We start from the raw sequence: 144,179 nt of genomic DNA, 5'->3' as shown, positions 1-144,179 counted from the left end.
TCGTGCTTACGAAAAAATGAAAAAAGAAGTAAAGAATATATCATAGACAACTAATTAATTTGCGCCACGTGAGATTATTTGAAATTAATTGACCGAAAAATATAGAAACCTGAACTGAAAAACTACAATGTTAAGACGGTCTTAAACACTTTATGAAGATTTAAATTTTTGGTTCAGAAATTTGAGAGGAAATAAAGAATTATTTTAAACCGATTAAAGGCACAATTAGTATAATTCTATGAAACATAATCTGAGTTTAATGCAGCATAAAAAGTTAAGTTATTTAAATTTTATAAATATAAAGTATTGTACAGTAAATGTTTAAGTAAAGAAAAATCTTAGCAAGTTAATTATTAAGGAATTAAAATTAAATTTATGCTCTAGTACAAAGTGAATGTTAAGAAACGTTCTATTTTACGAATAACGTTTCTTTCATGAACATTCTTTTGAAGGGCCATAAATATTTTATAAATTAAGTTAAATAATTCCGGTTTTCTCAAGTGATAGTGATTACTGATTCATTAAAATTAAAGAAAGAAAAGCAACTGAAATGAAAAATTAGGAAAGATACACTGATCTAAAAATTATAATTACACTAAGTAGGATAACAAAAATTCACAGAAAGAAATTATTTGTTAATTTTGAATTGTGAGCATGCGTCACATGTCCATATAGTTTTCGACTTTCTACTTCCTGAAAGCTGATTTTCGGTGAAACTTGTAAATTACGTTATTTGAGAGAATACATATTATTTATGTCATTTGTTACTCAAATGACCGTGGAAGGGAAGTAGAAAGATTTTCTGAGCATAGAAAAATTCAAGACTTAAATATTCTCTGCTCTTAAGAAAAACGTAAGTAATACAGATGTCAATAAAGAATTTTTCTTCCTTAAAATTATTTGGGGTTTAATAAAATTCTAGGGAATATAAAAACTTTCTTTTCAATTTACGGAATCAATTTTGTTGCGGGGAACTAAAAGCGAATTTCAATCCCCAAATGCTGGTATTTTCTTGTAAGTCTTAAATAAATGACAGTTTGTTAATAGGTTTCCTAAGATTTGTTTATACGATTAAGAAACACACAAATGCTCTAATTCGATTTTAAAATGAAAAACAGCAATGCTCACATAGCAATAAACATAAAAGCATGCTAATTAACGGTTGTTGTAACAAGAAGATCGTAATAATTCCGTACTCTCAAACTAAAATTTGATATACTCTGTTGGTAAAGTAATTGGAGTCAACTTGGTAACTTTGGCATCGAATTCTGAATTAAGGTAGCAATTATAACTTCTGAGTTTTAATCAAGAACTGATAATTAAAATGAAATGGATGGCCTAAGGTTCGCCGACTTGAGTGTCAATCTGTAGGTTACCAGTGACAAAAAGCCTTAACAGAATTTGATTTTAGTTTTAAATTTGGCTTTTCAACTAAAGTTTCGCTTAATTAAAAATATATCTGATTTTATTGCGCTGACTTGAATCAGAGACCCACTAGTTGACACAAATGGCTGAAATCACTGGAGACAACAACATTGAGCGTTACCGGTGATCTCCAGTCTTGATAATTAACCAGTGTGTTTCAATTTAATTTTTACTTTAAAATATATGTAAACTCTCTGATATCACCAAACTGATGACCCGCTGCTTGAATTTAAGTGACTCTTAATCTGAAGGTCTTCGATAAGAAAGCACTGCCAGATGCTACTATATATAAAATAGTATATAATCTTATATATCCTATAAAATATATCCTATATAATCCTATACACAATTTTAATTTAAATATATATTTAAATTCACTGCACTGCTCCACACCATTACCCACCGGTAGACTCTCTCAACCTGTAAGTTACTGTTGACCAACAGCATTAAGGAACACCTGTAAACAACAATTGGCAGATGCCAGGAGACTCTCAACCTGAAGGTTACTGTTGATCAGCAGCATTGAGGAGCAACAGTAAAAAACAATCTGATAGACATCGGCGTTCTTCAATTTAGTTTTTATTTAAGCATCAGTCTAAATTCATTTGATTGCCCCATATTCGTGACATATAGATTAACCACATGTTCTGCCAAGCTTAACAGGAGACTAATAACTTTGTCGAATACCCGTGCTTTTCTATTGAATTTTGACGTTAGAAATATTCATAACGAAGCTGCTATCCATTCCCTTTTATAAATGTTGCTCTTGCAATGAAGTCAAAGTTTTTAATTTGTCTTTCACGCAGCTCGCAGAATACCAATTCTCAGAGTGTTGCCATTCAGCAAAGCATAAAACATTAAATTTAACTTTGGGAATTTTTAACTCTGTAACAGCTTAGCAAACAGAAAATTTTAAGAGTTATCAAAGCATTTTAAATCGCTGTTTTATTTTTAATAATATAGCTAATTGATTTAAATTGTCAGATATGTATCTAACACTAGATATTACGTATCTGGAGCAGAATCGATTCGCTTCTAAAATTATTATCTCTCGTGAACATTAGGTTGCAAATATTAGTATTTAACATGTATAATTCTATGCACTTATACAAAGCGCTGCTCAGGTTAGTGCGATCAGTACTCACGAGTGCGAAATGGGTGAGTACGAAAACATTAATGCTCCAATGATAGGATTTGAAACATGCATTTTGGATTTTCGTGCACATGAAATAAATCCAGGTATAAAATACAAATTATATAGCGCAATGTTAATAATTATTAATATCTTTTACCTGTAGTTTGTGATTATCTTTTTAAAGGTTATCATTTAAGTGATATTGTTATATCTTAGGGAATTATCATTTGCGTAACTAAATTAATGAGCTGTTCTGTTTATTATCCCCAATTTGAAGTTGAATGTATAAAGGTGTCAGGTGCGCGGAATGCCGACAGGCTTTTCTCTACACTTCGGCAGTTAAACATTAATAGCTTAATAATAATTGTAGGGAAATTCAGTGGAATCGGATATAAAGTCCAATCGCTCTCTGATTTTGGAAATCCAAATGGGAATATTCTAGACGACAAACAAATGCCGATTGAAATGTTTACATAATGATGTCATTTCTCGTCATTATAGAGAATGAAGAGAGCCAATACAGAACATGCCAAGCTAACAGTGTAAACACCACATTTCCTCTATGCAGATGTCTGCAATGGATTAAACACTTGATAGCTTGCATTTAACATTGAGTGTTGCTTTATTGCTTGTAAGTAACTTGCCAAACATTTGCACATATTATATTTCATTCAGTGTTTAAATATTATATTAACACGCCAAATGGTAATTATCAACCATTCTGAATAAAAAATTGAATGGTTTTGAATTTAAAATAATGAAAATTTTGACTACAGGCAAAGAAGCAAAATCTAAGTTTACTCGAGTTTAAAAAATGAGTAGTTTTATCGTAAAGAAATAATCGTAATAAAGTTACCTTATTGTCCATAAATATGTATTAATTACCATTCTACCTTGAATATAATATATTGCATAATTAAAAAATTCCCAAACTTTTATCTGAAAAATTTGCATTTCAATTTTGCTGTTGATTTATTTCATTTTAATTTGACAATATTAAACAGTCGACTTACTAAGCTGCAATAAGATGTAATAAAAAAGGGCCATCTGACTGAAAATTCTATAAATTACCATTTTTTCCAATACTCAAAACACTCCCCATGTCATATATTTCGCTTAGATTTATTCAAAAGTCTGCCACCTATTAGACAATATCATTAGTGACGTTATTACTATTAGGAACTATCACTGTCGTCTAGAATATTCCCGTTAACTGCCATACAGAATTGTCCGTTTTTCAAAACGTAGAAAATATGGATGTAATCTGTCCGTCCCTTTACAGGAGGCAACAGTGGTCCTGTTATTATGTGCGTTCACAGTAAAGAGTCCACCGATTCCGGCCTTAGTAGTGGCCAACGCCTATAAACGGCAAAAGCTCGTAGTTAAGGAGGAAAAAAAAAAAAAAAAAATTCAGAAGTCCAAGCTGGGTAGCATGCGCGATTCTTTATAATGTTGTTCCGCTAATCTTTTGATTTTCAAGCGTTTCTAACTAAGCCAATTTCTATTTGGGGGTCAGACTCATGGCTCACCGGTCGCCTTTTTCCCCATTTCAGTTTATTTGCATTTTACTAGAGTAGCGAACTGGTATCCGTTACTTAGGTCAAATCCAATGAAAATTTGGTTGAATCTTCGGATTATGGTAACTTGGCGATTTTTTGGCGACTAATCCTGCTACAGCAACCTGCTAGTTTATTTTTTGGACGCCATTTTGTTTTCACGAAGTAAACGCTTTTTTTTTTTTTTTTCGCAACATTTTTTCCAACAATCTGCTAGCCGAATTACTCTTATGCTAGAACTTTTATGGAACAAAAGTGCTCAATCATGATGAAGATTAGGTGCGAAATTGTTTCGAAGTGCTTATTAGCTAAAATCACGATCGGAATTTTCCGAAAAGTGGTGGAACAAACGTGCACAGAAATTTGTTTTTACAGGGCGAATTTATATATCAAACATGTAAATAATTTTTCTCATAAATTAAAAAAATTTGCACGAAAATGCAGGACAATTTTGTGAATCTTTGAAGTCGATAAAAGGACATATATGAAATTATCTGATCGCTAAAAAGTATGTATACTCTGCAAGCTTTGATATGTACAGCTTGCTTTATATACTCTTTCCAAGGATGAACATTTGCACGTATAAAATAAATAAAATATGCATGAAACTACATTAATTTTTTTTTTCCCTTTAAATTATCTATTATAAAAGACACCACAAAATAATATGCGATTGGAACTATATACTTCTCAGATTATTGCTAAAGTCCTAGATAGTAACCTTTATCGCCTTACCAAAATGTCGCCAAACTACCTGTTACCATAGTCCAAAAATTAGCCAAAATTTGATTAATAAAATGCTCTGCTATATTTTTACATGTCGGATTTATAAGACTTCTCTATCAGCTACAAAAATTTACAGTATAAGAATTACTTTTATAGCAAGGAGTGCGATTATAAAGTGCGATAAGTAGATTCACAATGCAAACAAGTAGAGAATGCGAAAAAATAGTAGAAATGCAAGAATTACTTTTTAAGGGGAACTCATTTGGGAAGAAATTTATCTCCACAGGACCATTTACCACAAGACTTCCTCAGACAAAGCGAGTCTCCTTTACGTCTGTTAGGGTTATTAGACTAAAATAACATTAAAAGATAGAGCGTAACCCTCAAATTTTATAAGAAGTTTCAACGAATTCATAACCTATATGCTGTGTTGCAACAACAGTACCATAAGAGAATTTCATTTATTTTAAAATTTTCAAAAAACAAAATTGTTCTGAATGTGAAAAAGCACATGCTCTGTTTTTCTATTTATTAAACTTGCTTACTTGGACACCTAGTTTTGTTTCTTAGAAATGTAATATTTTCTAAATGAACTATTCTATTGAATAAATTGTAACCAGATAATGTTTCTTCGTTCAAACATTTCTTATCAAAAGTTAAGCTTTCTAATATGTTTTTCACCTTGCATTACTTTAAAAAATGTGAACCACTGCAAAGTGTGTAAATAATTTAAGTTATAGGGTCATTAGATTTTTTCTTTTATGCTAGGGACGAGAAATATGAGCAGTGCTTTCGCTGGCACTCGAACCCGGACCACTCGAATGCGCGCCGAGTGTGCTACCGTTACACCATGAAGGTATGCGGAAAACATGGAGAAAATGCCTCTTTATGTCCTGCCTTTTTAAGGATCACTGGGAATAGAGAACACAGTCTGCAAATCCTGGTGGTGACGAATTTAGGATTTTTTTATGCTGGAGACGTGAAAAATGAGCCATACTCTCGCTGAAACTTAAGTCTGGACCTCTCGAACCCGGGCAGAGTGTAATCCGTTTACACCACGAAGGCATGCGGAAAGATGGAAAAAATGCCTTATAAATTTCCCTGTTCATTTAAAAAATAAAAGAAGAGCATTGCCAATGCTCTGTTTTATCAAATATCTGTGTATATCCAAGAAGATATTACTGTATCATATAATTATTAGATCACAAAATGCATTTTATCAAAAATGCATTTTTGATTTTTAAATAATATCAACACGCTAAATGTTCATAAAATGAAAACAGAAAAGAGTTTTGCAAGCCATCTTACAAAGAAAATTGAACATTGATACGATAAAATGAGAAAAGACTGAAAAAAAAAAAAAAAAATAGAAACACGTATGCTAACACTTGACGTCAGGAATTCTAGATATACACTGCAATGTTTAAACGTTTACTTAACCTTAAACGTTTGTTACTTAAACGCTTGGTAATTTTGTTGTTGAATTGCATATGGCGTAAGTGAGAAGAAAATAATGCTTAATAATAAAGTTAAAATGACAAAAAGAAATGGGTTAGCTGGAGTGAATGCTGCAGCAGACTGGTGGACTGCGTGCTAATCGAGAGCGTAAAAGCCTTAACACATCATTTTGGCCTATCATTATAATCTGAACTTTTCAAATTTTATTTTTATTAATTTTTTTACGAAAATTAACCCTTTCCTCAAGTCATAATGTTTACATTGTTCATACTCCTACAAGCGATATGTAGAAACACACAAAACACAAACACTACTCTCACAAACGATATGTGGGAAGGCGAAAGAAACGTAAAATTTATTGATACTGTAAGATAACTTTAAAAAAACATTTACGAAAACTAAAGAAATGATGTAGTCTACTTAACTTCTTGGGCCCCGATGCTTAGTTCCAATTTATTTAAAGAATTTTGTAGCTCCCAACAGGAGCCAGCAAATAGTGATAAATGACAAAGTCAAAATAACAAGAAACCGATCTAAAGAACAATCTAAAGATAGATGGATCGTTATGATCCATGTTACTCGAGTTTCCGTACAGTTCTCTCAATTTATCACGTTTAGTACAGAACCGAAATTTTCCTTATTTTTCCTTGAACTGCGGATTTTACGCCTCTCCGCTGATTTTCTTCATTGTTTTATTTACTATTTTTCCCAAGTTAGGTTAAGGTACGTGAGGTTTGAGAAATGTACAATATTTTCTTTCAAAATCACTTACCTGAATCACAGAGATGTATTTTATAAGTTAAAGAAAGAATTAAAACAAAGAAATAATCTTTTTTGTTGGAAAACTGTGAGCGGCTGAAATACTTTTATTCTTTTAGCTTAATTTGTCTTACCAGGGAAGGTAAAAAAATCTTAAGCAAGATTTATCGATAACGACAGAATTTAATTAAGTATAGAGCATAAAGCTAAAAGATAAAAAGATTAAGGAAAAATTTACTTTTGTGTTTTTCTACGCAGTATTTATTTATAAGCAGGAGAAATACAACTGACCAACAAATGCACATATTAATTTACACAGACGAAGAAAATTCTGGAAACCATAGATGGTGTTGGTTTATGTGACTATGGCAAAACATCGAGGTCTATTTGCCTAAGGGAAGGGATGTCTTCGTGGAGGGTTTTCTAATGGAAACTGGCTTGTTATATACGTTACATACGGGAAAAACCACAAAAACGCCCATGCAGACAGCCTGCTTGCGGGATTCGAACCTCGGACAGAACTACCAGTGTTCAGCCACTTCTCCTCTCTGCCGCTGTTGGGTCAAAAATCATAGGTGATACGTATTATTAATTCACACAAAATGTTTGAGAAATCCTGCATTGCTTCATCTTGATCGAGAAGAAAAAGCAGGGACCAGAATCATAGGATCTTCTTCAGCCAACACCTCTCCAGAAGATATTGGGATGAACTTATAAGAATTGCAAAATTACAACAGCCACAAATATTTATGCTTTACTGAGAGTTCCGCACTAGCGGACTGTGCACTGTTTGCACTATTATTATTGCCCTAAGGCACTACACGGAAGGGAGGGTGGCGTTCGTGGAGGACTTTTTTAAGAAAACTGGCTCGTATTAACACATTACAGACGGGGAAAACCACAAAAACGCCCCAAAAGCTAGCCCGTTTTCGGGATTCGAACCTGGGACCTAACTAACTACCAGTGTTCAGGGAGTTTACCGCTCGGCTGCTGGTGGACCACCGTTTGCACTAAAATCCAGTTTCACCGCTAGAGTTTACGAATGAATCAAGTTCGCTTCATATTAGTGCTCATCGCAAAGTTTTAGCAATGTTATAAAAACTGGACACTCTACGAAAAGACAGAAATCGTCGTCGCCCAGACGGTATAGTGGTTAGGGGAGGTAAACCGTTGAGTTGGCTTCCGACCCAGGTATAGATATATCCATGCAGAATTGGTTACCAACTCGGTGGGAGTCAACCACTAGTTACCAAGCCGCAGCCCTGGGCAGCCCCGGCTGAGGAGACGACATTTATAAAATGCAAAAAGAGATATACATATGCATACAAGGCCCTTGAAGAAGAGTACAACAATGTACAAAGAAATATATACATGAGAATACAAGGCACTTGAAGAAGAGTTCAACAATGTACAAAGAAATATATACATGTGCATACAAGGCACTTGAAGAAGACAAGGCACAATCAATATATATGTATATACATATAAACACAAACTCATATACAGATATATACACACTTACATACATGGATATTCCGAAACAAATAGAAGTATACATACTCTCACTCATATTGATATATACACCCATACATATACGTTATCATGATAGTTAAAGTTTACAAGAAGCATGCCATTGAGGTACGCGTGATCCTTAGTATAAATTAGGTACCATAAATAAAAGACATAAACATGTACAGATACATTACAGCATTCAGATACAGTACAACTTTATGTATGAGAACCTGGTACAGCATAAATACAAAATTACATAATGAACATACATATCACATATTCTGTTGCTGACATATTGAACTAGCTTATATAGACTTTTATGACTACTATGTTCCAGTGTCAGAAGAGTAATTTCTAGTACAGTAGTCAATTATTGTTTTCAGTTTCCACTGGGCAACTCTGTTACTTTGTAGATTCTGGAACCAATTTGGCCAGAATCTGGCTCCTGGTTGCTTGAGGCTGTTCAGTGCCATGTGTGGGCAGGAGAACACAAAAGGATCTGGATGACCTTCCTCCCCACATTCCCAGTTACCATTCTCTCTCAAGCCAAAGCGGCAGATGTATGAAGGAAAGGGCCCATGACCAGTGAGGAAATACGTCATGTAATTGCTATTAGTTTAGATTGGTGTTTCGACCTTGGGAATGAGATTGTAAACACTTCTCCCTGTGGAGGCTTGATCCCAACGTTCTTGCCATATTCTTAGGAGCTGATGGAATGTCCAACTCTTTAGGTCAGAGACTGGCCTAAGGGTCGGGACTTCTCGCAAAGTGGATGAATCCACTGCTTCCTTTGCGACAGCATCTGCTCTCTCATTTCCTTCTATTCCCGTATGAGCGGGCACACAGATGAGTGAGGATCTTTGCGAAGCAGGCATGTGGGTTAGAATGTCTCTAATGCTGCTGACGATAGGACTGAGAGAACGAATTCCAGCTATCGCAGCGAGGCTTGAAGCAGAGTCTGTGTGGATGATATTGGGCACTGTGGGATTATTTTTCAGGTGGAGAAGAGCTGCTCTGATTGCTATGAGCTCCGCCTGAAAGACAGAATTTTCAGAAGCGAGCTTTCTTTTCCACTCATACGTTAGAGCTCCTCCAGAAAAAAATACAGAATCCGCTTCCCGTGCCCGTGGAGTTTTACAGCCATCAGTGAAAACACCGTTTGCAAATCCTGAGTCCTGTGTTCTATTAAAGTAGATAGTGTCCACAAGGTTATTTTTAGCAGGGTGGCAGGGAGCTTGCGGTATGTGATGCTCATAGTCAGTATAATATAAATTTGTCCCCAGAGATTCATGGTGTGTCGTAGTCTGCTTACCTTAACCACTGCAGCCTCTCGTTCAATTAACAAGTCCAGAGGCGGCGTGCCTGCGATAAATTGTAAGGCTGCTGTGGACGTGGTACGATAAGCCTTGCAAATGAGGAGAAGCTGGTGTCGCTGTATAGAGAGTAGTGAAAGTCCCATTTGGGAAGTTCCCCAAATAGCAGCGGCATACAGAATAATTCTTTCCACCACTGTCTTGTACCATATTCTAAGCAAGTGACATGGGATACCCCATCTTAACGAGGTTGTTGATCGCATGCAAATAGTCAGTCTATTGAGTCTTAACTTTAAAGAAGAGATGTGTTGCCAGGAAAGTAAATTGTCTATTACTACTCCTAGGTACTTAAGTTGTTTAACACATTTAAGGAGGACCCCAAGAGTTTAAGACAGGGGTTTCTACGTAATGGAGAGCCTAATTATAAGTACTTGTGTTTTAGGCACCGAGAGTTTCAGTTTATGCTCTCTCAGCCAATCAGCAAATAAATTAAGGCTATTCTGAGTTCGCGTTTCAAGGTCGCTTCGGCCTGCTACAATGAGTAAAAAGTCGTCTGCGTATGCTAAAAGCCTTACTCCTTCTTTGTTTTCAAAGACTGAAAAAACTGAGTTAGCAACTATGTTCCAAAGAACGGGTCCAAGACAGGAACCTTGCGGACATTCCCTCTTAAGACCCTTCTTTACCACTTCTCTGTCTAACGTTATTAAAACTTGTCTTTTGTCAAGATAGCTGCGAATCAGTTGTGTTATGGAAGCAGAGCATTTGAGGGCATCCAAACTGTTCATGATGTCGGGCCACCACAGCGAGTCGAAAGCTCCTTGAATATCGAGGGATACGACTGCTGTGTGCCTATCTTCCATTTTGTTAGTGAGTATTATATCCAACAGCTGACTTAATGCGTGCTCCGTGGACATACCTGGTTTGAAACCGAATTGATTCTGATGAAGGCTTTTAGATCGTTCAATGAAGTACACGAGTCTGCCAAGTACAACTCGCTCAAGTAATTTACCCAAAGCAGGCAGGAGACAAACTGGCCTATATGAAGATGGATGGAAAGAGTCTTTTCCTGGTTTTAGAAGAAGGGCCAGTTCAGCCATCTTGGTACCAGTGGGGAAAAACCGGAGACGCCAGCATGCAGTCAGAAAAGCCAAGATTAAGACTGGGAGGTTTTGGAAGATGATTTTAATCACTTGATTCCCGACTCCATCCGGACCTGGTGCTTTACAAGGTGAGAGTGCTTTTATGATGCGGTCAACTTCTGCTCCGGATGGAGGAGGTTCAGTGTCTTGCATACCAAATGTAGATTAATTCTCAAAATTATGGCGTAGGGAATGATTTTTTCCAGGTCTTCATCCGGATCGTCATCAGGAAAGATACTGTCAAGGAGAAATTTGGCTGCCTCTGCTGTTGAATTGGCAGTGGGCCCGATACTCCGTGGAAGTGAGGTAGGCCTGAACAGTGGTGGTTACGGGAGCCTACTACTCTACCTAAGAGCCCGGGTTCGAATCTCGGAGAAGACATGGATTTTTGTAAATGTATAGTGTCAGTGCGGCATGACGGCACTCTAAATATGCGGCAAGCCGAAAGTCCTCTCGTGTGGATTGGTGGGAGGGGAGAGAGTTGGGAGACCCCCTTTCCCACCCGGACTGCTCCTCTCAAAATGGGGGGAATAGAAGTCCAACCTCTCTTCACAGTAGGCTGCGGCAACCATTGTTCTATGCAATATAGACACGACGACAACACCAGCAATCGTCATATAAGGGACTAGGATAAATTACTTGCACCCTTATGCAGATCAGGTTCAAACTACTCTAACTAGCAAAATAAACGAAATATCTGATTTCATAGTGATGCCTCTGTTTAAGAGTCACCTTAGTTTTATATATATATATATAAGATTATAAGGTTTACTATTTTGTTTTCATTAACCTTTTGAGGGCGGGGCTTTGGTAGCAGTAAAACCAAATTGAACCGAATGCTTTCCCCCCTTTAAGAAATCACCTCCTATTTGCAACAAAGATGCTTGTGTGTAGTTTAATGGATTCTCAGAGGGGTGCATCTATGTCGCGAAAGGAAGACCTTTGAAAGAGATAAGTGGTTAAAACCCTAGGGACGTCAAATTTGACATTTCACCCCACTTTTCAGCCTGGAAAATGGGGCAAAAAGACATGGCCACTAAAGTGGACAACCCCGTCTTTTCAAAGAGAGGACTCTATGGCCGCTATAATGGCCATCCCGTCTTCAAAAGGTTAACTAGCTATTTATAATTTCGGCCTCTACTGTAACTTCTCCTTTCCCCATGTAAATCAGTTAGAGATTTTAAGCTGAGATTTTTGGATTATAAGACACAGCATGCTTCTGCCTCTCCAAGCCACATTAATTCAATTCTGCCATCTCGGTTGACTTTGTAATAATTTGGCTTTGCGTTATTTGGTGTCAACGTTTAAACTATTACGCCTGTTAGAGTTTTGGGTCAGCTTCGATTTAAAATTATTTGTGTTGTCTTTGACTACGAGCTGTGCCTTAATTTAAATTTGCCTTATTTTAGATGTATTGCCACAAGTGGATCCTATCAGCGGGATAAATGCATTTACGTTTCAAGTTTGTGTTGAAGAAAAATGTATTTATACTTTTTCAAGTCTGTGTTACTACTTCCGACGCAGTGATAGTTTGCTGTACGTCTGATAAGAGTTTGGATCTAGCTTGTGCTTCCCAAGCAAACCAAACTCTGTAAGCTTCTATTTAGTTTTTTGAAAGCTTTTTTTAGATTTTGTAAGCATTCGTGGCGTTTCTCACTATGATCAAATATTTGTCATTTATTTTTAATCTACTTCCTAATACGCTATCGGTTAAATTTCTGAACAATCACTGCTTGTAAATGAAAGTGCAATATCATAGAGTTTTTGTTTCAAAAGGGATTAGTCCAGAAAGGGATATCAGTCTCGAAACGGCATTTTATGTTGAATCACTATAAACGGGGTATCACTTTTCAAATTGTTGTCGCCAAATATTACCGCCTTGTATTATAATTCAATAAATTTAATAAAAAAGAATCTGCATGAATATATGCATGTTTGGCTCACACTGTGAGAAAACAGCGGTACCTAGAGGCGAATAACGTAGTCCTCCATCTGGAAGACTAAAATTTAAATTTCTTACAGAAAACTGTAGTACGCTTCTATAAACTTCTGCAGATAATAAAGATAAATTACCAAATTAAAGTTTTTCGTTTAATTACAAATTAAATTTGGAAACTGGCTTCTCCGTTAGATTTTCACGAATTTTAATTCTCTTATATAACTCTTATAGGATGGTGCTTCAAAAGCCATCTAATTTAAAGATTTAAATTGTATTAATATTCACAAATTTAAAAGATTTAAATTTAAATCTTAGATAAAATATTTAAATAAGTAAAAGATTTAAGTTTAAAGTTTTCAGTTTAAAGATATAAATTGTATTAAAGTTTAAGTTATTAGCAATAAATCATCCTGATCAGAGGAAAATGGCATGAAACTGTTTACATGATTTTTAGTATAACATGGTAACATATCTTACAGATTAATATCTGAAACTTTTGCACTTTCTGATTTTTGCAGGAAAAATTTTAACTTTAAAGAATGAGCATCAGAAATAAAATATGCAATTTTATTAATTTAAAAAATGCGGTTCAACTTAGGAAGTATAATTTTCCACCAAATGAATTTTCTTAATATACTATTCAGGCAAATTTAAATTAATGTTGCCATACAAACTGACACATAATTTGAAATTTATTAAAGGATCACTATATTTTCTTTATCTTGAATGTTTCTCTTGCATGTTTTTCTTTTCTTTATCATACATACTTGATTTTACGCAGCTGTTTCAACTACTGAAGACTGAGACTGATACAAGTATTTCTTTAGAGATATTGAATAAATTTAATGAAAAATGTAAGTTACTGATACATATATGCCATTCTTCAAAAGAACAGTTATGCAAATAGCCATGAAATAACCCTTTGCGGAAATGATTAATTACACGCGGCTAGTAAACAACGTAGAAAGATTAAATCTATGTAAGTGACATTTTTGATAAATTCTTCAATAAATTCTGTTGTCAAACACATACATGAAATTCAAGAATAATTAAGAGAATTGCAGGATATTTTTATAACTTAGTAGACATCTTCGTTAAGAAAAATGAAATCACATACAAATGCTTTCAGTTTAATAAAAGTATTCCTGGCGTTTTAGAAGAAAAAAGATATAAGTATGTTTCTCAGCATAAATGATACGAAATTAACGTAATGACAGCAATATTTGTCTGTTAAAAAGGAAAAAAAAACATAATAAAAATAGTATTATTAGAAATAAAAAAGAAAAATTGAAAGCTTTCAAATTTTATATTACGACCAAAGGGATAAATTTTTACAGTTTTTTGTGTTACCTTTATTTATTAAATATCATATTCTTTGCACTTAAACCATACAAAATTTATTTCAACAACAGTATCACAAAATATTTAAAAACAGCATACCTCAAGAATTTCTGACAGAGAGTCTCGCGCGCTGGAGATAAAAATGATTTTTTTCCGCACAGTGTTGCCATTTGTCGCTTTGAAATTGTTGAGGTTGTTTATTAAAAAATCTTTAAAGCTTTACAAAATATGAAACGGATAATAAAACAAATTCGATTTCGGATGGAGTATTACGTAATTAAAATTTTGGTGGCTCTAGGTACCGTTGTTTTTTTCACAATGCGAGAAACATACATATTTCATGCAGATTCTTCATTATTTTATTTTTATATATTAACACAAAGCGATAATATTTAGTGGCAACATTTTGAAAAGTGATTTAGACTTCCGTAGTGTTTCGAAGCAAAATGTCGTTTCGAAACTAACAGCACTTCTAGGCTAACGTTTCTCTGGTCTAAAAAAATTAATCAAGAATCAAATTTATATTAAATGATATGTCTTATTCCTTTACTTCAGAAAATTTGAATAAGGCTATTTTTTTCTAGGAAATTTTAGTCTTAAATAAAATGTGTTTTGAAAAACGCAAAAATCATATATGCGTGCAGCTATAATCAACTTCCGATTAGCCGGTGCGTATTCTCCATGTTCTCGATTAACCGGCTCCTACCAAAAAAAGAGGAAGGAGGGAATAAGTTCATTCTTTTTTTTTTTTTTTTTTTTTTTTTTTTTTTGCAGAGCGGTAGACATTGTTATCATAAATCAAAAAAGAAAACTGTCTACGGAAATAGTAAATATATGGTTTATTTAATAACGGCAAAGCACACTAGGGCTATCTGCCTAAGGGGAGGGATGCCTTCCTGAAGGACTTTCTAAGAGAAACTTGCTCGTCATCTTATGTACCATTTTAACTTTCGTTTTTCATGTCTTGAACGAGCGACTTAGAATATCCAGGGTGATCAGCGAATAAGCCCTGATTTCAAAATTAAATATCTCTACAACAAAGATCGATAGAATTATGCGGTAAACTGTACGTTTATTAGCAAAACTGTAAAAATGGTGTACAAAAGTTTACTAAATTTAGTTACGAAAATCGCTGGCGCTCTAATCGCAATGAACTTTTGAATAGCCTTTAAAATGTGCTTCGAAGTCGAAAGTGATCAGTGCGTCTGTTGACTAGTGAAAAGAGGCTAGCGTAGAAAGTGAAATAATGTATTCCATTGAACAATGTTTTTTTTTTTTTTTTTTTTTTTTTTTTTTGTTCTGGAATTTCACCGATTAGAACGTCGCAGTTTTCAAAACAGATTCAATGTCCCAGTTGGACCCGATGCGAAAACCATCCGCATGCTCTTCCCGAAATTGGAACGGACTGGCAGCCTGGCTGATGATCGAAAGGGAAATCTTGGGCCTATGCAAACTGTAGTCACTCCTGAAAATGCAGCCAAAGTTTCTGGAACTGTTCAGCAAAATCCTAGGAAAGGTAGCCGACGGATTGCATCAGAGACAGGTTTGAAGTACGCAAAAAAATATTAAAAAATAGCCTGCGGCTGTTTCCATACAAAATCCAAAGTCATCCCATGAAAGCAGTGCATACCCATGAAAGCAGTGCATACCCATGAAAGCAGTGCATACCCATGAAAGCAGTGCAACAAAGGGTTGACTTTGCGAATCAGACTCTAACAATGATCGACAACGACAGATTTGATGTGAGCTGCATCTGGTTCACAGATGAGGTCCATTTTCATTTGCATGGAATCGTTAATAAACAAAACTGGAGATTTTGGGGTACCGAAAATCCTCATTTGTGTGAAGAGAAAACACTGCATTCGCCTAAAGTTGCTGCATGGGCTGAGGTATGCGCCTAAGGCATTATCGGACACTTTTTCGTACGAGAAACGATAACTACTGAACGTTACTTTACAATTTTGGAACAATTTGTCAACATTCAACTAGCGTTGGAGGATCGACCAGGTATTGACTGGTTCATGCAAGATGGAGCTCGACCACATCGAACAGATAAAGTTTTTCGCTTTATTCATGAATACTTTGGGAATAGAGTAGTTGCGTTAGATTATTCGCAATTTATTGGCACAGGAATATTGACCTTCATATTCTCCCGATCTGAGTCCTTGTGACTTCTTTCTGTGGGGCGCATTGAAAGACACATTCTATCGAAACAATCCCGCTACTCTAGATGAGCTTGAATCGTTGAGTGGTATTGCATGTGATTCCATTTCCGTTAATACATTGCAAGACGTGATGTCAAATTTCATTGTTCGTTTACGCCACCTCATTGTTTTGAACGGAGAACATTTTGAAAACAATTGTATTTTGATTCCAAAGGCTGCCTCACTTTATTGTTTTTTCTAGACTCCTTTCAGAGAAAGAGTTTTCAGCGCAGAGCGCCATCTGTTAACGATTTGCTTAACTATATTTTCTAAACTTTTGTACACCATTTTTACAGTTTTGCTAATAAACGTACAGTTTACCACATAATTCTATCGATCTTTGTTGTAGAGACATTTCATTTTGAAATCAGGGCTCATTCGCTGATTACCCTGTAAGATTTATATGCAATATTCTTCTAACATAGGTATTTTGACACAAAACTGGAATTTTTCAGAAATGGCATACCGATGTTTTCCATACATCGAATATGTGACTCAAATTATGAAAAAGTGCCAAGTTTTGTAAAAAATCACACGAGTGGTTTTTTAAATAATTTACTGTCTTAAAATTTCAGTTCCTCAGTGTTAGTTGAACTTGGTATGCACGTATTTATTGGGCCAATTGACATTTAACCTGTGTTTTTAATGTTTCGAACCTGCGGCTTAGAATACATATATAAGATTTATATACAACATTCTTCCAACATCGGTTTTTTGACACAAAATCGGAATTTTTCTGAAATGGCATACCAGATTTTACGTATTTCGAATCTGTGACTTTAGGCCAAAGTGCCAAGTTTTGTAAGAAGCGCAACCGTAGTTTTTGAAAAAATTAGTTGCCTCAAAATTTCAGCTCCTCGCTGTTATTTGAAATTGGTATATACGTATTTATTAGTATCTCTTTTTTAAATTAAACTTAATTCATGCTTTCTTTCACAAATCCAAATAAAATTCGCAGGTATTTTCTGATTTAAGTTTTGGCAATTTTTATTTTTCGAAAATATTATTTAAATATAACCTGTACAATTTTTACCATCACCTTAAAGTAGATGTATTTCTAGGCATACGTAAAAAAAACAGAGTTTTTATTCAAAATGTTCCAAGATATACGTAAACTTATAAATTATTTGTTGAAATTTTTGAAAGAAACTTGCGCTCATGTACAGTGAAAGGGAAATTAAGTTTTGAATTTCTCGGTAAGTTTCTCACAAAACTTTGCAAAATTTAATACTTATTCATATTTCGAGTCGTAGAATCCATATATTATATGGAACAAAATAGCTATGTCATTTCAGAAGTTCGAATTTGTGTCAAAATACCTACGTTAGAAGAATGCTATATAAAAATAAAATGTATATCCTAACTCGCGCTTTTGAGACATAAATTTCTCCAACTGTCCCAGTTGAACAGAAGATACAGAACTTTTCTTCTTTGTGTTTGCAGAAGGTACCTATTTCAGAATAAGAAAAATTCGGACAATCAAAAATAAAACTGTAATCAGCATTTGTGAAAAGTTTGGACTCAATGACATTCTTCAGTTATATTTTAAATATTCTATTTAATGCTATTTATATTGATAATTTAGTTTCATAATTTCGAATGCTCTGATTGGAACAGGAAAACACCACTGTTAAAGTCAATTAAGAAAAAAAAAAAAAAACTTATTTTGGCTTAGGTTTTGAACAAAATTCTACCGATTTTGAGTGCGATCGGACACACATCCCTGTTCATCAAAAGAAAATGAATTCTACGCAAATCAAATTTAACTCAGATCTTTTCGACTTCGGTCAAAACGGTCAAAATAAATTTCAATATAAATAAATTGTCAAAATTTTCAAAATAAGTTTGCTTAGTTTTGAATTTTGCATTGGCATGGTTCCAGGTTGAGATTCTTCCAGGTTGAGCTTTTTTTTTGTTACCCCAATGGGCATTTTGAGAGATTTCTTTCAGCTTCTTTTGTTTTCCTCTTTATTTTGACAAAATTTGTTTCGCTTCTGATAAACATAGACCTGTAACTAATCGTCTGTAGGATTTTACTTAGCATCTACTCAATGTTTTGTTTTGCTAATTTTGAATTTCTAGTATAATAAATCTTCCGTTATTAGAATGCATTATTTTTTTCGTTCGGAGTACTGATTTGAGTTATACAACCAAATATACGTATGATACAAATTAAACTATTTGGAATTAAGGTGAATTTTTAATAGTATTTTTCTCTTAATTGTAACATGGGTTATTTCATCATCCATGATTTTGAGTTAGCCGTGGACGCTTTCCGTAGGATTTGGCTAAAGTACAAAAATTTCGTTATTGTTTATTATTAAGTTGCAAAGAATAGATTTACGGTTGCAAAGAGAAATTAATTACAGCGCCTGTTGATGTTGCACAATTGGGACGGAATTGTGCGAGGAATAACAAAACCCCGTATCCAGAATTTCCTGTTTAACACGAACAACGTATTTCAATTGCAGAGTGATATATTACGCTCAGTGATTTGTTAAGAGTTGATAATGGGAATTCAGTTTCATTAGTTTAGTTTTAATATATAAAATGGGTATGAGGATAGATATAATGATATGATACTGAAACATGATACCTTAGTCTCGCAATTTACTTAGCATGAGAATATTGAACAGTGAAAATGGCAGCATATTTTCTGTTTTTATAATTCAATTGCAATAAATTGCATTAAGTTAATATTACACATTTAGTTCGAATTATTACCTAAATTATTTGGAATATTTGGATAGGAACAGCACAGAGAGTTAAATAATCTGTAAAACATCCTCTTTCCCAAACAGATTACATGTATGAGTATTTGTAAATTATGTTTCGGAAAATATTAATTTTTATTTCTCTCCGTCTTTCTACTCGTAAATAAAATCTAGAATAAAAGCTTTAGTAGCAATAATCTAAAAGTTGATTTTCAGTTTTTAATTAAATTTTTATTTAAATTTTAAAATATTTGAAATAATTACCGATTTTATATTGCGCCCAAATGGGCTAACATTTTGTGTGTTACCAATATTTGTTAAATATCATATTCCTCCCACGTAAATTGCATAAAATTTCATTCAACAGCAATGTCACAAAATATTTAAACATAGCATATTTTTAGAGTTTCCGATACACAGTCTTTTACGTGCTGGAGACAAAAGTGCTTTATTTTCCGTACAGTGTTGCCATTACTCGCTTTGAAATCATTGAGTTTGCTAATAAAAAATTCGTTAAAGCTTAACAAAATTTGAATTAGATAACAAAGCAAAATTCGTGCTTCTAGGTGTCCATGTTCGGGTGAGGATTACGTTATTTAAAATTTGATGGCTCTAGGTACCGTCGTTTTTCACAATGCAAGAAATGTACCCACATTCATGCACATTCTCCTTTATTTAATTTCTTTTGAAGCAATGCAAAGAGATAATATTTGTGGACAACAATTTTAAAAATGATTCAGTCTTTTACAGTGATTCATTATTAAATGCCATTTCGGGACTAATAGCAATTTTGAGCTAATGTTCCTTTGGGCTAAAAAGACGTATTTTCTGTTGCGCATTTTGCGACTTTTAGTAAGACTTTATTGCGAATTATAGTGTTCAGTCAAAAGTCTTTGTAACATTTCGTAACATAACAACAATATTTTACAATCACATTTAGGTATCACAAGGAAATTAAAATTTAATGAATAATCAATATCAGGCTGGTTGTATAACTGTGAAATGTCCCAAAAAATTCAACTCGAAATTCCCATTCTTAGTAATTTCTGATACTAACTACTTATTTTTTAAGGTCGAAGCACAATAAATTTCGTATACTGCTTGATGAAGTATGTGGCTATGAAAAAACATTTTTTAACTCAGAGACAATTTAATAATTGTCAGTTTTAAAAGAATGCTTAAGCTACTAGCTTATTAAGCCCTGATTATGTGCGCTTCTCCAGGAAAAGTTACTTTAGGACGCTCAGCTGCAGCCTGAAAATCCTTCACTTAACTTGACCTGAAAACCTTATAAATGTTTTCCTGAAATCACTTGAAAACCTTATAAATGTTTATCGATAACTTCTTACATACATGACTACTGCGATGTTAGAGATAATTAGCATTTATCAACAAAAATTATACCATTGCAGATTTGTTTATCATTGTTATTCGTTTATTGTTGTAGAGTCATTAGATTATTTTGAAGGTGAAGGAAGAACTTAGAAATGAGCAATGCCCTCACCGGGATTCGAACCATGGACCTCTCGAATACACGCCGAGCGTGCTGAATATTACACCACGAAAGCATGTTAAGAAGGCGGAAGAAATACTTTATATTGTTACCAATTGCATGAAGACATTGAAGATTATTTATAATGTAATTCACGATCATCCATGATCAGAGTAGTAATTGTAGTGCTGATAAAAAGCAAAATTTAGGGGGAGCTGGAGGGGTGAGCCGTGAAAATTCGCCGAACTTTTTGCAGTTTGTGATTTACACTAACGGTTTCGTGGTTGAAGAATTTAATTAACATTACCATGAAGTTGTGTGCCATAAATGAAGTAGTAATAAAAACAGTTACTATATAACTAGTGCGAAACTAAATTAACATTAGAATATACATAATGTTACGAAATGCCGAGCTGTGGTAAGATAGTTGATAGTTGACGGGGGACGTGTGCACCATCCCTTTACCATAATGGTTAATTGGCATATGCAACACGTCCACCTCTATCTTGAGCCAGATGGGCCACACAGGCGCCTCGCACCATACACCGAAACCCAGCGACCAGGCCATCCAGGTGGCAGTCCAAAAGACCAAAGAAGCCCCCAGAACCATGTTCACACCAACCGCCCGGGCCTAGTATTGAGTCAGCTGTGGTAAGATAGCTTCCCCGCAAAGCGGGCTTAAGGTTACCAGAAAGTGTCAAAGAAAGGCATGGTTGCCAGATTTAGTGCGAAATGGCACATTTGGCGAAAAAAATGGCGATATGCAATATACGTAGCGAGAACATTCTAGAACGAATTCTTACCGGTTTTTCCCAGAATGTTCTCGAAGACAGGTCAAAGGCTATAAATACCTTGCCTGTACGTGGTGTAGGATTGTATCGAGAGTTTATTCTGAAGAGTATCTTGAGAGCATCAATACTATGCTGAGTTCAGTTGTAGTAATGCCGAGCTGCGGTAAGAAGGCTTCTCCGCAAAGCAGGCTTAGGGTTGCCAGAAAGTGTGAAAGGCACAATCGCCAGATTTGGCGCAAAATCGTACATTTGGCGAAAAAATGGCGATATGCTATAGACGTAGCGAGAGCATTCTAGAAGGAATTCTTACCGGTTTTTTTCCAGATTGTTCTAGAAGACAGCTGAAAGCTATAAATATCCGGTGTATGTTTGTATCGAGAGTTTATCGTGAGGAGCATCTTGAGAGTATCAGTATTATGTTGAGTTCATTTGTAGTATTTTGAGTTGAGGGAATAGCTTGAGAGCTACCGAACCGAGTCGGGAGCTGTACTTTAGTGATTTGCCCTGAAGCTGTCTTCACCGTTGTAACCAGAAGCCTGTGTTGCTGATTGTTTCAGGGTGTTTAACAAAGTTTTTCGACGACTGTAAATTCTCCTGCGTAATACTGTAAAATAAATTGTGTTTTGATTCTTTATCAAGTGTTGTTGTCAATCACTCTAAATCCGCGAACCCGTAGAACGAAGCAATATTGTAATCGAAAGTTAAGTTTAAATATATAATGTTTTTAAACGTCTTAAGTTAAAAATCTAAACGAATGTGAAATTCTTAGAAACGTATTCAGGGGTTATGCTGGATCATCATGGTCCAATTAACTGGAAAATATACTTATGTATCAGAAGCTATATAAACAGATTTTCTTCATTGAGTATAGTGTTTGTAAAACTGAACCGCTCGGCTTCAAGCTTATTTGTCGGCGTTAACAAACTATTGTGGACAAATTTATGTCACTTTAGAAAACACCTTTGTTGGTATTTCAGAAGTCCAACTGTAATTTAGGATGACTTAAAATTTAGTCTTCTGGTTTGGTTGTTGAAATAATATACACTCCTCAAGTCTATTTGTTTGGAAACGGATAAATATAATCCAAAAATGTGAGTGGAATTTAAAATAAATAGAAGGAAAATATCCAAAATTCATGGATTTATTGGATATTCTTGAAAAATCTGTTTTTTTCCAAATCTTACAATATTTCTTGAAATTCACGAAAATAATCACTGAAATTATCGCTGAAATAACTTTTATAATCATGGTACCGATGAGTGCTGAATAGGTAACCTTTCACCAGTCATTGATAAAGTGGATAGTTGATGTACTGCATATTACAAAAATACAATCTTGATGTAACATTTAAACATAGTGTTCACAGTTCATAATTATTAAAAGAAATTATAGCAGGTAACTGAAATTTGTCATGGAGGTATTAAATCTGAAATTTGTGGGAAATACTGCCCTATCCTATGATTAGAAAATAAATACAAAATATATGCTAAAAGAATAAAGCATTACAGGCCGTAGCTATCAAATTGGAATACCATTAAAGTAACCAGCTGGTGTTTTCATTCAACTCGAAGAAACATGCCCATGCATTCCCCATAAAGTTATATTCATTAAAAGTTTTAATTCTTTTGACTAGTTGAAAGTAGTTAAACTGTTATATTCATTAACAGTTTTTATTCCTTTGATTAATTGAAAGTAAAATTCTCTCTTAGTAAGAATCTGATAGAAATGTATTTTGTGATTTGTTAGCCATATTGTGAATCATAAATATCCTCTTTAGAGTCAGAGCTTTGGGAAAACATTTTTTTTATTCAATTGAGAAGCTATAATAACAAGAAATTATTACCTCATAATATTTATATCTCATTTGTGCTTATGTGAATATTTTGCTTTCCATTGGGTATAAATAAACTCTGATATATTTGCGATTGAAAGCAATCCACGGAGGAACTACTTAAGAATTAATAATGCAGAAACCCATCGGAAGCTATTAACAGGCTCTGAAGTCAGATTAAATATTATGCTGAACTTTAAAATTAGCAAATTTCCTTTTGTACGACGCTCGATATTGCCGCTTAATTCATCTATGGGTAGTTACTTAGCCATCAACGCTTAACTCCTTCGAATAACTTTTAAAAGTTTCTCGCAGCTATTAAATAGCTAGAAGTGATTAAACACACATAAGATGGGGCACTGCTTTAATGAGGCTCTTAGATGAACACGAAGCTCTCATTATGAGTGGGGAAGAAAATGACCAGAGCATTATCTAATGCATGTGCTTAATTTTTCCTTCAGTTATTTTTCAACTCAGGGAACGAGAAAAAAATAATTATACTATAAGGGTGTTCTGTACACAATTGAGTTCTTAAATCTTTTCCGGGTCTTCTCTGACTAGGCCTTAATTATAAAGCGTTATTATCTACAATTTTTGCGTGTCCTCGTAATCATATTTCGGGAGGAATTTTTTCCCACACTTCTTCGCCTTTAAGCAAACCAAAGTCTTATAATTGAAAAAGGAAGAGAAATTAATTTTCCAGCGTTATCTATAAGCTGTTTGCTATACAATTTATCGTGTACCGTTGTGTGCTATAACGGTTTTCTTTTACACAATAGTTTCATTACATGGATGAAATAAACTTCATAACAAGCTGACGAAATAAATCAAAATTTATTTCTTTTCCATTTATTGCTTAACACGGGCTATTAAACTCTATTTTCCCGCGTTTCCAAATGGCTCTGATAAATTTCGCTATTAAATATAAAGCGAATACTTATACAAATGTCCAATGTTAATATTGCAATTGTTGGTACGTATTTTTACTTCGTGCAATGTGATAATTGCAATCACAACATTCTGAAAACGACTGTTGTTCATTTCAAAAATAAATTCCACGTGCCAATGTTATACTTGGAATTATTAGACTGATAAAATTACTTACAAATGACGCTTTTATTGAGAGTATATGCATTTAACATTACTTTCCTCCAGTTTCAGAAAAAAAAATGGGCATATAAAATTTTAGAAATTAGGTTTTAAATACTGGCAACATGTTACTTGATTTTATAAATGTTGGTAATTTGACTTTTAATATTTCATTAGTATATACATTAGAGTCAGATTGTAATTCGGATGAAAGAAAAGAGTCACATTGCAGTTCGGATGTAAGAAAAAAAAAAGAATCAGATTGCACTTAGGATGGAAAAAAATAGTCAGATTTCTCATTTCGGATGAAAGAAAAAAGAAAAGCGTCAGATTGAAATTCGAATGAAAGAAAAAAGAAAAGTGTCAGATTGCAATTCGGATGAGAGAAAAACGAAAAGAGTCAGACTGCAATTCGGATGAAAGAAAACGAAAAGGGTCAGATTGCAATTCGGATGAAAGAAAAAAAAAAGAGTCAGACTGCAATTCGGATAAAAGAAAAAAGAAAACGTTCAGCTTGCAGTTCGGATGAAAGAAAAAAAAGGGTCAGACTGCAATTCGGATCAAATAAAAAAGAACTATGAAACATAAGTATTGATGTACAAGAAATTGATGTCAGTTATGACATTTATAACGGCATAATTTTATTTTAAGAAAAAAAGTTTATTTTTCGCCGTTATTCATAAGCTAAAAGTTTTCATTTACACTCCTGTTGACCAGGAAAACTCCACGTGTCATTTAGATTTAAATATGGGCGAGATAAACAATGATTTTGGCCACAAGTACTCAAACAAATCCTCATTTGGCCTGAAAGACAAGATCTCTACCACTTAGTATTAGAGTTTAATGATTACAATAAATTTAATTACGGTTTACTGTGAAATGTGACATACTCGTATATCTTGTGTCCAGAACTGGAAGCTGAATTTTCGACACCGTGGGCAATCAGTAGTACTGGTGACGCCCTGTATAAATTAAACATATTAATAACTCAAAGCGAACACGCCTTTGTTATTTGTTGCTTATAAACACAACATACATGATGTCGTCTGAAAACTGGTTGTCTATAAGCGCCATTATTGGAGATGGCTCTACCTATGTCAGAAATAAAAGATGTATTAAATAGTGCTTAGGAATTATATAAATAAATTTCAATTAATAGGATTTATAATTTGTAAATTAAAATATGTTGAACTGAATTATTCTTTAGAAATTCAACACTTAATAATGAGCAAATAAAATCACTTATTTATTGGCATCGGGAGAATAATTTATTGAATCGATATTGAACTAATTAGGTATATATGCAAATAAAACAAACGGACAAAGAAGGAAAACCTAGCCTTTCAGAACTATCAACCTGGATTGAATTATTTTAGGTTATGGCAAAGACAACATGGTCTAAATAGTTAGACGAAAGGATTGATTTCATAGAGGACCTCTTAAGGCTTGGCTCTGTTGACATGGCAGTAAATGAGTGGTTAACTATAGCACTAAGCCCGTGTTTGAATATCGGAATAGGCATGAATTATTTGACAAATGTATTTTGCTTTTGCGGCATGAAGAGATATAAAGTGAAATTTCTTTTGAGAGTTTGGTGGTAGGGAATCACAGCTGGGAGAATCTCAGAACCTTCGACTGGGATGATAAAAACTGGGGCAGATCTTCCCTTTTTTTCTCGGCTTTAATAAAGCCTCCTCTTGTGGTGCACTCTGTACAAAGTTTTCAGTGATGACATTGCTTAATGATCAGTGAAATGAGTTTGGCCATTTCTGACAAATGCATTAAGTTGCAAGTGTTCGGCCATTTGGAAACCGTGCATGCAGACAGTTTCATTGCCGGGATGTTAGTCGAGTCGAAAAACTAGAGCTCAGCGACTTTACGACTCTGCCTTTGGTCGGCTTCAGAACTATACCATTTGCTGTAAGTTATAAAGAAACATATAGGCAGAGATTATGGAGTTTATATATTAAGAATTTAATAGACTACTTATACAATTTTAGATTTACAAATTTTTATATAGCTATTTTTTTTTCAGATTAATGGAATAAATAATTATTATAACTATTACTAATAGGAAATTTCCATCAAAGAACACTAGAACTGAAAAAATTTATAATTTAAACAATACACTTGTTAGTGCAACAAATACAACAGTTTCTAAAGTTCAGCTCTGATTCTGCTGTCTGGCGTGTCTTTAGGATACGTTCAATCTCAGAGAAGACTTGTACTCTTGTAAATTTGAAGTGGCTATTCGGCATGGAGGCACTCAAAATGCTGGTAAGCATGGTCCTCTCCAGAAGTTTTGTGGTATGAAAAGAGGGGTGAGAGACATCGTAATTCTCTTGAGAATTTTTCATCAAAATTAGGACTACACATCCCCTTTGTTTGGGTGTAAAATCGATGAGCCCCTATACTGCAGTTTGGTCGATGATGAAGCTGCTAAATGACCGGTGTCTTCCGAACACATAGCGGGAATAACATCGCAGGCAAAAACGTCGCGGAGAAAACAACGCAAGGAGAAAATGCGTAGTACAAAACATGGTGGAAGATGAGAAAGCAAGGATAAAACGTCTCAGTTCTAAAACATCTTCGTCGAAAATGAAGGAATTCAAAAGTTTGGCAGTTTATAAACATCGTCGTCCAAAATATCGTGGTAAGAAATAGAGTACCTACAAGTCATCGTATCACGATAACGTCGCAGACATGCACTTTTGAAAGACTTTGAAGAATATATAGGAACATACGTGTCCTCTCCTTCTCTTCATAAATTTTTATGCATATTTGCATAAAAATTTGTGAGAGCAAGAAGAAATGAGGAATGTTTTTAGTTTTATGTTTCATATTTTTGAACTAAGTAATAAAATTTTGTTGAAGAAAGCAAGCAGGAAATTTAACAACTGAAAAACCGTAAAATTCTGCGCATGTTGAAATTATGTATAGTACTTAGCTGACATGTTTCGTCGTAACCTAAAATAAAACGTAGAAATTAGTGTTCAATTTGAGATTTTTATTTTATAAAAATATACCATTTGAAAACCAACCATAACATTTTTGGAAACAAAATTCAAGATGTTTTCACGAAATCAGTTGTTTATCATTTTTTATTTAATTACGGCAAAGCACACTACGGCCATCTGCCTAAGAGAAGGGATGCCTTCGTGGAGGACATTCTAAGGGTAACTGGCTCGTATACACGTTACACATGGGGAAAACCACGAAAACGCCCATGCAGCCAGCCCGTTCGAACCTCGGACTGAACTACCAGTGTTCAGCGACTTTACCGCGCGGCCGCTGGTGGGCCAGTTGTTTATCAATACAACGGCAAATTTTCATAACACAATTACAGTACTCTTCCTTATACATGATTTATTTAATTTTGATGTTAGTTTTCGCATTTACCTGAACTGCGGTTTGAAGAAAAATTATCGTTTGAGTTTCTATAGCAATTCTAAAGACAGCTTTTTACTCATTTCGTCTATACTTATATTTCGCTTATTTTACTCAGCTCGAACTTATTTTCTTTGGTTCGTTTGGACACTCACGTAAAATGTTAAGTTTAATAAAAATTTTGAACAGATCTTTTTCCATGCTTACATGTAATTTAACACTTAAAATGGATGTAGATGCATATTATCTCCACTGTATCCCAACAAATATTAATCTTAGAAAGTAAAATAATAAAAATAAAAATAAGAAGCTCAAAACTAATGCAAGTGAAACAACACACACATGTGAAAACAAGTCTACTAGCGTATTTCTGCCTTTCACGTTGCTTAATATTTTATTTTTTACCTATCTCATGTCTTTATACATATATAAAACATTTTGCTCTGGGTGATGTTTTAAAATAAGCATCATATATTTATGTTTTGTATTAAAAAACGGGAACCAGATACTTCAGTTTTAAAAATCTTGATAAATCTAAAGAAGAAGAAAAGAAGAACTGTGTTATGTTTATATTATGTAAAAATAAAAATAAACAAAAATAAAAATTGTGTGACTAGTTATGCGCATTTTTGATTCTTTTCAGAAATAACAATATAAAACGTTACTTTCAGAGCTCTTTTTTAAAGTCCGTCGTTAAAATGCTTATCTCTTGATGAAATCCTGCCTGAAAAGGATGCTTCATTACCCGTAAAATATTTACGCATCAAGGATATAGATAAGATTTCTGACTAAGATGGTTGCATGTTTCGGAAAATTTTCCTTTTTATTACCGAAATGTTTTTAAAGACTTCCATTATTAACTTATCTTGGTATTTGAGGTTTATTTGTTTCAAAGACAATGAAGGTGGTTATGTATATTGCACAGAAATATTACTTTTGTTTGAAAAGAATCTAGTTCTGTACTCTAAATTGATTTAAGATAAAAAACTATGAGTTTCAAAGTCATTTCTCACGCAAGGCTGTGTAACGTAAGGCTTCTAGTAATTTTCTTAAATGATTGAAATTTTATAAACAGAAATCTGGAAGAAGAATTATATGTCAAAAATAAGGAAAATAAAGAAATATTAAATATCTCATCAGATAAACGCCTTATTATTCAATTACTGCATTTTTCTTAAATCAGATAAATTCAGCATTACTAATATATACTGCATTTAGCTGTATTATCTAAGAACTACATTTATCTCGCATCAGATTTCATTCTTGAAGTCAAAAGTTTCTTTTTCGTGTGACAAAAATATCATTTGTGTGAGTCGCCATTTAGAGGACTTTTAGATTCTTCTTTTTTTTTTTTTTCAGTCATTACTAATTAACTTTCAACTGAATAACTTTTAAACATTATTCTTCATTTAATGACATTTTTAAGTAAGTTATTTTTAAACACCATTTAATTATTATAATTATTTCAGGTAACTTAAAACACCCATCTCTAGCTTTTGTCCAGTAGTTTTATGATGGATAAGAATAAAAATTACCCATAGTCCGTGCTTGTTTCCGTTCTTAGCAAAGGAGATGACTACACGGTGATTTTGTAACTGTTATGACGTGTATTTTGAATAAAAGGGTAGGTTCCTTTATAAAGTGCTTCACGAAGACATCGCCCTCTCTTAACTCAGTCTGCACGAGGAGACATTTCTCCGAACAAGCTTCCCTTAGAGAGATGTCGCTTGACAGCATTTGGTGTACAAAGGGAGAATTTTGTTTCTAATTCCCTCGAGCCACTAAGCCAATCAGAGCAGTCAAAGCAGATGACATGATTTGAATCCAATAAGAGAGCTCCATCGATCGCACAACAAACATAATTTGCAAAATTTTCAATAGCTTTTTTTCTCCGGGCTTAATTTCTTAATTAAGTTGCAAGAGGAATAATAGTAATAATAAACAGAAGAATTGAGAACAGACAGAAAGAAACATTGATTAAAATGCCAATAAAAATGAAAAAAATTCAGATTATGAAAATTATATAAAAATTGTAAATTAAACAACATAAGTAAAATTAATGAAGTAGGAAAAGAAAGTGATTAATTTCGAAATGTAATACATGCACACATATATGATCATTACATAAAAGAAGAACATGAATCGATTATTTCACATAATATGATAAAATATAACAAACATTGTTGATAAGTAGATCCATAATAGACCTTTTTTTTTAAAATGATTAAAAGACTGAAAACAATTTTTGTCAGTTTAAAATAGAGTCAAAAATCTAATAATGTTATTTATATAAGTAACATAGAATTATTACGTAAATGTCGTAAATATTTAATTTATATAAAAAATTATGTCTAACAATAAAATAACAGAAATTTTTATATATTACACACAAAAATTTTAATAACATATATATTAACAGAACTCTGTTAATTACAGAAACATTAATTTTCAGCGGAAAAATTCAGAAAACAGCTCATCTGAATTCGAACTCACAAGCTGAGAAAAATTTAAACACTTTGGTAAATGTATCAAGTGATCGAGCTAGTTAGACCTCATTCAACCCCAGAAGAATCACTAGCAACACAATACCGGAATAAATACTAAAGACGATAAATTAAGCTTTTCAATAGATTTCTTGGGATATAAGAATACTAGAAAGCCCGGTGGTCATAAGAAATGAGCGCTTTTCTAGATATTATAAACTGATGATTATAATTGATTATAAACAGATGTTCACGTTCCCCCTGACACACTCTATTTGCGATCAGCTGAAAATTCAGTCTCTTTAATTCCTCAACGTTTGCAAGTTTCTAGATAATTCATATGTAAATATAGTTAAATTCATAATAAGCAACAATTAAATGAATTAAAAATATTTAAATGTTCTTAAATACCATGTTCCCCCTGACACACTCAATTTGCGATCAGCTGAAAATTCAGTCTCTTTAATTCCTCAACGTTTGCAAGTTTCTAGATAATTCATATGTAAATATAGTTAAATTCATAATAAGCAACAATTAAATGAATTAAAAATATTTAAATGTTCTTAAATACCATGATAATTTAATAAAACAATGGTAACTGCATGTATGGTATCAGTGTATATGGACTATTTGAACGCCGTGGCAACTTCACCTCATTGGCTAGTACAGTTACGCAAGCAACCAATAAACTATCGGCGACAGACATTTCAGCCACATATAATAAAGAAGTAATCCTCGTAAACAAGAAAACATATATAACAGATTTAGTTAATGTTAATAAATAAGGAAAAAGGTATAGCTCTCTATAACTTACTGTAGGAAATTACTTGTATCAAGTGAAAAAATATACTTTTTACAAAAACAAAAACAAAACAAAAAAAATGAATTGGAAATTATGATAGAAAGAAATGTCATATCTTAAATTAAATTTATTAATAAAAAAAATAAAAATTCCAACTAGTTCTCCCCATTATGTCATTCAGTAAACTTACGGCCGAGAACAACCGCCACTGGTTTTTGGGCTGAGGTTTTAAATTCAGTCTTACTCTCCTCAGAGTACGCAAATGTTAATGAATTATGAAATGAACTTAATGAAAATGAGTAAGAGTAGTATTTAAGTCCAAGTTCCACTGACTTCGATAGAGAGATTAAGATTGCTGACTAACGTTTGACTTTTAACCACGTATCTCTAAGCCTGTTACTATCGCTCGGCCGTATTACACGCCCTTAATAGTTTCGCTAGCTTATTCGATATTTAGGGGCCAACTAGTTAGATTTGTGGTAGCTTCGGCTACATCTCTTTACTTAAGCATTAGTTAAGTTCTTATTTCTTACTTTTCAGTTTAAGCCAAACTGGAGGCTTGCTGTGATAATAGAAAGAACTGATCTCAGAAAGAGGCCCACTATTCATTCTTGAGAAATAAAAGGTAATTAACCCTTCGTGAGTTTTACGTTTCTGTTACTGAACATAAATGATTATTCACTTAGCTTTTCACGAAGTTCCTCTACACATAGTGGTTAGATAAATGGGTGAAACCCCACATTATTATAACTAACTTTACTAACTAAAGGAATTGTAAAATTTAGTAAATATGTTTCGTACAGCTATCCCGAAGTTTTCCTTATCATTTAGCACACTCACCCCAAGTTGTCACTTTGTGATCAGAAAAATGCCCCTATGATCGTATACATTACTATAAACCAATTCATTTGAAATTTATTGATCTTAATAAGCTCAGTATAAAACATGCCAGCCAATTACAGCTTCAATTCGAAGCCAAATATCGATGCGAAATTTTACTGTCAGAAATGCAGTCTTCAGGATAATTAAAGTTGAACTGATCTTTTTTTTTTCAGGAAAGTTCCATTTAGTTCATTTAAACAATTATTAGATTTGCAATAATAACATTGTAATAAATAAATGAAAAATTGAACACAAATTATAGCTTAAATAAGCACGAAATTTATTGCTGATAATAGTTTTGTTGGAACTTAGTCCAACTTAGTCAATTTGTTCGTTTACGGCTGAAATATGCAGTAGAAAATGTACGCATTACAAATTTGTTGGGTAATAAAGCCTGTTCTAATAGTTAGTTGTAACACTAACGTCCTTTACAGTGTTAGACTGTGTTCCAATAAAACTGCTATTAACAATGCATTTGATATTTATTTTTGAATTTTAATATTGAATTCCTTCATTGGTTTACTACTCAACTGCACGAAGTAATTTTATTTATATTAATCTACTGAGAGAACAAGCTAATATAATTAGCAAATTTAATTAAATTATTTATAGATGCATAAACTAAGAGAGTAACATTCTGAATGAAATGCAAATAAAGTAAAATAGATCTTCATTACGGGCACTGAACAGATCCTAATTAGTTTTACATTACATACTAAATCTAAAGCTGGTAATAATGAATAATTCCAATTATTATGCTATAAGTTAATTACTATAAATTTCAGTAGTACATAAGTCCACGTACTATATGCTAATTGTATTAGATTTAATTACCTTTAAGCAGTTTATTCTATTATTGTTTTCAACTTTGTTACAGCTAAAAGCGTTTTGCACGTGTGTCCTAACATAACACAATTTCAACATTAAGAATCAGTAATGAATTTTCTGTTTTTGACTCTATTATTAATAAACATATTTCGTCCAGGCAAATGCGATTCATTTTACAGGATGCTACTGTAAATGCATAATTAATTGTTTTCAGCAGAAAACTAGAATTCGTTGGAACTCCGCTTTTTTTTAAAATGTCTCATATCCTTGAGAGAAAAGTGTCATATTTTATTCTGAAAAATACTTGATACTTTATTATTACTTACCTTAATATTAATTACCTCATTAAAAACTGATTGCATTGTTGTTAATAATTGATACTTAAGTCTGCAGGATATTCAACTTGAAATAAAGTCCCGGCGACAACGTTTTAAAATAATAATTTTATGTATAATTCGTGCGAGAAATAAGTATTTTGTATTTCCATAATTTACTTTGCGCCGAAAATCTTAATTTTTACGATACTAATAATATTTCATTAAATAACTAATCGTTATGAAGTCTTTCTTCATGTAGTGAAGGCGATGTAAATATCAACGCTTATTCATCTTGATCAATACTAAAAACACATTTGAAAAGCTTAATGCAGAATATTTTAGAACAAATCAGTTCTTAGAACGTTAATCTGTCGAATACATTTAGTTAATTACTGGCATAATCCAAAAATCCACAGGACCAATAAAAATACCTCTTGGAAAAAACGCTGCACAAAACAGTACACAAAAACCCATAAACAACACCAATACAAATATACCATAGTGGAATATCCATACATAGAATCGTACATAGAACGGGTATCCATATACAGAATCCCTACAAAAAACAATACACAAAAATAGAACTGTAGATCAAATTTCCATAAAAACATAAGCCAGCAGAAGTACATAATTAGCACTGATGAAATGTTAAAATATCTACACGCCTACAAGCCCCTGTCCTTCTGAATGCACATCAATATCTATAAACATATTACAAAATATTTGTATAAATTCTCTTTACAAAATTTTAAGCTCCCTTTATATAATTTCAAAAATAAAATGAATAGAAAGATAATAATAAAAGTCATGATTCACAACCATCGAATTATATATGTACATATATATATATATGTGTAAGAAAAATAAAGAATATGCAAAAGATTAAATTAGCAGCGTAAAATTAATTTTCCTTCTCTATTATAAAAATAGTAATTTCTCTGCACTGCATCATTTCGAGATTAATTCATGTCATATGACTCTTACATAATTTGATGCTGTATAAGGAACTAAAACTCAAACAGCCAATAGTAATTTTACAGCAGTACTAATTAACAAATAAAAATACATCGAGAACAAAAATTAACTCGGTCTGAATTAAGATTTCACCCTTAACATAATGCATTTGCTTTCTACGCTTTGGCCTAGCTGGACTAGCTTGGTCTGCTCCTTGTTTCTTACTCCAAATTTATCAAAAATGTAAATTTTTGGAATAGGCATAAATAACGTGCCAACTTGTTTGTGGCTGCAACATATTTGCTGAAAGAAAAGTTGAATTAAATGTACCTGGACTGCCAAATTTCTCATTCATTGTGGATTGCAGTTTCAATATCTCTAAGCCATCAAAATTCTTGCTGTTCATTACGGATTCAGCTGCTTGTATTCGACTACAGAATCTATTACATATATATATGTCATAATAAACGCACAAGGAAAAGCCGGAGCAGTGTCGATGCGTGCCTAGATCCATATTGAAGAAGAATTTTGATTGCGTAGTATTTAAAGAACTTGGCAGTCGAGGGAGTTTTAATTCCATTTTTATTTCCAATTGATATTTGTGGCCACAATCACTTTGCACTTTAGTCGTGCCTTTCCACAAAAGATTTACATTTTTGATATTGTTGAGAAGGAAAGCAAGCCAGCGATATTTCATCTTAGCAGGGTAGAGAGCAAAAGCTGAAGTGCGTCGTTATGAAAGATGGAAGCACGCGAAGAGAAAAGTTTTGGTTTACAATTCGGTGATTGGTCGTCAAGAGGCATCTGGTATTAACGGTTACGCAAGATTGCATGATTAATTTGAATGACGCAATGCAGATAAGTTATTACGATTTTAGAATAGAGAGGAAGAATTAATGTTTATAGTTATATTATAATTCTGATTCATACATTTTTATCTTACATATATATATATATATATATACATCATTTTATGGCTGCGAATCATTACTTTGACTGTATATATATATTATTGATTTGATTATAAATATATACATATAATACTGTATCTCACTGCATATATTTGTATTGCAGTTCTTTAATTGGGAAATTAAACAATGATATTTAATTACATCAGCTTGTTTAACAATTTGATACCTAATGAGAAATATATTGCCAAGGGATGGTACTTTCTAGTATCTGCTTAAATTTTAAGTTACCTACAATGCACTAAACCAAATTTAAAAACAAAACTAGAAGAAACGCTAATTTTCAGGAAGAGAAACACTATTAACAAGCAAGCAAAAAGAATAAGGGGCTTGCAAATTAGAAACTTAATATAAAGTTCAAATTTAGCATACTTTCTATCCTCTTAAAGCCTGCTTACCAGTGATAGTAACACCCTGCAGTATTATTACACGCATACACATAGATGTTTTGCGTGGAAGAAAGGATCAATCCTAGAATATAATGTAGTGAAGAAATAATAATATACAAACACTGTGTCGACCCCTTATTACAATACTTTGAATGTTACCTATATCTCTCAGAAAATAAATGAAACATGAATATAAAATATAATAAACTTAATAATACCCAAAATACAATAAATTATATTGTAACAAAACGAACTTAAAAAAATTTACAAGTCTCAACAAATACCAATTCTCAACGCACAGTTCGGGAATTTAAGGAAATATCTCATAGCGTACAATGTTTCATTCCGTATCCCTCTTTTAGTGCTATATAATATTCCACAGATTTTATATAAATAGAATCTATAACATAATGGGTAGTTATAACTATATGTAGTTCTTGATGTAAAAAAAGATTAACTTCCGTACTGTAAAAATTCCATCTATGTAAATAAGTAAGAATAGACTCATATATACATAATTATAAGTATCTATTTATTAAATAACTAATTTAATGAAACTAAATTTCTATAGAAAAATGGTTAAAGTGTAGAATCGCCCACTGCTTGGCGCGTTTTTAAGAATTGCACGTACTCGGTATCCATGTACACGTCGACATATTTTCACTTAAAAAGTCAAAAGAAAATTGACAAAAATCCAAATCTGTTTACTCTTGTAAAAAGCGCCAAACAAATAAGTAGTTGATTCTGCACTTTATACGAAAAAATATATAAGAATACCATTAAAACCCACCAGAGGCCTAGCGGTAAAGTCGCTGAACACTGGTAGTTCGGTCCGAGGTTCGAATCCCGCGAACGAGCTGGCTGCATGGGCGTTTTCGTGGTTTTCCCCATGTGTAACGTGTATACGAGCTAGCTTACCCAAGAAAGTCATCCACGAAGGCATCCCTTCCCTTAGGCAGATAGCCCTCGTGTGCTTTGCCATAACTCAACACACCACCAACACCACCAAAAATACCATTTACCTATATAAATAATAATAATTTATTATTACAAAAGGCTTTTCATATACCATCTCAAAGGAACATAAATTTAATAAAAGCGATGCATTATTGGATTAAATTTGAGTCAGTGTCTTAGGTATAAGTTATTTAGATTTCTATTGTAGAAAGAATACTTTAGAAAGTGTATAGAAATATTATTTTGAACCATAAAAATTCTAAATAGTAAAATTTAAAATAATGAAAAGGTAGCTATTGTTTTTGCCAGTAGATTATATAATATAAAAATACCTCATGCTGAGCATTTTCTGTATTTACAATGCCAAATGAAATTTGTATAGTGCAGTATTTAGCAATATAAATAAATTTTCCGTACAGTTAAATGCAGTTAAAATTAGTGTCATTGCAATTAAGCGGATATAGCACATAAAGTTACATTTGTTTACAAAACGTTTTACGTTAATATCTATATAAACAAATAAATTTAGTGCAGAAAATTGTAACTACCATTTCCGCAGTATAACTAATGAAAGAAAATAATGTTTAAATATTACTCTAACTATATTTGAAAGCAATGCTAAAACCCTTACAAGACTCATGATCCGAAAAGCTTTGGCTTTAATTGTCTTGTAAAAACTTTCAACTACTTCTGCAAAACTCATACCCGCAAAAATATTACTACACCTAAATCAATTGATTATATAGTGAAACTTTCCTAAAACAATCAACTCCACAATTCCAGATAATGCCAGTTTCCTGTAGCCTGACAAAACTATGAGTGATTTTTAAGTCCTGTTATTTAATTATTGTCCTGACAAATGTGCCATTATAAGAGGTGGTCATTTAAGAAAATAACCACTGTATGAGGTTTCATTTAATGCAATTTTTTTCAAATATATAATTTACTTTTTACACTCCTAAGACTAGTACATTTAATATTACATGAATCTTATTCACGAATCTATTTCTATTTCAAAAGCAATTTATGAAAAACACATTTGAAATTTTTTTCATCAAACTAATAATAATGAAAATTAAAGTATGCATAAAAATTATTATATGTGTTTTAACAAAATAGAACAAAATACTCGTATTTAACGTAAAAATGTGGTTCTAGTCTCATACTCGTAAAGAAAAATAGACCAAAAAGAAAGAAAAAATGTAAGCTACTATGATCATCTAAATTTTCACATAATTTTAGTAGTGGAAAAAAAGATTCCTTAAGCTTGTATGTCTTGTCTACCCCATTCAATAAGTAATAAACACATTAAATATTTCAATATTTACTTTTAATAAAACTTAACCTTTGCTCGCGAAACATAATTAGTACATTTTTCAGACATAAAAAAACATTCTTTTTGCTCGTCCACATCACATTAGTCGAAAAATTGAAAATTGAATCATGCAAGGTCATTTTTAAGTAAGGTATGCTCAAATTTATTAATACATAATATTCAAATGATAAATAATCTACATGAACAAGCTTTAAAAAGTATTTCTAAACTGTAATAAAAAAATTCCAAAATACAGTTTCAGTAGAATGCAAAAAGTATATTTCTTCATCTGATCTAAACACACTGAACTAAATTATGAAGTCTGAAATTATCACTTTTCAGTCTTTAAACACATTGCTTTTTAGGATAAAATTAAAGATGGAAAATCAATTTCACGCACAGAAACTCCATTTCACAACTAGTCAGCTATCAGCAAAGTTCTCTCAAACATTAAACAAGATTTTACGTGCATGGCTTTAGAGGTATTTTCTTTCATAGTCAGTGCTGGTATTTTATTAATTATTACTAATTTCTAAACAGTAACAATTTATAATACAGTAAATCATAGTAAATTATATATTGCATGACTACATCCACGAAGAAAATAACACCACCATCGCACAACAATAACGAGCACGGCGCCATATTGCTTGTTTTGGGAAACTTCTGAGAGTGGGGGAGGGAGCATGGGGGGGAATTTTTTCCCTCACGTCACCGTTAACACGGAGAAAAGTTTTGCGATTGTGAATGAACTTGGTCGCGTTAAAGAGATGTTGGTTGATACCGGTGTTTATTTGTAACATCAGAAATGTAAGTGCTTATGTGTGTGTATTCAGAGAACCAACTCGTAGCAAAAACCACCTCCCTAAGACGACCGCCTCTGAAAGAAACCAGTATTTCTGAAAACATAAGCATATTTTTGTATTGAACATTCCCTCTGTAAGGCAACCATTCACAAAGAAAATTGTGCAAGTGTGGCTGGTCGCCTTAGAGAGATTCATTTCGTAGGTGCAATCTCTCTATGACGACCGCCTCTAAAAGATAAACGTATTTCTGAGAACGTGAGTATATTTTCGTATTGAACATCACCACTCTAAGGCGACCACTTGCAAAGATAAATTTTTATTTGCGGTTGGTCGCCTTAGAGAGACCTCGTTGTATGTGGTGTATGTGATTACTGTTATAGTTCCGAAAAAATTAAACAAATAAATAAGAATATTTAGTAAAAACCCTCTCTAAAACGACCACCTGCGTTTCCAGGTTACTCTGATGGTCTTAAAGAGCTCATATTTTCATTCTGTTAATTTTATTGTTTACAAGAAGTCTATTAACCTCAGACAGAAAAATAGCATAAACCAACAGAAGGTTTATTATTATATTGATACCAGTAAGAAAACCAGTAAAAGTCAATATAAACCAATACAAACCAGTAAAAAGTTCTGACATTGATGTTGGTTGTATAGGTGTTAATTGATACCAGTAAGAAAAACACACAGATAGAAACCAGTAAAAGTCAGTAGAGACCATCAAAAATTCTATAGGTACCAGTAGAAAGTTTTACAGGTTTCCATGGGTCATTTTGAAACCAGTAAGAAAAACCCACAGAGACCAACAGAAACCAGTAAAACTCAATAGAAATCCATAATATCTTATGGGTACCCTTAAAAAGTTTTACTGGTTTCTATGGGGCATTTTTAGCAGGGTAAAAAGGTTACTTTTAATTTAAAATTGAAATCGAATGAAACGACACTAGATCGAAGCTGTAGGATCTACAGGAAAAATTTTTGTAGCAAGAAAAATATGCTTCCTAACAACAGAATAGCTATCACAATATTGTTACGGTTTTCTTTTTCTGACACCAGTTGTTACGTTATTTTCTTCCTTCACGTTCGTACGGAGTCCGTGCGGATTTGGAGTAAATAACGACGACAGCACTTCGTGGAATATCGAAACACACTTTATTTAGCCTGTTTTATCAGGATAGTTCCAAACATGTTTTACAGTCGTCGATGAACAACTATAAAACGCTGACACTATCAGCGACACAGCCTTCAGGTTATCAGGCTATCACGGTGGAGATAGCTTCATTGCAAAGCACCAGAGTACAGCTCCCGGTCGTTCTCGGAACTCCACGTACTCTCGAGACTCTCCACGCTACAACTCGCGATGCACTCGATGATACACAAGAGTATAGCTCTCGACTCTGCACAGTCTAAGACAAAGCTCGACGATGTACTAATTCGCGATGCACTAAAAGACTCTTTCGATGCACTCGACAACCAACTCGACGCTAGACTTCGAGACACTCGCTCAATGACTGACTATCAGCTTGCTAGACGAGGCACGCACATTAACTGATTGCGGACCAACAGGGTTTATATAGCTTTTTGTCGCCAATTTTCTCGGCAAATATGCCAACCCTGCCTATATTGTGCATTTTATGGCAACCGTTAAACTGCTTTGCGGAGAAGCTATCTTACCACGCCTGTACATTTCGTATCAATATTAAATAACTATAAAAATTTTCAAGTAAAAATTGTGCAAAATGGAAGAGACAAAAATAAAAAAAATAGGCCAAAACACAAACATTCATGACATTTCTATCTTTGTGGAAGGTAGGAGCAAACACATTAAACACATATGTATACGCACTTGTACACTTACAAACTTATACTCTGCTATTTTCCCCTACACATATATTTACACATATCTATGCTTAGCGTATGTAAATACCATTGCGCTTATACATACTGAAGTCACATACATACTTTTAAGTATGTTATAAAAGTTTATATGAAATTCAGCAGGAATATGTTTGACATATAGACATTGATTAAGATAAGATGTTTGACTTCTAAATTAATATAGACATTGGTTTGTTTAGACATAGCAAACATTAGATCTAGGGTACTAAAATAGAGCATTTTATTTTCTTTCAAAAAACAAGTTGCGTAATTCATAAATCATTTGCATAGTATTAATATTAACTCGTAATATTTTCATTAAGGAATTCTCAAAATTTGAAAATCAATCCATGTACAGTTTCGTCCACAGAATTATGGACACATAATGGTAGGTGAGTTAAAAATTAAGGTAAAATTAAAAATATTAAACGCTAAAATTTAAATGGCACTCTTAAACTGTCGGTATGAATATTATATTTGAGAAAACTAACGTAAAAGTTGGCTTCGAATTATAGGCTTAATGTTTTTTAAACTTTGCAAATTTATCATATTTTGTTACAAAGGCGTTAAAAAGGAGAACTCATTAGTGGTTCAGCAACAATCACAAACAAAATCTACTGCAGATTTAATCAGAGAAAATCCTAATTTTTATAGAAGATTACATGTCCTAAGTGTAATTTTTGGTAAACCTTTCATTTTAAAACAATACAAAAACGTCTAAAGAACTTCATTAGGATTTTAATTTAAATGTGTGTGTGTATGTGTGTCTGATTAGGGCAAAGCCTCGAGGGCTATTTGCCTAAGGAGAGGAATGCCTTCGTGGAGGTCTTTCTAACGGAAACTGGCTCGTATACACGTTACACATCGGGAAAACCACGAAAACGCCCATGCAGCCAGCCCGTTCGCGGGATTCGAACCTCGGACCGAACTACCAGTGTTCAGCGACTTTACCGCTCGCCCGCTGGTTGGGATTTAATTTAAATGAAAATAGCACAATTTTCACATGTTCCTATAAAGATAAATCACACAGATCCCACAATTATAAAAAATTTTTGAACGCATTAGTTTATAAGGTATTTCTCCCGCTTTTCTAGCGTGATTTCGTGGTGTAGTGCTTCTGCACGCTGGGCTGGTATTCCAGAGGTCCGTGTTTCTATTCCCAGCGAAGGTGATTGCAAATTTTTCATCTTGCCTGATTCCAAAAATTACTTATGTCCGTACAGTGACGCCCGAACTAAAAGGGTGTTGGATGATGATTCTCCTCACCCAGGATTTGGCGATTGGGTCCCCTAAAAACCACATTCGCCCTTTAAAAGGGGAGTATATAAGGTATTTCTTTCGCCTTCTTAGCGTGCCTTCTTGGTGTAGTGGTCAGCACACTGAGCCGGTATTTCAGAGGTCCGTGGTTCGATTCCCGGCGAAGGCGGTTGCTCATTTTTCATCTTTCCCGCTTCCAAATAATCCTCATGCCTGTACAGAATAATACAGATTTTATCGAATTAATGTCAGCGATACCTGGAAAAAGTTCAAATGAAGAATTAAATTCCGGATTGCACAAGTAATAGCAGTTGTAAACTGTGGAGTGAATAATTACCCACGATAATCAAAATTGCTGTTTTGCGTTATAATTATTAATTTTAAATGCTCATGACATTTTTCAAATTAATAACAAATAGTTAGATATCAGTAATTTAAAGCAAATGCAAAAAATGTAGATAGTATTATAACAAATAATTTTTACACTGACTTTAAATCAAACAAAAGTTTTTTTAATGAACTTCAGTCTGGCTGTTCGAATAAGCAGTGTAAAGGTGCCAAGATATAGCGTAGTGTTACCATTTTGTATTCTTTTTTTTGATTCATGTAACGCTACGTTACGCTACAAAACTGCTATTCATTTGTTTAATCATACTTTCGGGATAGCAAAACGTCACTTCTATGGATTTGATTTGTTGCATCAAAATACGTGATCTTTAATTTGACTTCACACTGTTACATTGCGAACTGGAATACTTATTGACAACGAAAGTAATATCATGAGTGCTTCTACAATACAGTTAATGAAAGATGTATTTAACACCATAAAATTATGTATTTTTTGAAGAGAGTTATATTTTTACTGTTTACTAGCTGAATAATTCACAACCTAAAATTATCAGTGATCTTAACATATTTATTTCCCATCTCGTGTCAGTTTATACATAAATTAATATTACATATTTTATTAAAATTTTTAATACGTCTACTTTGCGTATCTAACATTCTGCGAAAAAAATACATATGTTATAAATTATGTTTGACGTTGAAATAGTTACGATTTAATCCATGCTATTAATGATTCCGTACGATTATTAATTAGAAATTAATAACTATAAATTATTTCGAAATAAGCTAATTAATTCTATATCTATTTACAAAAGTCTGCATTTATATAACCATGTAAAATTCATATTTTGCCATTTTATTAATAAAAAGTGACCACAGATTCCAAAAATATCGAGAAGCAGCGTAAGAATTAATTAGAAACTAATAATTATAAATCATTTCAATGGAAACTAATTTAGATCTATTTATAAAAGTCTGCATTCATATAATCATGCATAATTCCTATTAAACCATTTTATTAGTAATAAATGATCTACAGATCTCCGAAGAATATGAGAACCTACATAAGAATTTGCAGTATTACAATTAACGCTTACGAAGAAAATATACATAATAGTAAAGCCACAGTTATCTAAAAATTTTAGATTTTCACATTCCATAATATTTCATCAAAATTGTTGTATCATCAGGATTTCTAATTTATTCACTATTGCAGTTTTTCACTAAATTCAACATTATTTTCAACGTCTTGCTTATACAAGGTGACTTGAAGAACGTTAGAAAAGTAACGTCTACAAAATGGCAGTTGTGTATCACCTTAATACAATAATACCACCTCCAGCCTTAATGGAGTTTTCCTCCATCTATTCCAAAATATCCAAATGCATTGGCTTGTCACAAGTCATAAATAATTCTATAACTTTGAAACTGTAACCTGGACTGCTTGACAAAGTGCAGAACAAATCAATCATGCTGACATACAGGACATGCTACTCTGTGCCGGATATTGCATTGATAAAAAATGGCGGCACACTGAGGTAAACAGAAAGAGCCTGATTTAGTTCCAGACAGCGTCGTAAGATATGACCCATTCCACAGTGACCCATTCCTATAAATCTAAAGAAAAGATAAGACCCCTCTTCCACGGCTAAAAGTGTCGAACGGATTCATATGATGACATGAAGAATGACATAAAAATCTGATAGCTTCAACAAATGGTAGAAGTAGCATGGAATATCAAACAAACTGTCAAACAAGATATACTAAGTATGTCTTGACTGTTGGATATTCTTAATGTTGCTCCTTAGGTCTTTTCAAGACTTTTCGAGACCACACTCGGTGAACAGCTGCGAATTTATTCTTGAAGGGCTAAGGTTTCTTAAGTACGAATTATGACAGCTATACATCAAAAATATTTTATATTTAATCCCTGTCGGTTACTAATATTTCTAAATTATTAGCTATGAATTAAATGCTTGCTTTGAATTATGAAATATGTTTTCCGGTTTTTATGCTTTTAGATGTCGCTTAGAGAATAATATTAAACGCTAAAATCTTGCTTCTCGTAGATTTTCTCGAGATGAATAAATTCGCCAACGTTTATTGAATAACTGAAATTTTGTTTCTATCAAATTCTCCAGTTTTCACAGAATAACTAAGTTGGAGGCACAGATTGTATCTGATGTATGAATCAAATTGATGATTTCAATGATATTCTTACAATTTAATTTAGAGAAAAGAAATTCCTACATACTTTCTCGTGATAAAAAAAGAGGCATATTAAATCTGAAGCAAAATGAGATACCTAGCTTGGAAAATATAGTAGAATGCATGCATTGTTATTTTAACTAGATGGTTATTACACCTGAAATGAACTATTACACTGATCTGTCAAACTCTCCAAAATAAAGAAACATCTGGTGAGCAATCATAAACAGATTACACGATTCATTTGCAATTGGTTACAAGGTCAAACAGTACCTGAGTGACAGCTGAAAGCTGATAATTCGACCTTGTTTTAAAATCCTGCAAATGGCTATCTATATGGCTGTTTTTGTGGTTTGCTACATGTGTAGCATTTATATAAACCACTTTCCTTCAGAATGATCTCCAAGAGAGCAGGCCTTCTCTTAGACAAGAAAACCGTTTGCGATGTTTATCTATCAACTAATCTAATGATTCTTCATATACGTTGGATATCACTGGTGAGAGTAAGACTGCTTTGTTTCACACTTGACCATTATCGCAAGAAAAATGGAATTTAAATATCTAGCATACCATTTTCGCTTCTTAAGCTTTTATAGAATCTCCTTGAGGTCAACGAATATTAAATACCATTAGTCTGTGTAGAAAATATACATCCACAACCTTTTTTCCTTACCAAGTAGTCTAGTCAAAGAACGTCTATATAAAGAAGGAAAGGTTCCATAGACGTAATGTAAACCAGTTTGTTTCTACGCCGCTAGGAAGAAGAGGGAAAATTCGCCAAGAGATTTGGCGACGGAACCTGTTGGCGAGAATTTCCCCTTCTGTGATGTACCGGACCTGGCCGAGATTTTCTCCTCCTCAACTTGCACAGGAAATTGAGGAGCACGGGTTGAGATGAATAAGAAAATTAGGTCAAATTTCTCTTTCACTGGCTGTTGAACTTGCATTATCCATATCGCAATTTGATGTCTGATTTTATATTCGTCAATATGGAGAGGGAAAAATGGAGTCACACTGCTTTAAAATCTTGATAATTGTGACCGTCGAACCTGTTCGAACTTCCACATAAGCTTCTAGCTTTGGCGCTTTTAGGAGACAGATATTTCACGCATGCGCAGCTGTTTCCCTTTTCGTTCGAAGGGAGCCACTTCTGCTGCTGCGATGTTTTCCTTCTTAAATACATATTCTTCGGTCTAGTCCCCTTTTCGGCAAGAGTGCTACCTATTCTGATTACTATAGTAATCGAGAAACATTCGTTCTCTGTTTCTGTATTGCAGTATTACGACACTGCGGGTATATATTAAATAGGAGTATTGCTTCTTACTCGATCCATTAAAAATCATTTAGAAACTTAAATCAAGCATAAATTCCAATAAGATTCTTATGTATTTCAGCAGTTGAAGCGGAATGAGTAAAATTATCAGCTTTGGCGAAGGAACATTCAAAAAGAGGAGGAGGCCTTTGGATATAACTTTAATGCCGTGCAAGTGTTTTATGCTCTCAATAATCAGCCCCCAATCACTTTTAGCTCATTAATCTGGTTAAATTGAAAAGCATTCTTAAATCCGCTGTATTCCATGCATATGTGGGGAAGGGACGACCATTGCAGCAATAAAACAAAAAATCTCCAGGATTATGATGGAGCTCGTGGCATGTGACAGAACAGATATATGTCAAAACTAATGAAGTGAAATATTTATATTTGCGCTGCACTGTATGTCCGTGATGGATGTTATGCTAGAACAATAACGCGACGGAGCAAAACCTGGAAATCCATAGGCGAATTGCCGGGTGCTCCGTCCGTTGAACATTCCTCATTAAATTCTAATCAGGTAGTTAGTAGAGGTTAGGGCTTTTCTGAAGGAAGTGAAAGTCGATTATTGCATTATGAGCTAACAGTCTCATGAATTTAAGACATATGCTTTCAAAGTGTTGTGACTATACAAAGCTACGCCTAAAAGACAGACAATTTATAGCCCTGAACAATGGACTGACTTTAATGCATAGAGATTAAAACTAAACAGTTTATTTAAAGTCCTGGTCGATTTCAATTAAACTGAAAATAAACGGTACAGAAAACAGTCGATAAGCGATTGACACTCTGAGTTATCAAACATATAGAGACGTGCGTTGTTGAGGACATAATTTCAATAAGATAATTTAGACAAGACAAGAGGATACAAAGTCAAGTTTCATTTTACTATCGGCTGCCGGTTATTTTCTACCAACGAAGTACTGAGTACTTAGAATAACATGCCAGCTCGCACAGCAAGCAAGAACAACGCAGTCTTCGACAAGTTTAACTGGTGCATAAAGCGGGGTTCGATGTACTCATTGGTCATTTATCCGCAGTGATATCTGCGAATATTGCCCAAGTGGTATCACAGGGAACGACCGCAGAGGTAAAAGTAATGGAGCGGATATCATCGACTCTTACTGTGGGGCTATTTAAAACAATTCGCTGGTAAGCTTGCAGAGTTATTGAGGCTTTTTAGGGAGGACAAGTGAGGAATGAACAATACCCTCGCCGGCACACGAACCTGGAACCCTCGAATACCTTCCGAGTGTGCTATCGTTACAACACCAAGGCATGCAGAAAGAAGGGAGAGATACCTTACACACTCCTGTTATACACATTAGCGGGATCAGGACAATACCCGCTTGGGTGTCCAGACACTCTTTCACCTGTCACCACCTTATATACTCTCCCTTTTAAAGGGCAGATGGAAATTAGTGAACAATGGTGGTGAAGAATCATCATCCACCACATTTTAGTTTGGGCGCACTGTAGAGTCATTAAGTTATTTGAAGTAGGGGTACATGAAAAATGAGTAATGCTCTCGCCAGAATGACCTCTCGAATACGCGCCGAGTGTGCTACCGTTACACCATGAAGGCATGCAGAGAGGAGGGAGAAAATACTTTTTACGCTTTCCTGCCACGCTCATTTTTATCGGCTCGGTCAGAGTGCTAGTCACATGTGTTTCTCGTTGTTTTAAACACGCGAAATGCGAAATGTAATTATAAAGCGGTGTTTTTTTAATAAAACCCTCAGTTTGATTAAACAATTTTTCAATCAAATCAGTCGCAATTGGATTAAAAATTTTTAAATGTATTTTAAATTCATTCCATTTAAATTTTAGAAGCATTAGCTTTTTATAGTAACTATACAGTAAGATATTTATGAATATAATAAAACTTCTGGTATTATGTTCTGTGCTTTATGGAAAAAAATCATAATAAATTGTTTTTTGATGTCTGAGGAGCAATTATGTTTTAAAATGCAAAACTGAGTTCCACAGATATTCAAGAAACTGTAACCCATGAAGACTGCACAATGTCTTATTCCTTCTTCCCCATAGAAAATTAAGCACTTGCCTCATAATAATCTTCTCATATTATCAAAATCATAGTAAACAAGAAATACAAAAAGTAGATTATATATTTTATGCTTCATCTTAGAATGAATGTCATATAATGCAATAGATATAATAAATACGATGGATGTCATATAATGCAAATATACTCTTTCGTTAGCTTTTTCATAACACATGCGATATACATAGAAATGCATACTGTAATTCTGATGAAATGTTATGAAACAAAAAACTTATACTTTCTTAAATTAAAAAAAATAATAATTATACTAATAACTACGTTAAAAAAATTATTTACTTTCCTTGAAGTATTGAGGTACACTTTTGTTAAGGAAATATTAAATAACAAATGAAAATATTTAATGTTAATTAATTTTATAAAAAATTAAATTCAAAACTGATAAATAAAATTACTCAATTTTCGCTTAAAATAAATCCTTTAAATAACCATGATTAAATTACCATGATTACATTACCATGTAATAAATAACCATGATTTCATTACGCTATAAGATGCTATTTTAATATAGTATCCATAAAACAGTTAAGAAGCGGTATTAAAATATCATCACCTTCGTTATATTTAGGATTATCTGAGTTCCAATAAACTGTATTTTCACTACAAAAACAACCATGTCTGCTGAATTCTGACACAAAAGAAAGCAGAAATAATCCAAATGGAAAGAAATATATAAATTATTTTATCTATGCAAACGACGTACCTGTGGAAGCTTAAACCCTTATTTTTTGAAGAATCATTTCTTTCTGAGCATCAACCGTACTAAGGCTTTAAATTAGGCTAAAATTAGTACTAAGGCTAAAAATTAATCTGTAGAGCAACAAACCGTACTAAGGCTTTAAATTATATATATATCCATATATACAAAATATATTTCAGTACTATAAGCGATGTGCACATTATAAAAAGATAATGATATAAAGGGGCATAAGCAATCTCTTTTCGGGCATCAGATTTCGAGCACAATGTCCGATGAACATATTTATACCTCCATTGTAACGACGGATTTTACAATCATGAGATTCGTCCCGATTTTGGATTCGTTCCCGGCCATAGAGGGACAGATCCTAGGGTCTTTCACAACTCTCTCTCCCAATAAACCTTTCGAGAGGATTTTCGGCTCGCCAGAATTTTAAGTGCCGTATGCCGCACAGTCACTACACACTTACGAACATTCAAGTCTTCTGTGGGATTCGAATCCTAGCAGCTAGCAGCTCTAACCGCTATACCAACCAGAGCAATTCTGTATGAATGTATATGATGGGGCAAGGAAGGATAGGACAGCAGTGAAGTTAAGCTTAACAGTTCGTATGGATTTTAACAAAATGTCGTAAAGTGATGTCCTCTCCTATAGCTATTAATAAGAAGCGAATTATGCTTAGTGTCAAATATTAATACTGTACGCTAGTTGTGTAGGTCCTGCATGTTGAATTGGAAAATGAATTGAAACACAAAAAGAAATCGTAATATCAAGCCGCCATGATTACCATATAATGCAATTATCGTATAATTCTTTCAATAGTTGTTTTTTTTTAAACACAGCCAAAAATAGCAGAAATATCGAAATTAAGTTTATTTTAAATAGTTCTGGTTTATATTAATACTTTTGGAAAATCAAAGAGGAAAAAAATATGTGTCACGTGGACACACTCAGCTGATCTATGTTTATTAATGTTTAACAATATTTTTACCCCAGACATTATGCAAAGGAAATTCTTTGATTGATTTCATGAGTTGATTTATTTTGTTAACTTTACTGCCCATAGTTGCGAAAAGTTTATTTTGTGTCTTGAAGAACAATAATTTATCCAGCTTCGTTTAATGTTTATATTAATATTATGCATTTATTATTTAATTTTGTTTAATCTTATCGCCTCGTCTAAAAAGATTTACAGAACTTTAAAGTTGGACTTATGCTGTACTTTTTAATTCTCGCATCCTCATCCCCATACGATCCACACCATTCATTAGAGAATCGGGGATTTACTAATCTAATACTCCTAAAGTTAACGTAGCCGCTATCCGCATCGTTATTAGAGCTAACATCTATTCATTACGGACAATAACGTAAATGGATACCTGCTCAGTTATTTGAGGACTGACACCATATATCTGACAAATCATGGTTTGGCCTTTGTGCAAAGCATTTGCATATTTATTATATACTGTGTGTCAGAAACGAACAGTTATATGGAGTGTAAAGGTAATCAGAATGATTACGGCCTAATGGCAAAAGGATTCCATTAAAACCTTTGGATTTCTCATTTCGACTTTCAAAAGTTCAAGGTCACGGATGTCTATTACGCATCACGGGCTGTAAAATGCATCTCTTATGAATAGTGCTCTACCTCAACGACATTTTGTCATCCGAAGGATAATGTCGTTTGTGTTACAGCACTTAGTGGCAAAAAAGGTTCCAGTAAAAGCTTTGGATTTTTCACTTTCGCCCATCAAAAAAAGCTCAAGGGTACAAATATAAGTTATGCATCACTGCCTAAGTGCATTCCTTATAAACACTCTATGTCATAAATATATCTTCATCCAAAGAATAATACTTTTGGCCGCCCAGCCGGTGTAATGGTTAGTGATCCTGACTGCCGTAGCAATGGCCCAGGGTTCGAATCCTGAAGAAGGCATGGTAATAACTGTCTGTCCCCCATAGGAGGCAACGATGATCACTAGTAGGTGCTTCCATGATAAATGGCCACCACTTCCGGCCCTTGTAGTGGCGCAAGACTTATGGCTATTAAACAAACCTTCCGGCCATTAAAAAATGATAATACTTTTGTGTTACGGCACTTAGTATACCGTTAACGGAATGGTTACCATCTGGTGGCAAAAGGGTTCCAGTAAATGCTTTGGATTTTTCAACTTTGCTATTCACAAGCTGGGAGGCACGAATATGTGTTTTGCAACTCTACCTCCAAAATGCACCTCTTGTTAATACTTTTCTATGTCATCAACATTTCTTCATCCAGACGGCAATACTTTTTATCAAGGTGCTCCGGATACCAAGAAATATTCTAGAAGACGATGATGAGTTCCATCTACAAGTTTTTTTTAGCATTTCAGAATTTTCCTGATGTGAATCCTTTTGAACATTCCCGCTTGCGAAATGGTTTCATATGTGAATTAGCTCAACTGCATAATTTACAGGATTTCAAGAAAATAAACACCGATAGCTACTTTTCAGTTGTATCGTATGGTAAAATCCCAAACCCGCTTACTTTACCGATTGACGTCTATTTTGAAAGATGCTTTTGTAGGTTCAAACCATATGAGGAACGTGGTCATAATGTCCTCATTAATCCCCATGCATATGTATCATCATACGCGTCAACTCTGTAAAGAATGGAATTGTGTAAATAAACACGATATAAATTAAATTTGATAAAAATTCTCGAAATTTATCTCAAACTCAGAGATATTTTTGCGTTGTTTGTTGTATGAATTTGTTGTATTGAAATTTTCACTTATTTGAAAAACTAACAGCCGACGAGAGGTCACATTAACAATTTGATTCTCGTTAAAATCCGAATGAACTGACTGGCTGCATAGGAATTTTGTATTTTTTACTCATATGTAACCTCATACGAGAAAGATTTCCTTGCAAAGTCCTCCTACAACAGGCAATTATTCTTTTAGGCAGATATATTTCACTCCTTCGCCGTAATGCAAATAATTCCAGTCTTTCACATTTAAACAGTAAGACACAGTCACAAAATTCAATATAAACTCCAATTTATTACATAGACTTCAGCACGTTACTCATAGAATTTTATCAAATTACTTTTACCAGTAATTTAGTTTTGCCCTATAAAATAAATCCGCAGATATTTATTAAGACAGCAAAGTAAAGAAAACTTAGTTATTGATTAAAATGATTAAATCAAGCACGTTCTCAACTAAAAAACAAATTAATAATATTCTCTAGTTGCATTCATTTTATGCTTCTGAAAAATTATATAAAAGACCGTTTTCTGGTAAGTACTTTAAATAATTTGCAATGTTTACAGAATGGTACTTAAGCTTCCTGCTTAATACTCAGGATAAATGATAATTATTGTGATAAACAAAATTACTCAAATGATACTCCAATACGTGAACAAGGCTGAAAGGAAGCTTATGCACTTTTATCTCTACAAAGTGTTTTTTTTTTCCCTTCGTTAGGTAGGTAACACGGATTTCTTCGCAGCAATCGAACAAGTGCAATTACAAAGCATCTCTTTCTCCCATGGATAATTGGTATCACGGTCGAGTTTCACCATTGCCTGTTAATTGCTTCCCAGGTTGTAAGACGTAATTTGTTCTTACAACAGACTTACTTTATCCTTGTTATTTCTAACAGCTGCAGAGGATGCGGAGACTGTGATATCTTATTAATTAGATTCAAAATTTAGAAAAGGAAAAATAAGTTTAAAGAGATGCAAGAGAAAAGTTTTGTAATGTGTTCGGGAATTAAATGAAGCAACGCTTTCATTCTGCTGTATTTTAAGTTAGAAATATATGCTAGCCCAGTATATCATACAGTATATCTGTATGATACGGCCATAAAAGGAAATACTAATAGAAGTATTGCAGAAAGCGCACGGATTCATATTAGATTGAATGCGCAGATCCGACAACATTTTAATAAAATTAATTTTTAAATTTATTTTTATCAAAAGAAATATTTCAGAACTCCAGAATTTTCCACAGAAATATTCCTACAGTTGGTTCAGAGTATCACACAGTGTAATCAGTAGTTACACTTCAGACTACTAAGAACACTAAATGCAATGTAATGAAAAAATCTGATGTGTACACCGCATGACTTCCTTGTATTGGAATATTAAATTATACGCATTTTTTCTTGCATTTCATTTAAACTTATTGGATTGAATTAAATCTACTTCGCCGACAGCGCATATACCACAATAGAATAAATGCATTCTTTAAAATTCACTCTAGTATTTGTTTACCATAGCGACACCCTGGCGCTAGATTCACTTAACAGTATTAATAATTATATAACAGTTAACTTATATAATAATTATATAACGGAAACTAAGTTAACTGTTATATAATCCAATAATTATATAACAGTTAACTTATTATTTCGTTCATATTATAACTCATAATGCACAAAATTTATATCATTTAAAGAATAGAATTATCTAATCGTTGCCACATGTTCTATTCAAATACTATAATAAAGCTAGAATGATGTATAAAAGAAATTAAGCAAACAAAACAAAAAAGAAATAGTTTTTCACAGACGATTGAGTATTTCTCATTTAATTAATTCAGTTCTCACTTCGCGAGAAGGCAAAAATACATAAAAACTCAAAATATCTATGTTAAAAATTACGAAGTAAATCTCAAACACTTATTTCCTCGAAAAAATTCCAGAAAGAATTAAGCATGATTTAATTGGCAATAATAAATGAATGCGTTCTTTTTGTTGTTGCGAAGCTAAGTTTCTCTAGATTGGCAACAAATCCACTAGTCTCCAGTTTCAAATGTAAACATCAATGGCCGCCATTGGAAAAAGGCTTAGCGGCAATTAAACAACTTTAAAATTGCTGATAATTCTAAAAATATTGCACACAGATTTACTAAAGGCATAAAATCCTTAACCGGAAGATAAAAACAACAGAATTCAATCAGTTTTAAAGCAAAAAATGTACAATTTACATACATATAAGAGTAAAGAAACTGAGATCACTGAGCCGGGTAACAGAGTAGATATATATATAAATATATTTATATACGTTTGGTGCGGCCGATTGCAACCAAAATACGAGGTGCAGATCTACATGTTATAGCAGTGCTATATATAAAATTTCAACGTTCTGAGGTTTTTGAGTTATGCGAGATACGTACGTACGTACATACGTTCGTATAGACGCCACGAAAAATTCTCTTCAGAATTCATTTTAAAGCAGTTTTATAATTTTTTTGAAGGAAAAGAGTATTTTATTCTGTCCTTACCTACAGATATCACGCAAAAACATCGTTAAATTGCATTCGATAGCGGTCAAAATGGATATTTTCGTTGAAATATGCTGCCTGAAACTTTTCGTGATCACGATACTTTCTTTTTACTTCGTACAAGGAAGTAAAAAGCATCTAAAGAGAAAGCTAATGGGATGTCACGCTGAACTCGCAACAATAACAACAGCAGATAATTAAACAAATGAGAGCAAATGCTCTCTCTTCGGTCTTACACCTTAGAGTGCTACAGGTGTCAGGAGTGGGGTCACTCTCAGCACCTGTGCACTAACGCAGAGCGATGCTGCAAGTGTGGCAATTCTCACAGGAGTAAGGAATGTCACCTCAGACAAGATGAAGCACCTACCTGCGTTTATTGTCGAGAAAATCATGTCAGCAGTTATCGTGGTTGTGGATATTACAGAAGGAAATTTGAGAAGAAAACATAGAAGAAGTCCACCACTAATCCTAATGAGTTCATAAAAAATTGATGATGACTCCCATACTCCCAAGTAAAGCACCAGTAGCACCGAGAAGGAAAATAGCACTTTCCCCGCAGTGAGGAAGCTAAGGAATTTATCCAATCTCCCCCCAGACGATCTTGGAGAAGCTGTCAGTTGGAAGAGGTAGAAAAGTTAACAGCTTTCTGTGAAGCATGATTGATCACATTGCGAAAATTCGTGCTGCAAATTCTACTGCCAAAAAACTAACAAGGGTGTTTAGAGCAGCGATGATACTTGTAAAGTTTGCGGAAGATGAAAATTAAGGACTAATTATGTGCATCTTAGTAGGCCATTTTCATTATTACGATCATGGACACGACTATTCATTATTGCAAGTTGCAATCACTTGTTCAAATAGATGTGAGACTTATGTAATTCTGTTTTCATCTGTTTGATTTATGCTCTAGTTATTTTTTTAACATAATTCGCAACTACTTAGCCTTTCTACAAGGGGTACGGTTCTCGGAACCCAGGCACCCTGGTGCTACACCATTTCCTTCGTATTCGTGTTCTTCGGCCTTAAATAGTTTTCAATCGGTCGCGAGATATTTCTATTACTCGATGTTAAGTGCACGTGGCCCTGTATTCTAACATTTCCGGCATAGCCGTTTACTCAAAATTAGACTTGCGCATACATTACACAGAAAAATACAACAACTTCAATTATAATTCTACTAAAATTACCTACCTATACACAAAATTCGTAATAGTATTTTTCATCCACCATATAATGAGCATATTTTATTTCTACCGAACTTCATTTTTAAAATAGTCTTCCTATTTATTTATAACAATGTTCTACGAATATGCATCGCAGAATGATTCGAAATGGATATATGTAAAACATGATGCGCGTTACGTCGACGTAAATGTCTACTGACGTAATTAAGACAAATGCACATGAATATCGAAAACGTTACTCCAACGTCTGAGGAATAATTGTTCTTAGATGGGAAATTAACAACTGAAAATAGCCCAACAGAGAGAAAAGCTGAAACGTTCTTATACGCGAGTAAAATCGTAGATGAACTAAGTCGCCGGCAAAGCAAAGTCAAAAAGAGTCATTACCAAGAAGAAAGATTAACAATATAAACCTAACTGAGAGACTTAACCTAACTGTTTCACAGTTGATCATAGTCTCTTAATAGCACAACTACTCAGTAGAAAGAGAAGGCCCTTATGAAACTTTCCAGGCCCACAAGCGCCCGAGCAGTAAAGTCACTGAACACAGGTGGTTCGGTCCGGGGTTCTAATCCCGGCAAACGGGCTGGCTGCATGAGAGTTTTCATGGTTTTCTCCAAGTGTATACGAATCAGTTTCCCTTAGAAAGTCGTCAACAAAGGTATCCATTTTACCAGGAATACAGCCATTTAGTGCTTTGTCATAATTAACCAAACGTGAAGACTTCCAAAAAAATCTTTCTAGAGCTACCCTTTTTCTCTGGAAACTTTCGCAATATTGTCAAGTTGGCGAAGTCGCCAAACGTAACTAAGGTTTGCTAGGGGGATTTTGCTCGTATCTTCCGTTCTGCTAGAGTTACCCATGCCAACTGAAGATTAAACGATTTACAAATCAATCTATGAAATAGATATAGATAAAAATAAAAAAATAAAAAAAAAATACAGACACGAGACAAAACAAAATACGAAATAACTAAGCATACATTTATTTAAAAAAATGCATTTAAATGAATAACTAAATAAAATATTTACACGAAGGAACACGAATACATAGACAGGAAATTACAAGAAAAATTAACATAAATGTTTACATAAATTTGAACAATATTATTTGCCTTTCTGCTCAGTTTCTCTAATAGATAGACGTGCAAGTACTTTTCAGTTTAAGAACTGTTGATTTTAAGATGAGATTTCACTTACTGGAAAAAGCTGGTTTTTCTTTATATTCGACATGAGTGAAAATAGTAACACCAGATTTTGTTTTGTAACCTATGCTCGGTGATCTGAAATGCTCAGTTACACGCAGGGATGATAATAAAAAATGTGCATTTTCAAAATTTTAGGTTCATTACAAGGTGATTTATTTATTTTCTGTGAATCATAGTTAGTTGAAATATTTTCAGATCAAACATTTTATCCATGCATTAAAAATTTTAAATCATATTGGTCATAGATAGAGCTAAAAATGAAAAGTAACTATAGACATATTTTTCAGATATGAAACATGAATAAAATTATTTTCTTCTTTATATTTTGTCGCACTTTCAAAATGTAATGCTGTTTGGCAGTTCTCAGTCCAATATCATAACGCAGCCAAATTGCCCGGAAAATGGCGTCTTTTATTACTACATCGAATTCATATTATTATTTTCGTTCTATCATGCGACACTAAAACTTCGCTAAAGAATGCTACAAACATACTATTTTTGTTTCATTATAAATATCAAGTTATATTATACTTTTACGTATGTATGTTTATACTATATTTTTGTACTTATATACGTTATATTATGTTTCTGTTGCTCATTAGGTTATATCATCGCAGGAACGTGAAAAACGTACAATGAATTTGTGGGGATTCAAACTCCGGCTTTCCCGAATATTCGTTGAGCGTGCTTCCAGTTACACTGCTTGCTTCCTGTATACTTCCAGTATACAGGAAGGAGGCAAAATGTATCTTATGACCTCCCCTTTTAAAAGGCGATTGAGGATTTGGGGATATAATTGACAAATCACGGTTGTCTTGAATTATCCTCCACTATGTTTTGGGCGTCATTTGTAGCCTTTCTTTTTTTATATTATTTTTTATGTCAGGAAACTAAAGAAATCCGCAATTGGATCACTAGAATTCGATCTACGGTTCTTCCAAATACGCGTTGAGCGAGCTTCCAGTTCCACGAAGCCATACAGAAAGGAAACAGAAAACACCTAATATACTTCCTTTTTTAAACGACGATTGGGGATAAGGAGATCCTGTTGCCAAATCCTAGTGGTGATGAATTATCATGCAGTATCTGTCGGGCACCACTCGTACAGTTTTTATTATTTTTAGAATTATTTTGTGTCGGTAAATTACAAAATCCGCAATGAGATCGGCTGAATTCGAACTCCGGATCTCCCAAATACGCTTCCAATTACACCACGAAGGCATACCGATAAGAGGGAGAAAATACTTTAAAAGATATTGTGAAAATATCTGCAATGAGGCCTAAATATTTTGAGATAAGAGTTTTGAGGAAATCTTACAATGTAATAATTTCTGAGTTCCAAACTGTTGATGAATCTCTTAGATTAATTCATCTCACAATTCTAATAAATAATTAATATCTTATGATATATTTAAGTCTCAGATTTTATTTTTAATATTCAGACATGAAGAAGACTTAATTATTTTACTTATTATGATCGTACTAATTTAAGAACGACATTCCGTATTTCCTCTTAAATCATGCTGAAAATGTCCATTTTATTTAATTAAAAAGCGCTTATTATTATTATTTTTTTTAATTTAATAGTTACTGCTTCTTTCTTACTTTTCTCCTGAGAAAATCGCAAAAGTAGTTTAGAATTGTACTCACACAAAAGGATTTTACAAGGATCTCTGCTCAAGGCATATATCATTAACTTTATTTTTTAATACTTTTTTCCTAAATTAACTATCATCAATCTTAAAGTAGGATTTCAGGTATATCAGATTTAAAAAGTCGATGAGACTTCAAGCTTACGCCCCCGTTCTTTCAAATTAATTATTTCATAGGTCATTAAGTTTCTTGTTTTAAGCTTATTGATGTATTGAATGTCATGGCAACAGAATGGTAAATTAAACAAATTAAGGCAAGGTGTTTTCCTTGAATTAAGCCACATTTTTTAAATACTTTCCTCTTATCTATTGATTTACGTTAACATTAAAAGCTTTTCTTGATTACTATGAACTTCTTTTCTTAAATGAATTCTGATGTCTTTATTTAAGGTAGAAATTGTTTTTCAAGTAACCTAGACTTTTGGTTACTGTAATTTAAGACCATTTTAAAAATATTTATCAACATACAGCTTTTAAGGGTATTTTACTGGTGTTTTTGAAAACAAAAACAAAAATATTTTCTGCTCTGGAAGTCCACTTTAAATTAACTGAAAATAAAATTCTGATTTAGATATAAAATGTAACAGCAGAAACAGGTTATATGATTTCTGAAACTTACCAGAAATGACACAATCCTTCAAATAAACACAGAAATAAATCAATGAAAATAAATATTTTAAAATACGTGTGCAAAACAAAAGATCAGATCACAAATTTTGCATATATGTAAACAATTTTAGTGAACTTGTAGAGTCATTAGGTCAATTGGAAGCAGACAAGATGAAAAATATGCAACCGCCTTCGCCGGGAATGGAACCACGGACCTCTGGAATACCGGCCCAGTGTGCTACCTTTACACCACGAAGGCACGCTAGAGAAGTGGGAGAAATACCTTATACACTCTCCGTTTTAAAGGGCGACTAGGGTTTTAGGGGACCTAGTCGCCCAAATCCTGGATGCGGATAATCATCATCCACAACCCTTTTGGTTCGGGCGCCACTTGTAGAGTCATTAGGATTTTTTTTTTTTTTTGAAGCAGAAAAGATGAAAAAAATATGCAACCGCCTTCGCCGGGAATCGAACCACGGACCTCTGGAATACCGGCCCAGTGTGCAGAACTACTACACCACGAAGGACGCTAGGAAAGTGGGAGAAATACCTTATAAACTTATATGTGAAATTTAGTATCTTTTGTATACTGTAAATTTTAGTGAAATTTAGTATCTTTTGTCTAATGTAAATTTTAGTGAAATTTAGTATATTTTGTATTATGTAATATAAAACGATTGAAAAAGCGAAACTCTGCAGGAAAACTAAGGTTTCTACGAAAGTTTCTTTAACGTAGAGGTAATTGCCTATTTCTCTTGGCGACATGTTGCCAAGATGGCGATTGTTTCGGCGCCTAAGTTGTGTAATTTAATTTTTGTCGCCCAATTTGGCGACTGAAATTTGGCAACTGTGAAACGTCGCCAAACATGGTGACCATTTGGATGCGGTCCCTGTTTAAATGGAGTTGAATAACTTTAGCTGATCCCTATATGTAACTGCAACGGTATCTGGCTCTATATGTAATATTAACCGTAGATGCCTTTCAGTGAATTCGAGAAATGGAAGGTACTGGAAAACTCGTGGTGGCCCTGGAAAAAAGGAAAAAAAGACAGGAGAAAGCATCAGTTCTCAGTTTTTTAGTTCAGAATTGACTTGGAAGTATCGACAGATCTCCGTGCGAGTTACCCTCTTTGGATGCTCTTTGCATTGTTTTTTTAACGTTATTAATTTTCTGAAGTGATATTAACTGACAAGAGCACTGCGAGTACTTTTGTGGAATGTCCTAGAACTATAAAGTTTTTTTTTTTTTTTTTTTTTTTTTTTTTTTGTGTGTGTGTGTGTGTGTGTGAAAATAAATTTTATCAAACTATGACCTGTTCTGTACGCATTCAACAAATTACGAACCCGTATGCAAGCAACAATATTGTTGTTTCTGACCCTCAAACAGCAAAGTCTGAAGACAAATAGTGACAATAGTACAAAGTTAACGCTTGATACAATCTAATCAACAGTATATCTAATGGGCTTACATGTTTTGACTTCCCTAATCTCTAACTTAATTTATCGTTAAAACAGCAGATTTCTCACTCAACACGTGAGAAGCAACGGTACATTCTCTTTCGGAGTATTTATCTTCTATTCTGCAGTGAGACTGCTTTCAGCCATGAAGATGAATTCCCTTACAAATGGAGGAAGTGGAGGAAATTTAACAGTTAGATATGCGAATGCGAATCTAAGCCTTATATTTCATTCACCATTTTTGTTATTTAAAGTATAATAAATGAGTATATGGGGACTCTGAAATGTCAGTTCTTATCAAATACAATCGATTTTATGTTCCATAAAAAATATACATATACTTTATTAAATTAATTCTTGCCTAAACTAATAATAATTTTAAATGAATAATGAAATTTTAGAGATGTAAAATGCTGTAAAATAACCTACTCTTTAATTTCCTAAGTTCGAAAAATCTGTAATATTTTTAAAATTTTCAGTTTATTCAATATGTGTTTAATAGATCAGCCTATTTATCTGTTAAACGCATTCATTAGACTGATCACTGCACTGAAATTAAAATACATTGAATCTAAACTCAAATGCGAAAATCTACAGCCTATAGGATAACATTTTAATAATTATTCACGCAATTTTAAATTTTCAAAAGACAATGCCTATAATAAAGTAATAACAAATGTATTTAAAGGGCTTTCGAAGTGATTATTCAATGAAAAACTAAAATTAAGTAATTTTTCCTCACCCAGTTTAGGAAATTGTCACTTCTGGAGAACATTTCTAGCAATTGAAAATAATTTTATGAAAAGTTGGAATAAACAACTATAAAGTAATGACAATTGTATCTAAACATCTTTGAATTGATTATTGAAAGTAAAATTAAAATTATGTAATTCACCCCCAAAATCTAGGAAATTAACACTTCTGGAGAATATTTCGAGCAAATAAAAATAGTTTTATGACTGGTAAAATAAGAACTATAATAAAGTATTGTACCTAAAAATCTTCGAAGTGATCAGCCAACAGAAAATTTAAATTACGTAATTCCCCCCGTCCCCCCACTCACAAATTTATTAAATTAACACTTTTGAAGGACATTTCTAGAATATAAAAATAGATTTATGTACTGGAAAATAAGTAACTGTTATAAAGTAATAACAACTGTATCTAAAGGTCTCTCGAAATGATTATTCAATGAAAAACTAAAATTACGTAATTTTCCCTCACCTAGTTTAGAAAACTGTCACTTCTGGATAACATTTCTAGCAACTGAAAATAATTTTATGAGTTGGAAAGTAAGCAACTATAAAGTAATGACAATTGTATCTAAATATCTTTGAACTAATTATCGAAAGTAAAATTAAAATTATGTAACTAACCCCCAAATCTAGGAAATTAACACTTCTAGAGAATATTTCATGCAAATAAAAATAGTTTTATGGCCTGGAAAATAAGTAACTATAATATAGTAATGAGAATAATAATATAGTAATGACAAAGTTTCATCAAAATGATTAGCAACGGAAAATTAAAATTGCGTAATTCCCTCTCCCTCCTTTAATTTATAAAATTTACACTTCTGAAGAACATTTCTAGAGTATAAAAATGGGCTTATGAGCTGGGAAGTGATTAGCTAAAAGAAAACTGAAATAACGCAATTTCCCCCAGCCTCCCTCAATTTATTAAATTAACACTTCTGGAGAAAATTTCTAGCAAAAAATAATTAGTTTTATGGGCTGGAAAATAAGTAACTACATAACAGTATGCAATCGTCTATGCGAAATAAAGAAAACACTAAATTGACGTGTGTTATTTTATCGATTATACATGCAGCATTAAACCAAAACATTAAGAATCTTGTTCTATATCTTGTATTGCCAATTTTTATAAAATCGTAATAATTCTTCAGATTATTGCTGTTTTTATAGATATCAATAAACCTTTTAACATCCGATCTCATATGTAAATTTTATTGCAAGAATAAAGGAATAAAACTCCTTGATTATTTTCCTTCTGTGTCGTGAATCTAAATTATACTCATAAATTCATAGACAAACAAATGAACATTTAAGGGCAAAATTCCATACCTTTTGAGTTACGTAACATCACATCTTAAGCCATCAACTCTTATCAACAAACAGCTGCAGCGATCACTGAGACATTTAAACTCCCATGTAAGACATTGAAGTCCTCAAGTTTCGGACACTTTTCTCAGTGTTCCTCAGTATTAGGTAAACATGAGACACTATTTGTCCTGATGACAAACGAGCAACTACCGAGCAGCCGTTAATGGCATGACGTATGGTAATTATACGGTGAGAAACTGTCCAACCAGTTATGGAATGGCTCTCTGCGCTACTTCATTAGAGACGAGTGTTTAGGTCTGTCATTGAATGGAGACATTAATTTCTCTGTCGGGTGAGTTGAGGAGGAGTGAATAGTTACTTGGATACTAAAATCGGTTCTCATGTTATTACTCTGAAAGATTACTCTCTGCAGTTATTACACGCTTGGCATGATAGCTTAACGCCGAGGTAAGCGGTAGCACAGATATTTCTTTGTTATAAATTGCATGAACAACATATAAATGTCTATGAATATCCTCCTTGTATAATTAAATAAAAGAAGGTAGTTTGGTTCTTAACAACCCGCTATTATATTATATTTAATTTAGGGCTAATTACTCCAAAACATAGTTACCATTTAAATGATCTGTCTTTTAAAGCATAATATGCATTAGAATTTTATATATGTGAAGCTGAAAACTCTTATATTAGATTCAACTATCACCTTGACGTTATTATCAGGTAACAACTGCTACTGAATTTGTGTAACTTCGTTAGTATTTAAGGTCGTTAGTATTCTGGTCTTGTTCCCACTGACAAATCTTTGTTTAAGTGGGGTAAAAGGGTAAAGAACGATCGTATTTCCAAATATGTATTCTCAAGATGATAACCGTTGCATGTCCGACTGAGACCTTGCTTGAGATCTTGCTTGAGATCTTGCTTGATCTTGCTTGAGATTCTTGCTCAGAATCCAAGCGAGATCATAGCTAATGTTTCGTGTTTTTCGGTTTCGAAATCCTAACCGAACATTTGACTTCGGAAAATTAGTGAAAAAACAATCTAAATGTGATATACATAAACAAAATTAAAAATATACTTTAACTATTAAATTGTTATTGTCCTGTCCATATTACATGGAACAATGGTTGCCAGAGCCTACTCCGAAGAGGTTGGACTTCCATTTTCTACTCTTAATTTTGAGGGTGAGCAGCCCGGTTGGATCTGGGGTCTCCTACCCCTCTCCACTCCCACCAATCTACACGAAAGGACATTCGGCTCGCCGCATATTTAGAGTGCCGCCATGCCGCACCGAGACTACAAACATCATTTACAAACATCCATGTCCACTCCGGCATTCAACCCCGGGCCCTTCAGTACCGTAGTAGGCTATGAATATGAGTGAGAGTATGTATACTTTTACATTATACATCTGGGCGGTTACATTATACATCTGGGCGACAACTATTTGTTTCGGAATATATATGTATATAAGTGTGTATATATCTAAGTTGGTATTTATATGCATATACATATATTTTGATTGTACTCCTCTTCAAGAGCCTTGCACTTGTATATTTCTTTTTTGCATTTTATAAATGTCTTCTGCTCAGCCGGGGATGTCCAGAGCTGCGGGCTGGCAGCTAGTGGTTATTTCCCGCTGAATTGGCAACAATTTCTGCATATATATATCTATACCTGTGTCGGAAGCCAACTCAGCGGTTTACTCCCCTAACCAGTATATCATCTGGGCGACAACTATTAAATTAATGATACATAGTTGAATTAATGATTAATTTTTAAAGCATCAATGGCAAAGAAAACCATTTCCTTTATTTATTTATTGCGAAAGCGAGGAAAAATATTGTGTTGATGAAGTGAAATAAAATAGGAAGATTGTTGGAAGGGACTATAGGTAAATTCAGATTTGAAAAAAAATATGTATGGTAAAAAATAAAGAAAAATACAATATTTTGACACCACTGGTAATCGCGATTACCTGCTCCTATAGTTACAGCATTAAGCGGGATGATACTACAAGAAGCTGAAGAATCTTAATTTGTAAGTTTTAATGTGAGAATTACTACGTACGTTCTGCCGTGAACATTTACATTTCTAATATTTGGTTATATCAACGTGAAACGACTTGCAATTGTTCATGTTTGCAAGCGTTTATACCGATTTTGTTCGGTTTAAGGTTAGCAGCGGTATCAAGCGCAGCGCCTGAGATAACGGTTGCCTGCGAGGACGCTATCTGCATATAAGCAACTTGATCATAAATTTATTTTCTTCTCCACGACAGCTACTATACTGTTTTTAAGTATTTTGTGATTCTGATGATGCACTGAATTTTATATGGCGTAAGTGCGAGGAACGTTATATTTAAGAAAGGCTGACACACAAAAATATAGGAAAAAAGGTAAGTCATCTTACAGAGAAAACTGAATATTGATATGATGAATTGAGAAAAGCCTGAAAATTTAATAAAATAAAATTAAAATAAAAGAAATAAAATAAAAAAATAAAAATATATAAATAAAATTAAAAAAAAAATTATGCTGGCACTCATTACTGCACGGGGAAATCTAAGCATATGCTGCCATGCTGCTTTTAAAATTTTTGTAATTTTGGTGTCGAATTGTATGTGGCGTGAGTTCAAAGAAAATTATTTTGAATAATAAAGGTAAAATAAAAAAAGAAACGGGTTAGCAGAAATGAGTGATACAGCAGACTGGCAAACTGCGAGCTCAGCGAGAACGTAAATTATGTTAACAAATCCGTTTGGGGAATCGTTAAATTCTGCATCCTTTTAGATTTTACATCATTTTATATTTTAAGAAAGTTAACCCTTATGACTACCAAAATGAGTCCTTTCATAATTTTATTTTTATTTTTATAAAACGCATTTACTAACTTATTCGTAGATTTCAAAACAATGTATGTTTAAACTAGCTGAAAAAATCACAATGCAACTTGTCAAACCTAATATAGACTATCAGATAAAGTGAAAATATTCACATTATAATTCCAAACAACTTCTGTTTGCAATAACATATAAAGTTTCAAAAATCAGACGTGAGGATTTTACTTGAGGATGTTAATAACAACAAACAAAGCACATTTTACCTTACACTAATTCTCTTGAGTTTCTTTCGTTTGGGGATTTTAAAGGAGAGAAATGCTTAAAATATTTATTCATTTGCAAAATTCCAGATGCTTAGAATTTCTAAATTAAATGTGACGTACTCTTGAGAGTTTCAGTTTCATCTTCCCGTTTGAAAATATAGAAATGCTAAGAAATCATCTCTAATTAGTGATCTTCTTTATTACTGATTATGTAGTCTTTGTTTCCACTGAGTCTCAAGAGTTCTAAGAAAACACTTGCAAAAATTATTGAGATACACAGTTATAATGATTAATTATTAAAGTCAAGCGCGAACGAAAATATTTCTAAAGTAGGTAATTATTTACTCGCACATTTCACAAGATTTCATTTGGAGCTTGTTATTAATTTAAACACAAAATCTGTATTCGTCTTGAACAAAATGCATTGCGTCACTTGTGCAAATTCAGAAAAGTAGGAGGATATTGAAGGACTTTTGTTACAGTAACTGAGAATGTATTTAAATACGTCTGTTTCAATTATTTTAATAATTAGCAGAAATAAGATCTCGCAAAGGAAAATATGTGCAGCGCGCTTGAGTAACCGAACTGTTGAAATGTGAAGTGGAAATCTTCCTTACTTTCTCCTATCTATAAGGCTTGTTTCTCATCTTCAAAAAATGAAATAAGTCATTGCTACGTGCGTACGGTTTGTAATATATTGAACACACGGTAGATTGATAAAATTTATTTTATCAAAAGAAACACTTTTCAGTTCTAGAACTTTCCACAAAAGTACTCGCATAGCTTTACCCAGTATCACAGAGCCCAATCCGCAGTTGCTTTTCAAACTACTAAGAACGTTAACTCTTTTGCATCGGCAAAGGCCAAAACTGTTTTTCTGAAACATCTGAAACGTCTGTATATAGGATACATTTTTGCTTGAATGGATTTCCTTCCCCCGTGCCAGGTAGAATGCTACAGCGCTTATAATAACCTATTTAAGTAAAGCGACAACTTTTGTCTCTAGATCTTCATGTGCTTTCACCCTGTATGCTGTTTCCCCTTAGTACCGAATTGCAATTTCAGGAATCAACGGCAAAACATTGACGCTAAACAAAAGAGAAGGAAGATGCATTTAAATAACAGAACTACTTTTAGTCGCTTCCAAAGAATGATTGGCATGTCATTTGAAAACTCCCGAAAGCAATGAGCTGTGCACCAACGTGATTGGGGAAAGCACCTGGTAGAAAAAGTTTCAGGCGTTTGGGTGACCAGCCGATGTCTTAATAGTCGCACGTTTTGGTGACTTCGATGTGGAAAAGTTAATCACAATGCAATGCAAAGCATATTGTTCTTTCCGGTCCCACTTCCGCCGTAAGATCTCTACTACCTTCCACTCCTCGAAATAATTGGAAGGCATATGAGGGCAGGAAACGGTTGCAGCTAAATATAGTAATTAATCATACTTACTGAATCAAAATAGCGAATAACGTTATACATCGAACAGAACAAAGTGTCGCCAAATGGTTGTCAAGTTTAGTAACTTTTGGCAATTTCTTGTCAAATTTGGCGACGAAAATTATTCGCCAAAACCGTTGGCAGCTTCGCGACATCTCTCAAATGTAATGAGATAGCCATTTACTCAATGTTATATAGATTTGCCCAATGTAATTTATTTTTCCGAAGAGCATCGTTCTTTCAAACATTTCGTTCCACGCATAGCAACAGCCTGGCTCACTGTTCGTTATTCGAGTCAAAATACTCGTATTTAGAGACGAATTTTTCGCTCATAATTTCCTAGTATCTCGAATTTCTCGTATAAGGAGGTGTTCGTATCTCGAGGTTCCACTGTACAGATTATCCGAATTATCCTCTGAATGAAGCAGGGTGATTGCATTAGGCTTACAGACCTATTTAGATTTCAGTAATTTTTTTTTTTTTTTTTAAGATTTTGTAGTATTCCTGGTGTATGTGGTTTAGAACCAATAAACCCATTATTTCTTAAAATAAGCATATCACAACGCTGAGTATTAGTTCCTTCCATTGATTGGATACTTAAGCTGAATGCAAGATTTGTGCAAATGAAGGATGAACAGCTGTCCAATCAAGATGGTGAGCAAATAATGCAATAATACATCATGCAACGTCTAAACTACAAAAGAGAACATTTCAAACTCAGTTACGAATGGAGGAGCTAATGCTAATTTAATAGCAGCATGATCCTTTATTCCAAACACGCATTGACAACTTTGGCTTATGATCTGCTTGCTATGAATATACATGGCCTAGGGCTAAATATGAAGGTCAAGTTTAATCCTCAAGCCGTAAGAATTATGTTTCTACTACAGTAAGTGACTATATGGATCTAAAGTTGATGGTACTTGACTAGGGAAACACAAAGCTTCCAAATCTCATCTCTAGATGATGCCAAAGAGAAAGCCAATAGTACAAAAAGGCTTCTTTGGTGATCCGTATGTGATATAAATGCTCTGATTTCTTTATTAAAGAATCACTAATATGTAAAAAGGCAACGGAATTTCAACAAGCTCCTTCATGCACATGAGTTGAAAAAGGTTTTGTTCTATCAAATGTGTTTCTTACGCATGATTCTCAACTTATTAATGTACTGAATGCATCTCAACTCACTTTCCCCATAGCTTGTTATGCATCGAGCTCGAGGAGGACTATGTAGTTCTTTAATTTCTCACAATCTGTCTTTTTATTCATTCAATTGCTAGCACACGTTTTCAAAACTAAACTAATTAAAAAAATTCCAGAGACTCTGAATTCTTTCGAAACATTAAATGATGCAGTCTCTGCCATACAACAGAGAGAACTGCTTAACACTCATGACATGATGATTCCTTAATCGCTTTACCAGTTTCGCCTTTGTTACACACTGAAGGGAAGATTTCTTTGAAGGATTTCACATTCGTCAAGAACTGTCATTTTTATCCCATAGAAAACTGAACCTTTCGGTAGCCTGTATGCTTAAAATACTGAAACGCCCATTACCTGTCCCGTCCGTTCTCTCCCATCCCCGTTCATTACTATACAAAGAAGTATGAAGATTTCAAATGACATCCTTTCTACTTCCTAATAAAGAAGCTTCCATTAATCTTTTAGGATAAGCTGTCAGCAATAAACTGATACAATGCATTAGGGAAAATGCACCTGCTACTGTATACCTTCGGGGAAGGGAATGGAACAACATCCCAATCTCGATCGTTTCGGGCGTTTGTGTTCGTTTGAACGAAAGGTCGTCTCAGGCATTTCGGCCTCATTTTTTTTCAGTTTTGTTTAATGCAGGGAACCTTTCTTATTCCTTTTCATTTCGTAGTTATTTTATCCTCTTAAGTGCGATTACGTCTAAGATCTAGCGAATAATACTTCTGCTCAGGACAAAGGTGAAAATCATTCGTCCTGGAATCTCATGGATATTTCTACTGAATCAACATTAATTTAAGGTAGAATCAATTGATTTTTAGATTACACATCCACTGAATTTTACTAATAAGTCAAAATTCAGGTTTAGGAAATTACACCTGTTTATGAGACACATTGTTACACACCATATAATTTAACGAAAAGATGTGTAATATATTTACGCCATAATTAAATTTAATTTCGTAAACTACATATTATTTTGCAGGAGTTAACTATTGTGCATACATTCTTCCCCAGCGAACAATTTTTGCTATCTGAAGTATGGCTGATTGCATAGAACTTAACCAAAGCATTCAATGAATATTTGTTTTATCAGCCGTAGCGCATATGTGCTACAGCTGATAAAGCACTAAAGTTCTTAATCTTCAAATAAGTTCATTAATCATGAACTTATTTGAAGTTCACTAATAACATTTAATGAACTTGGCAAATCAGTTGATTAATCTTCATTAGAAAAGAGCTGAATACTATTGAAGAAAAAATTGAGCTTTCTGTTTCTTTAAAAAATCGCTTTTCTTTATATTTTCTATTTTATATTACATGAGCTAGAACATCCTGTTTACATTTTGTCGCGGCGCCCTACCAGTATAGTGTTAATGACTCTGGCTGCTGTACTGAAGGTCACGAGTTCGAATCCCGGAGAAGGCATGGATGTTTGTAAATTTATCGTGTCTATGTGGCATAAGACCATTCTAAATATGCGGCGAGCTCAAAGTCATCTCCAGAGGTTGGAGGTAGTGGAAGAGGGATGGGAGACCGTCGGACCCATTACCACGATTGGCTTTTCCTTGAAAACTGGGCTAAAATTTAACTAAAATCTCCCTGCCACCTATATGGTGCTCAAGGCTCATGCCAATAACAGGCACATTTGACTCCTTGCCATAATGAATATCGTGGGATTGAGCTTCCCATTGACAGGCACGTGAGATTGATAACACTAACAACAACACTTTTTCCCGTATTTAGATCGCACCATTTGTTTGAGAAACAAGCATATAATATCAGAACTGAATGAGTCCAAACGCGGATTTCATTAACACATACGCATTTTTATTATTTTGTGTTAATGAATTAAGTTCATCACTTTACATCATCTATTTCTTCTTAATTACGCCAAACCAACGAAGAAATTACAATAAACTAATTGAAAAACGGTTGCACCAAAGTAATGAACGCTAAACTATATTAGAAAAGAAATAAAGGAAGACAAACTAATGAACAACTGGCCAAAGTAATGAGCGCTAAACTATAGTAGAAAACAAATAAAGGAAGCCAAACTAATGAACAACTGCCAAACTAATAAACGCTAAGCGATATTAAAAAACTAATAAAGGAAGTCAAACTAATGAACAACTACCAAACTAATGAATGCTAAAATATATTAGAAAACCAATAAAGGAAGCCAAATTAATGAACAACTGCCAAACCAATGAAGGAAGCCACAGAAATCGTAGAATAATTGATCTGGAAAATTCAGATTACTTAAATTATTTTTTTTTTCAAAACAAAATAGCCTTATAAGTCGGTTAGTTGTACCGCCTGCCATACTTTTGAGCAGCAGTTCGAATCCCAGAGAAGACGCTAGCATTTAAATTGTGGTCCAGCTCTTCGAAGATACAAATTGATTAACACCATGTTGGGGGGGGGCTGCAAAATGCTCTTTGTAATGGAAAAGTTGAAGATGAACTATAATATGTTTCAAAATGCGTCATCAATTTAAGCAGTTTCGAAAATAACCATTAAAAAGAATAACAATCAAAACAGATTAGCTTTTGGTACCACTTAATACATTTAAAACCAGATTTAATTTTTAACATACTTCAATATATCTAATATAAGCAAATTTACTAGAAGTTTTGACACATAGATATATAGTTAAATAGTGAATTAAAAAACGTTTTTTACAAATACTTGGTATTTGAAATGAGTAAAGTCATGAATGAAACCTGCGAAGTTTTGTATAAAAAAGGCATTAAGCAGCCTGCAAAATACCACTTAAGCTTCTTGAAAATAATATCCTTGGCTTTCCATCCATCGATTCAACTCTCATGTTTCCTTCTGAAGCAAGTCTGAAAATAATTTTTTTCTTAGAAATTCTTATGAGCATTATATCGTCATCGCACTAATTCCTTCTATCGACACAAAACGCTTCCCTTTACCTGTTAATTAAACTTTTTGGAGGTAGAAAGATGGATAAGAGTTATTAGAAGCTATACGTGGCAATAGTTAGATTTAAATTCACGATCATCTGTTTTTCAGGGAACAAAATAAATGTGGTAGGCAGAGAAGTAAACGCAATATGAATGATTTACCAATGCAAAAAGAATATGCACCTCATTTAAAGCATTTATTTCTTCTGTCAAAGGTATGTTATTCCAGAATCGTTCAAGAGGATATATATGAATGGTGAATTTAATAACACATAAAATGAAATAATAATAATCTGATAAAGTAAACACATGAAAACCGTGTTAAACACATAGTAGTTAAACATTCTATTTTGCTATTTTGTTCAAATGTAGAACAAATTTTAAGATAAATAATATTGTTGTGTCCTACGAGTTCGTGGATTTTGAGTGATTTATGACAACATTTAACTTAAAACAATTTATTTGTCTGTATTACACAGGGCAGTTCCAAAGAAGAGTCACATTCGTCGAAAAATTACGATAAACACGCTGAAACAATCAGCAACACAGCCTTTAGACTATCAGGCTATAACGGTAAAGACAACTTCACAGCAAATCAGTAAAGTACAGCTCCCGACTCGGTGAATCGCTTTCGAATTAATCTGTGAACTAAAGACACTACTTCTGAACTCAGCATACTGAGTATACTCTCCTACTCCAGGTACAGACAGGATATATATAGCTTTTGACCTGCCTTCGAGAACATTGGCTGGGAAAAAGATAAGAATTCGTTTCAGATGTTCTCGCTAAATCTATGCCTTCCCAATTATGTCCCCAGATGGGGAATTTCGATCCAAATCTGGCAACCCTGCCTTTCCTCGCCACTTTTGGCAACCCTAACCTAGCTCTGCGGAGAAGCTATCTTACTGCAACTGTGTTTTCGTAATAATATATTTAGGTCAATCTTGCGATAAACAAATGCTTAAAACTCTAAATACATAAAGATAAGGTAAAATTTTGACATAATAAACTATAGTTAAATGCATAATACGCCCAATAAAATGTTTCAAAATTAAATCAAATTAAATAATCAAACTTAACCTGTCATTATAACTTCTACTTTAAAGAATTAATTTAAAACTAATACTTAAACTTTTAAGACTACACGGTTAAGGTTTTATCTGTTATAATACTTCAAAAGAGGATTGAAAAAATACAGACAGTCTTTTATTGCGTGATATATGAGCAGATGATGCATGGTGATTATAGTTTGTCCAAATAGGTTCATCCTCGGCTTTTAAAAAGAATTATGTTTAAATGGAATTAGAATATTTAATAATTTGATACTATTGTTATAACTATATTTAAATGCATAATATTAAATGTTCAGTATGCTTAGTTTAGTTGCCAGAAAGGGTTTTAGGGTTGCGAGAAAGTTATAATAATACATCTAATTATAATAATAATGTGATTTAAACGGATTTAAACGAAACTGATTCTAAAGGTGAATTAAACTGATTTCTTATTAACTCGCTCTAAAATTTTCTATTCGCTTCCCAGTACTCTATTCTAAATTTTATGTTTCTTCCTATTTATCTAAATTAATAGTTAGAACGGACATACATTTAACATGGTATTAATTTTTTTTCTTGCTGAATTAATTAATTCCTAATAAATATTGAAATAATTTGTTTCGCGTAACGGTTATAAAAGATATTTTTAATTATCAAATTTCCCTTTTTTGTTACTGTTTCAAACTCTATGGTGTTTTAGCATTGCATGCTTTAATTGAAAACTACGTATACAAAAGAGTATCAAATTGCTAAATTTACTACAGAAAGCACATTTATATGAAGATTAAGAATTTCCAACCTAAATGAATTATGCTACGATTTTAATCTAAATAAATCTCAGTTAATATTAGAATTAAATAAATTCACAACGTTTAATTAAGTGTATTTTTATCCAAGTTAAAACCTTGCTCTTCTAAAATAAGAAAATAAGAAATTATAGCCAATCACCAAGCAGAATATGCTTAAATTAGCTAAATTTAAATGATTTATGCATTGCGTTTCAGCTTTTTTTATTTAAGAAGTTAATTGTCATAATTTTTATATTGTATTCAAAATATTTATGTTACTATAGATGTTTCGAGTAATTTATTATACACTCAAGACTTCAGAAAACTACCATATTGCCGAATATTTGTATATAACAGAACCACGATTTTATTACGAAATGCTCAGCTGCGGTAAGATAGCTCTTCCCCAAAACGGAGTAAAGGTTGCAGAAAGGGGCAATGAAAGGGAGGGTTGCCAAAGAAGAATTTTCAAGAAATAGCCTATTTGACGGGAAAATTGGCGATATCTCAGAGACGAAGTGAGAACATTCTAGAACATTCGCATTCTTAGCGGTTTTCCTCACGAATGTTCTCGAAAGTAGGTTAAAGCTATATTAATCCTGCCTGTTCGCGAATGTTATAGTATGTTGAGTTCAGCAGTAGTGTTTTGAGTTCGGAGACTAACTCGAGAGCGATCGACCGAGTCGGGAGGTGTACTTTAGTGCTTTGCCGTGAAGCTCTCCTCACGAATGTAGCTTGAAGGCTGTGTTGCTGATTGTTTCAGAGTGTTTATTGTAGTTTTTCGAAGACTGTAAACGGTTATTTGAAAATCTGTGTAATACTGACGAATAAACTGTGTTTTGATTCTTCATCAAGTGTTATCTTCAGTTACTCCAAATCCACGAACCCGTAGAACGCAACAATACATTTGTTCACTAGCATGCATTTTTGTGATGTTTGTGATACAATCTTTGAAATTCTATTTAGTTACTTTTTAGACGTTTAACTGAAAGATATGTTATTGAAAATATATTAGTGTTTTATTATATCTAGAGATTAACCTCTTCAATTCCAGCGTGTCATATGTAATATGCCTCAGTCTCACTGACGGCCCTTCCTATCATATATGATGCGATGAAACGAACCGTTTAATTTTAAATTTTAAATGCGTTTAAATTATGTCAGAATGCTGCGAAAACTTACTGAACGGAATTCCTAGATTATTAGAATTGCGATGATAAATATTTGCCGTTTTGTTCTATTGAAGTTAAACGCGCTAAGCTATTAGAATTGCACTTACACTGAATTTTTATTTATTTTTTTTTCTTTTTATATTATAAGTAATATGATTTAAATAACATATGTAAAAATTTAAATATTTATATAAAAATCTAGTTTTATAAAAATTGTTTTCGCATGTTAGATTTAATTGCGAAATGCGATAGAGCATACAGTGATGTTTAACGGTCCAAAGTCATGAGCACACGTACGAAATTCATTCGTTGGGACATCGGGAGCGAAGAGGTTAACTGCAGAACCAAGAAAAATATAAAACTGAGTCAAGAACAGATACAGGTTAAAGCAAGGCCAGCACCTGGGCGTCCAAGTAAGCATATTAGGTATCGCCAGGTTTAGTTTTCTCTAAGTCCCCCCCCCACACACACACCCGGGTGAAATTACGAGAGAGAATACGACAAGGGTCTCCCATCACCCTTGGAGAGTTTGGTTGGAGGTTCGAATCCGACAAACAGTCTGGCTGAAAGGGCGTTTTCGTCTTTTCCCCATGTGTAATGTATATACGAATATATTATTGTATAGTATATTTAGCGTATATTCTTAGGAAGTCCTTCACCGAGGAATAACTTCTCTTAGGCAGGGAGCTTAATCCACCATTCTTCTGCAACGAGATGACTTTTGCTTGCAGTATATATTGAGTGCCCCCTTGCTGCATAGACAATATACGCTTACAGACGTCTACGTCTTCTCCGGGATTCGGGCTCAGCATTTCACTGCCGAATTCAGCGTTACTCATCACTATGTTGTGACCAGGAAAAATCGAACACATAAATTTCATTATAATGTGATTTTCTTTCATTCATTTTTGTACACAGCGAAAATATTCATTTTAATATATCTTAATTTTATATTTATTACGTGGGGTCGCGAAGAAATCCTGATATTCAAAAGAAATTATGTATGAAAAGAATTAAGAAGCTTACTAATATAATTGGTCTAGATCAGGGGTGTTAAACTGGTGGCCCTTGAAATAATTTTAAACGGACCGCAAAATCATTTCAATTATGCTGTTGCAAAGATTCCAAGTCCCACCAGCGGCCGAGCGGTAAAGTCGCTGAACGCTGGTAGTTCGGTCCGAGGTTCGAATCCCGCGAACGGGCTGGCTGCATGAGTGTTTTCGTGGTTTTCCCCATGTGTAACGTGTATACCAGCCAGTTCCCTTAGAAAATCCTCCACAAAGGCATCCCTCCCGTTAGGCAGATAGCCCTAGTGTGCTTTGCCATAATTAAATTCAATACACCAAAGATTCCAAGATTTTTTATAAGCATGAATTTGCATTACTTTTATTTGCAATGAAACCGGAAGGGTTGGGAGAGCCTCGAACAACCCCCCCCCCTGCGGTGCTCTTTCTCAAAATGGAGGGGGGGATAGAAGTCCAACCCAACGTTTTTGAGGCTCTGGTAACCATTCTTCTATAAAATGCATGGACAAGCCAGCAACAACAATAACTATTAGCTTCCAGGCTTAATAAATTACCTTGCAATAAAAGATCTTGCCTAGTGCATTATTATTATTTTGCCAGTTTATTATTTTGAATTGTATAATTTTTATTTAAGTAATATAAGGTAAATGACTCTTCATTTGATTTGCACCAAATATGTAGTACAAATTCGCATTCAAAGGGACTGGTGCATTGGTATTTTTGTAGTTTTCCCCATATGTGTAACGTGAATATAGTCAATTTCCTTAGCAAGTTTTCCACGAAGGTATTTTGCCCTTAAGCCGTATAGCCTCTTGTGATTGCCATTATTAATTAAATAAATAATTCAGAGCTCTTATGCAGGAGTTATTTATCGCAGACATGCAATTTTTATCGTGATGCTTATATGTTTATTACAAATTGGTTAGGAAAGCAAATTTTACATAAATGTGGAGTTTATAACGAAGTTTACAATGTGAAAGAACTTTGTTATCCTACTGTAGCAGCAGCTATTTTGAAGAAAATAATCGAACAGACTGAAATCCCACAGCTAATTACCAGGATAAAATAACTTCGACTGTTCGTTTCATGGTTGATAGATGTCAATTTGCCAATTACTCTGTTTCTTTTTCTCCTCCCTTTTCTTAGCATCTACACCGGTGTCCTTGTGAAACAACATTATTCTACTATGCTTGCGAACTCCTTGCATGGCTGATAGTTACCAATCCGTTACTTTGGATTTTTGGCTTTAACTTTGTTTTTACAATATCTGTTTATAAAATGGCCAATTCAGCAATTTTTTAAACAATTTGAAAACGTGAGGACAAATAAAAGGACAGCGTTTAAATATCAATTTTTCCATTCCTGAATTATCTCTTTTTTATTATTTTCTTAGGTAAGAATAGAATTAAGATAAAATAACAAGCCGAACAAGCATTAATTTAGAACTGAAACAAAAAAATTCAGCGTTATATTTGCAAATTTTCACATGACTAGTTTCGATGGGTTTTGCTGTTTGACTTCTAAATTAATACGGCTAGAATTGTAAATGTATGTAAGGTATAGCACTTACATTTTAAGCGAACTCTTTCCTGTAACTTCAATATCTTCTGTGAGTCTCTACCAGAACGAAATTTTAGTTGAGTTTAAACAAGAGGCAAATTTATTATGTAGAAATATACTATGGCGACGTAAAAGAAGACAGTTTTGTTTCTTGAGTCGTTCACCTGTGCTTCCAATAAATGCTGTTTGTTGTTGTTGGTGCTAATGCTCACTTGAATGACTTAAATCAGACCAAGCTCACAAAATTCCTCGTGAACAGGAGCGTAAGTTTAAGCCTGTCGCTAGCAACAGCCTTGAGCACATTATAAGGTATTTCTCCCGCTTTCCTAGCGTGCCTTCATGGTGTAGTGGTTCTGCACGCTTGGACGGTATCCAGAGGTCCGTGGTTCGATTCTAGGTGAAGGCGATTGCTTATTTTGCATCTTGCCTACTTCCAAAAATACCTAATGTCTCTACAGCATAACCACACGGCATTCACCAGTCTAGACCTGAAAAGTGCCTTCGACACGTTGCGGTGGCCCGCCGTCCTAAACTCATTAGCGGATGACAGATGCCCCTCAACCTCTACTGCACTATTCGACACTACTTATCAGACAGGAGCACGATCATAGTGCACAATGGTGGTATTCTACAAAGGAGGCAAACCCGTGGATGCCCACAGGGCTCGTGCGCGGGCCCTCACTTGTGGAACATTACTTTTAATCGCATAATAGCAGAGCAGTGGCCATCACATACTAAAGTAATAGCCTACGCAGATGACGCGGCCTTTATTTGTAAAAGGACGTACCAGAAGGGAGCTCGAAGCTAACTGCATCGAAACCTGTTCCATCTTCAACACCAGATGCAGCACTTATAAATTACTCATAGCAGAGAGCAAATCGCAGATAGTTCTGTACCCCAAAAAAGGTGGTTCACTCCCGCGTCAACCGCGCATCATGCTAAATAACCAGCGGATAAAGATTGTGCCTCAGTTTAAATATTTGGGACTAATCTTCGATAACAAACTCAGCTGTATCCCTCATATAATGGATTTAAAGAAACGCACACAGGCTATCGCTAAGTACTTGCGCCATATGCAAGGTTACAGATGGGGCCTTAACCCCCATATACATAAGATCCTGTATCAGACTGTAACAGAAAAAATGGTAACATATGGTGCGGCCGTGTGGGCGCAGCTGATGCAGGGCTGAAAGGTCCGGCACCTGCTCAGCATTCAACGACAGTTCGCTCTTAATATAACGAGAGCATTTCGCACAACGGCCACAAATGCGCTGAACGTTCTAGCAAGACTGGTGGTTCCCTTACACATCAGCACGGGACGGGAAGCAGTTCTACAGCAAATCAAACAGCTCAATGTGCCAGCATCATTTGAGGATACGACGTACTGGCCGAGTGACTTTGAAGTACCTGCGGTGATCCTAGACAAGCACCCGGCCGAACAATGCATAGGGATAAACGTCAGCATCAAAGAACAGTCTCTGGAGACCCATAGGCACAATACCTATGCTTACACCGACGGCTCAAAGATGGACGGACAGCCAGAAGATATACAAATGTTCAACACCTTCATCTTCACTGATGGTTCCAAAATGGACCACAATGTGGGATGCGCGGTTGTTACGTTTCAAGGCAACGAGCAAGTCACGCAGTGGAAGGGCCATCTTCACGGGAACAACAGCGTCTTTCAAGGGGAGGCATCCAGAAAGCAGTACAATATATTGCCAGCAACAACATCAAAAAAGCTGTTATAGTATCTGATAGTATGTCAGCTCTGCGAGCCTTGCAAAATCCGGCACACTCCTCCTCACTGGTAGTTCGGTCCGAGGTTCAAATCCCACGAACGGGCTGGCTGCATGGGCTGTTTCGTGGTTTTCCCCATGTGTAACGTGTATACGAGCCAGTTTCCCTTAGAAAGTCCTCCACGAAGGCATCCCTTCCCTTTGGCAGATAGCCCTCGAGGCTTTGCCATAATCACACACACACACACCTCCTCAATAGTCCAGGAAATTCAAAGTCTCTTACGACAGTTTAAACATCTGGAAGCCCGCCTAACATGGACGAAAGCCCATGCAGGCAATATGGGAAATGAGGCAGCATACCTCCTTGCGAAAGACGCCTGGGTACTCCGGAGCATTACGTCACTACCTGCTCTCTGACCAACGGGATGCACATACGTATTCCCACTACAAACACAAACACACAGGCATTCTGTAAGCTCATGGTCAAACAGAAGCACCTCTGCCGGCAGCTCATCAAAATTATGGAGAAGCTAGCCAGTCTCGGCACGGACCTCTGCGCAGCAGAATAAATGACCCTGGAGTGACCATTACAGCAGGAAGTATCCTCTTTTAATGGCAACAACTGGAATATTAATCGTTAGCACTTTACAGACTATCACTACATCTTTGTCTTTATCGTAACTTGTTATTTACACAAATGCAACTTGTTATTTACACAAATGCAACTTGTTATTAACACAAATGCAGCAATTTTACTGCCAAGGTATACCACAATTGTTTGTAATCAATCATTCATTTTCAATAATGTACTCACGTATTTGAATTAATGTTGTCTTAAGTGTTCTCTAGATCATGGTGAGCGTGGTGCTATACTAATTAACCGTATGGTAGAGGCATAGTGCCCACGTCCCACGTTCCTTATCCTTATCCTTATCTACAGCATTACAGTTGTCAGTGCGATTTAGCTTAGTTCAGCCCCAATTTTCATGGCAAGCACCCCTAGGGACAGGTCAGAGGGTTTCCCACTCCTCTTCTTTTAGCATTAACCTCTCGATAGGGCTTTCGATTCGCCGCATATTTACAGTGCCCCATGCCGCACGGACACTATACATTTACAAACATCCATGCCTTCTCCGGGATACGAATCCGGGCCATTCGGCACCGCATTCAGCGACGCTAACCTCTATACCGGTTGGGTGACCCAGTAAGTGTTAATTGCGTGAGTGTTTTTAAATTGTTATTGCGTAATACTAGAAGCTGCAGTAGCTGGGGCTGGGTTACTTAGACACTGGAATTATTTGTTATTTTGTATATATTAAAATATTTTATCTCTAAGATTCCGAAGGGAAAAAAGGATATTTTTTTTAAAAAAATGTTGTAACTGCATTTATAAGTCTATCTTTTAATTAAATTTTTACCTCTTGTTTACATTCTTACAAATTAGAAGTCCAGTTGAGATTGAAGACGAGAATTCGCCTGAGTTATAAAAAATTGTTTAAACAGTTAATTATGTTTAACCTTGAATTATTATGAGAAACATTGTATATTTAAAAGGAAAACATAGTTATCATTGCTAAATTCTGAAGAACAACTTAAAGCTGCAAATTCTCAATATGCCAAAATTAGTAAACGTACTAAATAAATTCAACTTTCTGTAGATGAAACTACATAAATAGGTTCCAAAATGTGTTTATATGAATTTATTTCTAAAAAATATCAAGCCATGAAAATTTTGCTTTCGCGTATAATTAGAATATTAAGTTTTAAAACTCCTGCATATGAGATTTAAAAAGAAATGCTGTATTTGGATATTAAGAAATTTCAGTCATTGATTTCAATAAGACTAAAACATAAATTATGGTTTTAGGACAGAGATTCTGTTTAATGCTTCTTAGATTTATGTACAGTATACAGGAAATTAAAAAAATTCTATAGAAATTTCAAAGGGTATTTCCATTTTTGGTTTTAAAAATTTGCTAACACATATATATCTTTTAATATAATTTCAAAAAAAAATTCTAGATGATATTAATATCTTTCAATAGGCTTCTCAAAGCATACGATTTTCACAAAAATAAAATAAGATTGATGTGAGGTCATAAAAAAAAATGGGATCAAACCTTGAAAATGTGCATTTTTAATTTCTCAAATTTGTTTAAAAGTTAAAAAAATGCTACATGTGGCACATACGCCTCGAATATTCCCGACAAAATGGAAAAAAAAAAATATATGTTTTCTTCCGTGAATATATATAAGATTTTTAAATAAAATTGAAGACTTTTAAGCTAATATTAATGACAGATGAATGTTCGATTTTGATAGAGTTTAATAAGAGATAAATTTAAGAACAAATTATTCATCAGCCTATTTTGGGCACGTGCAGTTTAAATACTTATTAGCGAGGTTTCACAAAACCTTTAATTTGATGTAATGTAAAGATTGTATAAAATGCATGTAATGTAAAGATTAGTGCATTTTTTATCCTATTGAATTATCAATGCTTATAGCCACAAATGTTTAAAAATTCTATGAAATATATATATTTCTGAATTTATAATTATAAGAGGGAAATATTTTATAAGTTTGTTACCAAATCATCTTAAAGGTTGCAAAGACATGCATGAAACCGAATTAAGCTATACAAAATTAGGTATTTATTATTTAGAAAATCTGATGTGTACACCACATGACGTCCTTGTAAGGAATATTGAATTATACGATTTTTTTTTTTTTTTTTTTTTTTTTTTTTTTTTTTTTTTTGCTGCATTTCATTTTAACTTTTTTCCACGAATTTTATTCGAGATATATTTCTCATTGCAATGAATTCCCTTCTCACTTCGCGGCAAGACAAAAGTACATAAAACCTCAAAATATCTTTATTGAAAATTGAAAAATATAGAAAAATACAAAACGCCAAATACAGTTAAAACAATTAAAAAAAACACAATTACAGTTTTTATGCAAAAAAAAACAATTCTTCCAGGGGGCAAGCAGGCATATTTTTCGGTGCACAAAACTGAAAGTTTGTTTTGTCTCACTCGGCAAAAAGATTCTGGAGGTGCAGAAACGGACTGAATTCACTATTCTATGAAGTTTTATGGCGGTTCATTAAGCTTAATATTCAACTTGTTGATAATTTTACAGCAACTGGATGCAGATAACTAACGGCATAAGAACCTTAACCAAAACATAAGAACAATATAACTCAATCATTTTTAAAGCCCCCCCCCAAAAAAAAAATTGCACAATTTACCAACATGTGTAATAATTCCGGGAAAGATACAAGAGGAATCAGTTTTCAGTCTTCGTGGCTGAGCGTGAAGGCTTACAGAAGGCGATAACAAAACACGAACTTGATGAATTGTCAGTCTTTATTTCAACGCATATAAAATTATCTCTATAGATGTTTATCCAATAATAACGAAATCCGAGACATTTCTAGGATTCAATCATAGTGAAATACGTAATGTATTTTGATTCTTAAATTTAAGACGCAGGCAGTTTCGACCGGGAGGCAAACCGAGGATCGATTAGGAAGGTAGAAGCTAGTACAAGAGGTGACGTAATTAGCTGCCAGGGGTATTTATACCAAATTTGATGTACAAGTACAGCTAATCTATGATTGGTTAGATGGTAGCGTTAGATAACGTAGAAAAATCTCGAATTTGGGAGAACAGATGAATTTAGGGAGAGAGCACTAAATTTAGAATGTTAATTTTGAGATCGCCAATTATTTTTTAAAGCAGCTATCTTATTTTGCTGTATCTTACACACACACATATATATATATCTACTTAAATTCACTTAGTGCGAAATCGAGTTATTCTACTACTTGCGGAATTGCTGCAAAGTAAGTTAATAATAATTTATTTACTAAAGAAATATTGATTATATTATCTCCTAAGATTAATTTTAGTAGAATTATCTCAAAAGAGTGAATCCATAGTTAGTAAGTTCAATTTCGAAAATTTTTTTAAAGTAACTGGAATGTAAATTGTTAAAAATGTTTAACGGGGACTTGAATTAAATCATGAATAACAAAATTTCAATTGTAAAAAGAAATAAATTAAAAGCAAGTAATTAAATTAAATGCAAGTAATCATTGCCATTGATCCGAAATTAGTTGACTTTTCAAGTTGAACAAACCAACTCCCGTTCAATGAACAATACTTAAGAAATAAATACGAAGGTGTTTCGTCCTTTACTCGAGTAATAAGGCGATGCCAAACCGGCAATTTAAGCTACGCCAAATATTTCCGTGAATAGAAGAGATCAAGAACCAATGCAGAGAAACAAAGAACTTATTCCGATTAAGCATTTTAGCTAATTCATTGTTGAGCAATTTCTGCAGTAAAATTGATATTGCTCGAGTAATTGTCTCACGGCATTCTCGTTTTATGCATTTTAATTCAAAACTATTTGTAAAAATTCAACATTGGAAATAGGCATTATGAAATGGATTCACTCTTTTAAGATAATTCTATTATAATTAATCTTAGGAGATAATATAATCAATATTTCTTTAGTAAATAAATTATTATGTATATACTTACGTGTATACTATTATAATTATGCGCGCAGTTTTGGTGCAGACGATTGCAATCAAAGCTGGAAAGTCACAACTACATCTTCTAACAATACTATATACGAAATTTCAACTTTCTGAGGATTACCCGTTTTTGAGTTATGCGAGGTACATTCATACGTACATACGTACAGACGCCACGAAAAAAAATAAAACCTCTTTTGAATGCATTTTAAGTCCTTTTTTCAACTCGTTTTGGGGAAAAGAGCCCTTTATTCTGTCCTTACATACAGATGTCACGCAAAAACATTGTTAAATTGCATTCGATAGCTGCCAAAATGGATATTTTCGGTGAAATATGATAAGCGAAAAATTTCGCGATTACATTAATTCCTGTACTTTGTGCAAGGAAGTTGAAAACGAATATCAATAGTGTGTGAAATAATACTAGGAAACACTATAATAAAATTATTTTTTACACCTTAACAAGAACAAAAATAATTTCATATCCTTTTTTTTTTTTTTTTTTTTTTTTTTTTTTTGTCTTAAAAGAACATTTGTTTTTATTAGTTGTTCATGTTTCTTCTTTTTTTTTTTTTTGTAATAAAACTGTTAATTGCTATATAGTTTATTGCTTATTCTGCATTGAGTTACTACTTTGACATTGCATTGATTTTAAATAGAATTGAAAGTGCAACTCATGAAGTAATCGATTCTGTATTTCAAACGAAAAATGTATCTAACTGAATCAGTCTTTGTATCTCTACCTAGTCAAGTTTTTTGTGTCAGAAACAATAAACCTTAAGCGGAAATCAATTTATTCTTATTAAAATTACGCAATTTAATAAAAAGCTAAACAAAACTTACCTTTCTAACACCATCTCTACAAAAGAAATGAAAATTGTTAGAGCGTGGACCAATAAATCAGAATAATTAAAGATAAGTAGTATCAAGATCGTTTCGATTGAACGAAAATGTAATAATAAACGCTTTTGCTGACATACAAAGCATGTTGCTTATAAAAGTGAAATCAAATCATTAATTTTAATCAAAAACAAGTAAAAAAAAGTGCGATCGCTCGATTAACTTCATTTGCATTAAGTTAAAATTAAACCCGAAGTGTATGATGGCTTTCATTAATAGTACTTCAGGCAATTTGTTTTCATTTGAAACTCAAGAAAATATAAGAGTAGAAGGACACCCTTTGGACCCAAATTCCGTTTTCAAACGTTCAAACGTTTTTGGTTTGTTGACATTGTTAGTATAAAGGTCATATTTCCAAATTAATTAAATTTAAATAACTGTAATAATTCTTTACTTAATGTGGCCGAGCTGGTATAGTGTTTAGTGACCATGACTGCCGTAGTGAGGTCCTGAGTAGTCCATAGTAGTCCATAGTCCTGAGTGCGGATCCCGGATAGGCATGCCTCTAACTGTCCATCCCTTCATAGGAAGCTATTAGGTGTTTCCATAATGAAATACTCACCAATTTCGCCCGTTGTAGTGGCGCAAGGCTAAAGCGCCCGGCTATTAAAAAAATAATCTTTTTCTTTATTTCATCAACAAAAACCAGCAGATTGTTTCTGAATATATGTGTAATTGCTGATAATAAGACGTGTTTAATCCTTTCAGACCCGGGGTTCATTTGTTATTGGTATAACATTTTAATACTTATTGTCCTCTTATATTTTCCGCAGAAGTAATATACAGAAGGATTCTAAATTGTTTTTACAAATTAAGAGGGGTCCACCAGTGGCCGAGCGGTAAAGACGCTGAACACTGGTAGTTCGGTCCGAGGTTCGAATCCCGCGAACGGGCTGGCTGCATGGGCGTTTTCGTGGTTTTCCCCATGTGTAACGTGTATACCAGCCAGTTTTCCTTAGAAAGTCCTCCACGGAGGCATCCCTCCCTTTAGACAAATAGCCCTCGTGTGTTTCGCCATAACTGAATAATCCAATTCAAATTAAGAGGGGTGATAGTACTCACCCAGATGAGCAATAATTACCATAGAACATAGGGTCGCATTCTCTTTTGAGAGGCAGAAAAGAGAAATATTAGAATTCCAACTTGAACTTAAACAGTGTTGGAAAGCGTATAAACGAGACCAAACGTTGCGCAATCAGTTTAGTGAAAACGCGCAGAGAATGCGCAAAACGGATAAAACCGAAAACTTGGCTTTCGAGTGTTAATTCGAGATCAGGCTTTGATGGCAAACATTCAAATGCACATCCTTGGTTGGCAAGGTCTCAACCTCAAAAACGATTGCAACAAGTTAGTTATCTAATCAAGGGCTGAATATTATCAATATTATCCAACTTCCGCTGTATACCGAGATTAGAATGGAAAGTTCATGCTGTGTTCCGGCTGTCAGAACTTCATATCTCATAGAAGCAGGACAGGATAGAAATAGAAGATGACGAAGGGGAAAACACGGCTATCTTGAAACACTTGCTATTAAAGTTTGTTCCCCTAATAGATAATTTCCCGCTAATAATTTAGATAATTAACTTGCTGCAATCGTTTGCGAGAAGATTCCGATTCCGAATCGTTACTATTAGATGAAAAAGGAAAATAATAAATGTGTTATGTATTTCGTATCAAAAATTTTAAATTGGAATATTGAATTATGATCAAACTCGTGAGGTCTCCAATAATATTGGACACAACGCGGCCGACTGGTAAAATGGCTGAACACTGGTAGTTCCATCCGAAGTTCGACTCCAGGTGAACGGACTGGCTGCATGGGCATTTTCATAGTTTCCGCATTTTTAACATGCGTATACGAGACAGTTTACCTTAGAAAATACTCCACGAAGGCATCCCTACCCCTTAGGCAAATAGCCTTACGTTGCTTTATCTTAAACAATTAAACCAAATCCATTCCAATTAATTTCCCTCTGAATTTTGTTTTGCTGCATCCCCTGTGATGGAATCCCAGAGTTTCGTAATACTAAGATCAAATCCTACAAACATTTCAGTATTTATTCTTGAGTTGAAAATATTCACTTCCCTTTTACGAAAGTTGTATACTTGATTGACTTGATATAGTTCTGACATATGAACGTGAGGTTTAAATTTTTATCTGTGAAAACAAGTTATTAGAATATATTTAAGCATCTATATAACTTGAAAAATGTTTTTCTTAGAATACATTTAAGTATCTACTTTAATTTATTTTAATTTTTTTCATCGAAGTCTTCCTATCGTTTAGTGGGACTAAAATTAAGCAGCGCATCTTGGAATAGAAGAAAATCTGTATTAGACGTCGTGCGGCATTTCGTGCTGAACACTTGACCTGCATTTTTAACGCTTTTAGTTTAAGCCCGATTACGATAAGTTCCGGTTATCCAAACATTCTCATTAAAGCGATTTGTTAAGTGTACAAAGTTCAATATTTTCCTCACAATTATGCTTTACAATGACTACTATCAATGCTAATAGAGGTAATCTATGCAAGATTTGGTATATGTGTAGTCTTAATCACATCAAAACTTGTTTTCACGTACTATAATATAGATCGACATTTTAAATGCTGAACTGCTTACCAATCATTGCAGCACAAAAACAATATATGGATAAAAGCAAAATCTCTGTAACACAGTTTCAAAAGCATTCGGCGTGGTTGCCAATTCAGTTTTCGTCTGTATAAGTATTTCGTTTTGCTGTTTTTCATTTTTAGCCTAAAGGGCCAATTTGCCCCGATGGGCTATTAATTTTTTTTTTGGCATTTTGCACTTGTTCGCTATGAACAGCTTTTTATTTTTCAAATTGTTGCCACCAAATATTAGAGCACATATTAAAGAAATTAAATAATGAAGAATCTGCATGAACGTATATGTATGTTTCTAGCACTGTGAAAAAACAACGGTATCTAGAGACATCAAATTTTGAATAATGTAGTCCTCCACCCGAACATGGGCACCTGGAAGCCCAAATTTTTAATTACGAATTTTCGTATTATCCATTTCATAGTTTGTAAAACTTTAAACATTTTTTTTATTAACAAAGTCAATGGTTTCAAAGCGAGCACAGGCAACACTCTAAGGAAAAAAAAAATTATCTTCTGCGCGCGGGATTGTGTATTGAAAATTCAAAAGATATGCTGTTTTTAAATATTTTGTGATACTGCTGTTGAATTAAATTTTACGTGATTTCAGTGCGAAGAACATGATAGTTAATAAATAAAGGTAACACACAAACCATTATAAAAAACTTCCCCTAAAATCTGAAAGCTTTCAGATTTCTTTCTTTAAAGTTATTGTAAAATACATTGCTCACATTAGAACATCATAACCTTGCTACTAAATAATTCTTACGGTTCATTCTACCAAACTAGATTTCACGAAAAACTATTTCTTCGGTGGTCGTGAGTTATCGCTTTGACTATTTATCAGCTTGCAAACAGAGCTAGATTAAGATTCAATAACACATTATTTGCCCACTCCAAGTGAGTTGCAAGTGACACTAGAATGTGCCACACTTAAAAATTGGTTATCGTTATCGACCCAAAAGTCAAGAATATTTAAGACACCTGCTTAATATTGTAAATTGCCAAGAACAAATTTCTCTCAAACACTACGTCTAGTTGCTCCTACCGACTAAGGAATTCTAGTCACTTACAAACTCGAGTAACCAACGAGAGTAGTAGAGCCTTCGATCAATACAAACTGGCACTTAATTTTTCTAAGACAGCGTATGGCCGTTCAGTTCGATAGGCCATGAGCTGAAATTATATGTCTAGATTTCGCATTACCTTTCGCGTTGATTTTATTCGAAACACGTTCTGGTCTGAACAAAAGTATACGACGAAAGCTAAATAGAAGACATGATAGTGTTTAACTTAACTCTTAGTAAAACTGTAAATGTCACAATATCATTGCAACGAAATAAAGATTTTACTTGAACATATGGTAAATTATTGTCACCATCATAATGTAACAACAAGGAAATCAATGTGAACGCACACACCTTTCAGTTTTGGGGATTTTCTGTAATAATGTAAAACAAGAGAAATAAGTGTGAGCATGCATACTTTTAGTGCTTTTATATATAAATGACTAAGATTCAATAACACATTATTTGCTCACTCCAAATGGCTTACAACTAAAACTAGAATGTGCAACATTAAAAAATCGTTATCATTATCGACCGAAACGTAAACAAAAAGGAAAGCTAGGAGAGGATATTTTAAAAATGCATTTTTAATAGGGGGACCGGAACGTAATGTCGCTTTCTTACATTAAATTCAAATGCATAAATTTGTAACAAATCTTTATTTTTAATCAATAACATAATCACCATTGTTATCAGCAACCTTTTGCGATCTAGTATGCCGATTTCAATCCCAGACCGATAAAATGCAATTGGTTTTTGAGTAAAATACCTCGAGAATGCATTTTGGAAATGCATTTTGGAAATCCAAATTTTCAAATTTTTATCACTAAGAAAATGTTGTAGTGATCGGAATAAATGGATTCCGAGTGCGGGATACCGGGCGAATATGGTGGGTGAGGCAGTACTTCCCACCCCAATTATATTTATTATACCCAATTATATTTTTCCAGTGTTCGTCTTGCACAGTGCGGTCTTGCGTTGTCGTGTTGCAGAATGACGCCTTCTCCGTTGACAATTGTCAGATATTTTTCGATTAAAAATTGGTTCACTAGATCCAATTGTTTACAATAAAGGCCTACATTAAGAGTTTTCCAGGTTTCAGCAATTCAAGATGAACAATTCCGCGAATACTCCATCAGACAACCAGAAGCGCATTTTCGGGATGTAAACCCTATTAAAACTGCCTTTTGAGTTTTGGATTATCATACAGGACTTATTTTTTTGTCTCCACTCATCAAACGATCAAAAAACGGTTCTGTAGGGTGCCGTTGAAGCAATACGTTGCATGTGATGGATAGGTTGGCTTTGTTCTTTTCGGACAGATTACGGGGGGACTTAAAACACCTGCTTTGCTTATTTTTCCATTCTGCTTTAAATGTTCTTGGATGGTCGACCAAGGTTGGTTAAGAGTGTTTGACATGATTTGCTTCCACTTCTGCCCTTAGCATGTTGTTGTCGACATGCGCAGAAACGACATTACTTTCCGGTCCCCCTGTTATTTTCTTTCACGAAATGAAGGAAGTATTGCAATCGCGAAAATCTGTAGATTTCATATTTCAACGAAATTATCCATTTCATCCGATCTCGAAAATATTTGAATGAAGTTTTTGCGTTACATCTGTACGTAAGGATAGAATAAAGGACTGTTTTTACCAAAAAGGATTGTAAAATGTATTTAAAATGGATTCAGAAGATATTTTTTCTTGACAGCTGTCCGTACGTGCGTATATATGTATCTCCCTTAATTCAAGAACCAATAGCCGTAGAAAGTTGAAATTTTGCATATGGGAATGCTATAACATGCAAATGTGCACCTTCCTCTTAGGTTGCAATCGGCTACACCAATTGTATATAAATAAATATAACACACATATATATATCCCCACTCTGGTATCTGTCTCGCTGAGTTTAGTTTTTATTTTTATATGTTGGTAAATTGTGCATTTTTTGCTTTAAAAGTGAATGAATTATATAGTTTTTATGTTCAAGCTAAGGTTTTTATGCCTTTAGCCAATCTTCATGCAACTGTTGTAGAATGATCAACAACTTAAAACATTAAGTGGTGAGTTAAGACTAACGAACCGACGTTTGTGTACATTTAAAGCGCATTAGAAGAGTGAATTAAGTCAGTTTCTGTACCTTCAGTGTCTTTTCGCAGAATGGGAACAAATGCAAATTTTAATTTTTGTGCACCGAAAAATCTGCCTTCTCGTCCACCGGCCGCATTGCTTGTTTTTGCTTGGAAACTCTAATAGTAAAACTAATTTTTTAACTGTTTGAACTGTATTTGGTATTTTGTGTTTTTCTGTATTTTCAAATAAGTGTTTAAGTGTATCATTTGTACTAATATATATGTACAGCCAAGTAAGGTAATACACGAATATGTGTAACCTTTAGTTGTCATCGTTCACACTGATACACAATTTTCGTTCTCAGTGTATCATTTCTGTCAACGTATAGGTGTGTATGTATCACTTTTATTGATGTGTGTATAGTCCAGTAGAATAATGTATGATTATGTGTTTTCATTTATCGCCATCATTTGTATGTGTTTATGCATATCATTTCTAGTAGTTTATGTATAGCCATATAGGATGACACACGATTACGTGTATTCATTAATTGTCATCTTCTGCATTATTGCGCCAGTGTTTCATTTCTTTTAATGTATAAGTGTTTATTGTTTGCCTATCTCATTAACCCCTTAGACCAATATACATATGTAACCAATGTACCTATACCACCAATGTACCTATGTATGAAACTTTTTATTAATTGTATACTGAAGCATATATATGCACACGCCCTTGTTTGGCCACATCAATACCACATATTCTCCATTAATATATTTCCGATGCAGCCCTTTCAGGAAGTCGCCAGGGTTGTGTTGTTCTAAATAGGTGCGGGTACCGGACGACACCCGATTTGTCATATTAAGCCGTCCGGGTGTCCGGGCCCTGCATTCACCTGTCACCTGTATTTTCAAATTTTTAATAAAGATGCTTTGTGTTTTTATATATTTTTGCTTTTCCGTGAAGTGAGAACTGAATTAAGTGATTGAAAAATATATTGTTGCGTGCGTACGGGTTCGTAATAAATTTAAAAGTGAATAAAATTAATTTTTACCACAACAAATGCAAACAAAATGCTTAAATTTCCTCAGATATTAGTATAATATTGCAATATCTCTCAGTATGTATCTTTTAAACCACTAAATCCTTAAACAGAACTAATTCAAAGTAGAAAAAGCTAATCCTATTTCACCTCGAATTTGCTACAGTAAACAACAGCAATTTTCTAAAAACTGAATTGAGATGTTTTAATCCCGCTTTTATTAAGCTTTTTAAATGTGCACGAGAACACTGGTATTTTCTCGATTTTCCCCGAAAAGCAAAAGCATACAATTACGAGATATATATTTATTAAATGCGCGTTCTGCTCTATTTTAAATTTTTCCGCGTAGCCTTTTCTTCAAATAAGTCTCGTGCTGCTTTGCACGGGGGTAAAACAATTTTAATTAATTATATTTAAAATAGCTAAACCAATACAAAAATCGCAACAATATTTCTAATATAATTAGAGGAAATAAGTTTCATTGCAATGCAGCAAAAAATGCGGTTAATTTAATAGGCTATACCAGGGGTCGCCAACCGGTGGTCCATGGACCACTGGTAGTCCGTGAAAACCTTTTGATGGTCCACAGAAAAATTGGGATATCATTTACATTTTTACGAAGTTTCAATTTAAAAAATGACGAGTACAAAACTTATTATGAAATATGGATTATACGTTTTTTTTAAATTTCGGCTACTATTTTTAGCGAAATTCCTTCTGAATTTAGCGACTTCTTATTACAATTAGTAAAAATCGGCGGCACAGCACTTTCAGTTTATTGATATTGCTTTGCATTTGCCGGTTTGTTCTTGCTTTTCGTTAAGTTCCTTTTCAATAATATGAAAATATGAAGCTTGCTGTACAAGAAGGTAAGAGTTTTGTACTTTTAATACACTGACTACCAATAAGTATTTGGACACCTACGCAAATGAAGATATCTGCTGTCCTAAGGTACGTCACGGACTCCGCCGGTATATATCGTGTAGGAAACAGCATCGGCTTTAGTCGCATGCAAGATGCCTCGCAGTTCAGAGCTCTCTGATTTCGAGAAAGGTATAATTATCGGGTATCACAAATGTGGCCGATCCTTAAGGGACATATCTAGCGATCTGAAGTACCCACAATCCACAGTGGCCTATGTGATTAAGAAGTGGAAGGTGAGCGGTGATTGTTGGAATGTGCCCCGAGTCGGCAGACCAACGAAACTGGGAGATAGAGACCAACGAGTGCTGTCCAGAGAAATTCGGAAGAACCGCACCCAACCGATGGCCCTCATCCGCGAGGAGTTTCAACAGGCATCCGAGAGTATTGTTTCAATGACCATCCGTAAGAAAGCACATCTGCTTGGTTTTCATGGTCGTGCTGCTACCCATAAGCCTTTGATCACAAAGTCCAACCGCACTGCTGGGTTAATGTGGTGCAAAGCCCATCGAAATTAGACCGTAGATCAGTGGAAACGGGTTCTTTGGAGTGACGAATCAAGGTTCACCCTTTACCGTTCGGATGGCAGGGTCTGGGTCTGGTGTCTACCTGGAGAACGTCTCCTACCAGAATGCATTGTGCCAACAGTCAATTTCGGGGGAGGTGGAATTATGGTCTGGGGGTGTTTCTCCTGGTATGGGTTGGGACCCTTGGTCCCCATTCATGGTAAGTTCAACTCCGATGTCTACTGCACTATTTTGGATGACAATGTGCTTTCTACGTTGTGGCAGTTTTACGAGTTGGATCCCTGTTACTTTCAGGACGACAATGACAGTTGTCATGTTTCGACGTTAACCAAGGCTTGGTATGGTGCCAATGGAATTCATCGAATGGACTGGCCTGCTCAGAATCCAGACCTGAACCCTATCGAGAACCTCTGGGACGAGTTGCATCGCCGAATTAAGGGGTGCACTACCCGTGCAAAATCAGTGAAGGAACTTCTATGTCTTCTCCAAGCCGAGTGCAAGAAAATACCACTAGCTGTCATACAAAGACTTGTGGAAAGTATGTCCCGGAGGGTCCACGCTGTAATTACCTCTCGTTGATTTTGAATAAAGTTAGTTTTTCTTTTCTATCACAGGTGTCCAAATACTTATTAGTAGTCAGTGTATAATTTTTCAACGTGAAAGATATATGTATAACTTAATAGAGTTTTAATTATTACTCATAATTAGGAACGCACCCTGAATGAAAATTATATTAACAAATGAAATTTAGAATTACATGTACTGGAATATTGTTGAATATTGAATATTGTTTTGTTGTTATTGTTTTTGAATATTGTTTATTATTGTTGAATATTGTTAAGTTGAATATTGTTTTTTTTTACGTATTAATATGCTTTTAGAAGGTCTGATTTAAGTTTTTTTTTAATTCATATTAGTGGACAGCCAAATATATAATTATATATTTAGTGGTCCGTGAAGTTCTAAGGGTTGACAACGTATACAAGGAGCCATGTGATGTCCACATCAGATTTTTATAAATAAGTGAAATGTTGTACAACTGTACTCTAGCCGGGGTATTTTACATACATTTTATAATTCAATTTGCGTCAATAATATTTAATTTACTTTGTTGCCTTCTCATTCGAATTACCCTGCTTCAAAGCTGAATGATGCATCCATATCCGCAGCTCATTTTCAGTACACTAAAAATCTCCGATGATGTATTATTCTATCGTTCTCACGGCCTGATGGTAATTAGAAACTTGCAATCTTTTCTATCCACAGTCTTTCTAGGATTTCGCTTGGATTAAGTCCGGTAATTGAATCCGCATGCTTCTGCATTCTTCAGAAAAGAAAAAAAGAAAAAACCATTTTAGTCCTCTATTTGGGCACTAAAGTTCTTAACTATAAGCGTATTTCCGTTGAGGATACAAGCACAAAAGCATTGTGATGTAAAACAGCACGGTTCAATCGATTTGATTTGATTTTAAGAAAATACGAACTCCTTGTTACAGAAATTTAAATACAAGCTGTAAGATAGGAGCTGAATAAAGAACTTTTCAAGTAGGATTGTGGATCATCTTCAGAAGCTTCTTGAAATGTCCCTGAATATAAATCAAGCCAACGTAAACACACTTTAAAAATAACTAGTCTTTGAAAACGAATAGGAAAAATATTCTTCTTTTCTACTTTTCCCCCGTTATGCGTATGCAGCCTAAGAAATATGCGTATATATTAGTTTTACAAATAATTTAAGCATTGCAATTCAAAGTATTTTGAGCAGTAAAATACTGTTTGCAACATTACATTTGCGACTGGCCCATTCATAAGGATTATGCCTTTAAAATGCTTATAGGAGCATAGCATGTCGTCTTGTATCATCATAAAAAAGAAAATCATATGGATGCTGTTGTCATGATTTCTCTGATAGCACGGAACGCGAGAATCCCCAGTCCATAAACCAAGCAGCACACAGATATTTTCATATTCGGAGCAAAAAGAAAAAAAAAATCAAGAATTTTGAAAATGAAAGACAATTTTTAATTCTAGTGAATTGTACTATGTCAGTCTTTCTAAAAATGCACTGAAGTAGTACTATTTTAAACAAACGTTATGAATGAATTACATCATCGCATGAGATAAACATAACTGCTCACACATGTATTTGGTTTGGTTTATTTGATTATGGCAAAGCACTAGAGGGTTATCTACTTAAGGACTACCTGCTCAGAGGACATTGCAAGGGAAGCTGTCTCGTATACAGATAAAGACAGATGACTATCAATAGAGCAACCGCACCATCATTTAAACAGGATAATCAATGCCAATATCTGTTTGTCTCGTATACACATTACACATTGGAAAAAACTACGAAAATGACCATGCAGCAACTACCAGTGTTCAGCGATTTTACCCCTCGCCCACTGGCGGGCACATTCGTAGATGGAAAATATGACCGTAAATGATAGCAAAAAATATTCAGTTCTGAATAAGCTGCTTCATATTCTGCAGTCACGTTCAATGAGAGCGAATAAAAGACTGTTTTAAGTATAGCACATTTTTAAATAAATGATGAAACAGACGGATTTAAAGGAAAAACACATCTCGCTCTAGTATCAACTGCAAGAAATTTGAAGCTTAAGCAAATGATGATTATACAGATATAACGTGCTTTAGTATGAGATAAAAGATAGCTTTCTGCAACGTATCCAAGCACAATTTTTTACAAACAAAAAATTTACTGAAGAAGATAATAGTGGCTTTGTAAAATTTATCCCAAGTTTTTAACAGTTATTTTTAAGTTAAGCTCCTTTCCTATCCATCCTAATTTTAGCTTATAATTTCTACCAGAAATGTGTTTTTAGAATAGCATTTATTCCAAACGAGTAGAAGTAGTATTTAAATCGAAGTTCCACTGACTTCGAGGGAGAGCATCAGAGTTCTGAGGTGCGCGCGTTTGCTTTTTGGCAACGCCTCTCTAAGCTCTTACTATGCTTGGCCGTATTACGGGCCCTTGATAGCTTCGCTAGGTAATTTGATACTTAGGGGCCAACTAGTTAGATTTATGTTAGCTTCGGCTACATAAGTATTACTTAAGTTCTTATTTCTTTCACTTTTGAGTTTAAGCCCAAGTGGAGGCTTTGCTGTACGCCCTGAGAAAGGGGCATCTGTTAATCCTTATTTTAATCAATAAAGGTAAGTAACCCTCCTTGAGTTTCACGTTTCTATTACTGATTTTAAGCGATTATTCGTTTAGCTGTTCACTAGGTTCTTCAACATTTAGTTGTTAGATAAAAGTTAGGATCGCCACAACTTGCGCAAGGAATTTTTTCTAGCTGTATAAGTGGAAAGTTATTTTATTTGCATTAGAGATCGAACATCAGTTTTCAGCATTTGAAACGTAATTTTAACTTTTTGAAATCCAGACACTTCGCTAACCTGTATCCTCAAAATACCAAACCGCCCGAAATGCTTTTCCAGTTTCACAGCAGTTTCCTCCCCTCCTTGTCCATTAACGCAGAAAATAGGTGTGAAGATTTCGAATGACATCCTTTGTACTTTCTAAAAGAGATTCCATTAGCCTTTGACCCCGTTCTTTATAAAGCTATTCTGAAGGTCAGACCAACAAGCTTTGTTATGATCACGACTGAGATTTTATTTCTTTCCGTTATAGGAAGGAATAAATTGATTAAAAAATAAATATAATTCTTAAATTTTTAAACTGCACTTTTATTGCTGTTTAAAGCTTAAAAACACACTGTACCACTAGAGAATCAACAACGAAATGTCACGAGCAACTAATAGATAAGAAATCTCTTAGAACAAGCTGTCTGCAGTAAATTGGTACAATGTATTTGGGGAAACTGCACCTGCTACAGCATACCTTAAGGGGGGGGAAGAAAACAAGATTACAATCTCGGCCGTTTTCGGGCGGTTCTGTTTGTTTCAATGTACAACCGTGTGGGGCGGATTGATTGTGAAAGAGTTAAAAGAATTAGATATTCTTTGACACTCAAAATTTCTGAAATACCAGTTTTACTGTCTCCAATGGAAGTATTCATTTAAAGGTGTTATTATTAAGCGATATATTTAATTGTAGTGATATTTGGATCAATAACCTCACTTCGGAATACGCTAGATGTGACCTGTTTTTAATATTTCTTCTGTCATTCCATGTTTGTTGTTTATGCTGGTGTAGTAAAAATATTATTCTTCGAGTTCCGGATTTGAATTCAAGAAAACTTTGGATTTGTTACATCGGTAGAAACAAATAAATTTTGGATGTGAAATATTTATGAAAACATTTAGCATCCTTTCTACATTAATGGAAGACTGAGAAAACTCACGCAGCTGCAGTATGTTCAAGATGTAATGCATTTTTCTTTTTAGATTCAATAATAGTTATAATAAAACGTAACACCTATACTGATACTGATAGTAAGGAACAAGAAAAACAGTGATATGCTTTCAGACCTGAAGCATTGAGTCACTTGCTTCCATTATACAATCATGTAAAAGAAATGGTAATAACTTCCGATATGTAAATCCACACGAATTTCTCTCGGCACATTTTGTAGAAAAATATAATCTGCAATGCGATTTTCTTCGAAAGAACAAAAGAACTAGCTTAAAATTCAAATTCAGAGGGAAATAACGGAACTCGGATCCAATGTTTGTAAAAACGTTTTTAAAATGTAAATCATCTTAGGAGAATTTAGGTAAGGTTTCACAGTAAAGGTGTTCCAAAAACAGTTGATAAATTGGATTTGCATTTTCTTTCAAGCAAATCTTAGATATCCCTTTTCACATGGAAAATAATGTTTGAAGATTTAAAAGTAGAGTAAGAAAGAAAAATTAAAGAGTATTGAAAAAATATTCTCCTGAATCAAAGGTACAATATTTTCCTTTTACATTGAAAGAGCTAACAGATCAAAATATTGTTAAGCTATGAGACAAAACTTATTCAGCTTATCCTCAGAATTCAAACTGTATAATTTCTTTTAAGATCAATGTGCCGTGAAATGCACATAGAAATTCTGGATAGAAATGTTTTAACAGTTACCTTTAATAACGCGTTTAACTTAAATCGATTTATTGGAATGTGAATCTAAAATGGGACTAAATCCGTTAAAGTGTGGAAATAAACAGCAGAAATGAAATAAAACGTTCCTGTGCGGAGTTATTAGGCCTTTTTTGAGGAAAACGACATGCAAAATGAGCAATGCTCTCAACGGAACTCAAACTTGGACCTTTCGAATACGCGCGGAGTGTGCTACTGTTACACTACGAAGGCATGCAGAAAGGAGGGAGAAAATACTTTATAGCGTTTTAAATTTATCCCATTTAAATTTTAGAAGCATTATTTGTCTGCAGTAAGTATAAAATAAGTATCTATAAATATCTTTAAATATCACTGATAGACATGGAAATGTAATTTCAAAGCAATTAGTAATAGCATCATTTGATTCACCATTGTAGATTCATTAGGATTGTTTGCAGAAGGAGACATGAAAAATCACCAATGCCCTTTCCGGGAGTAGGACTCTCGAATACGCGTTGAGTGTGCTACCGTTATAAGGTATTTTCACCCTCTGCTTTCTGCATGCCTTTATAGTGTAACGGTAGCACACTCGGCACGTATTCAAGACTCTAAGTTCGCGTCCCGGCGAGGGCATTCTCATTTTTCACGTTTCCTGGTTCTCAAAAAAATCCTAATGACTCTAGTTGGCACCCGAACTAAAAAATTGGTGGATAATGATTCTTCACCACCGCCATTTGGAAATTAGGTACCCCGATCCCCAGTCGTCATATAAAATGGGGGGATATGTAAGCTATTTTCTCCCTATTTTCTGCATGCCTTCGTAGTGTAACGGTAGCACACTCAGCGCGTATTCAGAAGGTCCAGATTCGAGTTCCGGAGAGGGCATTGCACATTTTCCATGTCTACTTATTCAAAATGATCTCTGCACCGTTACAAATGATTCCAAATGATTTAGGTTTTTTATGAAGATGGTCGCCTTAGATACTAGACTAGACTAGGATATTCAATGCCAGTATCTATTTGTACTTTTACAAATACCATCCAGTTTCAGAAACGGCCTAAAAGAGAAATTTTACAGCATTTATTATTGAAACATGTGCAATGTGCAGCTATATTTCTTCAGTGTAAGCAAAGTTCGGTCACTATTATTACATACTATTTCAAAGAAATATAATTTTTCTGATTATGGGAATAATCTTCAATTGTTTTGCACAGGCATTTCATTTCCTTCTAAATCTAACATTTCATTGAATTATTATATCATCAGGTAATCGGTTATCATCAAAATATTTGCTTTCAAAAGTTAGGCTTTCAACTAAACTTTCCATTTTTTTCCATTTTACAATATTTTCACACGTAGAAAATGATCGCTTCAGTTTTAAAAGTCTGTAGATAATTTACAGTAGAAATTTTCAAATGTTGCTTGTATAGAATCTCAGAAATTCTTTCCCAGATCAATCGTTTTATATATGTCTTGAATCTTCTAAAATGTATATCTATTATTTGATTACTAAATAAATTTTTCTACATATTCTTGTTCATGACTTTACAAAATGGCACTAGCAAAATCCACGCTAACTACAGCTATAAAACTCTTCAGAATACTGAACGTGTTTCAAGATATATTCTGAAACGGAACACTGCATTGAAATGCGGGATTGTTTTGCACAATGCAGCACATTTAGTCACTAAATATTGTCTTAAATTAATTCAATTCAAACGTGATTTGAATCGTATTAAACATTATATGAAATAATGCATATATTGAGGTTTTAAAAGCACGAAATGCATTACTAAAGATAAAGGAGCATATTATAATGAGCACCCTAGCATATCCAAGAAATCTAGCACTTCTAAAGTCAGGGTGTTTCAACAGATTTGCAATGGAAACTCAAATCCTTTGTCTGTTCTGCTAAATGTGCTCTGAAGCCGGTAGTGAATAATTTTGGAAATAATGAGCCTTGCATCTTATACGTCACAAATACGACTTGCCTGGAATGTTATTCAGCAATTGTTAGGCGAAATATTATTTTAACATAAATAAACTCTCGTTAAAAGTTAAAATGATTACGTACATATGATCCAAAAAATTTACGTTCATTTATTTACACTGCTTTTAGTTTCTAATTTATAATGCAGAATCTAAAAGAGCGTTTTGTTGACGTATTTTTGTATGAGAAAGAGAAGTTGTCATAAACAGCTTTCATTATATAAACAACTCTTATTGGCGAGAAATTTCATAACTTTCTAATGTCTTGTTCCAAAAACATATTCTCTTACTTAATCGTCTTTAGGAAGTAAATTATTTTTAAATGTATAATTTATATAAATAAAATATTTTCACTACATTACCATTGCATCAATAACAACTGAATTCATTAATTTACTTTAAAGACAGTAATGTTTCTAAAGAATTTTCTGGTAGCGTTTTATCATATTATCTTCAAAATTTTCCAGATCATTCTGTATCTTTAGAGTATGCATATTTGTAATGTTTAGCTATTTTTTCCCTTTACGTTCTTTTATTACTGATAACCTCACCGCTCTAACTAAAGACTATAGTTTTAATTTGGGTTGTCCTGAATGTTCTTTTACCTAAGACGGAAGGAATCCTACAAAAAATGGTAACCGTGCGTGGTTTATCTATTTATTTTTAACTAATAGTTCGTTTTAAGTTTGACTTTCCTATTACTCTCTTTAAACCGACGTTTTGCATGCCAGAATGTAAATGAGATAGCTAGTGTTTTCAAATTAAGGTAGGAAGAAGTGTTATTTAAGCTAGAGTTTCGGAAATTCGTTTTAAAGCGTGTCTGCCTATTCCAGGCCACGTTTTGCTGTGATTATTAGTGACTTGCGTTAGCGGCGTTTAGTGTTCCAGCCATTAAGCTTGTCTCGCCAGTTTACTACAAACCATAGATCCTCCTGCGCGTTAAGTCCTTGGCTTTTTGCAACCTAAGCTTGGTCATTTGATAACTTTATGTTTGAATGAAAGAGTGTACATTCTCCCTTCTGATTTCTGTTTTGTCTCACAAGGCTAGAAGGCAAGTGAATTTAGAAGCTTCACTAGGCTTCTCCAATAGTCCTGTATTGAATGGCTTCTTCAATAGTCTTGTTTTGAATGGTTTCTTCAGTAGTCCTGTTTTGAATGGCTTCTTCAATAGTCCTGTTTTGAATTCAAATTAAACTTCTTCAAAAGTCTAATTTGAATGTTTCCCAATGAGATATAGATTTTACAACCGAATTGCTTGGTACTTTGATGGAATTAAGAAAAATGTTTATTTTTCAGAAAGACTAACATTCAATATTATAAATCATGACGGCTACTTGAAAATTTCACTCTAACCGCAACCCGAGAAAAAGTAACGGCCGAAGATTCAAAAGCCATCGATAAAATTGTTATTAAGCTCGCTTTGTTGATGATTTCAAATCACATTTATAAAATTGTAGAGTCATTAAGATTTTTGAAGAAACAATTGTGAAAAATGTGCGATTCCCTTGCCTGGATTCGAACTTGGGACTCTCGAATACGCGCCGAGTGTGCTACCGTCGCACAAGGAAGGCATGCAGAAAGAAGGGAGAAAATACCTTATATACTCCCCCTCTTAAAGGGCGACTGAAGTTTACAGGTCCCAGTTGCCAAGTCCTTCTGGTGAAGAATAATCATCCACCACCTTTTAGTTCGGCCATGACTGTAGATTCATTAGGGGTTTCGAAGCAGGAGATGTGAAAAATGTGCAATACCCTCGCCAGGTCCGGAAGCTGGACCTCTGGAAGACGCTTCGAGTGTGCGACCTTTACACCGTCAAGGCATGCGGAAAGGCAGGGAGAAAATGCTTTATAAAGTGGTAAGGGAATATTTGAATGCTGGGTTCATATTTGCCGGTAATATGAAAATATTTTAAAATATTTTAGAATTTTTTTAGAATAAAAGAGGAAGGAAAGGTTGAACGCTATATTTTGTGATATAATTACTGTAAACAAAGGTTTTAATAAGAAGAGATTCTTTTGTATCAAGAACATGCAGCATCAATATGTTTCAGAGCATTTTTGTGTTAAATATTCCATGCTGTCAGAAGACGGCGAATTTTCATTCAAAATATTGCATTTTAAATGCAACATTTTAAACCGAAACTGAGCAGTATGCTAGTTTCTTTGTTTTATAAAACTGAATGCAATTACACATTGAATATGCACATTTATATAAATTTATAGATAATTAAAGCGTTTGATACACTTACCAAATTTACTTAATTTCGTGAATGTTGTTAGATTTTATAAATCTTACTCTTTTTAGCCCAAAGGGGTAATTTGGCCAGAAAGGCTATTTAATAATTTGCTTTTGGAATTTTACGGCGTCCATTACAAAACGGCGTTTCACTTTTCAAATTGTTGCCACCAAATAGTACAGACCTGCGTTATATTTAAAAAAAATAAATAATAAAAAAACCTGCTTGAATGTATGCATTTTTCTAGCACTGTGAAAACACAATGACACCTAGAGACATCAAATTTTGAATAACATTGTCCTCCCTATGAATCTGGGCATCTGGAAGCACAAATTTTGAATTTGTAATTTATTTTATTATCTATTTCATATTTTGTAAACTTTAACGAATTTTTAATTAACAATTTAAACGATTTCAAAAGGAGCAACTGCAACACTGCACGAATTTTTTTTTAATCCAGAGCGTTCGAAACTGCGTATCGGAAATACTAAATATATGGTCTTTTTTAATTATTTTGTGGTATTGCTGTTGAATTGAATTTTATGATTTAAGTCCGAAGAATATGATATTTAAAAAAAAATGATAGCACAGAAAATGTTAGAAAAGGCCCCTTTGGGCGTAATGTAAAATCTGAACGCTTTCAGATTTTATTTATTTTATTTATTTAATTTTATTTTTTAATTTACGATACGAATGGAACTCACGCAGTATTAAAAAAGCAAATCGGAAAATAGTTATGATCCAAATGTATGGCTGCAGATTAGAAACAAGTAATTTTTATACAATCTGCAATTTCTTACATATGCATATAAATCTTACATATGCATTACATAATGCATATGTAACATATGTAATGCATATCTTACGTATGCATAACATATGTAATCTTTCTTACATATGCATTACATAAGGTAATATAAAACATATTATAGTTTTATATTATTTAACCTCTTCCCGTAGGCTATAGGGGCTAATTTCGAACGTATTATGGCCATTTAGTCACTTATTTTAAATAAAAGGAACAGAAAAAACAAATATACAGGGTCTTGCACTTCCTAATCCATATTAAGGAGTAAATTTTAAATCTCCATAGTTTATTGAAATTTCTTGAGACACATTTAAAGGAGTGAAAGTGCGGGACATATATGTCCCAGCGCCCTGGAAATATTAAATAACATCATAAATATTAAGCTTTTTTAACAGTTCATTACATTTATAGCTTTCTGGACACTCTTAATATATGTAACTGCTTTTTATGAGACTGCAAATTTATTTTGAATAAGCTTATATTTTCTGAGATTTAAATTCAGTGCTTTTATATGTGTCGAAATGTATTATTTATATGATTACTGAAATAATTTAAAGCAAAATAAAAATAAAAATAAAAATACTTAACGCTCTGTGTTTCGAATAATTCATAAATTAACTGAATGCAGTTTAGGTATTTAGGTAGTTTTAATCTTAAGGATAAATAAGCATTGCACTAGAATATAATGCCAAATTAAAGATTATTGAACAGACTGATATCATTTGTAACTCATCCAGTTAATGTGACTTATCCAGAGGTATCCATGAATAATTTATGATTAGTTCGTTCCTGCGAAAATCTCTTTAAGTGCAGAAACTCTTACAAACTTCAATAGATAAGCTCGATAGTATAGCATTCAATTTAAATACTTAGTCAGTCGTTGAGAAGGACTCCTTTTTGGAGATTTCCTGAATAGTTAAGATTTCAGCGTATTTAAGATTATACTTGAGAAGTGCTACACTAAGGGTAATATTTATGTAATTCATCTTAACGTAATGCTGCTAAGAATTAATGCACTATGTGCCTTTATGCAACTTACAGATAAGATTTTACCTCTTACACTGAAGACATTAATACGCTCAAAATAGATTGGGCAGTCACAGTAGAGAGTTCTGATATATGATTAATAATTAAGGTAGTAGTTTTAATATTTTTGGTAAAATCTGAATCCACGGAGCTGGAATATTTAAACGCATTTCTGATTATGTCCCGTTAGGTCTGATTATGTCACGTTAAAGTCTGATTATGTCACGTTAGTTCTCTTACAAAATATCATAATAATGATTATCAAAATCAAGTCATCAATTTAAATTGGTTAAAGTTATGGAACTAAGAAAAGAAGGTTACTGTCATTCTATACTAAAGACAAATAAAGCAGACTTTTCCACATAGGTACTTATTTATAAAAAAGCAAAATTGTTCATAAGAAAACCGTTTAAATAAAGGGTGAATCAAGGAATCTCTAAATGTTCAAAATTTCCATATATTATTTATATATCTTAAGCACTTCTTAGCCTAAAAGAGACGTTAGTCCGAACGGGATATTAGCCTCGAAACGACATTTTGCGTCGAAACACTTATGCTTTGTTATCACTTTAAAACTGTTGTCGCCAAATATTATTGCCACGTATTAAAGAAATTAAATAATTAAGAAGATGCACTGATGTATATATTTTTCTAGCATTGTCAAAAAACAACGGTACCTAGAGCCATCCAATTTTGAATAACGTTGTCCTCCACCCGAACATGGACACCTAAAAACCCGAATTTTGTATTTCGAATTTGTTCCACTATTTATTTAAAATATTATAAGACTTTAACACATTTTATCAAACCTAAAGGTACAATGTTTTGAAATATTTTGCGATGTTTCTGTTGAATCGAATTTTAGGTGATGTTGTAGAAATATAGGTACTTTTGAAGCAAAAGACATGAAAAATGAGCAATGCCCTCGCTGGAAATCGAACCACTGACCTCTCGAATACGCACCGAGCGTGCTGACCATTGCACTACGAAGGCATGCTAAGAAGGCGGGAGAAATACCTTATATAGTCCCTCTTTTAAAGGGCGACTGGGATTTTAGAGGATCCAGTCATCAAATCTTACCACCTTTAGTTCGGGCGCCACTGTAGAGACATTAGGATTTTTTTAAACATGAGTCATAAAAACTGAGGAATGACCTCGCCGGGACTCGAACAACGGACCTCTCGGACACGCGCGAGAGTGATGAGCACTATACAACGAAGGCATGCTACGAAGGCGGGAGAAATACCTTATATACGCTCCCTTTTAAAGGAAGACGAGACTTTTACGAGATTTAGGGAACCCATCGCAAAATCCTGGTGGTAAAGAATCATCATTCACCGCCACTTAGTTCGGGCGCCATTGTAGAGACATTAGGTTATTATGAAGCAGGAGATTTGAAAAATAAACAATACCCTCGCCGGGAATCGAGCCACGGACTTCTCGAATACTCGCCGGGCGTGCTGTCCACTACATCACGAAGGCAGGCTAAGAAGGCGGGAGAAATACCTTTTAACTTAAGTGCCAAGCTCGTAATATTTAATAAATAAAGTAAGCCATCTTAGTAAAAAAAACTGAATATTGATGAGATAAACTGACAAAAGACTGAAAATAAACTTTAAAAAAAATATCTGCCTACTCATAACGCTGCATCGGGAATTGTAAACATAAACTGCTATGCTAGTTTAAAAATTTTTGTAATTTTGCTTTTGAATTGTATATGGCGTAAGTGTGAAGAGAATTATGCTTAATAATAAAGCTAAAAAAACAAAAGGAATGGGTAAATTTAACAGTAGACTGGTGGGCTATTTATATTCCCGACTCACTTTTAAACACGAATGAAAAAGAAATTATGGGTGAAAGATTTCACTGCTGGCGACATCATTGATAAAGGTTATTCCCGACTCACGCTAAACACGAATGAAAAAAGAAGTTATGGGTGAAAGAGTTCATTGCTGGGGACGTCCGTGATAAAGATTATTCGTAAGAATATGAAAATATGTATTGATATTGAATTAAGCCATTATGACAGGTTGTGAACGGTTCCCATCTTACTTGAATAGGTTTCATCTGATAAGCATCTATGCAATAACTTGTGATAAAGCGACATTTTGGAAACTAACTTCCGTCGTGGCGAGATGTTAGTAGTATTGGGCGGAGCACAACCATTTTAGATCAAGCAATCTGTGCTTGAGTAAGCTTCCTACTATCTCAGTAACAGTATCGTACTGCCGCGTGTGTGCTAGTTAGAAGGTTTTCACCGAATGCGTGATGCAGTTGAAAATGCCACCAAATGCGAGGTAAGAGGAGTAATACGATTTCTTTTAGGGAAAAAATTATCAGTGGCAGACGTTCATCATGCATTGTGTGTCATATGCAACCCAAACATAATGAGTGAAGGTGAAGATCATCACCATATTCGGGGATCCTAATGAAATCTTGCTTTCCGAATTCATGGAACGTAGTAAGGCAATCAATTCTAAAGTGTACTACAACATTTTGGAAGAACTGAGAGAAAGAAAATCATTCAGAACAGTCCAAAATCCTTGGGAAAGCGCTACAGAACAAACGTCGTGGCTGATTGACATCTGAGGTTGTATTCCCGCGTGATAACGCTCGCCATCACAGTGCTCAGCGAATACAAAATCTTTTGAGCCAGTTCAAATGGGACGTGTTTCAACATCCCCTTACCTTGTGTTCCCTGCAATGACAAAGTGGCTTGGGTTTCAGCATTTCGTTTGCGATGGACATCAAGCAGCTGAGAAAAGTTTTCTGAAATCGCAGGTGCCTCAGTATTATGCAGAAAGGATTAATGAGTTAGTAAATCGATAAGACACTGCTTGAATGTATTTGCTGACTATACTGAAAAATGGAAGGCAGTTGTATATTTTAGATGTAAATGAAAACATGTTGAATCTATGCGGGTTTTTTATTTACGGCGATTGGTTTCCAAACTGACCTCGTATTATTATTATAGGCAACAAACATTTCGTTGAGTCATGTAACAAACGCAAAACGCCAGGCATTTATTTTCTGATTTTAATGAAAATATAGCCTCAAAATCCTATAAAAATGCTTTTTCTTTTTACGAGAAATAATGCAAATTATTATTAAAAATGATGATATAGTAGGGATTAAAATGTGAGTGAAAATTTATGTTTATGTTTTATTTATTTAAATTCACCCCAGTTATTTTTATTTCGTGTTACGTAATGTATAAGGTATTATATCCCTGCCATTGTGGTGTAACTGGAGACCCGGAGTTAGAATCTTGACGAAGACATTGCACATTTTTCATTTTCTGACTTCAAAAATTTCTGGTGCCCGAAATAAAATGGGTTGGACAAGAATTCTTCACCAACAGGATTTGGCGACTTGGTATCCTTATCCCCAATCGCTCTTTAAAAGGGGCTGTTACGTTAATGTGCCTGTGCCTACAATGCAAAGGACGTGTCCTACTTATTATACTCTTTAACTGTGGAAGTATTTTAATCATACTTTACTCCGTCCAGCAGCGCGATTTGCCTGAACTTTTAAATTATTACATTAATTTAATTTGAAATATTTTGCATGGTTTAAAATTTCTATGATATATATATATATATATATAGAGAGAGAGAGAGAGAGAGAGAAAGAACGTCGGAGGGGCTCTGAGTGTTTTTGTCTCCTTTTTGCAATGGCTCCATTGTGGCCAAATGGCTAAACACTGAGTTATCTAGGTGTGTCGGTATATAGTTCATAATCATATCAAATATTATAACATTAGAATATCAGCCAACAATCATTTGTGCAGACACTCTTATTATCATTACCTTGTCAACTCAGTTATCTCTAACACTGAATAATTATGGACAACATTAGAAAAGTTAAATAAAAAAACAGATAATTAATTTTAATTTGTATAAAACATTTCAACGCAGTCTTGTAAAACAAATTCAAAGAAGTGATATGTGGAATCAAAAACTTAAGTTTTACCGAATTTGAAATCTTTTAATAATGCCATCTTATGATATTTAGCAAACTATCTAAGCTACATTTGTATTAAAGTTTTAGAATTTGAAAGAAAAGTAATTAAAAATTAAAATTTATGAATCAATTCTTATTTTCAAATAATAACCTATATAAACACATGTAGGAAATATATGAATTAAAAGAATTGTTTACCTGAAATCAAATGCACAACTTTGCTTACAATATGATGAAGGGAAATAACAGTTTAAAACGCCTGAAAATGTTTTATAATGCTTTCTTTATTTCTGAAACTAGTTTAGAAATTTTCAGACATTTTCCTCTTTCGTACTGCTTTAAGGTCACTAGAGTCATTCGCACTGCTGTAAATGTTTTGTTAGCAGGAATTGAGAAGAATCAGATTCTCCACCATCAAAAATCAAAACCCTCAACCAGCCAATTCGCTAGATATATGTTTTCTTGAGGAGGAATCGTAAAGAATCAACCTCACATCCACCAGACATCAAATCCAAGAACTGTCATCTTGCTAGAATATATTTTTTGATTTTATGAGCATAAACTGGAAGAACCAAGTCTGCCTTTACCAAAAATGGAACTCAAAATCTATGCTTTGGAAGACAAATCATGCGCAAGATTTATGATTAATCAATCATTTCTTTACTTAAAATAAAATCCAAGACTGCGCAGTTTGGCAGACACTAAACACAACTCCAGAAGCATATTTGGAAATGATGCTCTTAATTCTTTAAAACTGGTATACAAACTGGTATAATAATATGCCCCGCAAACTCAAAATTAGAATGTACGCATATATTTCGAGTTCTCTTCCGGAAACCGGTATCTGATTTTGCTCACGGATTCCTCGTTTTCAAATTCTGTCATGAAAATAATCTCATTGTTTAATAATAGAATTTATACGCTTCACGTGTGGTATAAATTTCAAGAAATAGACTCAGTTTTGAAGATAAAGAAACTTTAAAGTAATTAAATTCCTCAAAATATTTTAAAGCATCCAAGACGAATCCAAATGTGGTTACAGAAACAAATAAATATCTTCTCTTCCACCGCTGCGCAACCGTAATTACCTCCAAACGTCACGCTCAACGACAACCCCCCGCCTGGAACACAGCGTTCTACAGAAAGCTTCACATGAGGAGATCCGAGACTGAAAGCTGGAAACGGCAAAGCTCCAGATTAGAGTTTGTTTCACGGGCTGCTGAAACTTTGTATAGATTATGCCAATTGATCCTTAATGGAGTAAGGGAAGAGGCTCAAAATCGTTTCTCTGAATTGGAGATTATTGTGCATAATACATTTGCTAGGAAAGAGCGAGGCCCCATTCCGCCTGCACTGTTCTTCGCATAACGGGAAAAAAGGAGCGTGAATAAAAGGAATAAGAACTGAAATGCAAGACGTTTTGATTAAAAAAAATTAGTGGTTTGTATGAAAGGACTGGAAGCAAATTCTTATTCCATGAAGAATTTATTATTTAAGAACAGGAAATATCTACCCACAATGTAAATAAAATTGCAGATATTTTTAATAATTTTAAAAGCAAGAAAAGGGATAATTTTCATGTGCAGCGAAATTAATAATCCTACATGTTACTAAAATACTTCCGAAAGTAATCAACGTAAAAATTTCACAAGTAAAGCTAATCGTATTGATTTGCTGATCAACACACACACAAATGAAAAATAAAAAGTAAAAAATAGAGAAATACGTTCTTAAAATTGTTATGAGGTGGGTGTAAATCATATTTAGGGCATATAGTTGCATGAAAGAAGCTTTTCATTTGGACTATATATAAATGATATTCTCTTTCTCTTCCTTAGATACAGGTAGATGCAATTACAGTTCTGAAAATAAATTTCAAGAAATTTTATACCCCCTTAATTATTTTTCATAAATTAATTTCAGTACAAAATTTTATTTCCAAATGAAATTCACCTAAGATTAAAGTTAGAAGTATGATAGAATGCTTAAAACAATTTTTCTTTCAGTTGTCTTTTACCCTTTTGTTAGTCTTATATTTCTTTTAACATCGTTACTAAGAAAAAGCATTTTTAACTTGCTGTCCACGCAACTTGCTGAAACTGTAGTATTTCTGGATGAAGGATTTCAGATGACAATTGTTCAGATTAGTCAATCTGTACTCCTTCCACTTACGAAAATTCATGCGCAACGTGTATTTTTACAATTCATTTGGATCCTCTGACTCGCCTCTGAGCACCACTAAAGCCAAGAAAGACCAGACTGAAGATGTTTCAGCATGCATTTTATTGAAACCGAAAACGCCAGATGCATAAAATAGCTGTAATGAATTAGGACTTTTTAGTGTTACTATTTTAGTGTTACCATTGTAGTGTTACTATTTTTAGTGTTACTAATTTCTTAGTGTTACCATTTTGGTGTTACTATTTTTATACTATTTTAGTGTTACTATTTTTAGTGTTACTACTCGTTTTACCACTGTAAACAAAGAAATCTGCTAATCCAAGATACAGCCAATACTCACCGCGCCTAAGATATTAAGAACTTCCTCGCAGAGAGAACAGAAGGTCAAACAATTATTTCCACAGAAATAAACGCCCCCTTACAGATTCTTGATACTGCAATAAACTAACGATTCAAGAACAGCTTGCTCAGGGAAATAAATATAAATTGAAATAAAACTAACAATTATCAGTATGGAAACTCTGTGAAGCCTTGCCTGTAAAATATCGTAATCTAAGTGAAAAGTGCATATAATAAAATATAAATAAATGCATAAATAAAATAAAAAATATCTATCAAAATCAGTGACAGTTGTATTGAAAGTACATTATGAACAGGCTACATTGATGAGAAACAGTATACTTAAAAAAAGCTGCATTGTTAGAGGTGAAAGATGTTTAGAGCTCCAATCTACTGTTACAAATTTAGGAATGGGACCTTTATGACGGTGTTCCAGAAGAATACGACTGTATTTGAACAACTGCAAATTTGTGTGCGTGATTGAAGGAATAAAGGTAGGTTTATTAATATGTATGAATGAATTTAAATTTTTGTAAATGGGTAAACGTTAATTTGTTTGCATAAAAAAATGAAAAGTCAACTAAATAAATCCTAATTCTTCTTTTGGAGTAAAACTTAATATAAGACCCAGTCTTGTTTTCGGGAAACACGGTGTCAAATATTATTTGAGTATATCGAGTACAATACGGATAAATCGACAGAATGAGCAAACTTTCTTTTATTTTCTACCAAAAGATAGGGAAAATTTTATAGGAATCGCTTAGCAATACACAATCACTGGAAAATGGTTTTAATAACAGATATTATTGATCGGGTTGGATAAGCCACAAACAAACATAACTGATCTATTTAAGGAAGTCATGTGACCGAATTTTACATGCACACGTACTGTTCATTATATTGCATTATATTTTAAGAAGTTAAATTTTTAGGTTTATAAAAACGCAATGAATATCTTGCAAAAAACCAGCTTTTCGATATATGAAGACGCTATATATGGTCATTTTTGTTATCTACTGAAACGTCCCCTATTTAATACTAAAAACCAACAAGAAACAACATATCCGACGATTAATACTTTAAGAAAATAAAGCCCACAGACTCCGCCTTTTTGGCACAGTGATAAGAGTATGGCTGCCATTTATTTAGGCCCAGGTTCAATCTCCGGAGAGAGGGCTTGGATATCGGCAAATGTATACTATACTGCCTTAACAGCAGAGAAGAACTCTTGACACAGTCTAGTTCTTAGAAAAAACGCAAAAAGTTTCATTGAGAGGCTCTAGTACGAGAAAAGTAGTAGGTGATATTTGGATCCATAAAACTGGGTGATCCTCATCAAACCTTGGACGAAGCTGAGCAAATTATTCTTTCACCTACAAGATCTTCATCGTTTTTGCCACCGAAAGGCTCAAATATTTCCCTTTTTGCAGCGCTAAATTTACGGACCTGATCTAAATTATAGTATTAAGATCAAGACCATTCCCTACAAGAATTTTGTATTTAGATAGGTAAATTTAGTAGAATTATAAGAAAAATTCTTATTTCTTTTGTAACACGAAAAATCTAAACAGACGCTATGACGAAAAAGTAAGAATACAGGGGTAAGTGCCTTTAACATTGAGTAAATGGATGTCTCGGTAATTTAGCGAGTATATCGCCAAGTTGACAACGGTTCTGCGACTTACTTTGTGGGCAAATTTGGTGAGAAATCGCCAAAAGTCGCCAAATTCGTTGATCATTTGGCGACCTTTTTGCCCGGTCCCTGTTCTACCGTCGTATGCATTAAAACTGAATAAAAGCAATTGACCACTATGTTAGCTGTAATCGTATTTCCAACCTCGTGTTGCTTTTCAGTAATTTAGAGCAGCAGAAAATGTTAGAAATACATCAGCGGCCGGTTGAAAGTTATTTAAGACCGAAGAGAGAGCAGCTGCTTAGTTATTTTTTAACTGCTTGGTTATTTTTAGCTGCTTGGTTATTTTTGTTGCGAATCGTTAGTTCTGCGTGAACTGGGGTAATCCGAGTTAGCTTTCTCTTTAGATGCCCTTTGCATTGCGTTGTGTTTAACGTTTTTAGTAGTTTGATGCGTAACTACTCACAGTACTCTGTAACACTGTTAACTGCTGTACAAGTGTTTCTGCGGAAAAAATCCAGGTCTTCAAAGCGTTTATTTTGATAAAATGCATTTTATTAATCTATCATCGGATCGTTGCATTCGATGTATTACTAACTCGTACGAGCGCAAAGGTATTATTATCAAATGCGGTACTGAAACGTAAGCACGATTGAAAATATTGCCTATATTTTGAAAATACATTCTAAATAAATATTTGATATTTGGTAACAACATAATTATGTCTGCTAGAATCTACAAAAGAAAACTGAAAAATATAGCTAATGCAACGATTCCGTTTTTCATAATTTTTTATCGCTTTTTATCTTTGAAACTATGCTTTCTGCGCCAGATTTCTTCAGGTAGATAAACCCTTATTATCTGTGTAGCACTGATAATTTGGTTTCAAGAGGGAAACTTTACCTCAAAGATGCTGAGCAAAAACGGACGAAGCCATGTATAGCGTCCACTGTGGGATACTACCTATTTAAAGAAAAGCTTAAAGCAAAAAATGTTCGCTAAAATGGAAGTCTTATTCTTTTAAAGAAATGTTTCTTGCGAAAAAAGCATTTCCTGCACTTTTTTTCCCAGGGATATATCTTCCTTGCAATTTAATAGATTCCCAAGATTCAACAAAAAAGTCATAAAGTTAGGTCAGCCAAGTTGCGCTCAGATTTTTACCGAATCTCGTTAGGTACGTGCGTGATTTTTTTTTCCTTCTAAAATCTGTCATCTTCTTTTCTGATAGTCTTCTATAGTAGTCTGTAATTTTTTATTCTACTATTCCTTTCAACATTCCTCTTGCCTTTCACTTTCCTATCCGATATTTTTAAAGGTCATTTCTCTGATTTTTTTTTCTTAGAACATTTCTGCGTTTGACTGGGTTGCTCACTCATCTTCGTAATGAATATTTTTTTCTTTACATTTTTAAATTTCATCTTTCGAATCTTCACCTTTTTCATAACAAAACAAACGTTAATGAGCCTGAAACCGAAAGATTACTAAATGGTTATTAGCAGGAATTTTTTTAGATGTGGGACAAATACAAATTTTCTCGAATCAGAATTCTGAAAGGTTCTCGAGTCTTTCGCTTTCCAAATTTTTCGAATGCTGTATATTAGTATAAACTTAACAATAAACCATTTTTTTAAATAGCAAAAGTTTTGAGTTGAAACAAATCTCGAATACTAATTAAACGAAAAATAAACGTTAGAAAGAGTGATTATAGAATTAGTCGTTATTTATTAAGAAGTTACAAACGAAACTCAGCGACAGAAGCATATGATTGAAATTCATGAAATTTTCTCTTTTCGGAAAAAATATATATTAAAAACAAATTAGCTATTTTTTCCCATTTTGCAAGATTTATGCTTTTTCTCTAAATCAAGAAAGAATAATAGAGAAGAAAGGAATATTTCAATATTTAACATAAATTAAGTCTGAACAAGAAAAGCTAAATTCTCTCCAGAAAATAAAAAATATTTTTTTTTTCTTTAATGCATACATAGAGGGCGGCATTTAAGGCGATAGCGACGTTAACAGGTTACCAAGATTATACTGAAATTGCAGGAATTGGGTTTATTTATTTATTTTTTTTTGAACGTTTCAGTTTGCTATAGATAACACTAATCCTTAAAAGGGTTTCAGTTAAAGTTCTTGTAAGAAATTTTCCTTTTTTTTTTTTTTTTTCCACAGCGTACTTTCGTGGTGTAATTGGAAGCAGGTTCGGCTAGCACTGATTTATCATGCTTTTTTGCCTTGATAAGCATTTCATATCTCAGCCTGATAAACAGATTAAAAAAATCACGAAAATTCAAACTTCCGATTTTTTTTTTTTTTTTTTTTTCCAGTTTTGACGCGTTGCTAAAAACGTCCCGTACAAATCAATAAAGCATTGTACCTATGGGTACCTACAGAAGAAAAAATCTCTAGACTTATACGCGTACCCGTAGGCCATAATGCGCAAACTCACCAGCAGTAAAAACCCATACAAGCGTACGAATACCCGTACGCCAAACTCCCGTAAAATTCAGTAGACCTAAGCCCGTCCACATGTACAATACCCGTAGACGAAATCTCCTTAAAACCCAAACTATAGTCAACATGCTCGACGCAAATTCGAGAGGTCCATGGTTCGAAACCCGGTGAGGGTATTGCTCATTTTTTACGTCTCCTGCTTTAAAAAAAAAAACCTAATGTCTCTAAAAATCAACCTAACTTCAGTTTTTTGGCACACTCTTCCTTTATGAAGCTGGCGCTTTACTACCAAAGTCTATTAAAGCCCTGCAAGGAATGGCTTTTCCAGTGGAATCACTTTACTAACATTAATGACAGCAGTACAGAGTAAAACATACTTTGCTTTATCTTTAGGAAAATTAAATTGTTATGTACGCGTTGTGGCATTTGTAACGACTTCATTCTTTGGTAAGAACACTTCAGCACTGGGAGAGAATGAGGACGTTTTTTTTCGAGTTCTCATTTTCCCTAGTTTTGGGGTTTCGGTCAAAATGAAGAACAGTATGACGGCGCAACTTACACGTCATACATTTATATAAACTACTACAATTTTTCATTAAATGAGGCTGAAAAGATAAACAATTAAAGCAAAGATTGTGTTTCTTAACAAATTCGATTCTTTCCTGGTCACTTGAAATTAAAAATCTAACACATTTATGAAAAGAATGATCTTTTTTGCACATTATGCAACTGCTTTTACTCGAAACTTACACTAAAGATTTAATTAGAAAATTTCCTAAAATCTTTAGATTTATTTCTACTATCCTGAAGGGTTCTAGCGTGGTCTTCTAGAAATTCAAGTAAATTATTTAAGTATCTAATTCATTTTATTTCAAAGTTCTTTCCGACCAAAACATTATATTTTTATCTAATTTCTTATTTATGAGATAAATAAAATGAATATTAGAAAGATCAGAAGCTTCTAGCTTAAGAGTTCTCAAGGAATGTACACATTCATTCATTACATCAATACAATGTAAGATAGCTTTAGATGAATCAGAAACATTCGATAAATTAAACATTTTTAGGGATTAATGCATTAGTTAATTTTCTTTTATTAGAATAACGTCCATGTAAAAATTTCAACGCGATATCATAATTAGCATCAGAAATTGGAATAGACTGAGCCTTTTTTTTTAACAAGAAGCCTTTAAATATTGCAATTTCTCACATTTAGAAATATTCGGATAGTTATCTACACTTGCCTTAAGGAGATCATGAAAACTAATCCACTCTTCTACATTTTCCCCTGTAAAGGAAGAAAGTTCTAATTTTGGTAATCGAATGTCAGACGATTTTACTTTTGATACACTACTTGTTTCGATAATAGAATCACTGAAAGGTTTCTGTAACATTTTATATATAGTTATCCGTAATTCATCTAAAGTTTCTCGTATTGTTTATTGTTCCGCAATGAATTTGTTGCAATTTTTTTCAGGGCACAACAAAAAGATTTCCTGAAAGATAGAGCGAAGTGCACTGTTAAAAGCATTTAGTTTCGTTTGGAACTTAAACATTTCTGCTTCTTCTAAAGTCGAATTTACCTTAATGTAGTTATATTGCTTTAATGTTTTTTTGTTAATGTAGTTATATTGCTTAATGCAGTTATATTGCTTTAATGCTTTAATGTTTGTTTAAATGTAGTTATATTGCTTTTTAGAACTTTCAATAAATCAATCATTATGAATAACAATAAATACTATACTAACAAGGTTTAGCAAAAGAAGGAGGAAAATTGAAACGTACTCACTCCAATACTGAGGTTTCTACACTACACCATGCCACACGCGTAATTCTGAAATCGAAAGTAGACTACCTCGAGCAAAAAACGAAAATGAAAGCTAATTTGAATAAATTACAAATATCCATAGCTTGCTGATTCACTGTTCCGGCTGGACGGACCAAAAATGGTTAAGACCACTGGACTGTAGCTTTAGTTTAATTTATATACGCAAACACTTTGAATTAGAAGAAATGCCATCCACATGACAATACAGCACTTTCGAAGCATGCATCACTCAAAAGCATTGCAACAATAATAAAAACTAATAGAACACATAAATTGTATACTTGACGGGTTCGTTACCATAGCAACCATAATTGAATCAAGAGGCAGTAGCGCCATCTATAGTTGCTAAGACACACTAGAAATTTGTTTAGTAACAAAAATACTAAACAAACTTGGTTGGGGTTATACGCATTGTGCAGCAAAAATATTCAAAGTTCACTAAATAAATAAATTGTTTCCTCTAAAGTATTGATAAAAAGTAAAAGTATCAGAACTTTAAGAGAAATAATAAAAGAAAACATTTTAGGATCTTGTTACAGAATAGGAACAAAGCCTGAAACTAAGGAAATAGGTTGTATGTGTGTTGCGTCTTCTTGTCTTGCGTAGTATCGGCATCATCCTTGCGCAGCACCCTAAGCTACTTGCTTATGAGACAGCTAAATAACAGATGAATTCGTCTATTTCCTAAATGTTTTCCAAAAGATCTGTCCATAAAGCAAAATATACATGTGAACGTTATAACTGCGTTATATAAATGATCGATTACGTAGAAATAACAGAGTAATTCTTGTCATCATATCTCTTACATATCGATATACTGACGGAACGGTCTGGAAAATTTTAATAGTTCAACTCATTATAACACTAATAATTAAATTTATATTTGATAGTCTCGAAGGGTGAAATGAAGCACATACCCTACATACGGCAGAACTTAACGCCATGCCTGAAGACGTTGTCAGAAATACGTCATACATTTCTATGCCTAGTTTAATAAAAACATTCGTGAATTTACCCTGAAATTTTGATATTAAATGCAAATAGCATTACTTATTTGACTTTCGTTACGTCAATCACACAACAGCAGGATCTAATTGCGAATTTTGCTCGCACAATTTACAAGAACTACATATAATGTTTTTAAATCGGTACCCAAATAATCGATATCGATATCGAATATCCATTGAAACTCATTATCTATGAGTCAACAAATTTTGAAGAATAGAAATTCTCAAGACTCTCTTTAAAAATCTCAGTAATAATTTAACCTCCAAGTTCAAGAATATCAAATATATAAAGTCTTTATATTAAGAGTTAGTCACTAGCTCTTAGGACTTAAACTCGACAAGGGTTCTAGCTTTATATTAACCTTCTCACCTGTCATGTTTAGTAAATTAGCTCTCCATTAACTAGTCAGTGTCGATTTCACTGACTTGATTGAAATTGGCAACCGAAAGTAAACTCGAGAATATAGTATAAGGAAGAATTACGATAGATAAAATCAATTAGAAACAAAAAAATATATCGTTTAATTATAGATTAAGTAATAAAGTATATTTTGCAGATCTAGTTAGATGAGCTAATCACAATGAAGGGCGTTTTTCTTACTGCATATAATGAACATACATGGATGTGCACATGCATTATGTGATCAATAGGCAACTGCAAAGATAAGTACTCGTAGTTCTTCAGAGATTTACATTCGTATTTATATAAATGCTCCATGTGTAGATTTTTCTAATCCCTTCAAAATTGTGTTCTCAATTAAAGAAGGGCATCGTTTACTTTTTACTCATTTCGCGAAAAGCACAATCGAATCTCTCGTTAACAGTGATGAAAGGCTCTAATCCCTCGCGTTTAATCCTCCTTTTCCCAACGCTTCGTTAAACTGCTTCGGAAGTGTTCCAACTCGATAAGCTTTTCCGCTGCAGATTCATTTGACATCCCTTTTAAAAGATAAATGCCGAAGCTTTCTGCCATTATTTGAGTTGATTTGGTAAGACGGAAGAAGAATAGAATCTCACTTTGCACAAAGTGGGATATTATCGCAAAGAATGAGCTGTAAGTGGTTAAAGAGTTTCAAGGGTTTCAGTTCAGTAATTATATTTTAAAGTGTAATTTCGTTCTGCTTATTCTTGGCTTCCAAACTAGAAAATGTTGCATGAAATTCTAAGATTTAAAGTAACATACAATTGTAAATAAACTAATTCATACGCTTAAGCTATTTAAAACCTGCACTTCCAAATGTATCTCTTAAATAACACAGAACAAATATTGCTAACACTTTTGTATCGTACACAACATTTATGATTAGTGTGAGTGTATTCGGAGTTATCTAGCAATTATGGCAATTATAAGAAATTATGACCTTCTTTCAGGACGTGATTTTTCCGCATAATGATTAGCATATTTAGCTTGTAATTAGAAGACAAATAATTCGAACTCTCCTACGTCACATTTAGATTCTAAGTTTTGAGTCCCAGTTCCAATCTCCTAAGGCACAGTTGGATTTTCACTTTTATCAGTCTAAAGAATCATAATAGCGTTTGTTATATTGCAGATTTATATTGCAGATATGTTTAAAATTCTTTGAATATTATAAGATTATCATCTCTCAAATGTGTCTTATCTAAATAGCAGTTGTTATGCGCAAAAGCAAGAAACAATGTTTGAGATGTATTTTCCATTTTTGTCCATGACCATTTCTTCCATTTTTATTCGGATAAATTTTTCTCATGAAGAATTCTGCAGCGAATTTTTTGTTTGGCGATATGCTGTGGTGGAGAAAGAAGACACACATTATGTTTTTCTTTTCTCTCTTTCTTAAAATTAAAATCAGAATTAATCACTTACAGTTGACACTGAGCGCTTTAATAATTTCGCAACTGTCCTTTGACTTAGCGCATTTTCTTTTAACACTAAAGACCTTACTTTTGCAACACTTGAAACATTCCGTTTTTCCTTGGATAGATATTTGGGACAATGTTTCTACTTGAAGCTAAAGTTTGATGTTTTTTCCCTTTGCTGGTGACAACATTATCTATCGTAGCTTTAGACATCGAAATTCCATGTCTTACACAATATTTTTAGTAACTAGATACGAATAATTTCTTACATTTTACTCTTTTCTTTTCACGGTATCTGTAGCAGAAAACAAATAACACCTGTCTCACATATTGTGATAATAGAGGAATAAACAATAAAATTCCATGGGAAGTATCATTATTGCTTGTAAAATATGTCAATTTCATTTCACAACCCAAATATCTTTTCAAACGTTAATATTTATTTTAAAAATATTCTTCACATATTATCCTATTTGACACCTCTACGACATGAAATAAATTCACCAATATTAGAGCAATATGATTTTCAAATTTATGCTCCTGTAACTTAACCTAATCTTTCAATAAATAATTTGTCTTATATCATTTGTAGGAAAGCCGCATTAGCCAGATCTTTACAACATGAATATTTACTTCAAAACCCGACGGGCACAAGATAAGAAAACATAACTGAACTAATGTCATATAGTCACAGTGTAGCGGAATTATGCATTTGTCAGAGCCAGAAACAGGAAAAATTAGATATGCTTTCACTGGAATTCAAAATCTGAATTTCTCCACTTGCTAGCCGGACATGCCTCCAGTCCCATCTCAGACGCATGCGGTAAAGTAGAAGAAAATTATTTATAATTGCCTTCATTTAAAGGGTGATTGAGGAGGAAGAGGAGACACATTCACCATATTTAGGTGACAAACAATTATCGACCACCCCATTTTTGGTCGAGCTTCAATTGTAGAATAGTTGGTTTAGTTTCAGAGCAGGGAACAGGAAAAATCAGTAGACGGTCTCCAATGGGAGAGGAATATTACGGAGGTTAGTGTCGCTGGCAGAGTTCTGTTCTTAACTTCCAAGAGCTATGTTTTTACATATACGCAGCCAATTTTCATTCTATTAGTTGGAGATGATGAAAGCAGAAATGATAATAAAGATAAAATAGTAAGCTAATGGTGTTATTTAACATAAACCTTAGACAGAAGGTTTTTCCCTCATGATAATAATTAGAAGTGGTTGTTTTGATTTATAGGCAATGGAAGTTTACAGGTGACCGTGACTTTAGTGAATGGACTGGTTGTACAAGTTTCACATTTTTTCTCATGTATATTGAAAACAGGAAATAGCTTCTCTTACAAAGCTTTCAATAAAGTATTCCAGCAGAGGCAGACTGGAAGAGTACTAGAGTATTTGTTGTCAGTTTGACGCAGTCTAATCCAAGGAAACTGCCTGCGTACGTGCTTTCGTCTGTCTGCATAAGGTGTCTACCTGCATATGTTTTGTCTGCCTACATAGGTTTTGTAGTTCTTCATGTGCAACGCGAGTATGAACCACTTTCTCTAAACGTTATTAGCGAAAGCAAAATACCCATTCTGCAGGAAGCCCTCATGCACTTTGCCTTAATACCCTAAACTTTTTCTAAGATAATATTCTATCTTATACATATCACATTGTGTTTCATCAACTATGTATTTAATTGACTATGTGTTTCACCAATGATGCAAAACAAACTGCGATGTGGTAAATAGTGTCATCGGTTTGAAAACACACCTTGGGTTCTTTAAAAGCTGCATATTCATCTCAGGTTTATTAACGTATTATAGACTCTTTATTAAATTGCTTCGGTCAACTAAATCTCGGTTTTCCTCCTTCAACCGAATGTTCAAGTCGATAAATTAAGGGCATTTATTTAGCCTTGTATCTCCTCTTTTCTATGATTACTACAATGCATTTACAAAGCAACAATTTTTTTTTTTTCAGTTTAATACTCAAAAAGCGAAATAATGAGAACGAAGCGGATATTCCATTCCTTAAATCAACAAATCTTTCAAAATCAGCAACATTAACCTGCGGCAGTTTACCCATTTGAAACTGTTACGTAATTACTTTAAGTTTATGCATTTTAACTCTTCAGTAATCATGCAGATTACCACTGAAATTTAGTCATTTTCACTGCAGAAGCTCTCATAAAATAACAGATCTGTGAACTTCCTTATCTTTAGCACCGTTTCTCTCTCTCATTTATTTAGTACTGGATATTAAGTCGTTTAAAATTTACATGATAAAAAGATGGCTTTTGAATGCACAAAATTGGATAATCATTAATTATATATACCTCGATTTCAGTCTAGTAAATAATTTCGCATTAATTAATCATCTAATATATTGTTGCATGCGTGACGATTCGTAATATATTAAATATACACAGGTCCGATGATAGTTTAATAAAATTTATTTCCACCAAATGAAAGACATCAAATGTCTGGAATTTTACACGGAAATACTCGTAGAGGTGTTCACAGTATCACAGAGTGAGATCAGTATATAGCCTTAAACTAGTAACAACGTTAAACACAACGCAATGCAAAGCGCATCTAAAGAGAAAGCTAACTCAGAGATAATCACACTTCACGCTGAACAGACTACTCGCAGGAAGAATAACAACTGACAGCAGATGCTCTACCCCACCTTTTGTAGTTTTCAACCGCTCGCGGAGATATTTCTAGTACTTTCTGCTTCTCGAAGTTACTGGAAAGCAATGTGAGGGTCGAATTACGGTTGCCTTTAATATAGTGATCAATTACATTTATTCAATTACAATACCTATTACGGTGACAGAGGGTCCGAACCAAAATGTCTCCGAATGATCGCCAAAGTGGGAGAATTTTGCCGATTTCTAACCAAATTTAACGGTAAAATAACTTATTTGCAAGTAAAAAAAAGAAAATTATGTACACAATTAAAATATTCCCTACGGAGAGTTTATTTTTTTCATTTATGCAGTTTCATTATATTTGCAGTATTTTACATGTTTATTAATGGACAAAGTTTTATAGAATAATTAATGAATCGTTTATTATCGGAAATAATCTTATAACTGTAAAGGAATGGAAAACAGTTTTCGTGCGTTTGAAAAATGAAACTTATCAACAGTTAAGAAAAACTTGGAAAGATCTTTAATAACTTTAAATATTTGTAATAACATAATAGTAGACCGTTAAAGATAGTTCATTTGAGTATATCCAGTTATTGATTTTACGCTGTATATTTGATAGTACAGTTTTCTTTTAAATGTGGCGATATTTGCAAATTAAATTATTTTAACATGATAAGTAAAGAAAAGAGACAAATTAATATTTAAATAATAATAATAAACATTATATCTATATATACTGTAATAAATTTAAAACTTTGATTGCGTGTGGCAGCACAGGAGATACAAATAATTATTTTTGCGCACAGTAGCACTTAAGCTGAGAAGCAGAAGTGAAATATGATTTTTTATGGAGAAATCTTAATCCAGAGTGGGTTAGTTTCAATTTTTATATCCCTTTGATTGGCTAATTACTAAAGATCTAAAATAAGTATCAGTGTTTTAGTTTGCAAAACCGTTACGTCACTAGCATTACATAAAAGGCAATGTGATGTGGATTAATCTGGATATGAAGCAAAACAGGGAAGTTTAGTGTAATACTATATACAGTTCCAACACAGTTTGTAGCTTACTATACAGCTAAATTTACTATATACTTAGTATTTTTATTACATTTAAAACTGTAAGGAAAATATCCAAATTAAACTGAAGAGCTTAAGGGGTTTTGAAAACTATCATATACACGCACACATAATAAATGATTTTAACTTAATATATTTCACAAAAAATAAATACGTAACACATTGACTGTATTCCTTTACTTTTATTTCATTACACTAATTATAAATAAGATGTCAGCGATGCGAAATAATTGATACAAAATAAGCGAGCCATTTTACATGGCTGTCACAAACACAATTCTATCAAACAATTATCTTGTTGCCACATATAAAGTTCTAAACTAAAGAAAGAAAAAAAAAGAAATTTACGCTGTTTGCAACAATAAAATGAAGCAAACGATACTCACATAAACAGTAATACTATATACAGTTTCAACACAATTTGTAGCTTATTATACAGCTAAATTTACTATACACTTAGTATTTTTATTACATTTAAAACTGCAAGGAAAATATCCAAATTAAACTGAAGAGCTTAAGGGGTTTTAAAAACTATCATATACACGCACACATAATAAATGATCTTAACTTAATATATTTCACAAAAAATAAATACGTAACACATGGACTGTATTCCTTTACTTTTATTTCATTACACTAATTACAAATAAGATCTCAGCGATGCGAAATAATTGATACAAAATAAGCGAGCCATTCTACATGGCTGTCACAAACACAATTTTATCAAACAATTATCTTGTTACCACATATAAAGTTAAAAACTAAAGGAAGGAAAAAAAAAAAGAAATTTACGCTGTTTGCAACAATAAAATGAAGCAAACGATACTCACATAAACAGTAGTACTATATACAGTTCCAACACAATTTTTAGCTTACTATACAGCTAAATTTACTATACACTTAGTATTTTTATTACATTTAAAACTGTAAGGAAAATATCCAAATTAAACTGAAGAGCTTAAGGGGTTTTGAAAACTATATATATATATATATATATATATATATATATATATATATATATACATATACCGGGTGTTCGTAAATATTGGGACAAACTTCTGGGGGAGAATGGGCACATCATAAGGGTTAAGAATTGCTTAGCAACCCTTGCCCAGAAAAGTCATTGTACGCACACAGGATTTGTTGTGCAGAAGAGTGCTAGTGGAAAGTGAGGATTGCCTCATTCGAGTGGTAGGCACCATGGAAAGAGTATGGAATACTACACGAACGGAGAGCTTGTGAACATGTGGTTCTATTATGATATAGCGCCTGCTCATTTTGCCAAGCATAATTCACTAGGCGAACTTCTTAATTTATAGCAACCTGTTTTCCTTTCCTTTTCCTTCATTGTCCACGAGCGGAAAAAAAGTCATCGTTCATGCTTTGAAATAATTTTAACAAAGAACGTAAACCACATGCTCGTCATTATCGCTTACAATAAATACGCCAAATTTCAAAACGCGTCACAATGTAAATTCATGTATATCTTATCTTAGGAAATTTTGAATAAAAAACTCTAATTTTTTGCAGATATGCTAAGAAATACATCTAATTTAAGAGAACGGCAAAACTTTCATGGGTTATCCGTTAAAATTGTTCTCGAAAAATTTTTAAAATTATTAAAAAATACAAATTTTTAAAATAAATCATAAAAATGGGCGAATTTTATTTGGAATGAACTTAAATTTCGAAATATGAAAGGAAGAATCACATAAGTTTAATAAAAAAAAAGATATTAATAAATATATATCAAATTCAATTAACATTGAGGAGCTAATTTTTCAAAAACTACTCTTGCGATTTTCGCAAAACTTCACAGTTTTGCATAATTTGAATCGTGGAATCGAAATAGGGAAATAAATGGGCATGTCATTTCAGAAAAAGTCAGATTTTGTGTCAAAATACCTGTATTAGAATAATGCTGTATGCAAATCTAATATATATCCTAAGTCGCGCTTTCGAGTCATGAAAAACGCAATTTGAATTTCGTTAATCGAACCAATAGAAAAGGAGATACAGAAGTGTTCTTTATTTTTTTTTTCTGCGCAGTCTACATATCGGATCTTAAATATCTCAGTGAAATTCATTATTCATTTTAAAAAGCAACACGTAATTGTTTCAATTACTTATTATTTACTGACTTACACAAAAACGTATAATCCTTTTTATCGCGCCATAAGCATACTGATTGTTCTTAATGTTTTCACCATTCGTATTACAGGTTAGCAATACTTTCCGTAACTGTAACGATAATTACATAGGTTGTTCGCCCATTTTTTGGCGACTTTGCTTTGCTATAAAAATTTTTGCTTAGAAAATAAAAAGAAAATAAAATTTTAACTGCAACTGTATTTTTGAAAGTGTAAATTTTCGTCTGCTGCTTGACAATTTTGTTTTCATTCAAAATAAAGCTTAAAAGAAGCAATGGCCGAATTGCTACGTTTGTGTTCTTTTCGAAGAAAATTATTCGTATTTAGTTATTAAAAATGCTGTGAGAGCCATGATTTTTCCGTATCTAAAGCAACGATAGATAATATTATCAATAAGAAAGGAAAAAAGTGAGAGTTCGTGTTCAAGATGAAAAATAGTTCAAATTTACAAACCCAAAGTTAAAACGGAATGTTTCAAATGTTGCAAAGGTCAGAACTTTAATGTTAAAAGACAAACTGTGAAATCAAATTAAAAGTTGCATAATCGTTAATATGTTCAGAGTAAACTGTAGTGTATGCTCAGTGTAAAAAATGGTTTAATGCTGATTTATATCTTAAAAGTGCGAAAAACGTAATGGGCATCGTCTTTCTTCCCAATATATGGCCGAAAGCAGAACGCACCACAGAATTCTCTATGAGAATCAATTATTCGACAAAAATTTAAAAATGTTCTTACAGTAGATGAATCTTGGGTATATTTAAATGACCGCAATAAAAATAGATCCATTTATTATTATCAAAGAGGAGAAAAATCTTAGAACGCTGTTCAAAGAATCAAAACAATGTTTTTTAAAGGGATTTATGATTGTTGCTGATTTTTGATATAACGATAAATAAAAATTAAAGAGAGTGCAGAAAACTGTTCAGGTCAAATCCATATTATCAGGAATATATGATATATCCAGTTTTCAAATATGGAATATAGTATTATCTTTACCTACGGTACCATCAATCAGTAAATGCTACATGCGACGGAGGACGTGGGCACCACCCCTCTACCAATACGGTTAATCGGTATAGCGCCACGTCCACCTTTATCTAGAAAACCATACGTGGTCATTGTGCTAATATACTAATACATAAACATACATACAAATTTGGTAATTAATACAGTGGCGTTAAAGCTAATTAATGTTAGACACTGGATAATACATTGCCATGTTACAAGGTGTATGCAAAAGCATGGATACGGTAGCATATATACATAACGTGTGTACTCATATGTTGAGTACATTATGATCCTTTGAATCATTATCATTAGATACACAACACACGTACATACTGAAATATTAGGTGCGCAATGTTATGCTGGAATAAGTAATTAGTACAGTGAATTAAAAGTTAGACCCTAGATTAGTACTGTGTGGTACAGTGTCTTGCTACTGAATTATTTGTGCTGTTTCCTAAGTATATTAACCTATGTAAAAAGATATTAAAACACGTATATTAGGTACACAGTAATCAGTGGGTACGTTAGGTAAATGCTACTTTAACATACATTAACAATAGGTATACAATACAATGCTGAACAGATAATTCGTGAAATCAATTTTAGAGTGGGGCTCTAGTTTGATTTTGGGGATACGGTGCCGTGTGACATGATAAAATGTGCAGATGCATAGTTACATTATCATATATACAGAACATAAATTCACATACATATATACAGACATTTTGAGTACAGACACATTAGGTACAGGATTATTCAGGGCGTAATAGATGTATATTAACTATACAGTGCCAAGATATGTGATAACACTAGTAGATACATGAGTACAATTACATATAAACAAGGACATACAGACACAATTACATATAGACAAAAGCGTATATACGCTTATATTTGGTACATAATAGTCATTGGTGACATAAACATTTAGTACTTACTTCATATACTTACATAAACTCTAGATCCATAAAATAATGTTATAAATAGTAATAGGTGCTTATTAATTTCATAATAGAATACTAGGTTGATATTTTGCCTTACTGTGTAACGTTACGTAGAAATGAATGCGGGTGCATGGGTACAATTTCTACTGTACTACCTATTTACGATATTTATATCATTCGATTTCATAATCAATAGGTACATGGCACATTTATATAAATGAGCAGATGGTACATTGTAGAGTGCCGTTGAGGAAATTGATGCAATTAACAACAATCAGTACAACTGCATCAAGGGAAAGCAAGGAGACGCACATCAAATTCCACTGCTAATTTCCGGGAAAAATGGAACACGAAGCATGTAGCAAGGCCATAACCATTCACTCATATCCCTTCTAAATATCCCGATGTATGATCTACGGAATAAAGCGAATTGTCCAAGCGTCGATCTACAATCCTCCTTGGACTTTAGAAAACTGTTCAAGAGGAATGGGATAAAATATCTCTTTCAGTACTAAAAAGGGCTTTTATTTCTTGGAAATTAAGGTATAGAAAAATAAAGCATAAGGGGTATCAAACGGAACATTTTAAGCACAAAAACTGTAGGTAAAATAATTCCTTAAATATAACGTAAATCGTCTATATAATGCTCGAACATAATTTCTATTGTTAAAAATGTTGAAATCATTTCATCAAGTACAATGAATTAATAAGTATGAAACTGCAAAAACCATAAAAAATATAATTTGCATCAATTCTTATTAAAATTCCCAATCTTCTAGCACAAGAATCTACATGTAGTTTTTGTCATTATAATTGACTGAGCTACGAATGAAAGTAATCAGGTGGCTGGGGCTTTTAATCTTCAGCGGAAGCTCTGTTTTGATATTTAAGAGCGGTTTGTTTTTAATATCATCTTTTATCAAGAGAAACCATCCATCCAAAATTACATCCTCGTTTTTCTTTTTTTTTCCTATTTACTGATAAACGTTCTCGAATGTATATCGTTTTCAGCAGATTAAACACTTGACCTTGTAATAAAAACGGTAAACAATAGAAGAGAAAAAATGAAATGGGGAAAAACGCGTCGCCAACTTCGCATCGAAAAATCTTATAAGCGGCAAAAATCTTGAATTTTTATCTTTTTTTTGCCGCAAGAAACGTTCTTTAAAGACACAATTTACGATCATTGTCCCCGAAATGAGAATCGGGAGTTAGTTAAACGCCAACTGATATTTATGGGTTTTTCCAGTGGCGGACAAATGGGTTGGAATTTCTGCCTCGATATAACGATTCTGAAACGATGTTGTATCGTTAGTGGGTATATCGATTCCTGTAGCTCGAAAATCGCATTTCTCTACAAAAGGAGGATGATGAGGATGATGGGAAGTGGGGTAAGAAAGTTTTTTCGCTTCTCCCCTTAATTACAGATAGTTTGAAGATGAGATGAGAATTCTTGCAGTTCGAATGAAGTATGAAAATAAATGACCACAGGATGTATTCAGACATTTCTGAAGTTTCAACTTCAACAAGTTTTTTTGCTTTGTTGAAGTTTGCTCGTCTGTTAAAAATAGACTGAAATTTGACAGGTAGGCAGAGGTTCCACTACATTATGTTATGCTGCTTTAGAAATATGAATTGAAAATGTTAAAAGAGAATATTTTAAGCTAGCATTGTGTATATTTTAGGAATAGCTCAGGGTTATTCGAAGATGGGAAAGTATATCATCTTTACTTTAAAGACGGTTTTTCAATTTTTATTTTTCCAGTCCTTTTTTCACCCCGTGTGAGAATATCATTTCTTTCCAAATCTTTTTTATTATTATTTAAGTAATAATTTAATATTAATTATTAAATAATTTACTAATTATTTAATAAGAATTTACAATTTAAGTAGTAATTTATTACAGTTTCAATAATAATAAATATATTCAAAATAATAACTAAAACTGGGAATTAATATTTATGCTTACTATGATGTAAAAGTATATCGAAATTTAAGGTGGTTATTGTTTATTGAACAAACATTAGTTTTTTGTCCATTAATGCATATTATGTTATTGTATTTAACAAATACATCTAAGAAATCATCTCCATTCACTTCGCTGTTAATTTTTTACTATGTCTAAATCTAACTTCAACATATGTTTTTGAACAAATGTTTTCTTTTATGAATACAATAAAATAAAAATATCGTTCAAGATTAACCAAGAAATTTTTCTTCAAAATACAAGCTAATGTACTTCGAGCTAATGTATTTAATGTATTCTCAGTTCTTTCCTGTCCCATAATTTCATTTCTCCTCTCATTAGGTCTTTATTGTTAAATTTTTTATGTTCCCCTTTAGAAAATATTTTCCAGCGCAGGGCATATCCTGCGCTAGTAGTAAGAGGTATTAACAAAATAAAATATGTTATTTCAAAAACGATGTTGTATTAATTGCATTACTTCTTGAATACCATGATTGATGTTGACAGCAAAACTATCCCTGATTTGAATGCATGGTCTTCTTCTCGGAGATGTTTCCAATATTTCCCTTTATTACAAAATAAACTCTGATAATTATTCAAAGCACATATGATACATCAAAACATGAACTATATCTTTAGGCTACAATATAATAGGTAAATTCTTGTACTATGGGACGATTCGAAATACATTAGCTTGTATTTTGAAGAAACATTTCTTGGTTAATCTTGAACGATATTTTTATTTTATTGTATTCATAAAAGAAAACATTTGTTCAAAAACATATGTTGAACCAAACCTACAACAGTAGTGTGAAGAAGTGTCATTATAGTGAAATAAACCTAAACTAAAATTAAGAGATTATTTTCCCTCATTCTCCTGACATTTCTGGAAATTATAAATGCATGCTCTGTGGAAAGTTTTAATTGCAACATGGATTTTTCTACGATATTGATACAACTGCTTTGTTTGCATAATTAAAACGGTACAAAACATGTAAGTCGTCAATACATTTTCTATCCAAATAAGTAATGATAGCTCCAAATATTGCATAAGAGAATCAGAAATGTTTTCGCTTGTAGTATTCAACCTTCCTAGATATAATAAATGGAGGTACAGTGTGACAATCAGGCAATCGTACATTATAAAAATCAGCTTTTAAAAAAATTATCCAAACTCTTGAAATAAAGTTTTCAGAGAATAAACATTTGGAGATCCTGTAGAGATATTAGGGTTTTTTATGCTGAGGGGGATGAAAAATGAGCAATGCCCTTTACTTTTTAACCTGAATGGCCTTCGCCTGAGGTTTGCTATAAATATTTCCTCAAATCGAATAGCGATAATCTCAGTTTTGTCAGCACACTGTAACCATCCCGAAGACTAATCCTTAGAGATGTTTACGAAGAATTGTAGAGGTATTAGGTGTTTTAAAGCAGGAGAGATGAAAAATGAGCAATGCCCTCCCCGGGATTCGAACCATGGATCTATCGAATACGCGTCGAGCGTGCTGACCACTACACCACGAAGGTATGCTAAGAAGGCGGAAGAAATAGCTTATAAACCTTCCTGCTTATCATTGCGGTATTTGAAATTTTTCACAATGTTGCATCGAAAATTCCAAATTTTCGTACACATTTGAATGACTATATTAATCGAGAGCAATATCCCTCGGGCTGTTTTTTTATCCGATAGCAAGCGGCTTTGCAGGCTATTTCCAACAATAAATTTTACACTTCCGAACGAATTTACCAATGCAGGAGGATTCTCAACATTCTGGCTGACTTGCAGTATATTCCTGCTCATTGTGGCATCGAGGGAAACTTCAGTCTGCACTTTGTAACTCTGAAGAAGCATATTCACCAATGCACTACACTATTATCTTTTAATTATATTAAGTATTGGGAAGTCAGATCAAGATTAATGGCTTAGTGGCGAAAGTTCTGGCATTTGTATAAACAAATAAATAAATTAAGTGCATTCGAAGCAGGATTTATATTGCACGTTTAAGATAATGAATTTCTCAATAAACTCAACCAGTCCCCCTCTTCATTTTTAATATTCCTCGTATATACAATGCCTTCCCCTGTGCTATGAAAATTACTCAAATCTTCAGGCTCTCCATTGTACACTTATTAATAGCTAACAATAATGAAGAATGTCTTCTAAGAGCAGGCGCCCTGTAATTAGGAATTCAAAATTCTTTGAAACGCTGGCACAAAGTTGGCAATCATATCTGACAATTATTTCAAATCAGTCATTACTTTGTAACGCATAATATTTTCCTAAATTACTGGCAGAGTTTAAAGTATCAATAAAAACAATATGAGCCGCCCAGACGTTATATTGGTTAGGGAAGCCTACTGCGATTCCGATCGGCCAGGGATCGTATCCCGGAGAAGACATGGATGTTTATAAATGTATAGTGTCTTTGCGGCATGGGGTACTCTGAATATACGGCGAGCGGAAAGTCCTCTCGAGAGGTTGATGGTAGAGGGGGAGACCCTCGGTTCCGTCCCCCCGGGATGCTCTCCATCAAAACTGGGGGAAGAAATGGGCGAAGTCTTCCTGTCACCTTGTATGGTGTTCAAGACTCTTGCAAACAACATCGCTCTCCTTCCCAAGATGAATTTCGTTGGCTTGTTCTGATGTTACGATAAGACAAGTGAGATAAGTCACAGACAGGCAAAAACAACATTAAAATAATATTATTTTATGCAATACATAATTTTCGTATTTATTTTACGTTTTTGTTTCGTATTTATTTATGTTCGTATTTATTTTATTTTACGACGAAAACAAAATGAATTTCGGTTACTTCAGTGACAGGTTATTTATCTCCCGAACCCATGACACCTTATTTGAAATGAATTATTTTACAAAGGTAAAGTGTATGAATACGTTTACACCTTTTTAAAGGATTATAAAGGTGAATAAGAGTATATTGCTTTTCACTAAAAATCTAAATTCATTTATTGAAAAGAAGGTGTGCCTTTGTATATTTACACTATTAATTAATTACTTTAATCAAAAGGTTGGAGGAATCACGTTTAAAAACATGTTCTCAAATTAGTAAAAAAGCGTGCTCAACTGAAATTTTATTACTTTCCGAAATTTTGTAAATGCTCTACCTCCTAAATAAGGATTCTGATACACATTCAAGAAATTCATACTTGATTTCCTTTTTATTAGCTCAGGAAAAATTCCTTCACAGTAAAATTTGAATTGTTGCGAGAGGTAGTGAGCCTTATAAAGCGTTGCGTGTGTGCTTACTCTTTGAAATTTATACAAGTTTGCTTCAAATTTCTCGAAAAATATACCACTTTGAATTATTAAGTCTTAAATTGTGAGTATCATATTGCTTATGTTGTTGCGAGCAAATTTATCTTCGTCCGCATCAGCGTTTTCATTCGAATCACAAATTTTATGCATTCAGATTTGAGGGTAAAAACACATGTTACAATAAATGAAGATCAGAATTTTTCTCATCTTTCAGAAAAAAAAAAAGTTTTAAAACAAATCAGCATCTCAAATAATTTTCAAAGAAAAAAAGAGTATAAACTGTACAGAATAAAAATATAGTGCATTATTCTGATGTTAGACTCTAGCCCCTTCTTGCACAAATAATAAGAGTAAAAATCATATTGAAAGTAAAAAAAAAAAATGAGGATCAAAAGTATATTTAGTTTCTTGTCCCAAGTAATGGAAGTATTGTAACCGCGAAAATTTCCCGCTCAACAGAAATAACCACTTTAATGGTCTCCGAAACCACTTGGACCATTTTGTTTTGTATGACGTCTGTACGTACGGGCAAAATATTTTTTTTTTCAAAACGGATTATAAAAGTGATTGTTCCTGCATACTTAAGTATGTATGTATGTATTTACCTCGCATAACTCGAAAATCATTACTCGTAGATAGTTGATATTTATATAAGGGACTAAATCAGTCAGTACGTATCTTGCTGTATACTCGCATCTCGGAACCCGCGTTTTCACTTATCCGTTGTTCATATTTGCAGAAAACGTGTGGGGGGATGATGCTAAGAAGGACAAAAAAGGGGAAGGACTTGTTTCTAAAGACAAAAGGATACTGTCCTCTGATGGACCTACACAAGAGTTTGGAGCCAATTTAACTAAAGACAAAAAATAGAAATTGTGCACAATAGTGTAGATTCCTCTTTTTGTTACCAAACGTATCTATATCTATATATATATATATCAAAAAGTAAAAACCGGGAACGAAAATGAAAAAAATTCTGTTCGAGAAATATGAAGGTTTATCCTTCTCTCTCCGGGTAAAAGTTACCAAACTGAATAAACGCAAATTAACCTTCCAGCACTCGCGTATACGCAAAATTTACGACAAATTCAGTTTCTAATGCCCATTTTTCGCATATCGAAGCTGAGCCGTTTGATGGTCATTTCTCTTCCTCCTTTCTACATCACTTCCCCACATTTGACTTATTTTTAATGGGCTTTTGTGCTACGTGGCAGCTTTTTCATAAAAGTTACGACACGCGCGTGGTTGTCGTGTATTATTTTGATATGAATATATTTGGCTCTGTAAATTTTATATCGGTTTTCATGGAAAAAAAAATATATAGAGATATATATATGCGCAACCAGCTGATTTTGCTCGGATTCTTAAGAATATCTGATGAAGAAAAGGAAGACAAGGAAACCTTTGGATGGGAGAACAATAGAGATTTCCTTATTTTATTTTACTTCTATTTTTTAGAAATAAATAGAAACATTAAAGTTAGTTTAAGGTGCGTTTTAGTAACTTAGTAAATTTCCTTGAAGAAGTCAATAATACTAAACTTTCTCTTTTTCCTACCAAGATGTTTTCCTTTTTTATTGTCTATACTTGTCTTTGATAAATATTAGCTTCGCTTTTAAAATATAATTATTAAATAATAAATTTAAAATTTTCTATACTGCAATACATCATTGCATTTCGATCTCACTAACATAAGAACTTAAAAATAAATTACTTATATTTGAATGTGATATCGTTTGTAATAATAAGATTAATATCAATTGCATTATTTGCAATGATAAGATTAATATTTTATTTCTTAACAAATTTATTATCAATATTCACTCATTTCTGTCGTTTTTCGTGCCGAAAACCTTAAAATAACGGATGTCGTAAAAAATCGACGCGCACGCTCATGTAAAATTGCCAAACGCGCGTGCTGGAAGGTTAAGGAAACTTTCAAAAACGGATTCGTTAAACAAAAATAAAAAATTAAAATGATATTTTTTTAATTAAAAAACAAGATACACAGCAAAACAAACGGCCAAAAAAGTTTGCCCGAAAGATTTGTTTATTAATCTCCTCTATTTGACGCTTCAAATAGAACTTGTCAAGGTAAAAGCGTTTTGAATCCTTAAACCAAGTCGATTAATGGGTTCCGAATACATGTTTCATTTCTCTGAACGATTTGAGACTACCAGATACAGAAGTGTTTTTAATGACGAAAATTTTCATGTTTTGGCTATGTGAAATTTAAAAAAAATACTGAGCAGATAACGAAATCTAGCGTTTAATGCCGTCTCAGGTTCCTATGCTTGAGAAAGTTTTATGCTCGGTATGAAAAAAAAGAACTATAAGAAGTTCGATTCCCATACTACGAAAATTAACTAGGATATTTAATTTCAAACTTTAAATTTTTGATGTCATTTTAACTTTTCCTTTAATGATCCATTAACCAAGAATGTGCAATTCAAGGAAATAAGTTTAAATAACGTGTAGCAAAAAATGTGCATAATTTAAAACATCGTACGAGAAACTCATGTGTTGTCCACATCAGATTTTTGTCCTTCTTGTGTAAAAGAATTGCACTCTTCAAACTGGCAGACAAGTAGTTTTAATGTATCACAGACCAATTAACTGGAATGATTACCTGAAATATTTTCAGAAAGGGCATAATTCAATTTAATTAAGAAATACGATGCATGACGCTCACGGCCCAGAAAATGGAAAAGCGAGTAATTAAAATGAATGTTTTCACTTGTAAATGTTTTTCTTTGCTTATTTATAAATGTTTATATTTAAAAATAAGCACTTTTGATTAAATTGTGGTAGAAACTTACACTAATTTTTTAGACTAGTAGAGAAGATAATGTATATATAAAAGCGACGAAATACTACACCAGATTGTAGTTATATTTGATAAAGAAGTGTAAGCGTGTTTGATATCATGTGCGTGCAGGGCCAGTTACGTTGAAGCTAAATGTTTTCTCATCTGTTTTAAAGTTTAAATATTTCCGTATTCTTCTTTCTATTATATATTTTCTCTTTCTCCTCCACTAATTTAATATTCCTTTGATTTTCTACTAATTATTTTGGGGTATTTCGGGGTTAGAAATGTCTCTAGAGGAGTTTCCAAATTTATGAATGAAGTATTTATCTAACATCCGCTATTATCTCATATTCTGATGGATTGATTAATATCTGAGAACTAAGTATATACCTTAAGCATAAACATTTCTTCGAGTAATGCTAATCGTCGAAATATAAGATCCTTGATTTGCCTTTCAAATTTAACCTGTCAGCAATTTCTTAATCTCTTGAACTATTTAAAATCAATCAATGTGTAACTTAATAGTTCAAATTTTTCTATTCTAACGTTTATTGACATATCTAATTGATATAATTTAATATGCGTTAAAGGGTATTACTATAATAAATAAGCTATTTATAACTCTACATATCGCGAATGTGCTACATTATTACAAGTTTCTTTCAATATAACATTTTTCGATAATCATGCATTTTATATAGTAATCAAACGCAAGAATTTGGATTCAAAACATCTTTTTTTTCCTCTCAAATTAAGCTTCTAATTTATTCCTTTAATCCTTTTATATATTTATCATTTTTTTGAAATTTTATTTATTTTTTAATTTGAAAAATATAAAAATTCTGATTTGAAAAATCCCCTGCTTTTTTTCATTGCAATTACGAGGTGTGATACAAAAATAACGTGACAAAGTGTGTAAATTTAAAACAGAGAGGAGTTAGCAACAACTGTTTTGGTGACGTCATGCCACACATCTGCTCTATCCATGCGGCCCACCAGCGGCCGAGCGGTAAAGCCGCTGAACACTGGTAATTCGGTCCGAGGTTCGAATCCCGCGAAGGGGCTGGTTGCATGGGTGTTTTCGTGGTTTTCCCCATGTGTAACGTGTATACGAGCCAGTTTCCCTTAGGAAGTCCTCCACGAAAGGCATCCCTCCTCTTAGGCAGATAGCCCTAGTGTGCTTTGCCATAATTAAATACACCACACCACACCACCTCTATCCATGCGGCCAGATTCGGCTTAATCGACCACGCCAGTGGGGAGTACTGCGTCATTGAGTGAACACGTGCAACTGCATTCTACCGGGAAAATATCTAATGTAAAAACCGAACAGCGATTCAACATCAAGTTTCTTGTGAAACTTAAGAAATCAGCCTCGAAGGAAACATTTGAAATGTTAACGGAGATTTATGGAGATGAAACGTTGTCTCATGCACGTGTGTTTGAATGGCATAAACGGTTTTTCAGAGGAAAGGGACAGTGTGAGAGATGATGAACGTGCTGGGCGCCCCCTTGGACATTCATCATGATCGAATGGGTTCCCTGTGGTTAGACTGTTAATCAATACTACTATAGTAAAATACTAAAAAGACTTAGTGAAAAAATTAGGGAGAAAAAAGGCCACAGTTGTAGAGAGATGGTTGGCTGTTGCACCAGGACAGTGCACCCGCTCACACGGCTCTATCTGTCAAGCAGTTTCTGACCAGTAAAAACATTACTGTGATGGGGCATCCTCCTCATTCACCTGATTTGGATCCATGCGACTTTTTTATTTCCTATAGTTAAATATTACTTAAAGGGAACCCATTTTATCTGAGCTGAAGATGTTCAGGCAAAAACCGAGAATCTCCTAAAGGACCTTCCACAAACTTCGTTCCGGAACTGCTACCAGCAATGGCAGCATTGAATGCAGAAGTGTGTAAATGCTGAAGGGAATTAATTTAAAGGTGAAAATGTCGCAGAGAACTGATTCTGTGAGTTCAATGATTTATTGGACCAGTCTCGGTTTTTTGTGCCACACCTTGTATTACTTTCTGCAGTTGGTTTTACTTCTGTAAGAAATGCAGTGCTCAGTAAGATCAAAATAATATGTGTCTACATTCAAATATTAGTACTATGCTAAATATATAAATTTCAAAATTCACTATACAGCTGATGTAATCTTACCGTTAGCTATCCGAGGCTGGATACATTTTTCTTTACACTTTCAGAAGAATGTTCTTTGATATCTATTTTAAAAAGAAAACATTTCAGTTGACTGTTATGATAATCAACTGAAAATCAACCCAATTCATTTAAACGCATCAGACAGCAGTACATTGCATTATTGAAATTTGTTCATGTTTGCAATAAAAATTGTTTTCTTCCATTAATAGTAGTTTAAAAAATAAATGTAAATTTTTTCTTTGGTTAATGCAAAAGGAATATTAATTCCGCCTGCCATACAGATTGACGTAAGCATATTTTAATACTTAAAAGGCCTTGCACTTGTGTCTTTGAATCATGTTCTGTAGTGCATCATCTGAGAGTTTCATTAATTAGTAGTCTAATTAAAATATTCGTTAACTACTCAACTAAGAGCCTAATTAAAATTTTCGTGAGCATTATTAATGATTAGTTCAAATATTAATATTGCAGCAGTTTTACTTAAAATATCGAATTAAAACAGATAATCTCTCTTGACTTTATAACGAGATACAAATACCAATTATGATAAGAATAGCAAACGTAAGTTTAATTAAATTATAATTTTCTATAAAACACAATGAGTGCACTTGCCTAACTTTTTTTAAAAAAAGAAGGGCGTATTTAATTTGCTAATTTCATAATATAAAAGTCAGTTAAATGACTGTTTCTTTAAACATATTTTAATTTTCGAATATTATACATAAGTTAAGCATCCTCTACCGCAATCTTTATCGTGAAATAGCATCCACCAGCGGAGCGGAAAAATCTGTGAACACTGATTTTCAGGTCCATCCGAGTTGAAATCCGAGTAAACCATCCGGTTATTATAATTGTTATGTTATATTCCCAGGTGTAGCACGAATACAAACCAGTTTCCCTTAGAAATCCAGTTCCATATCCACGACGGCATCCTTTCGCTAAGGCTTTGCCATATTCCAAATGATCAAAAACGAAATAATTGTTCTTTCTAAGAAAAGTACGATCTCTTAAATTTGCTAATTTTGCTTTTAATTTAAACGTTGTTTTGAACATTACAAATTATATCTAGTACATATGCTTAAATAAAAAATGATTTAAACGTAACTAAAATTTGTATGAAAAAATTTTTTAATTCTCCTTATTAGCTCAAATTTGGTTTCATTATTTTACTAAAGTAAATCATCTAGATGTGCTTTAGAATATTATTTATATGAAATATGTGTGACTTAGAATATTATTTATATGAAATTTAAAATAGTATATATATGATGTGACTTAGAATATAATTTAAATGAAACAAGATTATATTTGCGCAAAACTTCCTATCAGTAAATGAGGTTACAGGGAAAAGAAAATTTACAAGAAAAATTTAACGGCGTGAACTATTTTTATTCTAGTTTCACAAATAGCTACTTTTCGCAAATGTTTACTGCTAAATGTTGAGCATTTTTACTTTTGAAATACCGCAGGATTCTTAAATAATTCAACGAAACGTATTAGATATTCAGGTAAATTTATGATTTTGTAGAACTAGGACGATTTTATTTCTTTTATATATTTTCAAAATTTGCTTATAATACATGGCGATGAACATCTCTCTGTACTGTCTACCATAAACACAATACTTTGATTTCCAAAGTCTTCGCTGACCTCTCCTTTTTCTGATACAGATTGTTCTTCATCAATGCCGGAAGTTGTTTCTCATATATCATCCTCCGTACCAGATGAATTTTTAGTATCATCAATCATCACAGCTTCCAACGTCATTTGCCCAAAGAACGTTTAATCTTTCTGCTAAAACAAAATCTGCGGCTCTGTCGCCATAAGCAAATTAACATTCCTCATATAAATATTACATTATAAATTTTTAAAATTTGTATTACTATTTGTATTTTCCTGGAATAAAATAAAAATTCATTGAATCAAAATATTTGCGGATGTATTTTTTTTCTAAGTTGCATTGGAATACCAATAACTGCTAAAAAATTAAGTATCTTATACTTCGTTATGATATCGGTGTAGAGATGACGCGTATACCATTGCATGATTGTTATTTTCCTACTACATGCTTGTTTTATAGCAATGCAGATTATATCTCCTATTATGTAGTTTATGCGGACTTCTTAAGAGTTCTTCTCCTTCAGTGTGAAAAAAGATTCAACGGTAAATGAAAATTTTAAAAGACAAAAAAAAAAAAAAAAAAAAAAAAAAAAAAAAAAAACCTTTCAAATTTTGTATTACGCCTAAAAGTTTTTTTTTCCCATTTACATGCGCATACACGTTTCGAAAGCATTTGGGCTGGAGCCATTCTTAGTTAAAAGTATTTAAAAACAGTATTCCCGATAGACAGGCTCGCGCGCTGGCGATAAAAATTGTTTTTTTCCTGTATAGTGTTGCCACTCCTCACGTTGAAATTAGTGAGTTTGTAATGAAAAATTCGTTAACGTTGGATAAAATATAAAGTAGATAAAAAATTTAAATTCGGGTTTCCAGATGTCCATGTTCGAGTGGAGAACTACATTATTCAAAATTGGATGGTTCTAGGTACCGTTGTTTTTTTTCACTGCAAAAGACGTCCATACACTCATGCAGATTCATCATTATTCGATTTCTGTAAATATAATACAGGGCGATAATATTTGGCGGTAACAATTTAAAAAGTGATATGCGGTTTATAGTGAACCGACGCAAAATGCAGTCTCAAGATTAATGGCCCATATGGGCTAACGTTCCTTTAGGCTAAAATGTATGCAAATGAATCAAAACAAATCAGTCTGTCAAAAATGGTTATAAAAGATATCGTAATTAGCACATATTTATTTGTGACATCAAATTAAACTTTGACTATCCAGTTTGTAGAGTATAACGTGCTTGGGTACCATCCAAAGTAATTAAACGCTTGGCAAATATTAAGTGACTTTTTAGCTAATTCTAAATAGCAAGTGCAATTTGAGAAGGTTGTAAAAAACTATTTATTTAAAACTATAGGATGAACAAAAGGCAAACTTGGTGCTTACAATTCCGCCGGCACTTATGGCGAAAAGCTCAACGTAGTAAGTATAAATTACAATAACTAGCTGCCAAAGGCTACACAGTTTTTGCGAAGTTGGCTCAGAATTTCACCGGCGTGGAATTCAACTATCGGCGATTACAATGCAAGGAAAGTTCAGAAAACACTCTGCCTTACAATCTTAAAACTCTAACTTTAAGTAAAAGCGAATTAAATTTGAATTCTGACGGGAAAATGGAAATGGAGAAATGACAGTACAGATCCAGAACATAAAATAACTGGTTAATAAAATTAAAGCAACCTCACAAGTTGTTTTCCCATACCTTAGAGATGCTGTATATGTGACAACTTTGTCATGTGGCACACATCCAGTCTGTAGTTCAGAGAAATAAACAACAATGGGCTTTTTCCATGGCCTCCAAATTCCACAGAACAAACCTTGCGGTATATTTCTCGAGTAAGGGAATGCTTTTTATTTTTTTTTAGTCCAAACAGGCTTTGTCTTTGAGGGACTATTGTTTTCGTTTTGCGATTTTGCTTGGAATGACTCTGAATGTCCTTTTCACTTTTCAAACTGTTATCACCGAATATTATCGCCCTAAATTATATTTGAAGAAATTAAATAATGAAGAATCTGCATAAATTTATGCATGTTTCTCGCATTGTGATAAAACAACGGTACATAGAGTCACCCAATTTTGAATGACGTAATCCTACTGGGAATAAGGGCATCTGGAAGCCCAAATTTGAAATTTGGAATTTGTTTTATCATCGATTTCATATTTCGTAAAACTTAAACGAAGTTTTGATTAACAAACTCGCGGATTTCAAAGCGAGCAATGGCAACGTTGTACAGGAAAAACATTTTTATCTCCAGCGCGTGAGACTATGTTTTAAAACTATTTTGAACATTGCTGTTGAACTGATTTCTATGGTTTAAGTCCGAAGAACATGATATTTAGTAAATAAAGGCAACACACAAATAGTTAAAAACCGCCCCTTTGGATGTCATCTAAAATCTGAAACGTTTCAGATTTTCTTTTTTAAATTTGCAAAATTAAAAAAATAATAAAACGTAACTATAATAAATCATATTATTTATTGATTGATTTTTATGTGCTGCTAATGCCATTCATTCATTGTAAACTCAAAATACTCATCCATCATCTGAGGAAAGGATCGTCCCTAGGGCATCTGTAATGTGTACTAATAAAAAACATAATGAGACTGTACTTAACTTACCCGGAACTAGCTGTATTCTAGAATATTTGACTCTACCTGAAATTCTTGAGCTGAGATCAGTAAAAGCACACAGTATGTCAAAGGTAAAGAAGAAATACAATTATGAATATTGAAATACTTATTATAAGTACCAGAATTATAAGTACCAGCCATTTCACGGCTTTATTTGAATATATTGGGTTAGTCCATAAATTCGTGAGCATGTTTGGTAAATTTTTAAATAATATAAAAAAACCTAATTTAGCATTTTAATCAATTATATATTTTCCTCCATTATCTACAATGTCTCGCCATCTTACAAGCAGCCTTTTTATGCCATTGCTGTAGAAAGACTATGGTTTTGATGGGGAAAAAATTTATTGTGTACATCCTGTTTAGAATTTAACTTTTTCCCCAGTAAAAAATTTTGTAAGGCACGAAATAAGTGAAAATAATTTGGGGCAATATCTGGGGAGTAAGCAGAATGCGGCGAAAGCTCCCAATTAAATTCATTCATTTTTTGTAGCGTTGTTCGAGCCATATGCGGTCTAGCATTATCGTGATGAAACAACACTTTCTTGATATTCACCAGTCGTGGGCGTTTTTGATCTATTCTGAGTTTAGACGGCAAAGGTGTTCACTATAATCTTCTGAATTAATCGTAAATATGCCAAAGTTAGACTTTTACAAATCATTATCGAAAATAAATTTCCCAAATTTAATATCTCACGCCCAGAAAATCAGTACAATGTTTGCTTCATCTTATATATGTGAACAAGTGTTCAACTATGAACCTAAGAAAGAATTATTTCAGAAATAGACTGACAGTTGAGCATTTAGCATCGTTATTTAGAATCAGTACATCTCACTTCGAAGCTCAATATAAGGAACTTTCAAAAATGAAATTGCAGTTTCTTTCATCTCATTAACATATTTAAATTATAATACTCGTATATTGTTTCTAAAATTTTAGAAAAATTTATCTTGGCTCGCAAAACGTTTTTTTTTTTTTTTTTTTTTTTTTTTTTTTTTTGAATTTGGGCCCGCGACCAAAAACGTTTGCCCATCCCTGGTTTAACTTATGAACACATTTTTAAACGTCAGTTTTATATTAAAACCTCCCAAATTCTTTTGCAAGATCACTGTAGACATCTTCTTGAGAGAAAAAAAATAACTTTAATAATATTGGAAATAGAAGTTTATAAGTACGAATTGGAATTAATTACTGTTACCGTTGCTAATATGCAATGCAGAGGTAAAATACATTTTCTCTTATTTTAAAAATTAAATTGCCTGAAGAATTTTAATATTACGTTATTTAAAAATATTACCGAATCCTATTCGAAGCAGATGGTTAAATATTTGCATACGATAATTTTTATGAAAAATTCATTACTAATAAAGTGCAAACTGTCACAACCATGTTGTGAATATAAATTCATTTAATGTTAACAAAGATTTTTGCCCATCGCAGCAGTTTAATAAAAGTAATTCTTCACCATTCTTCTACGTATATGTGAGAAAACAGCGGAGGCTACACCGTGCTTAATGATATCTCTAGGGTTTATGGAACATTATTGATTGGACCGATATCCGTATAATATCGCTCAGCTCCAAGACTCATGAAATATTCATGAGAGCTGACTCCTAAGCTTACCCCTCTCCGATATGTGTGCTATCCCTCCCTCCCACAAATTTGGTAGGAAATCGTTGTAAAGTAAGAACTTGCAAGTTTTGAAACCGCGGCTCTTTAAATTTCAATGCATGGTTGCCGTTGGCGGTGATTGCCAGAAGAAAGAAGCCAGAATCAGATACAAAATCGCCAAGACATTCGAAGATAATAGTTTGGAACCAAAAAGCAAATAGTGTATATATCAACGAAACGTGGAAAGTTCTAAGGGCTTTAAATGTAATTCACTCTGGGCTGTTAAACAGAAACGAGAATCTGATATTTTAGAATTATTGTTACTATATTGAATTTTATATGTTAATATTACTAATATTAATTAATATAATATTTACCGAATAAAAACGTTTATCAAATAAATTCAGAACACTATTTCTTGCTTATGAGATAAATATACTAAATTCGCCTTAATCTGTAAAGGAAAATTGTAAACAAATATTTCAATTGTTGTGACTTTCTGAAAAATGGTAACTAAATACAACATATCGTTATCATAGGTGATGTATTAATTATTCTGATTTAAATTTAATTAACCTGTATTTCTTAATCATTCTCGATAAACTGATGAAGAAAATAATTTAAGGAATTTCTTTTGACGAGTATTAAAACACAATATAAAAGGAAGAAAGTGATCTAAGGGGACAAGGGACGTTAAAATAAAACAAAAACCGCAGTTTTTGTTCAAACTTAAGGATATTTTATAATTTCCTGTGTTATACATATTTGTACAATCATTATAAAATTTCGTAGTGATGGTACTACTACCTACCGAATAAAATATATAAAATGATATTTTTTTACATTTTTACAGCTATATTCATAAATACCCTTGCGCATCAGATTTATTCAGAAATTTAGAATAATTTGCATAATCGCTCTACACGAAATAGTAAACAAAACTGTGGATGGGTTTTAAAATAGGATGAAATATTATTTAAAATAAATTTTGGATTTAATTTAATACTTTTTAAAAGTTTTTATTCGTATTTTTTTATGAAAAGCACAACAATTTCTGCAAAAGTTTATGAATACTAAAATGCATGCACACTTAACTTATGAGTATTATTAGGATCATACAAATTTAATATGGAAACAATTCTAAAAAAATTAAAACTGAAGGGTCATTTTAAGCACCCAGAATTTTCAAAAATCTTAAGCGCATTAAATCTGAATATAAAGATGTGCTGTCAATGAAAAGTAACTTATAAATATTTTTCTACCTGATTTATTAGCTGCATCACAATTCAATGTTTCTTCAACTGAACAAACATAACGCAAGAAATGTCACTATTTTTTTTTTTTTTTTTTTCCCTTTACGAATAGTTTAACAATTCCTGTAAAAGTTTATCAATGATAAAATGCATATGCAACGTTCTTATGAATAGTGTCAGAAACATATAAATTTTGTGGGAAAACAATGCAATCAAAATTTAAATGCAAGAGAAAGTTAGAATACCTAGAATTTTTAAAAATCTTAAACGCATAAAAATGTATATAAAGATTTCCTTCTAGTTACATACTTGAAAAATAGCTTATAAATACTTTTGCATTGATCATTACTGCATTTATTAGGCCTTTCTAATTACAATATGTATCATTACTTCACTTAGGAGCTTTTACTCAATTCAGATTTTATTTAATTGCTTTCAGTAGTATCAAATTTATATAACCTCTATAGAAAAGTATTACACGCAATATAGCACAATTATATTTTATTGTTAATATATTTTTGCTTAAATTACACATGCTACTGCCTATAAACCTCGTTGCTTTAGTAATTCTGTATAGCATTCTCAATAAAATATTAAGTAAACAACATATACATCAAAACTGATGTTTATATATTTTTACAGTTTCAAATCTTTGATTACATTATCATTTTGAATATAAATTAATATTTATGGAAACTATAATAATTAAAATCAAAGATCACGTTTTTGTTATTCCGTATAATATTTCAAATAAAAAAGTGCGTGAATTTTAGCAAGTCAAAATATAGCTTCTTAAATTGTAGAGTCACTAGGTTATTACTTCCAAGCAGGAGTGATGAAAAATGAGCAACGCCCACGCCGGGAATCGACCGCGGACCTATGGAATACGCGTTCACATTACTTCACTACTGAGGCATGCCAAGAAGGCGGAAGAAATACTTATAAAAATATCTATACTTTGTATGCCATCACCACTATAATGTATTAACTGCATTCACAAAGCATGAATCAAGCACACGTCTAAAATCACGATTAAACGAATTCCAGAATTCTGACTTCACATTTCCTTTAGATGTTTTTTGCTTACGTCACTGTGATGGTCAAACGAACACATATTTTCAGCTCCCTTGTTTTACATGTAAATAAATACCTAAGCCTAATGAAGAACAAGAGAAATATTTTTCACACTCAC

This window comes from Stegodyphus dumicola, chromosome 2 (genome assembly GCF_044657685.1).
Source record: "Stegodyphus dumicola isolate Sdum_Otavi_A_Nest chromosome 2, ASM4465768v1".
In the NCBI taxonomy this organism is placed as follows: Eukaryota; Metazoa; Arthropoda; class Arachnida; order Araneae; family Eresidae; genus Stegodyphus; species Stegodyphus dumicola.
This window is presented reverse-complemented; position numbering follows the sequence as displayed.